This window comes from Tursiops truncatus, chromosome 6, assembly GCF_011762595.2.
Source record: "Tursiops truncatus isolate mTurTru1 chromosome 6, mTurTru1.mat.Y, whole genome shotgun sequence".
In the NCBI taxonomy this organism is placed as follows: domain Eukaryota; kingdom Metazoa; phylum Chordata; class Mammalia; order Artiodactyla; family Delphinidae; genus Tursiops; species Tursiops truncatus.
In genome coordinates this window covers 101,735,279-101,842,492 of record NC_047039.1, presented here as the reverse complement: position 1 = coordinate 101,842,492, position 107,214 = coordinate 101,735,279, and the positions used below count along the sequence as shown (strand labels likewise).

The following is a 107,214-nucleotide window of genomic DNA, read 5'->3' as shown; positions in this document are numbered from 1 at the left end:
ACACTGTGCATTAAAAAGAATGGGGGGATTCCCTGGTGGCGCAGTGGTTGAGAGTCCGCCTGCCGATGCAGGGGACACGGGTTCGTGCCCCGGTCCGGGAGGATCCCACATGCCGCGGAACGGCTGGGCCGGTGAGCCATGGCCGCTGAGCCTGCGCGTCCGGAGCCTGTGCTCCGCAACCGGAGAGGCCACAACAGTGAGAGGCCCGCGTACCGCAAAAAAAAAAAAAAAAAAAAAGAATGGGGATTAATAGCCCAAAAGTAAAAGCAATCCAAATGTCCATCAAATAATGAATAGATAAACAAAATGTGGTATAATACCCATACCGTGGGATCTCATTCAACCATAGAAAGGAACGAAGTTCTGATACATGCTACAACATGGATGAACCGTGAAAATATTATGCTAAGTGAAGGAAGTCAGACGCAGAAGGCCTCAGATGATTCCGTTTATATGAAATCTCCGAAACAGGCAAATCCATAGAGACAGAAAACAAGCTAAGTAGTCACCGGAGGTCGGTAGGAGGGAAGAATGGGGAATGATTGCTAATGGGTACGGGGTTTCTTTGGGGGATGATGAAATTGTTCTGGAATTATATAGTAGTAATGGTTCCATATCCTTGTGAATATACTAAAACCCCCTGAATTGTACACTTTAAACTAGTGAACTTGGGACTTCCCTGGTGGCGCAGTGGCCGATCCTCCTGCCGACGCAGGGGACACAGTTTCGATCCCTGGTCTGGGAAGATCCCACATGCCGCGGAGCAACTAAGCCCATGCGCCACAACTACTGAGCCCGCGTGCCACAACTACTGAAGCCCACATGCCTAGAACCCGTGCTCCGCAACAGGAGAAGCCACCACAATGAGAAGCCAGCACACCACAACAAAGAGTAGCCCCTGCTCGCTGCAACTAGAGAAAGCCCATGCGCAGCAACGGCAAGAAAGCCCAACACAGCCATAAATAAGTAAATAAATAAATAAAATAAAAAATAAGTGAGCTTTATGGGATGTGAATTCTATCTCAGCTAAAAAAAGAATGAGGAAGATGTCTATTGACATGATCTCTCATTCACTGAAAAACGCAAAGTTGCAGAGCAATATCTAAAGTATACCATTTTGGTGGAAGTCTTTTTTTCCATCTGTAGCGGTTGATACTGCAAGGCTTCCCCAGGACTATGTCGGTCCTGCCCCGATTCTGCGATAAGTTCAGCTGCCAGAGCAGCCCCTTGCTCTTGGAAGCAGGGTACCTGCTGTGTGCTGGGAGCTGAGATGGTGTGTAAGGACCTCTACGTACTGTGTCATTATTCCCATCCGGCTCCACCGGGAACGAAACCCAAGCCTGTATAACTCCGGGGAAGGTGAGCCGGAGGCTTGGATGCCTGGGGGAAGCTCTGAGCTTCATTTATTCTCTGTAGACCTGCCGGCCAGGGGCGTGGAGGCTGCTTCCCTCAAGGTAGCACAGATTGTAAGAATGCTGGTCTATGAATTTACACTAAGTCAATGAGGGCCCTTTATTTGAGAACAGTAGAAAGGGGATTTCAGAGATCATCTTGCCTGAGGCAAGGCCCTTATCTCTTGATGGGAATATTCCAGTAGTTCCTGACTGGTCCTCTTATGCTGCCTGAACATTCCATGCTCCTTCAGAAGCTGCTCTTGCTGTTGTTCTAACTAGAAAACTCTTCCTGCCCACCAGCCACTCAACAGACTCCTACTTACTTGTCAAAACCCAGCTTATAAGTCTCTTCTGTTGTTGTCTCCTTAAAAACACCATTTATAGTTACCCCTCCTAGAGCCTTTACATTAATGTTAGTAATATTTACTAGTAATTATCATTCAGTGAGACCCCACTATGTGCTAGGCAGTTGTAAGTATTGATGTACTTTGTCCTTTTCATTCTTATGGGAATTATGCAATAAAAATATAACTATTTACATTTCTTTCAGATGAAGAAACAACCTAAGTGAGGTTAGGAAATTTGCCTGAAGTCACACTACGAGGATGTGAGGAAACGGGTCTTTCTGACTCCAAAGTTCATACTTTTCCCCTTTCCCCACATCCCCTCTCCTGCAACAATCACCTTGAATTGCAAATGCTACTTGTCACTGTCTCCATCATTGCCTGTGAGCCCTAGAAGGCATTTGGTGGCTCTGATTTCAGGGCTGCAACCCCACTGCCCAGTACAGGGTCTGCTCCCAAGTGCCCAGTCCTAAAAGTGTAGTAGGAGTGAATTGTTCCATTTGCAGAAACCCGGCCTGGAAAGTAAAAGCAGTAAGTTTGTCCAATCTCTACAGATGGGACAGGCCCGCTATCTCCTCTGGAAAGGGGATAAAGGAGCAGGTCTTGCCTCCTTGAGGACTTGCAGATGTTTCCTGAGGCCATGAGAGCATTTCTGCTTCTTGCCAGTTCATGTGGCTGCTGGGAAAGCTGGTTCCATGGTTCTGCTGGTGGGAATGTCAACAGCCACCTCTAGCCAGCCCTCTGGAAATTGCCCTGAAGTATGAAGGCCAGGAGAGACCCCCAGAGGATGGAGGCCCCATCGCCACTTTGGTGGATTCTTGCTGAAGCCCAGAAGGAGCTTTGTTGTCGAGAGAGCAGGACCTGGCAATGCAGACCTCCAGCTCTGTAGTCTGTTCTAGCTTTGAAAACCATCTCCACCACTTACTAAATCTCTGGCCTTGGGGCAAGTTTCTCAACTTTTCCAAAGCTCAATTACTTCTTTTTTACCAGAGAGGAATTGCCTCCTTTTCAAAGTTGTAGATAAAAAGAAATAATGCACTGAAGACCCTTTTACCACCAGGCCTAGCAAACGCCCGCATATAACAGCCGTGACACTAATGATGAAAATAACAATAATAATAGTTGTTATTATTAAACTATCCAGGGTAGATTTTTGTTGCTTGCAGCTAAGAATCCTAACTGATACAGTTAAGGTTATTCCTTATGGGAGCAAGGCAGTTTTCTAGGAGGACAGGCCGCTTGGACCAGATGGGCAGTTTCCCCAGGTCCAGCACAAGTGTGACGGAGAAAGCGACCTCCCATCCTTTGGGTGTGAGCATGCGCTATTTCTTCTCTGTAACCCAACTCACAGAGTAACCTGGGAAGGGGAGGCCTGGTCAAGACTCCATCCCCACTCTTCTGAATCTTGGGTAGCAAACGATCATTTTTCTGTCCCAACCACCTAATGCAGAATTGAGCAATTAGCAGTTATTAAAGTGATGTTTTACTCTTTGAAGAAAGGGAATAATAATTTTATATTGAATAACATTTAAAAGGAAAGAATTGGGCTTCCCTGGTGGCGCAGTGGTTGAGAGTCCGCCTGCCCATGCAGGGGACACGGGTTCGTGCCGCGGTCCGGGAAGATCCCACGTGCCGCGGAGTGGCTGGGCCCGTGAGCCATGGCCGCTGAGCCTGTGCGTCCGGAGCCTGTGCTCTGCAACGGGAGAAGCCCGCGTACCGCAAAAAAAGTTAGAAAGCATTTTCACAGGGATTATTTTATTTACCTTATCTAAGCACAGAAATACCCATGAAAAAGAAGATGGGCTTTATTTCAGTTTTATTTAAATCTTTCTTGAGCTCTTCAGGTTTTCATCTATAGACCTCCAGTCAGCTCTCTGTATCCGAGGATGGGAAACTTGTAGATTCTGAGAGCTAACTTTATTAAAGGACAAGTCTTAGAGATGGTAAAAAGTAAATTGGAATTGGTACTGGCTGTTTTTCTTCATCCTTGAAGAAAACCCTAGTCGTGGGGCCCAGTTCACACTGGGCAATGTCCCCCTGAATTCAGCCATTAACAAGAGGAAACTAGAACAGTAGACAGGTAGCCTTTCAAGGGCCTTTCAAGGGCACAGTGAGGAGGTTTAAAAAAAAGAAACAAAAGGAAGATAGACTTGTACAGTTGGGGTTTCTAATATTTTCGTTGGACATTCCTTCACATATATTTTTCCACGTCTCGACTAGATTTATCTTTATCATTTTTAAGCTTCTCATAGTATTCCTTCAAGTGAATGGGCCAGAGTTTGTTCATCTGCCTGTCATTTGGTGCCTGGGTAGTTCTAACTTTCTGCTATTATATATATACTATCAACCTTTGTTAAAACAAGATTTTTAAATTTATTTATTTATTTATTTATTTTTGGCTGTGTTGGGTCTTTGCTGCATGCGGGCTTTCTCTAGTTGCGGCGAGCGGGGGCTACTCTTCGTTGCGGTGCGCAGGCTTCTCACTGTGGTGGCTTCTCTTGTTGTGGAGCACGGGCTCTAGGCACGCAGGATTCAGTAGCTGTGGCTCATGGGCTCTCTTAAAGCACAGGCTCAGTAGTTGTGGCGCACGGGCTTACTTGCTCCGCAGCATGTGGGATCTTCCCAGACCAGGGCTCGAACCCGTGTCCCCTGCATTGGCAGGCGGATTCTTAACCACTGTGCCACCAGGGAAGTCCAAAGCAAGATTTTAAATCAATCTTTGTAAGTACGCCCTTGGAATGAATTCCTGGAAGCAGATTAAGGAGGCAAAGGATAAGAATAGGGCTTTTTGGCCTTTCCTGAAGGTTAGGTCATCCTGAAGGAAGATAAAACCAATGCGTGGAGATTGCCCACATGTTCTTTCCAGTCTGAAATGGGAAAAAAATGCAGAAGCAGTGCCAATGAGGTGACAGGACAATTTGCTGAGCCAGGCAGAATTTTCTGGAAGGGGCTGGATTTTTCTTTTCTGTGAGACCATCCTCAACTGATATCCCGGTCCTTAGACTCTCAGTCTATCCAGGGCCACTCCACCTCCTCAACTACCTCTGCTGGAATTGTACCTTGGCAGTTAGCACAGAGCTGGGTGCTCTCTAGAATTTCCCGTGAATTCCCAAGAGAGAGTCAAATGCCTGTTTTGGGTGGGAATCAATGTTTTACCAGAACAAGGCAACATGGTGGAGGGAGCACAGGACCCACCCTGGAGTCAGGAACCCAAGCTCCAGGCAGGACCTTGCCATCAACCTGTTGACTCAGCAAGCGCTCCCTCCCACCCCAACCTTGGAGTGCTGATGACTGAAATTACACAATTTCAGATGCATTCCTCTGGATCAGGACTTTGACTCTTGATAAAACACAGGAGAGGGCACAGTGCCATTTATACCCCAGGGTGAACGAATGTATCAGCTCTGGCTCTGAGAATAGGCCTGATGGGGGAAGGAGGTGAAGAGTCCCAGTGAAGACCCTGAAAGCAGGAGAAAGGGCCCCAGGAAGCAGGTGAAGCTCAGAGTCCAGCCTTTCACAAAATCTCTTAAAACCTAGGCTTCCTTCTCTACTGCCTCTGACCTGTGGGACTCCCCCAGGAGTGCAGTGCCCCCAGGGGAGTTGCAGAAAAGGCCCCTCAGTGTTGTTGGGCTTCAACAGAACCCTGGGATGGATGTTTCCTGTTGGATTTTAGGCTAGAACCGTAGGTCCCAGTGGAGTTTTCCAGTGACCCCATCCCAGCCACATTGCGTGTGAGCACCTGGCCTTCACAGTTTTCCTCACAATGATGCTGTGATTCCTGCTCTGTGGAGGCTCTGCTACTCTGGCAGTAGACTTGGCACCATGATTTAATCTTTAGCCAAGCCCAGTGCAATACGCTGTGGCTCAGACCACGACCACCTCTCAGATTTTATCTCCTCCCCCGCTTCCTATCATTTATGATGTTCTATCCTGGCTTTTCTCTTCCTCGAATACACTAAGCTTGTTCCTGCCCCGGAGACTTTGCCTGCCGCGTTCCCTCTTCTTAGGTCATCCCATGCTCACCATCTTGTCCTCATTCAACCTTCAGTTCAGTGGGCACCTTTCCCAAGAGGTCATGCTGCCCCTTGGGTCCTTTTACTATCCCATTATCAGCCTATGTTTTCTTCTTAGCACTGTCATTTCCTCAAAGTATTTTATTCATTTATTTAGCCACATACTGTCTGACTCTATAACCAGAACATCAGCTCCACAAGGGCAGGGTCAAAGGCTATTCTGTTCTCCGCTGAGAGCTGGCAAGTACAGGGGAATCCGTCCAAAAATCCCAGGCAGAGCTGCCCCCGCCCTTCTTCATTCGGTTTTCTCATTCTTCTCCTGAGTGGGATAGACCACAGGAGAGAGCCCTGGCTGGACGGCATGCAGATCAGGGTTCCTGCCTAACTTGGTAGTTTCACTTACGGGGTGACTTGGGCCACCTCCTCTACCCAAGCCTGAAGAAGCAGCAGACTGGACCCACTGGGCAGAAGCTCATAGAGACAGACTTGAGGTGGATGTAAATTGTACTTTTGAACAGAGCTGCCAGAGGCCGAAAGAGCATGCTGCTGCTTCCCTCGGCTAGCTTTACCCCTGGTCCATCCCTCCACGGCCCATTCGTAACCCTCTGTGTCCATGGGGCCTGCCTGCCAACCTGCAAGCTCACTGAGCTCACAGGTACTTGGAACTGGCCTCAACACGGATGCTGGGGACTTAGCATTGCTGAGGGAACTAGATCGGATGATCTTTGTGAGCCATTTCATCTCCAATTTCAGGGCTTTGGCAGAGAGGAGTTTATTTCTAGTCCTCCGCCTGTGGACTGCTGGGCCTTCAGGGAGTGACAGACTGGATTAAGATGCTAATTTTGTGCCAGGGTTAAAGGTCGGTGACCCACAGTGCCAGTGCACTGGTGAGTAACCACATCTGTCCCACCTGCTCTTTGCTTTGCACTGAAAAGCTGATCAACTGAACCAGGAGTGCAGCACCTCGAAAAAATATGAGTTCCAGACCTGGTTCTGTTGCCAAGGTACTGTGTGAGTTTGACTAAGTTCTTTCCCTCTCTGAGCCTTGGTGTGTATTTCTGGAAAAACGAGAATATTTGTATTAGACCTAGATGCTTTCTAAGGGCCTCTCTTGGAATCCTAACATTCCAGGAGGCTACCCAGCGAACCTCAGACCTGTGGCCAGGGCTTGTGCCAGGCTCCAATTCTTCAGCAGGACATCTTTCTTAGTGGACAGCCTGGCAAGGAACCAAGACCCCCGACGTCCATCATCAGAAGCTCAAGTCTTCTCCGAGTGTCTGTGTTTAGTCACAGCGTTGGCTGGGCAGATGACATTGGCATGCAAGCTTCTCAGTGGGCAGAGCCCGGCATGTCTATCAGGAGAGAGATGGGCTGAATCTGGTCCAGAGTCACCCTGGAGGCTGTCCCACCAGTGCCCCTGACAGGGCTACTCATCCAAGGGGCAGGAGAGGGAATTAAAAAAAAAACTATTTTTAATTGATGTATAATTGATTTACAATGTTGTACTAATTTCTGCTATATAGCAAAGTGATTCAGTTATATATATATATATATATATATATATATATATATACACATTCTTTTTAATATTATTTTCTGTTATGGTTTATCCCAGGAGATTAGATATAGTTCCCTCGGCTATACAGTAGGACCTTGTTGTTTATCCATTCTAAATGTAATAGTTTGCATCTGCTAACCCCAAACTCCCAGTCCATCCCTCTCCTTCTCCCCCGCTACCCTTGGCAACCACAAGTCTGTTCTCTATGCCTGTGAGTTTGTTTCTGTTTTTTAGATAGGTTCCTTTATACCCTTTTTTTAGATTCCACTTATAAGTGATGTCATATGGCATTTGTCTTTCCCTTTCTGACTCACTTCACTTAGTATGATAATCTCTAGTTGCATCCATGTTGCTGCAAATGGCATTATTTCATTCTTTTTTATGGCTGAGTAGCATTCCATTGTATATATGCACCACATCTTCTTTATCCATTCATCTGTCCATGGACATTTAGGTCCATGTCTTGGCTATTGTGAATAGTGCTGCTATGGACATAGGGGTGCATGTATGTTTTTTTTTTTTTTTCATGTATGTTTTTGAATTATAGTTTTGTCCAGGTATATGCCCAGGAGTGGGATAGCTAGATCCTATGGTAGCTCTATTTTTAGTTTTCTGAGGAACCTCCATACTGTTTTCCATAGTGGCTGCACCAACTTACATTTCTACCAACAGTGTAGGAGGTTCCCTTTTCTCCACACCAGGAGAGGGACTTTGTGCCTCTGTCACTGACAGTGTAGGGACTCCTTGGGTGGCCTTTATCGCAAGATCTCCCTGGGTGTGGCAGCCTCCCTGTGTTCCTGCACCTGGAGTGGAAAGGGGATGTTGTGAAAAGGAGACTTTTCATCATGCCCTGTGTTGATTTCATGATGTTTTATAGTTTCATTCTGCTTTCCTGAAATTCATCTGAATTAATCTTAGGCACAACCACTTTGGAAGAACAGGAAAGCCTAGTACTGGGTTCCTGGGACCATTCTCTGTCCTGAGCCAACTCTTTCTTTCACCCTGTAGGGTTCTTACAGGGAGAGTGAGAGGCTCAGAAAACCCAGGCGTTGAGTAAACATTTCCCAAGTATCTTCTCTGAGCTAACTCCAGGCTGGGAATTGGGGATTAAAAATGAACCATTACCTTTTTAATGCTCTGTGTAATACAATACCTATGCAAACACAGGGGTTATATTCTCAGAGGAAAAGACTTTTTAAAAAATTATTTGTTTATTTTTGGCTGTGTGGGTCTTCGTTTCTGTACGAGGGCTTTCTCTAGTTGCGGCGAGCGGGTGCCACTCTTCATCTCGCTGCACCGGCCTCTCACTGTCGCAGCCTCTCTTGTTGCGGAGCACAGGCTCCAGATGCGCAGGCTCAGTAGTTGTGGCTCACGGGCCTAGTTGCTCCGCGGCATGTGGGATCTTCCCAGACCAGGGCTCGAACCCGTGTCCCCTGCATTGGCAGGCAGATTCTCAACCACTGCGCCACCAGGGAAGCCCAAAACTTTTCATGGTACGTAAATCTTTCAGATCACCACTAAAGGAACTGATACACTGGTTTTATGAGAATATAAAATAAATGAATACTACAAAATAAATGAATACTAAAATTTTACAAATGAATCAGACATAGTCCATGCTCTCAGAGAGTTTGGTTAAATACTTTCACCCCACTGAGCCCCAGTCCTGCAAAATGGGGTTAATGTTCCCTGTCCAGGGTTGTTAGACTTCGCAACAATTTGAATTTCAGATAAACAATGAATAATATTTTAGTGTAGGTATGTCCCGTACAATATTTGTGGTATGGTAAAAAAATTCTTCATGGTTTATCTGAAATTCAAATTTGACTGGCATCTTGTATTTTATCTTGCAACCCTACCCCTGTCCAAACTAGTTCAGGAATTTTATGAGGTGCAAAAGGAATAATATGTGAATTAATAATGTATGAATGTGCTTTACAGTTTACAAAATTCTACGCCAGCAAGACAGCATTGGATTGCATTGCTTTGATGGAAAAGGTTCTCTTGCAGGCCTGTGAATCTGTTCTCACTATGGAGATCCCAAGACATGAAGAGAAAGATCCCATGCTGCACCCGGATGAACACTTTTTACTCCAGGGCAGTGGACCCAAACCAATCACCCGGATGGAGCCTGGAGCAGCACAGGCAAAAAAGCCCCGAGGGTTTGGTTTGCAGAAGACTCCAAACAAGACCCCCTAGGATGTAAAAGCATCTTCTGGCTGCATTCTCAGAAATATACTGTCTGAAATGCTTCTCAGACCCACCCCTGGAAGATTAAAAAGGATAGGAATGGGCTGGATTTGGGCTGGGCGGGGTGTTGGAAACCAGCATCCTGGCAGGGACAGGAGGGATGAGAGGGGTTTAACTCAGAGATCTGTGGACTCAGGAAACATGTCATAGGCTTCTCATCTAGCATGGGTCCTGCTTTCTGGAAGGTGCCACTCCCATCTGAGCTGTCATTTTTGCTTTGGTAAAGGACTCCAAGCAGACATTCCTTTTTTGTCTAGTCAAGAAGCAGGGCACCAATTGCAACAGCAATCGTTCAAAATGTGAAGACTGGACAGGCCCTTGGAATCCCCACTCCTCCTTCCTTCTGTCTTCCAGATGGGGAAACTGAACACCAGGCTGAAAAGTGACTCACTTGAAACCATGTAATAAGTCAGGGGCAGAACTGGGGCTGGAACCCACACCTACTGCTTCCCAACTCAGGGTAGGATTCACTTCAGCCCATCCTCTCCTAAGATCCCCTCTCTTTGGGCAGCCCCCCAGGCAGCCACAGTCCCCCAAGGCCAATAATCCAGAGACACTGCTGAGAAATCTTTGTCTCTCACACTGTTTAATCACAGTGGTGATCATCCGCTGGGGGACAGTACTTACTAGTTTGCAAAATACTTACAGGTCATTTATCTCCCCTTCCATCCACTTCTACCTTCCTACGCCCTATACTTTCTGCACTTGTCAACCCCTTAACATGCAGTGCTCTCCCAGGGAGAGGCAGTTTTTGTGGTGGTGGAACCCTGACCTCTGGAGCCAAACTGCATGAGACTGAAGCCTGGTTTGAGATGGTGTGGCCTTGGGCAAGTGATAGAACAGGGGTTAAGTGTGCCTCAGTCTCCTCATTCATGATGTGGACATGATTATAATAGTATCTACCACACAGAGTTCTTATGTGACGATTAAATAAGTTAACTTACACCCATTTTTTTTAAGGGTTTTTTTTTTTTTTTTTTTTTTAGCTGTGTCACTTGGCTTGTGGGATCTTAGTTCCCTGACCAGGGATTGAACCCGGGCCCTCGGCTGTGAGAGTGCACAGTCCTAACAACTGGACCACCAGGGAATTCCCTTAACTGGCACTTACAACAGTTCCTAGCACATTGTTAGGGCTTTACAAATATCACCTACCATTACTATTGTTGTTGTTTTTGTTGTTGCTATTTCAGAGCTCTGTTGCATGACCCCAGAGCCCTTCTCCTCCTCATTTCTGTTCTTCCTTCAAGACTCATCTCAAATTCTTCTCCCCTAGGAAGACCTCTTTTTTTTTTTTTTTGCTGTACGCGGGTCTCTCACTGTTGTGGCCTCTCCCGTTGCGGAGCACAGGCTCCGGACACGCAGGCCCAGCGGCCATGGCTCACGGGCCCAGCCGCTCCGCGGCATGCGGGATCTTCCCGGACCGGGGCACGAACCCGTGTCCCCTGCATGGGCAGGCGGACTCTCAACCACTGCGCCACCAGGGAAGCCCAGAAGACCTCTTTGATCCTTTTCCCTTAGCAGAGTTAGATGTTCTCTAACATCTACTAAACTTATTTAAATGCATGCATTTGCCTATTTTCCGGTCTACCTCCGTCTCAGCTATGCTCTTCATCCCTGTCTTTGTCCACAACACCAAGCATAGGGTCATGAAGATCTACGTGCTTCATTGATGATTGTGCAATGAGTGATCCTATTGATTTCCCCATCTAGGAATCATTCTTGTTTTCTTTCTTTCCCCCACCCCACACCCAACCCAATAGCAAGTCTTGACACCCCACATCTAAAATTGATCCTGAAACTCCTCTAGGCCCATGCAGGCCACCACCTTCTCACACCTGGACCACTCAGCCTTCTCACCGTGCTCCCGCCCTTGCCGTCCTCTGATCCACCTCCATCTCCTCCTGAAAATTCTCCCTGGACTTCAAACTGCTCTTAGAAGAAAATCCAACCTACTTACATGGCTACAGAGCTCTGCATTTCCAGCTCCCACCTTATTTCGTACCACTTAACACGCTCTCCCTCAATATGCTTTGTGTGTTCTGGCCTCTTTTCAGACCCTTTCCCACCTCATGGCCTTGCACTTGCTGTTCCTTGTGGTTTTTGCAGAACCAGCTTCTTTGATTTCGGATTGAATGCTACATCCTCAGAGATGCTTTCCTTGACCACCCTAAGGGAATGTTTCCCAGTTTCTCTGTGTCACAGCACCCTTTTATCTCCCTTGTAGTATTTATCATAAGCTGTAAATACCTTGCTTATTTACCTGTTTATATGTTAATTGGTTATCTCACTTGATATATTGTAAGCACCATGAATGCAAGGTCTCTCCCTTTTCTTGTGTTGTTCACTAGGGTATTTCTCGATCAGTGTTTAATACATTTCTGCTGAATGAATGAATGAATAAATGAATGAATGGATTGAATCCTCCTAGCAGCACAATGAATAGACCAGGCATTATATGCTCACTTTACAGATGTCAAAACTGAAGCTTAGAGAGATGGATTCTTGCCCTAGTCACATAGACTGGAAGTAGCATAGCCAGGCCCTAGATTATGAACTCTTCCCACTAGACTATTTCACCTTGAGGGGAGATAGACTCTGGGTTGGGAAGCCAGCTTGGCTGATTCATAGACTAATTCCACAACATGGGACCCGATGGCAGAGATTCCAAAGTTCCTATCTCTAAAGAGGTGCCTGTATGTGCCTAAGGATTACAATCAGTTCCAAATTCCAGGCTGCATTGAGGCATCACACACACCTAATAAATATCCAATGATCACAAGAAAAGTGCAGTGACTGCTTGAGGAAGAAAATCAAACCCACAGGCCTGAGAGCTGGCCCGATCTCCCAGGGTCCTCTTCAGAGCTGTTCTAATTTAGGCCTGATGGAATGGGAAAGATGTTGTTTCTAGTTCCTTTAGTTTCATGTGGCCTAATTTGGCAGATTTTTGCCGTTTTTGAGGTCTCAAATACTGCCTGAGATCGGACCTTGATTATTGTTATCATTTAAAATACTGCCTTGGCCATTGGTAAAGAGCTGACAGCAGGGTACCATTTCTTTGATTCCAGGAGGAAAGTTCCTGGTGAGGGAGCTTGGTGACATAAAAAGCCCTGGACCAGAAGCCAGAAGGGCAGTGATGTGGGTGGGAAGGGCCTGGATTTCCCAGCCAGCAGACACTCTGTCCCTCGCTGGCCCTCAGCTGCCACATTTGTGAGGAAAGATTTGGGTCTGTTGGTGGCCTGAGAGGCAGAGGGTTTGGATCTGACCCCGGCTCTGTCACTAATGTGCAGCATGGAATCTGGTCAAGGCCCTTTCCTTCTCTGGGTCTTGGTTTATCACTGGTCCAAGGACAGGTTCGGAGGGGCTAATTCTTGAGTCCTCTTCCAGCTCTGATATTTGCTCTTTCTGTGGCTTTTTTCAGGAAACATTTGCTCCCCACTAGGACTGGGTTTCCTTATCTTCCAGCCCTCAGAAGTCAGCATGAAATCAACATGGCTACCTTAAAATAATTCAACAAAGAGCATCTTAGTCCCAAAGGCCTGGGTTTCTCAGGGACAGCCGGGGAGCCAGGTGTGCACTCCTGCCACTCCCCTAGCCCTAGATACTAGGTACACATTCCAACGACAGGTACTCACTCCAGTGAAGGAGGCTCTTCAAGAGGGCCGAGGTCATGGGGAGTATGAATACTGGGCATTGACCCCCAAGTTCATTGTATTCTCCTGGCCTTGACCCACTATGTGAAAAGACAAGGTTTAGGAAAATCAGATATGTTCCAGTGTCTTCTGAGTGTTTACTCTGGGGCAGGCTTTAGCTCAACACTTTGTATACATTGCTTTGTTTGACCTCGACCCGTAAGACAGATATTATGATCCTCATTCTACAGAGGAGGACGTTGAAACACGGAGCTAAAGTGACTTGTCCAAAGTTATACAGCTAGAAAGACCAGGATTGAGCCGGGCACTCTTTTTTTTTTTTAGATTTTATTTATTTATTTATTTATGGCTGCATTGGGTCTTCCGTTGCTGTGCGTGGGCTTTCTCTAGTTGCAGCGAGTAGGGGCTCCTCTTTGTTGCGGTGCGAGGGCTTCTCATTGCGGTGGCTTCTCTTGTTGTGGAGCATAGGCCCTAGGCATGCAGGTTTCAGTAGTTGTGGCACGTGGGCTTCAGTAGTTGTGGCACGTGGGCTTCAGTAGTTGTGGCACGTGGGCTTCAGTAGTTGTGCCTCGTGGGCTCTAGAGCACAGCCTCAGTAGTTGTGGTGCACGGGCTTAGTTGCTTCTCGAGCCAGGCACTCTTTACTGCTGCACTAATGTCTCTCCTGATAACAATGGCAATAAAAATTAAAGTTGAGGAAGTTCAGTAAGCAGTTGTGGAAATCACTCTGGACCTGAGGACTAAAAAAATGGCTATGAATCCTAGTTCTTCCATTTATTAGTTTGGTGACCTTGGGCAAGTCATTTGAATTCTTTAAGCAATAGTTTACTGACCTATAAAGTGGAGATAATCACTCCTACCTCACAGTATAAGATTAAAAGGGATAATGTGCATGAAGTGTTTTGCATGGATGTCTGGCATATAATAAGTGCTCAGTAAATGTTAGTCACTATTATTATTATTACACTACTACTACTATTACTACTACTACTACTACTACTACTACTACTACTAATACCACCACCACCGTCTCTCCAGAGTGGTTGCAAAGCTCAAACAAGACAATGATTGGGAAAGCTTTGTGTGTTCTGCACCTGTCAGTAATCCCCTGTATTATAATTATAGCAACCTAAGGGAAAGAGTTATCTGTGAAGCTCTGACCCCATTCCTCCTCTAGATGGTTCAAATTCTTTGCTCTGCAGCCAGTGCTGATGACGAGTGAGGGTTTGATTTGGTGCCCACTGTGAATGACGTCCTTCAGTGGATCTCCAAGAACTGCAGCAAATGCTTTTCTGAGCTTATTTTAGCATCAGAAGGACTTTGAAGCAGGATTTCAACATTTAGCTTCCTTGGGGAAGGCACTTTGTAGTTAATGTGAGCTTACAACTTAAAACTTTCTCTTCCTCATCATCTTGAGAAGAGATACCATGGAGGCAGATCCAGAATGTGGTTGGCAGACATATCCCCAGATCCAAATGAGTTCTATTGTGGGTTATTTCTGATTATTTAAGTAATATGTGCTTACTGCAAAAAAAAAAAAAAAGAAAAATGTGAAAAAGTATGAAGGAGAAAAAAATGTAAATACCCATAATACAATCATTCAGAGACAGAGATTGTTAATGTTTTGGTATATTCCCTTTTAGTCTTTTATTTTATGTATATATAAAATGTTATATTCATATTAATACATAGTTAATACTATATATAATTAATAATATATTCATATTATATATAATTAATAATATATTCATGTATCATACTATGTAAAACAATATATGAATATAGTAACATATGAATATATATTTGCATATTATTTTACATAATTGAGATCATAGTACAAATAACCATGTAATCTATTTTTTAATAAAACTATTTTTTTATTGCAGTTTTTTTGGTTCACAGCAAAATTGAGAAGGTATAGAGATTTCCCATATATCCCCTGCCCCACACATGCATAACCTTCCTCACTATTAAGAGAGAGTGGTACACTTGTTAAACTTGATGAACCTACACTGACACATCATATTCACTCAGTCCATTATGGTTTACTCTTGGTGTTGTACATTCTATGGGTTTGGAGAAATATATAATGACATGTATACATCATTATAATATCATTCAGAGTAGTTTTGTTTGCCCTAAAAATCCTCTGTGCTCCACTTATTCATCCCTCCTCGCCCCACCGCACGCTGGCAACCACTGAACTTTTAACTGTCTCCATAGTTTTGCCTTTTCCAGGATGTCATGTAGCTGGAGTCATACAATATATGGACTTTTCTTTTCTTTTTTTTTTTTTTTGCGGTATGTAGGCCTCTCACTGTTGTGGCCTCTCCCGTTGCGGAGCACAGGCTCCGGATGCGCAGGCTCAGCAGCCATGGCTCACGGGACCAGCCGCTCCACGGCATGTGGGATCTTCCCGGACCGGGGCACGAACCCATGTCCCCTGCATCGGCAGGCGGACTCTCAACCACTGCGCCACCGGGGAAGCCCCTATATGGACTTTTCAAATCAGCTTCTTTCACTCTGTAATACTCATTTAAGTTTCCTCCACGTCCTTTCATGGCTTGATAGCTCATTTCTTTTTAGTGCCAAATAGTATTCCATTGTCTGGATGCACCACAGTTTATCCATTCACCTACTGAAGGGCATCTTGGCTGCTTCCAAGTTTGGGCAGTTATGAATAAAGCTGCTGTAGGCATCCTCGTACAGGTTTCGGTATGAACATAAGTGTTCAACTCCATTGGGTAAATACCAAAGAAAACAATTGCTGGATCATATGTTTAGAGTATGTTCAGTTTTGTAAGAAACCACCAAAGTGTCTTCCAAAGTGGCTGCACCATTTTGCATCCCACCAGCAGTGAGTGAGAGTACCTCCCGCTCCACATCCTCTCCTGTATTTAGTGTCGTCAGAGTTTTGGATTTTGGCTATTCTCAGAGGTGTATAACCTATTTTTTCCACAATTTTATATTGCAAGCATTTCCTTCATGAATATCAGGGGTTTTTTTGTTTTTGTTTTTTTTAAATAAATTTATTTATTTATTTTTGGCTGTGTTGGGTCTTCGTGTCTGTGCGAGGGCTTTCTCTAGTGGCGAGCGGGGGCCACTCTTCATCGCGGTGCGCGGGCCTCTCACTGTCGCGGCCTCTCTTGTTGCGGAGCACAGGCTCCAGACGCACAGGCTCAAGAGTTGTGGCTCACGGCCCCAGCCGCTCCGCGGCATGTGGGATCTTCCCAGACCAGTGCTCGAACCCGTGTCCCCTGCATTGGCAGGCAGAGTCTCAACCACTGCGCCACCAGGAAAGCCCCCATGAATATCAGTTTTTATGGATGTATAGTGTTCCAACATAGGGAGGGCATAACGGCACAAAGTATTTAACCTCTCCTTAACGTTATCTGTTTATTTTTTTATGTTTTGGCCGAGCCACTTGGCTTGTGGGATCTTAGTTCCCAGATCAGGAATTGAACCCGGGCCCTCGGCAGTGAGAGCATGGAGTCCTAATCACTGGACCGCCAGGGAATTCCCTGTTATCTGTTCAGATTTTTCTAATTTTCATTATTATCCATAACACTCTGATGAACATTTTCATACATAAAGCTTTATTTACATCTAATTGTTTATTTCTCTTGAATGAATTTTTAAAGTGGAAGTAACGAGTCAAAGGCCTAAGGCTTCCTGGAAAGGTTGTATCATTTTACATTTTACATATCATTTACATTTTACATTCTCATCAGTTATGTGAGGCATTCCCTTGCCAGCAACAAGTATTACCAGTTTTAAAAAATTCTTGCCAAATCAATAGGTTAAAAAAAATGGTAACTTATTGTCTCAGTTTGCAAATCTTTGATGACTTAAGTTGAATACACAGTGCTTTATGTGGTTTAGCCATTTGTATTTCTCTTTCTGTGACTCTGCTGAGCAGGCTTTGCAAATAGTGGCCCCAATAACTAAAGTTGTCTGCAGATGATGCCAAACCTTGCATCTGGCCACATCTTATAGGAGCCCAGGCTCTGGCAGGATTAGAAATAGTCCATGACACAGACGTAGAGAATGGACTTGAGGACATGGGGAGGGGGAAGGGTAAGCTGGGACGAAGTGAGAGAGTGGCATGGACATATATACACTACCAAATATAAAATAGATAGCTAGTGGGAAGCAGCTGCATAGCACAGGGAGATCAGCTCGGTGCTTTGTGACCACCTAGAGGGGTGGGATAGGGAGGGTGGGAGGAAGATGCAAGAGGGGATACAGGGATATATGTATACATATAGCTGATTCACTTTGTTATACAGCAGAAACTAACACAACATTGTAAAGCAATTATACTCCAATAAAGATGTTAAAAAAAAAAAAAAGAAATAGTGCATGTCAGCACTGCTGTTTCAATGAAACCAGAAAGGGGAAAGTTTCTGTGTTTTATTGAAATCTGGAGATGAAGTTATTTTGCTGATTACATTATTATGCCTTCTTTCCTTACTCTCAAAGCTTCTCTTTTCTTAAATGCTGCTCTAGCAGGAGGGTTAAATTTGGTGTATACCTGTTCTTTCTTTGTGTTCACTGAGCTCCTACTATGTGCAAGGCATAGTAGCTACGTAAATGGCCTGTGGAGTCTGGAGAAGAGCCTGGATTTTGGAGCTGGGCAGATGTTGGGCAAATCCCTTAACCTCTCAGAGGCTCCTTTTCTCCTCCTTTCAAGTACAGATGATAGTCCTACCTTTGGGGAATAAATGGGTTATGAATGCAAAACTCCTGGAACGGTGTCTGCCACATCATAAGGCCTTGTTTAGCTCAACATACAATTCACTTCTCTGTATTTGCCACTGTGCTAGGTGCCGAAGATACAAAGAGGAATCAGCCCTCTCTGCCCCCTGTTGTTCTGTGCCTCCTCACCACCCCTCATTAAGTCCAGAGGCCCGGATGCCATGGATGGGTTGACAGCTCTCTTTAGAGCCCTGGGCCTTAGCTGCAATTCTGGAGCCACAGGAAAAGTACCAAATGACATTCTGTTACACAGAGAGTCATAGCTCTAATTTTTATTTTCTCTTTTCTTAAAATTATTTCATAAGCATTTTCCCTTTACAGCAGAGTTGTTAAGGGTGCCAGCTAGAGCCAGCCAGCCTCAGTTTGATTTCTGGCTCTATCATTTACTAAGTGACCTTGGGCAAGTTGCTTAACCTCCCTGTGGCCTAGTTTCCTTAGCTGTAAAATAGGGATAATAATAGTACCTACTTCCTGGGGTTGTTCTTAGGATTAAACAAAAGAATTAATGTGTAGCTCTTAGTATAATGTCTAGCATGTAGTAAGAGCTCAATGGTCGATTATTAATATTCACTATAATGTCTTCATAGCCACCCTTACAATGACTTTATATGATTAAATTGAAGAGATTTAATAACAACTTTCTCTGATTTGGATATTTGGAGCATTTCCAATTTTTAAACACAAAAATAAAATATTATTCCTAAGAAACAAACAAACAAAAACGTTATCTTGCACTTTAGAGATAAAGGCAGAACAGGAAATTTAAGGATTACATGTTGAGTGGATCAACGTTAATACACTTAAATCACCTTTCCAAAAAATTCAACATTTTCTATACTTATTACAGGGTGATTAACTCGTTTTAGAACCCATGGTGGGGGTGATCCCTGTCTGAGGCAGGGAGCTGGCCTGGATTACTTTGGCAAGGCCTTCTAGTCTTTTCTCTGTGATTCTTCAGGCAAAGAAGCTGCATCAGCTTTTCTCTCCTAGTGCCATTGAATCTCTGATATAGCACAGCTTAGGGCCAACCCAGCATTTTTCAGCTATCACTTGGGATATCTGGTAGGGTGACTGTCAGGCCATGTCCCCTGATGGGGAAGTTGTTTCTGGTTGTGGTCCTTAGGCCAACAAGACTCAAAGTTAGCACTGGTATAAATGAAATGAGCCTCCACAGATCGGACAACTTCTGTGTGCCAGGCTCTGTAAAAACATTCTCTTCAGGCCTCAGCTCAACTAAGTGAGACAGAATTCATTGGTCCCATTTTATAGATGAGGAAACTGAGGCTCAGAGCGGTGAAAGGTTTCTTTCAAGGTCGCACAGCTGGCAGAATCATGACCCAGATCTGTCTGATGCTAAAGATACAAGCTCTTCCCAGGGCACCACAGGATCTCTTTTCAATTTAATTCAATTTAACCAGCATGGGTCAATGCTCACACATATTACCCCTTGCTAAGCACTGAGAACAGAGAGAACAGCCTAATGGGAGAGACAGACACAGAAATCACAAGTTCTAGTGTTCCCGCTGATGCAAGCCTGTGAGAAGTAATAAAATCACGTGGGCAGTTCTATTTATCCTGTTGTATGTATTTCTGAATGCCATCCTTAATCCTTTTAGGAAGAGGCAGGGGAGAGATAGATTGATAGATCAGGGCTATAATCAATGAACAAACAAACGGCAGTGGGAAAATGGGGAGGGGGAGATTAATTCCCACTCAGAGATCCAGAAGAGTCTCTTAGAGGATATGGTATTTGGGTTGGGGTTTGAAGGGCTAGAAAGATTCAGCAAAAGAATATGGGTAAGAGGCATGACCTGTGCCCTCCCTTACCCAAGAAGTAAAAACAGAATCTTGATTTGTGCTTCCTAAATATTGGTCTGAAACCAGAATTCTGAATGGTTCTGAAACCAGAACCCATACACAGCCCTCCCAGTTTGCCCCCTCCCCTTACATATATACATGGACCTACCAAGACACGCTCATAGGTACTCACAAATGCAAAGACACACAGAAAATACACATAAAACACACATCAGTACACATGCAGATACTTAAAACATACAATACGCAAAAAAGATACTAGCTCCCATACTCATAAGCTCATACAAATACACATAATACTCATACACACAGACTCACAAACATATTTATGTTTTCATTACACAAGCACAAAACTATCCTCTCCCCACCGACTCCTCATGCAGGTAAAGAAGTGCATTTTTAATTCACATATACACGGGTTCGCATGCAAATCTCATCGCCCCGTTCTTGTTGGAGACCAGTGACTAATGGGAAGCCATACACAAAGCGAGCATCACGCAGGGGAGGCCAGGAATGGGTTGGCGGTGGGGCTGGGATTAAGCCCTGTCAGATGACAAACGCGCCCTGCCCGGCTGCCACTAGAAGCTGCTGAGCCGAGGCTGCAGCGCCTGAGCGAGCTCTGAATCCTGGGCGATGGTGCGAGGCTGCGCACCGGAATTCCAGCTTTACACAGGGTTGAGTGTCACCCAGGGTCAAGCTCTGCTATCAGACCCACCCCAAGAGGCAGGCGGCTTTGGGTACAAGCAGGGCTGCGGCATGGGTCTTGTCTTAACAGTACACTGAGAGTAGTAAGCGTAAATGAGGATTTCTGTGGGCCCAGGCACTGCGTTAAGCCCTTTTCAATTCATTACTTAATTCTCACATCAGCTCTGTAAGAGGGGGATGGGGGCGTTGGGGATGTTAGCTCTCTATCCACCCCTTTTTAGAGGTGAGAACACTGCGCTCAGGCCGCAAAACCACTCAGCAGGAAACTTGGAGCTGAGGTTCAACCCCATCCGATCCCACTCTCCCCGGCGTTTTAGGGTAAAGTGTGCATGTGAGCCTGTCTCCCCCACGCAGGAAGCTTGCACCTCCAGCTCCTGACGGGTCTCTTAGAACCTCCGTCCTGCCAGGCACAGCGCCTGGCCCACTGCAGGTGTCTGATGAGGGCGTGGGTCTTGGTTCGGTGAGGTCCTCAACAAGGACCTCAGTTTCCCCATCTCTGAAATGGGAATGCAGCGCAGACCTCGCAGGGCCGAGGCCAGGTGCTCTCGAGCAGCAGAGGGAATGCTGGGCTCCACATCCTCGCTGCAGCCGCCCTCACCCATCACTGGGGTTCCAGCTCCGTCTCCACCCGAGCCCGGGAGCGCCGCCGGCGCCCCATTGTTCAAGAAGGCGGGGAAGCTCTCGATCCCCGCTCCGGGTCGCGCTCGCCGCCCAGTGGAGCAGGCGACTTGGCCCGGCTTCTGCCGCGCGGGGCGCGTCCTTTGTCTGCTCCGTGGCGCCCGGTGCCCGAGGCCCGCGCCCCACTCCTTGGGCAGACAAAGCCGTGGCTGCCGCTAGCCGGACCGGCTGGTGCTGTGCTCGCACCACCCTCTTCCCGCCTTAGCACCGCCCCCTCTCCTTGACGTCCTCTGATTGGCCCGCGGGGCCACAAAGAGGCCGGGAAGCGGGTGGGTCACGTGAGTTAGCGTGGCCTCCCATTGGTCGGGTCAGGCTGCCAATCGGGGAGGGCGGGCTGTCCTCGCACGGCCCGGTCTCTCCCTCCGCGCTGGGGCCCGCCCGCGGGGCCGGCCGCCTGTCAGAGGGAGGTGGCGATGGTGCGCCCGGTGGTGGTGGCGGCTGCGGCGGCTTCCCTGGTCCGAGTGCAGGGAGGAGAAGATGACTGACCGACCGACTGACTGAATGAATGAATGGCGAAGCCGAGCGCGCCATGAGGAGCCTGCCGAGCCTGGGCGGCCTCGCCCTGTTGTGCGCCGCCGCCGCCGCCGCCGCCGCCTCAGCAACCTCAGCGGGGAATGTCACCGGTGGCGGCGGGGCCACGGGGCAGGTGGACGCGTCGCCGGGCCCGGGGCTGGGGGGCGAGCCCAGTCACCCTTTCTCTAAGGCCATGGCTCCCACGGCCCAGGCCCCGAGGACCGGACCCCCGAACGCTACCGTCCACCGACCCCTGGCTGCGTCCTCTTCAGCCCAGCCCCTGGCTACCACCCCTTCTCGGGCCAGGGCCGAACCCACTCCGACCACCTTTCGGGCGCCGCTCGGCCCCTCGCCGATCACACCTCTTGCGGTGGAACGTACTGGGACCACCGCTCGGGCGACGACCAGACCCGCTCCGACCACCCTCTCGACGACCACTGGCCCAGCGCCGACCACCCCAGTAGCGACCACGGTGCCGGCGCCCACCACTCCCCCGATCCCGACTTCCATTCTCCCCGGCGGCGGCAGCAGCGTCCCGCCCACCCCACCTGCCACCGAGGCCCCCTCGCCGCCTCCCCCAGGTGAGTCTCAGCGCTTCCTCGCCCGCCGGACCCTCCCAGCGGCTGTCAGTGCCTTTCCCCAGCCCTGGCCTCTAGCGTTGGGTTCTTGGCTGGAATGGCTCATTTCTTGCCCCAAAGGTTCCCCAGATTTCGACTCTCAAGGGGAGGTCCAAGCTCCAGCTAGCCTGCCCCCCAGCCCCCAATCTGGAAAGTCTTTTGTCCCCCCCTTGGGCTGTGCGTCCTCGGGAGGGGGGCGGCTGCTGCGTGGAAAGGCATCGCACCTCCTTCCAAACAGGGCTCTCTGGCCTTTGTCAGACAGGCTGAATGGGCGCAAACTTTTGCGTTCGGTTCGCTCACCTTGCCTCTCCGCCTGGGTGATTTGGGGAAGTTTGAAAGCCAGCCCAGTACCTCCTGAAACCAACTGGTCAAAACCTGAGTCTAAGGGATTCCTCCTACAGCTCCACTTTCCTTGTTCATTTCTCCTTGTTTATATAAATATCAGATGTGCATGTGACAGGTGGAAAAGATATTGAGAGGATTTTGTTTACAAACAGTAGTACAGACCACTTGAGGCCAAAAAAAAGACATTGTAATCCATGTTTTCCCTGCAAATAAATAGATTCAGTAGGTCATTTGGGGCAGGTGTGTATCTAGGTTGAGCACATTTATAAATTAGGTTAAATCCCTTCCTTGCACCATTTTTTTTTCCCTTCCTCAATTACAAGGTCAATATGTTTGGACAAATAACACATTTTAAGCAGGAATGCCGGGTTTTTTCCCCCTTAAGGGGAATGTTCAGTTTTGCTGATGCTAATAAAAGCCAATTTCTGTCTGAGTCCCTGTAGAAAATAAAGCTCTTCTTCCTGCTGATTGAAGTCTTCAAGCAAAGTTAGAGACAACTTCTGTTCTTTCCCCCTTGAGATCTAAAGTGGGCCTGGAACTAAACAAATAAAACCTACCTTGTCAAGATGTTAGTCAAGAGTTTCTGAATTCCTTTGCTTTGAGTTGGGGTTTGATTTGTCCAAACCATTTTGTCTAGCTGTATTTATATTAATGGATCTCTGACCTAATTCTTAGGCTCAGTGATTTACTGTGGAGTCAGGTATGGACTTTGGACTATAATTGAATTTGTAGAGAGTTTTCCCACATGATTATGAGCCTTAATACAGTCACATCTTGGATTGGAGCTTGGCATTGACATAAGAAGGAATGCAGATTATTCACCCATAAAAAGCCAAGTCTGTATTTCTTCCAGCTTCAAGGGCTGTACTAACTAGCTGGATTTTGACTGTAACCTTTTTTGGCCTTCCTATAGAGAGATGGATATATTACTGAGAGACAGGAAGCATAGAGGTTGAGAGTATGGACTCTGGAGTCCATTCTTAGGTTTGAATCGTAGTTCTGCCCTTTATTAACTGTGTAAACTTGGGCAGGTCGCATAACCTCTCTTCATCTGAGAAATGAAGATAATAATAGTACCTAGCTCATAGGATTGTTGTGAAAATTAAATAATTTAGTACATTTATAAAGCTTAGAACAACCGTTCCCCATGCAGAGTAACACACTGTGGGTGTGTGTGTTAGCTATCCTTATGACTAGGTCGTCTTCTTTTTTTTTTTTTTGTGGGATAGAAAGCATTTGAGAAACCTAGTAGAGACTTGTGGTGATTTTTATTTGTTTTAGTAAAATATAGTAGAAAAGGATGAATTAGATTTTCCGAAGTTTGAAACACACCGTAGTGTTTATGTAGGAAGATTGCTTATTTTGAATGGTTAGTATATAATGTCTGTGTAATTGATGTTATTTTACCTTAATAATTTTTGTATTGTTATTTTTAAATCACAAAGGTAACTTTTTCCTTAAGTTACTTTTTCATTGTGATAAAATATACATAACATAAAATTTACCATTTTAACCATTTTTAAGTGTACAGTTTAGTGGTGTTAAGTACATTCAAGTTGTACAGCCATCACTACCTTCCATCTTCAGGACTTTTTTATCTTCCCCAACTTAAACTCTGTATTCATTAAACAATAACTTCCCACCCCCAGCGCCCTAATTCCTGGCAACAACCATTCTACTTCCTGTCTCAGTGAATTTGCCTACTCCAGGTTCCTCATACAGGGGGACTCATACAGCATTTGTTGGCAAACGTAACCTTTACTTGCGAAAAACAAAGAACCAGAAGTCTACAAAGGAAAGAGTGAAAGTCACTCCTTTACTGCCTCCCAGTTCCAGTCAGTTCCTAAAGGTCACTACTGTTAGCAGTTTGATCTTTTCTCAGACATTTTTCTAGGCATATATGAACATAAACACAGGGTTTTTAAAAATAGGTTTTAAAAACTCAAAATGAAATAATTATATATGTTACATATATTAATTATATATGGTTATAGCAAGTCGTAGAGTTTTGCGACTTGCTGTATCCAGTTAACTATGTATCATGGACTGTTTTTTTCATGTTAGTACCTAAGGTCTACCTTATTCTTTTCAGCAGTTGCATTTTTCGTTGTAAGTATATACCATAACTTATTTAACCAATCCCTTGTTTATGGACACTTAGATTGCTTCTGGGCTTCACTTTAAAAAGCACAGGGAAGAATGTGTTCTTGTTCAGTCCATCACGTATATATTATATTCTCTAATACTTTGGCTGGAGTTTTGTAGACTCCAAATCAATTTCAGGAGAAGTAAAGCTGGATTGAGTAATATTTGCCATCTGAGCTGTTCAAGGCTTTTAGTAACTTCCATAGACTACCATATATCTATGTCTATGATGGTCTTTGAGCAACAGAAGTTTTAGAAGGATGTCCAATTTTTGTAGCTCTCCTGCGTTTTAAATTTTTCATAGCTTGTAGTTTTCTGTGAATTCACTGTGGATTGCCCGTGTCTAGTTCTCAGAAGCTGAACTGCCTCTGTGGGCCTACTGATGGGCAATTTTAGCTTTACAGTAATGTAATCGAGTATGGCCTTTCTATCTGAGCATGGGTTTTAGTCTACTTCAAACAGTAAACGCATCTCTTTGACAGAAGGAAAACTTCTAACTGAATTTGAGAGACCTAGTTAGGTTGGTAAAGTTGGATTCTCTGGCATTTGGGAAGACGGGTACAGGGTGTTTTATTTTAATGTTCCTGTAAGGACTGAACACCATAGATAATATATTACGGTGTTTGGATGGGTCTTCTAGCTGCTATTTGAATTAATAAGAATTTCTTTCAAGGAGGTCTAGCTCAGAGCTCTTGCCTGCCCCTCAATTAGGGCTGTCTTTTGTTTGTAGAGACACTGATCTGCAAACTGAAACTAATTGCCCAGCAAGCAAGCATTTTCCTCCCACAGACCTGGCAAAACATTTGACTGATTGGTTGGCTGGGTAGGACATTTTAAGAAGGGTGAAGGCAGAAGCTGTGATACTAGAGAATAATAGTTATCAACAGTAAGAGACCGAAGAGATGACAAATGTTTGATTTTTAAAATTATGGACCTTCAGGGCTAGATAAGACTTTAGAAGCCACTGCGTCCTAACGCGGCTCTACATTGCAAGAAACACTTCTGTGGACTTAGCTGAAATATTTCTCACTGTGGTTAACACCAGCTGATTCTGGCTCTGCCCTTTGGGGCCATACAGAGCAAGTCAGCTCTCTCTGGGCCATGACAGTTCTTCAGGGATCTGCAGACAGTGATCATGTTCCCTCTGAGTCTGGACTAAATAACTTCAGCTCCCTCAACTGTTATGTGAAATGGTTTCACATTCCCTTACTATCCTGGTTACCCCTCTTCTGGACTTTATCAGTTTTTCTGTGTCTCTCCTGGAGTGTTGAACACAGAGCTGAACGTATTGCTCCAGATGTGCTCTAACCAGCTCATAGCAGAGAGGGCGGTTACCTTGTTCTTTCTGGATGCTGTACCACTGTTGATGTAGTTAGTTCCTAATCACAGTAGCTTTTTTAGCAGCCACATTATGTAGTTGACTCATTGAGTCCATTAAGATAGGTAAGTCTTCTTTTTTTAAAAAAAAAAAAAACATGGAGTAGATGAGTCTTTCTTCATTCTGCACTTGGAAACTCTTGTTATTTTCTTAAGTATAAACTGAGACATTTGCCAAGCATGTAAGATTTATTGTGTTAGATTCAACCCATCATTTTGGATCCCGAGTCTGTCAATGTACCCCACCCAGTTTATTCACATTCACCTACAGGGTGTTCCTATAGACAGAGTCTAAGGACAAGTTAGGGCAGGTTGTTCTTACCTCATAGGGGAGAGTACATTTATGGATGATAAAACAGTTTGGAAGGGAAGGAATAATGATTTAGATTAGTTCTCAAGGGTCTCTTCCAGCTGTAAAGTTCTGTGATGGTTTGGTACACATGATTCAGGGCACATAAATGCCCCCGAAATGAGCCTTAATCATTTATTTGTGATCTAAGTTAAGAGAATAGGCTTTTTTTCAAGCAAGTCCTAGAATTTAGAGTTTGAAAGCTCTGAACTACTATGGCATGTAAATAAAATATTGTGAATGGATTTTATTTGAAAGGAGCATTCTGGGAATTCAGGGCCCTCTTACCTGTACTGGGAAACGTTTTCTTCATCCTAAAATTCTGTACAGCTAGGTTCAGGGTGTCATTTGCTTATGGTTATTTAAGAAGATACCATTCATTTGAAGGAAATAGAAATTGTTGAGGCTTCAAAGATAAGGTATGTTCATAATCTTTTATCAAAAACCTGTGGGGCTGGGTGTATTTCAGAATTTAGAATTTTTCAGATTTTAGGAAGTTAATAAATACACCCCAGTGAAGTCTAGGGCAGCATCCTGTAATGAAACACATGAAGATACTTGCAGCAAAATGCATGTATATTCACACCGAGTGGATTTTTAAAAAAGCTATAAACAGCCTTGCATTTGTTCAGGTCAGGTTTTGCTGCCAAATGAATAACAGAAAAATTTTTGGTTTTTTGGATCTTCTGGTATTTACATCAGGTCTGAGGGACTGTGCACCACTGTAATAGTAATTGCAAACACATTTAGTACTTACTATGCTACAGGTACTGTTCTAAGTGCCTTACATATGTTACCTTACTTAATCCTCACAACAGTTAGGTATAATTGAGTTAGGTACTATTACTATCTTCATTTTATAGATAAGGAAACTGAGACTCAGAGAAGCCCAGCTATGGTGGAGCCTAGATTCAAGCCCAGGCTTTGTGGTTCCAGAATCCATATTATTGGCATTTAAAGAAATAGTTACATAGAGGATAAGAGAAGGAAACCATTTTGCTAAAAATACTTGCCCTTGGATACTAGTCTGAAAATTTTTCACCTGTTCTTTGGCATTTACTCTCTTCATTCTCTTGTGTGCTATTTAGTCACCTCCTCAAAATTTCTGTTTTACAATGTTGTACAATTATAGCTCTAACTCTTCCTTTGATTAGGTTCTAATATGGTCTGTGATAGGGAGGACTGTCTGTAGTCTTTTTAGGGCTAGGCCCAGGGACTACTCAAATTCACTCTATCTTATTCCTGGCCTGAGTGCCTAGCTTTCTGCAGAAATTCCTTAGTCTGATTAGTTTCTGGAACAGCACAGTTAAACTCTAAAGCATTAGTTTCAAATCTACTGAATTATGTCCCCAGGAAGCCTTCTGGCTAGTTGAAAATTTACACATTGAAATAATCTAACTAGGTCTTTTTATCTTGATTTTTTATAAAGATCCATAAAATTAAAGTGAGCATTACTTTTCATCTCAGCATTGCTAAGCATGTATATATTAACTTCCAGACATCTTGGCACCCTTATAAAAAGAATAGAAGAAAAGTATCATGGTACTGTTTTTACTGATGGGTAGATTATGGGTAGAGAGATTACTGCTCTAGGGCACTTAATAGATCAGAAGAGAATAGAAATATAAGATCTGTTTGGCTGAAAGACAGTGTTAGATGATATTTTTAGTTAAAAATAGCTTTAATTCATGCTTTTTGCCTTGATCTTTATTTTTGTTTGTTTTCTTTACATATAATATAAACATCTTTAACACTAATGTTGAGATTATGTTATAGGTATCTCTTCTTGGTCACTTAGTCTTTTTTTCAAGTATGCATTTTGGTTTATCTGTTTTTCACTAGAAACAACTACCCTAACTGCACTGGTAACTTTGAAGGGAGATATTTTAAAAATTGTCATGAAAAAGATAAAGATTATGTCTGGATACATGTGTGTTTGAATCACAGTAAAGGTTTACTCAGCTCTTTTTAACTGTATCTATTTAAGTACATGTGATAAATGTGTGTCAGAATAATCCCTCTAGTAATGCCACTGTTCCACAGATAAGTATTACTGTCTGAAAAATCTTTCCCTATTACTTTTTCTTCATTAAAATAAAATCTTCTGTTCTCCTTGCTCATTTTTTTTCACTTTAAGCTCCTCTGTATGTTCTTCTTACTCCTGTCTCTTATTCTTGGACCCATCCATTCTTTCATGTTCTTTAAGGAACCAAATTATCCTCTCTACTTAACAATTTCCCATTTGTCCTCCTTCAATGCCTCCTCAAAGCCTAATTCTTCCAAGAAGTCTTTCCAGGGGAACAAAAGGTCCTTGAAGACGTTCTGGTAACAGGGTGCACAGGGTTGAACACTTTGCACTCAGAACAAAACCTGTCTTTCTTTGTGACTTTGACTTTTTCCCTATGAATTTGTTTTTAAAGTCTGTTTAATTTAGATTATTAAGCCCACTTGATAAGAAAATGTCATAGTTTATACAATATTCAGGATATGGTATTAATTCTTTCTTTTAGAAAAAAATGAAAGAAAAGATTTTCTTTTTGTTCTGGCTCTTCTTTATTGACCAGCTTTTGTTTTTGTTTTTTTTCCTTCTCCTGAGGAACAATACAGAAAAAAAAAACCTGCCATAACAGAAGTTATCTGCCTCCAAAAAAAAAAAAAAAAAAATCCAGTACTTTGAATAAGTAGCAAATTTCTTTTTCTATTTATGAATAATATGAGCTGTTTTTGTTGGGTAGGTGTATTTGGGCTAAATAGCAATATAAAAGGTTTAATTTGGTTGAGAAGCAAATATTAGATCTTTTGAATGACAGAATTTCCCCTGTAGAAATCTAATTAAAGTCAATAGTGAACAGAGAGCTTCTAATAATTAACAAGTGTGCAGTGCTTTACGGTTTACAAGGTGTTCTTAGAATCTCCGAGACTTTGGCATCTATATTTTGTAGATTTCTGGGTATTATATGAGTCAGTAAAACCTCAGGTTCTGACCTCTGTTGGTACTTATGTTGGTGAATATAGACGAAAACTTTATAGGTTTTTGGTGGGTTTCACATTTGGTATTTTGTATTTCAAACTGTTGTCTTGGGGAACTAAGATCCCACAAGCCGCATGGTGTGGCCAAAAAAAAAAAAAAAAGAAATCAAACTGTTGTCTTTTCTTTTCCTTTTTATTTTATTTATTTATTTTTTTGTCTGCATTGGGTCTTCGTTGCTGTGCGTGGGCTTTCTCTAGTTGCCGCCAGCGGGGGCTACTCTTTGCTGTGCGCAGACTTCTCATTGCGGTGGCTTCTCTTGTTGTGGAGCATGGGCTCTAGGCCCATGGGCTTCTGTAGTTGTGGCACATGGGCTCAGTAGTTGTGGCTCACGGGTTCTAGAGGTCAGGCTTAGTAGTTGTGGCGCATGGGCTTAGTTGCTCCGTGGCATGTGGGATCTTCCCCAGCCAGGGATCGAATCTGTGTCCCCCGCATTGGCAGGCGGATACTTAACCACTGTGCCACCAGGGAAGTCCCAAACTGTTGTCCTTTAAGTTTATTTTGTTGAATGTAAATCTTTGACTGGTTTAGCTGCCCATATTTACGGGATGGAAAAATAGCATTTTGGGAAGAGGATTGCTTACTTTATATTTTATTTCCTAAGTACTATATGGGGCTGAATGTTATGGAAAGAGCCCAGTAATAATTGAAAGTAAATGGTGATGGAGGTAGCAACGCAAACTACAGAACTTGATTGGGAGAACTCATGTAAATTTCATTTCTTCAGATGGAAATATTATTTACTTCTTTCCTAGTGTAGGAATCTGTTTGGAATTATTTTAACATACTTGTTCTGTTGCCTCAAATCAGTGTGAGTATCAAAGGAACTTGGTACTTTCTCACCTCTCATTACCAATCTAATATTTAACGCTCTGGGAGGAAAGGTAATTAATGTTAACTGAGCACCTATTATATGCCTAATTACCTACCAGGATTTTTTTTTTTTTACTTACATCATGTTATTTAATTCTTAGACAAAGCAGTAGTTAAATATTATTATCCTTACTTTATGGGTGGCAAATACTGAGGTTCAGAAAGAGAAAGCAACTTGCTCAAGCTGTCAGGCTTACGAAGTCCATGAGGGCAGGGACTTCTGTTTGTTCTGTTCACAATTGTATCCCCAGCATCCAGCCCAAAATAGATTCTGAATAAAAATTTAATGATTGAATGAGTGAAGAAGAAGGAGTGGTTTGTAGCTACACTAGATGTGTAGTGTATTCTTGAGGAAAATAATGTAATCTCATGGCCTTTTCCTTAGTTTAGAAATGAACTTTTCTCCTTTTCTCCATTACTCATAGGAATAGTATGAGAACCTACTTAGGCATGTGGAGTTCTTTGAGATCTAGCAAATTACATTAATTATTCATTTTTTTGTTACATAACTTTGTCCCTTCTATTTTTCTTAAAGGAAGAACAGCAATATACAGATGTACATCTGATGCCTTTTGTAGAAAAAGTAGCTAAAGTTGGAAAAGCAGAGCCCTTGTATGTAAGACTTGGGACCCTAAGGTCTTTCACAGTTCTCTTACTGGTTCTGTAATCTTGGGCAAGTAATTTCATCTGTAAAATGAGAGAGGCTAGATTTGTTGTTTCTAAACTGTATTATTTGGGAAGCCAGGGTTCCTTAGATGTGTTTGGGAGCCAGTATAGGGACTCAGGAGGCCAAGTGGGTCTACTTCTGGGCCCTCCACCCCCACCCTCACCTCACACCCCCGCATCACTGCCCACACTTTAATCAGCTCCACTCTCATCTGGTTTATATATTGGGTTTGTTTTTTTCAGTAGAGATATTTGAAATAGGAATTTTTCTACTCTAAAATTCTATGATAAAGAAATTATGGTAATCTCTGAACTATTATGCATCTATTAAAATGCTTACATTATGTTAAGTAGCAGTATACATAGAAGGAGAGAAATACACCAAAATATTAAGTGGCTAAAGCTAAGTGATGGGATTACGGGTCTTTTTAATTTCCTTCTCTGTGTTTCTTTGGATTTTCCAAGTTTTTTTTTCAATGAATGTATCCAGTTTTAATTTTACAGTCATAAATATAAATGAATAACATAAAAAATGAATAAAAAGTTATGATAAGCTTGATAAGCCTCCACTTATATGAGATCAACTCAGGTGATATTACCCCAGGCCACTTTCTAACTTCTGTGATTGACTCACCAGTTTTGATCTGCATCAGAGATATTTGCTTAGTCTCAGTGAGTTGTGGTTCTGAAGAAAGGAGATTGCTGAAGACAATACCCAAGAAAGGAAACTGTTCCTGACACCTGACAAATCAGGGTAGTGAAGACACATCTAAGATTTGGTACTTTTAGGGAAGGTTTAACTAAGATCTTAGCAGAGGCTGAAAACAGAGCTGATTCTTCATCCATTTCATTCTGTCTAGTGAATTTAAAGCATGAACTTAAAAGTTAATTAAAGTAGGTTTTTGAAATAGATCTTGTTTAAATTGTGCAGAATTTGAATTCATGACATTGTTCACAGGCTTTACCAATAGATGGTCTTTGGTTATCTCTTCCTTTAAAGATACAGAGCTCCCAAAAGTTTGGTTTCAGTCTATCCATATGTTTTTCAATTAAATCAGATGGGATTGCTTTTATACTGGTAATACAACAGCTGTTCTATATGATATCCTTGCCAGGGAGACAGCTAAGCTCTTAGGGAAGGGGAAATATATTCAGTTGGAAAAAGGAATGTATTCTGCCTAGTCACGGGGAAAATGATAAGGGGTAGGAATGTTTTCAACCTGGCTGGAGAACGTTAAATAACCTTTATTTAGTATATTTATTTAGTATATTTATAAATAAATAACCTTTATTTAGATTTTACACTCTTTAAATAACTGATTTTGGAAACTTGGTTCAGTCTTGCATGCTTCCTAGAAACTGGCATATTACCAGGGATCTTATTAGATTTTTATTGTTTATTTTTTAAAATCTATAGTTTTTAAAAATATTTATTTTATTTATTATTATTATTTTTGGCTGCATTGGGTCTTCATTGCTGCACATGGGCCCCCTCTAGTTGCAGTGAGCAGGGGCTACTCTTCGTTGTGCTGAGCAGGCTTCTCATTGCAGTGGCTTCTCTTGTTGCAGAGCACGGGCTCTAGGCACGCGGGCTTCAGTAGTTGTGGCACGAGGGCTCAGTAGTTGTGGCTCGGGGCTCTAGAGAGCAGGCTCAGTAGTTGTGACGCACAGGGCCAGTTGCTCCATGGAATGTGGGATCTTCCCGGACCAGGGCTCGAACCCGTGTCCCCTGCATTGGCAGACGGGTTCCCAACCACTGTGCCACCAGGGAAGCCCAAAAATCTATAGTTTTTATTCGATGTATGTGAGCAAAAAGAAGAGGTTATGAGTAACACTGTTAATTGTAAGGAGAACATCATGTTCTCTAGTTCCTTTTAATTTTTTATTTATTTTTTTTGCGGTACGCGGGCCTCTCACTGTTCTGGCCTCTCCCGTTGCGGAGCACAGGCTCCGGACGCGCAGGCTCAGCGGCCATGGCTCACGGGCCCAGCCACTCCGCGGAATCTGGGATCTTCCCGGACCGGGGCACGAACCCGTGTCCCCTGCATCGTTAGGCGGACTCTCAAACATTGTGCCACCAGGGAAGCCCTAGTTCCTTTTAATTTTAGAAATGGTCTTTAAAAATGAAATTCTTTTAAACATATTCTAGGGAAAGTTGTCTCCTCTGAAGGAAATTGCATGAACCGAGTAGCTTTTTTAGGTTCTCTTCAGCCCTGTCTGCTGTTTATAGGGATGAAATGGCAGTTTGGGAAGGGTTAACGGTAATAATGAGGGAAAAGATGGAATGCTTCGTATTCCAGCGTGTTTATCCTGTTTTATATCTGTATTGAGGCTTGATTAGAGGAAGGCATTGGGCTTTTTTTGCTGTAGATTTCTCATTTGACTTTATATTCCTTATAACTCTACAGCGTGTTTTGATTACCTGTTCTATATGAACTGCTTTAACAAGGTAGCCCCACCATCCCTTGATGTTGTGTGGGTGAATGAATGGTTATAAAGTGTACCAAAACCACAAAGCAAGCTAGCTGTTGGGTATTTATTATTATACTGAATTGTTGGTGTATTGCCTACAAACCTATCCTGTTCAACTGGTTTTAGTTTTTAAGTTAGTTTGTTGCTTCAACTTGTCCACAAAGGCAGGGCTGAATGGTCCAGCTAATCAGTGGAATAGCAGTCAGAAGAAATAAATTCGTCTTTCTTTTCATTCACTTTGTAAGTTCCGGAGCACATTTTTTTTTAATGACTCTGTGACTTAGTTTCTCTAACTATAAAATGAGACCTGTTACATGCACAGACACAGGGCAAGTCACATAATCTGCCTGGGCTACTATACTGTTGTCAGTAACATGAGTATAATAGTACCAACCTAATAGGGTTCTTGAGTGTTGACCTAGAATTCAAACCCAGCTCTGGCTGACTTAAAAGTCTGTGTTTTGCTTTTTTTTTTTCTTTTGACTAAACTGTGCTGCGTTGCCAAAGCAGATGGGAGTAGCAGAAAATGAAATGAAGCATTCAGTGGTTACAGAGCACATTTTGGGTTCCATTTTTGTTGCCTTCCCTAGCCTCCCAGAGCCTCCACCAGCAAGCCCATACATTGTCCTTCTCAGCGCTTGTTCTGAATTACACAGTTTTGACTCAGGTTTGATTTCAGTAGCTGCTGTGAAAATCAAAATTAAATCAAAGAGTGTTTCTCAGAGGTAGATATGGGTGTGGAGTGGAGGTAGGGAGAGGAGATAATGGTAGAAATTAGCTGAGGGTAAGCAGGTAGACTACATGTAAATGTAAAGCAGAACCGAACAGTAAGTATGAGATTGTCTACTCAGCGCCAGAAGGATCGGGGCTAACAGAGACAATGTGATGCTTATTAGCATTTGGCAAGAAATACCACACACTGCAAAATGATAGTATTGATTGTTCTTGACTTGACAATAAAACCTTTCATCTTTAACTTAATATGGACTCTAGATGAAGATGCTGGTGCACAACAACATGTTGTAAAAAGTGGCAGGTGATATTTGATTATACAAGTCATAGAAGAATCTCAGACTTGCAAATGTGATTCATACTTCTGCCAGTCACCCGAGGATGCATTCCCCCTCCCCATTTTATAAACTTCCCTTCTCACTGAAGGGCTAGTTGTCTCTCAGATCAGACAAGGAGAAGCTATTATTTCAAGTATAGAACCAACCTCTTCTGATCCAGTTGCAAACATATTGACAGATGATATACACAATGTTGGAGGATTTGATTTAGAATCAAATACCTTCAGTTTGTATGGCATCAGGACTCAACAGTAACAATGTATAATATATTATTACATCCTGCAAGTGCACAAGTACTGTGGTCAAGTGGAACTATATAACTATAGCTGTGGAGAATACACATATAGTGCAAAACCTGGTCACATCAGTCTCCTAGTTAATAATTTAATACAATATTTATACTTTAAGATAATTCTCCTATGTGTTCACCATGAGTGACCCCAGTGCGTAATGCTCAAGTTTCCCAATGTGATTTAAAACTTCTCTGTAATCTGCCTCTGTCCTCATTTCCTACCACCCCTCTCCTTGTGCTTTAAACTCCAACAGAATCAGATTGCTTGTATTTACCCCAAAATATCATGGTTATTACATCATCAATATTACTAATAAAACAATTATCTGTGGAGGTTTTACTCTGTGTGAGGTACTAAGAGCTTTAAATGAATTATCATCACCTTGTTTAATTCTCAAAAGAACCTGGAATAAATATGTATTATTATCTCCATTTTACTAAGCAGGAGTTGAGGTTTGAGAGTTTAAATACATTGAATTAGGTCTCACAGCTAGTAAAATGTAGAAGCTTGATTCAAATTTAGATCTCTCTAGCCTGAGAGGCTCCTCTCTTAATCACTAAGCTAACTGGCCTCTCGTTTACTTTGCTTCTGCTCCTCCCTCAGCCTGGAATGCCCTTCTCTTCAGTTTTAATACAGGCCTTAAAGCAGAAATGAATGCTTGTTGATTTAATCAGAAATGGACTTTACTAAAAGATTGTTAAAGAGTTCACAGAATCTCCAGGGGAACCAAGTTCAGGACATGGAGCTAGAGATAAGGCCCAGTCATACACAGAGAGGTGCACTGAATATGCCACTGCCATCACCATTGAGCATTAGATGCTCTACTGCCACTTGTCATACTGCAGCCATCACCCCCTCTGCCACCAGAGAAGGGCCTCATGCTCATTCCTTAGGATCATTAGTTTCTAATTACAAGCCAGGTGAGGGTGCTTGTGCTTACTGGGGCCTCAGTCACTTGCTCATGCCCTGGATGTAGGGGAGGCAGGGAAAACAATAATCTGGCATTGTGAACCTTTGTGGTGGGATAACAAGCCTTAAAAGATGGAGAATTTCCCAGAATACGAAGGAATTAGCAGAATGCAAAAAAGAATGACAGATGTCTAGTCTACCATATCCCTTTCTTTTACCTGAGAAACTTATTTGTCCTTGAGAAACATCATCCATGCAGCCTCCATACTGTTTTACCTTATACATTCTAATATTACTGTACATATTTTTTGATTACTTGCTTTTTAAGGATTCTTGTTTTAAGTATTACTTGTTAATGTAACTGACTCCTCTATAACCTATTCTCAAGTAGCTCATAGGCTATGTCTTATTGATGTTTGTACTGTCTAACATCTACCTACCTAGGATAGTGTTCAGCATTCAGCACATAGTAAGTACTCAATAAAAAGCTGAACTGAATTGAGGCATAAATCCTCCCTGCCCACCACCACTAGAATGTAAGTTCCACAAGGGCAGGGATGTTTGTATTTGTCTCTCTTTCTGTTTTCTTTTTTTTAAACCACTGTCTCCCCAGCACCTAGATTAATTACTAACATGTACTGGGACCTCAGGAAGTGTTTATAGAATAAATGAATACTCCTAAATAGTACATTCTTTATTTCTGGGAATGATGCTGTCAGAAAAGCCTTTGAATGTGAATGGCAGATTCAAAGCACTGTATCATAATTTACAACTAGACCACATACAGTATGAAGCCAGAAACTGCCTTGTTCATCTCTAGTTACCTCTTCCTCCTATCCAGAAGCATAACCAGAAAAGGGCAGTTAGGAATTCTTTCCCAGACCTACCACCATAGTCAGTAGCCACAAAAATGGCCTAAAGTACAATACCTGCTTGACATGAAATCTTTTTTGTCTCCTTTTGTATAACCAACTATGTCTTGATAGATGCAGTCTATACTGGGAAGAAAAGGCTTTTAGGCAAACTGTCTTGTATGCTGTTTTAAAAAGTTTAATAACCCAGGGTGGTAGCATTTCATTTTGAGGAAATGAAGACCCATAATTGTGGAATGATTTACACATGGGTAGTGGAGTGGCAGAAATGTACTATATGTAGACCAGAGTTCTGTAGCTTTTAGAGGTTAGCTTTTTGGAGGGACACAAGCATAATTATGTCAAGCTGAAAGAGAACTTTTGTTCAAGCGAACTGAAGAATTATTGTTATGTGGAAACTATCAGCTCTGGAGCCAGGTTTGAATAATTTTTCTACAACTTACTTATTGTGTGACCTTGGGATGTGTCTCAATTTCCTCATCTGTGAAATGGGCATAATAATAGCATCTACCTCACAGGGTTATTACAAGGATTAAATGATAACATATGTGAAGTACTTAGAATGCCTGGCATAAGTAGGCCTTCTAAATATTAGCTGTTCTTTTCATTTTTATATTTTGAATACCCATTTACTTATTGTAATGCTACTGACAATCTTTTTAATTCTTCACTACCGCTAATCCTTTCCATTCTGAATTAGTAGTATCACCCCATTTTACAAAGAACCTGAGTTTGAGATGAGGTTAAGTTGTTTGCTCAATAGTCACAGAGCTTGGAAATACTAGTTAGCTGGAATTCAAACCAAGATCTCTCCTTTTTGGAAGTGCTTTCTATCATGGCAAAATAGTATGCTAAAAGTAGATTGTGCCCTATTATATCCTTCTAACCCCTGTTAGTTTTTTTTTGTTTGTTTGTTTGTTTGATTGTTTTTTTGGCCGCACTGCCTGGCATGCGGGATCTTAGTTCCCCAACCAGGGGTTAAACCTGTGCCCCCTGCAGTGGAAGCATGGAGTCCTAACCACTGGACCACCAGGGAAGTCCCCATAACTCCTGTTAGTTTTAATGCCTCTTTTTTCCCCTGCCACCTTCACTCTCTTTCCTGACTTGTAGTCATTGTTTTTCTGTCCATACGGTAGGTCTGTGTACTGCCCTCCTTGGTGTTCTTCTTGACTCTTTTTGTAATAGAAAGTATGTATTTTATTTGAAAGACCAAAGCATATCCTCACATACTACTATGACTGTTCATTTTAATTTCACTTTCATTTTTTTGTTAGCTTAATTGATCTGTACAGTGGATTGTTGCCAGGAAAGAAAACGTAGTGTTATGAGTCAGATGAGTAATTTTATACATTAGCCAGGGTGGCGTTTAAGGACAAATAGAATACGCCCAACTGAGGGCCATTTCAGCTGGTGCAACAGGTGAAACACAAGATTGTCAGAAATAGAGACAGTAACAAATAATGATATTGAGTTGCTACAAAAGCTTTGCAGCCTAGTAAAATACTTTTCTGTGCATTAATCATTGTTTAACTTGTGCATTAATTAATTAATTTTTTTAAAAAAGCATACCCTTTTCCCTATTACTTAAATAAAAGTGAATGCAAAGTCTTAAGCTGAACCATCTAGTGAAACACAGGTGAAGGCCAGTTTTAGCATGGTGAGACCCGCCCACCCCCCAAAAAAAAAACAAGTGAAAAAGGATCTGAAATCTTGTCTGATTAACAGTGAAAGGAAAGAAGGAAGGAAGGGAGGGAGGGGAAAGGAGGAAGAAAAGAGAGAGAGAAATTAGAAACGGACTCCAGACATTTGTTGCAAAAAAAAAGTTTACTTAAACTTAGTTTGAGAGAATTCTTTTTCTTACATATGATCTTTCTTGTTAACAGTCGTTTTAACAATTTATCAGAAAGTAAGCATTTCTCTTTGCTATATTTCTTTTGGTTGATAATCTCATATAATAGATCACTCGTTTAGAAAATCAGTGATTAAGTAGTCTTCAGGGAATAAAGCCACAAGTGTCACAAGCTGTTACTTTGTACTTCCTTATTGCTTAACCAATCTGCAATGGTATCTTCCTCTTTCTTTTCTTTGCTTCCTTTCTTCCCTCCCTCCCTCCCTCTCTCTCTCTCCCCCTTTCTTTTTTTCCTCCCTCCCTCCCTCCCTTTCTCTCTCTCTCTCTCTTTCTCTTTCTCTCTCTCTCTCTCTCTCTTCTTCCTCCTTTCCCCTCCCTTCCTTCCTTCCTTCCTTCTTTCCTTTCACTGTTAATCAGACAAGATTTCAGATCCTTTTTCACTTGTTTTTTTTTGGGGGGTGGGTGGGTCTCACCATGCTAAAACTGGCCTTCACCTGTGTTTCACTAGATGGTTCAGCTTAAGACTTTGCATCCACTTTTATTTAAGTAATAGGGAAAAGGGTATGCTTTTTAAAAAAATTAATTAATTTTTGGCTGAGTTGGGTCTTTGTTGCTGGGCACGGGCTTTCTCTAGTTGCCGTGAGTGGGGGCTACTCCTCGTTGTGGTGGCTTCTCTTGTTGAGGAGCACGGGCTCGAGGCATGCGGGCTTCAGTAGTTGTGGCTCGCAGGCTCTAGAGCGCAGGCTCAGTAGTTGTGGCGCACGGGCTTAGTTGCTCTGCAGCATGTGGGATCTTCCCGGACCAGGGCTCGAACCAGTGTCCCCTGCATTGGCAGGCGGATTCTTAACCACTGCGCCACCAGGGAAACCCAAAGGGTATGCTTTTGTCAATAAGTTTACATTGGGCTTTCTATGTTAACAAAATAAGGTTCTTTTATTCATCTATCTGATCGTAGTTAATCACTTGCTATGCACCTACTGCTGGACTGGATAGATGCAAGAGAGACAAATGAGATGTGTTTTCTGTCCTTGAGAGCATAGTGGAGGATACAGAAAGTCAGACTACAGACGGATAAGTTCCACCATAGTGGTATGCATGTGCTACGGGAGCAAAGAGAGGACTCCTCACCCAGACTTTTGCCGGGGCGGGGGGTGAAAGATGATGTCCTTTCTGGAGGAAGTTTTCTCTGAGCTGAGTCTTAAGAAAAAATAGGAATTAGCCAAGCGGAGGAGGGGGAGGACACTCCAGGAAAAGGGACCTGCACATGAAAAGTATGGAGGTAAGAAAGCACATGCACGGCCTGTTCAGGGAACTGAAGTCCTGGGTGGCTCCAGTAGGAAAAGCGAGTATATGTGAGTGTGGAATGGGGAATGGTGAGAGTTGAGGCTGGAACAGCTGGCACTTGTCAAATCATGAAGTGCTTTATGTGTCATGCTCAGAAATTTATTCTAAAAGCAGCAAAGAGCTCTAAGCCCTGAAGTGATATGGTAAGTTTGAGTTTTAGATCAGTATGGGAACTGCAGGGCACTTTTAAAAGTGATCCCCAGCAAAGATGATTAGAGGCCCCGCTAAATCTTTCCCATCATTAATTTTGGATTAAAGGGTTTAAATGCTAAGATAATGTAATAATACGGGGGGACATGGACTGGTTTTCTGTTCTCTCTTATTAAGCAAACATTTGAAACCTATTTTGCTTGTTGGTATAACACACAGACCTAGAGGACTGAAATTAGAGACTTGACAAATAAAGTCAGCAATTGGTGCTGGACCTCTTAATGGATCTGGTGTTAGACGGAACAAACCCAAGTACTTCCTGTGTGACAGGCACTGTGGAGCTGAGGATAAAATGGTGAATGACTTAGGCGTTTACAATCTGTTGGAGGGATAGACTTGTATACAAATGCTTTAGGATACTTATGTATTAGATTCCTTTACTTACATTTTCACTTTCTATCCTTATCTCAAACCTTCAAAGTATGGATGTGGAAATCCAGGATAAGAGAGATATTTTTTTTCTAGCTTTATTAAGACATGATTAACGTATAACATTGTCTAAGTTTAAGGCCAGAATGTGATGATTCATTGCACATTTATATTGCAAAATGTTTACCAGGATAAGGTGAGTTAACATATCCTTCACCTCACATAATTACCTTTTTGTTGTTATTATGGTGAGAATTTTAAAGCTCTACTAAGAGAGGTATTTATGTAATAATGAATGGTAGATAGCTACAATTCAATATTCCATCTACCCAGCTCCAGAGTGTTTCTTCCCCCCCATCATATATTTAGCTTCCTCTAAAGACAAGATAATGCATATATATTATTTCCAAGCCCGAAGTAGTTTTCTTCCCATATTTTCTTAACTCTTTCAAACACTACCCAAACCAGTTGAGCCTCAAAAGATCCAGTCATTGGTGATTAAAAGTGCAGGCTTTAAAGTCATATTGTCTGGATTCAAATCCCAGTTCCATCATTTACCCTCTCTAAGTCTGTCAGCCAACTTCATAGAGTTGTGAGTACTGTTATGAGATAATGTTAAAACAGTGGAAGCATAAGGAAAGAATCACCTAAATGTTAGCTGTTAAAATTGTCTTTGGAATAGCAACTCATCTTTTTCCAAACATTCAGGAAATTTTGTTAAAATGCATTTAAATCAACCTACCTTATTCAAATTAATCGGTGAAGAGCTTTTGCCTAGCATGCATGTTTGAGATCTGACCTCTGGTTCAGGGGATCAGTGAATGACCTTGGTATCAAAAACACCTATGAAAATATGCCTGTGAAACTAGCATAAAGACACTCTAAGCTTTTCTTTATTATGGAAAATTTTGAAAATAAACAAAAGTTGAGAAAACAGTGTACTGACTTCTCTCATACCTATCACCCATCTGGACAACCATTCAGGCCAATCCTGCCTCATCCGTACCCCATCCATTTACCCCTCTCCTATTTTATTTTGAAATAAATCCTAGACATCATATCATTTTGTCTGTGAATATTTCAGAATGTGTTTCTAAAATATGTCTTCTCCTATTTTTCTTAAATAGCCAGAATACTGTTATCATATCTAAATGAAAAAATGAACAATTTCTTAATATCATCAAAATGCTTTCTTTATGATGAGGGGGGAAATCTTTCCTTTTTTTTGGCCATGCCACATGGCTTGTGGGATCTTAGTTCCCCAACCAGGGCTAGAACCAGTGTCCCCTGCAGTGGAAGCACCGAGTGCTAACCACTGGACCGTCAGGGAATTCCCTTTCTATTTTTTTTCTTTATTAACATTTAAAAATTAATTTTATTTATTTACTTTGGCTCCACTGGGTCTTAATTTCAGCACGCAGGATCTTCATTGCGGCATGCCGGACCTAGTTCCCTGACCAGGGATCGAACCCGGTGCCCCCTGCATTGGGAACACAGAGTCTTACCCACTGTGCCACCAGGGAAGTCCCTCCCTTTTCCATTTTTCAAAGCTAAATCTAGAGACTTGATCGATCAGTTTGGGGGAGTAGTAATGAAAATTAATAGTCTTTTTGTTATCATTTCTGACATTGCTAAATACCTCATATAACCCAACTAAGGATGAAAACTAGCAATATGAGGACTCTTTGAATTGTTTGGGTAGAACTGGGTGCAGATTATTATCTAGTTTTTACGTGTGAGTAAACTGACTCAAAGAAATGGTTTGTCAATGGTCATATAACCTGCAAACAACTTGTGCTGGAATTTGTCCTTTGAACCATGCTCATTCCATAAATATTTGAGTTCAAGAAACTTACTATTTATATTTCTTTTTAAATGTCTATGGCCCACATTATTTTTATAACAAGTACATTCTTCCCTTTGATCACCTAATTTCTTTTATCTTTTGTTGTCTTATAATTTTAAAGTACTTTCTCTCTCCTCTGTCCTATCCTAATTTTTAGCTGGTGGAGTGACTTTAGGGCTAATACAGGGGAAATTTTGGTCTCCAGCAGAGGATCAGTTGCAACTCTGAAAACAACTCAAGCAAATGGTCTATTGATAGTAGAACATTTCATTATAAAAAGTTCTTTTCAAATTCCAGGATATTGGTTGCTTGGTCACTGAAGAGTCTGTGCTACCATTCGCTAGCACCCTGGGTGTCTGAGCAGACCTGGTTAGGAATGTAATGCTCATTTTGAATGAGAAAAAAGGTTAGTGAAGCTGCCTCAAACATTGCAACACTCAAGTCAAATATTTTACATCTGCTGTATAGGTGATATAAAACATTAGTCTCTTAGAGTATACCCTAACATAAAAATAACGTCCATTTTGAGTGGTGCCAATTTTGATTACAAAATACCCCAGTATACCAACCTTTTTTATTTCTGTTCTTTAATTTTTAAGCCCTTGGACCTCTTAATTTCCCCAAAGTTTTATACACTGTCGAGTCAACAATTAACAGAAATGATAGTGCTGCTGAAATATGTCTTTGATATTGGTTCAGTTATATATCTGGAATGTTTATTCCCCTGGGCTTTCCAGCTGAGGGAGCCCAGCATGAACTCCTACTTTGGAAAATATCTGAGTGGGCAGATTTGTTTGCCACATTGCCCTCATTGTCTGTCTTTGTTTATTCAGCTGAAAAGCTGTGCTTGTCTCTTATACAGTCAGGCGTGAATCTCAAGGTCTCAGAAGCTGTTAAAATAGGTGGAAAAATTGTTTTGGGAAGGGAAAGGATGAAAATTGTTATCAGATATTGACATGATGTGCAATGAACGTGCTCTCTTAGGGAAAAGCATAATGACTTTAAGGTTATCAAGCACAACTCTGATAACATTTTCATAGCCCTGTTTTATTAGGGTCTTTGATTTAATGCAATTTTCCTGTCTTCTGGGTAAGAGGCATTGATAATTCATTGGCACATATGATTTGTTTTTGCAACAATAGAAAAGTAGGTTTTTAGGACGTGAGCATACCATCTGGCCCAGGTAACGATAAATTTTCTCTGATTATAATAGCGTGCATATGCTCTTGGCATTTACTTTTCTGGCTATCTTTGTCTCTCAACTGGATTATTTTATTTTAACAGGCTGCTGAAAGGTCTCTTTGCCTTCATTCTTTCCCAATCCATTCTTTACATGCAGTCAGTTATATTTCTAAAATGAAGGTATAATCATGTTATGCTCTTTTGTATAAATCTCTTCCATGGCTACCCAGTTGCCCTTAAGAAAGCCCTTAACCTGTCACTACTCCAGCCTCCTATTCTATGTCAGAGCTATAATGAACTTTTCTCAGTTCTCTGTGCCCTGTTTTGCTTCCAGGTCATTACACAAACGTTGGTGTTTGGGATATTCTTCCTCTCTACTCTTAGCATGGTTAACCCTCCTCATTCTTTATGTCCCAGTCTAGATTTCTTCCTCTGGAAAGTCTTAATTAGGTGTTTCTCCCTGTGCAAACACGTACCATGTTTTCCCATAACATTGTGGCATATTTCCATTTTAGTACTTATCACACTATATTGCTACTTTGTTTTCTCTTTATTAGACCTTAAGCTGTATAAGGGCAGGAACCTTTTCTTTTTTTCCACATTGTTATATCTTCAGCATCTAGAAATTATACTACTCACTTCTGGTACAAAACTAATATGTTGAATGATTGAATTAATAATAAAGTGCATTGCCAAGAATCTTTAACAACATCCGAGAAAAATTACGATTCTCTGTTTTCACATTCTTGATATTTTTCTTCTCATCTTCTAGTCATATTCATTCATTAACTTATTTATTCATTTAATTATTCAACAGAACATTGCTTTGAACCTCTTCAGCCTCCATACCTTGCCCAGAAGCATGTGGAAAGTACATGTGTGTGCTTCTGTTGTCCATCCTATTGAAACTTGGACTCTTTAATACACACACATATAGTCCTTCCTCTCCCCGCCACAACCGCCATGTTTTGCTTCCTTGTATTGCTTTCCCTCATTACTATTTAACTCTTCTGACGTACTAGATATTTAACCTGTTTAAGTTACTTATTGTATGTCTCCCCCTGCTTTGAGGTGAGGGCCATGAGGGCATGAATTTTGGTTTGTTTTATTTACTGCTGCATCCACAAGACCTAATACAATGTTTGGCACATGGTGAACCAATATATATATATTTGCTGAATGAATGAATACATTCATACCCTTAAATGTGCGTCTCTTTTTTCTTTACTCTTTTGGTGCCCCTGATTCAGTCCTGCTTCCAGTACTGTGCTGTTTATTTTTTCTGTCTTTCATTTTTTGGACTTTTACATTTAGTCCTATTTTGAGGCCATAATCTTGGCTACCCCAGGCAAATCCTGTTTATCCATTTTATAGCCTCAGGTGACTATTACTCAACTTAAATCTGACTTCTGCATCTCCTAACCTGGTATCTGAAGCCCAAAGAGCCATGTATGTGTGTATTGGGGAGGGGTGAGTATACATTCAGAGATAGATCAGATGTGAAACCTGTTCTTCTAGAACCTAAATATGACAAGTAGATAAATAACTATAGTACAAGATTGAGTAGGATAATATTAATAATGAGGAATATTAATCATTGGGGAGAAATGTATGTTTTATATATCATATTATATTCAATACAATATTTCATATTGTGTGAAATATATCAAGCTTCCAGAAAAGCATAGAAAGTAATGTGGTAAGCATCCCCTGTATACCTACCTCTCAGCTTTGTAATATCTGAATTGTCTCCCACATTTGCTTCGGGTTTTTTTGTTTTGTTTTGAATGAAAATACTAGATATGACTAAAGCCTCCAGTGTTCCTCTTTTATCCAATTTTCTTCTTTCCCTACTTAGATGTAACCGCTATTCTGAATTTGGTTCTGTGTGTGTTCGTGCGTGTGTGCACACATGCATACACACACACGCACAATATAGGGTTGTTTTAATGTTTTAGACTTTGCATAATGGCATCTTCCCGTGCTTTTTTTCACTCAACATTTTTTTTTTGAGATTTATCTTTGCTGGTTCATGTAACTCTAGATTGTCTAAGTTGCTGTGTAGTTTACCAGTATATGAATATACCACAGTGTATCCATTTTATTATTGATAGCTATTTCAAATAATGCTTTTCTTTACTATTTTAAATAAAGCTGCAATGAACTTGCCCATGTCTCTTTCTTCACAAATAGGAGGCTTTCTCTGGGGCAGTGCATCGCAATTAATGTGCATAGGAATCACCTGGGTATCTTGTTAAAATGTAGATTCTGTCTCAGTTGGTCTGAGGTGGACCTGAGAATCTGCATTTCTTACAAGTTCCCAGGTGATGCAGATCCATGGACCACACTTTGAATTGCAAGGCAGTAGTAGGTTGTGGCACATCATTATCTTTCTAGATACTGCCACGCTGTTCTTTGACGATGTCGTACAGGTTTATATTTCCAACAGGAGTGTATGAGGGATTTGGTTGTCCCAGGAGTAGCCTCTTCTAGATAACTATTTAAATGTAATCTGCAGCCATTCTCTTCTTAAAATTAGAAAGATTTTTGGGTGGGAAAGCATGAAATAATAAAATTATTTCAGAGGATAGTTAACTACAATATTTCTTAGGAATTGATCTAAATTATATAGATATATAGATTTTAATTAAATAATATTCTAAAACTTCACTTGTTTCTTTCCAAATACTCCATTTTCCATTGTCAACCCAGACAGGGCTCAGGCTATAAGATGAACTATCCCAGATGCTGAAAGGGAAGGAGAACTGTGCATCAGGCACTGTGCTACATTGTTACATTTAATCCCCACATTTGTACAAGCTCACAGCTAAGTAATACAGCCAGTGTTTGTAGTCTAACCTGTCTGGCTTCAAGGTTTACATGAGAAATTAGTTTACTGCTCTTAGTATCAGTTACCTGTAAAAAGGGAGTAGATCAGATAATTAGATCCTTAACTCCCAGCACTGAAGATTTCCTAGCTTCTTTGATAAATTAAGAAATGCATACACACATATTGTATGATGATAGCTTCTACCCACCTGTTTTTTCTGTTATAATTAAAAAGCACACATAAAATGTACCACTGTAACCATCTTTAAGTGTACAGTTTCAGGAGTGTTCACTGTTGTGAAACAGATCTTCAGAACTTTTTCATTTTGCAAATTTGAAACTCTATACTCATTAAACAGAACTCTCCCTTTTCTCCTCATCCCTGGTAACTGCCATTCTACTCTGTTTCTCTGAATTTGACTCCTTTAGTTACCTCTTATAAATGGAATCTTGTAGTATTTGTCTTTTTATGACTGATTTCATTTAACACAATGACTTTGTTTCATCCATGTTGTAGTAAGTGACACGATTTCCCTGCTTTTTAAGGCTGCATTTTATATATATATATATATATATATATATATATATATATATATATGTATATATTTTGTGGTACGCGGGCCTCTCACTGTTGTGGCCTCTCCCGTTGCGGAGCACAGGCTCCGGACGCACAGGCTCAGCAGCCATGGCTCACAGGGCCAGCCGTTCCGCGGCATGTGGGATCTTCCTGGACCGGGGCACGAACCCGTGTCCCCTGCATCGGCAGGCGGACTCTCAATCACTGCGCCACCAGGGAAGCCCCCTAGGCTGCATAATATTTTATGGTATATATATCCCACATTTTGTTTATTCGTTCACCTGTTGATGGACATTTGGGTTGCTTCCACATCTTGGCTGTTATGAATAATGCTGATATGAACAGGGGTGTGCAGATATCTCTTCAAGACCCTTCTTTCACTTCTTTTGGATATATACCCAGAAGTGGAATTGCTGGATCATATGGTAATTCTATTTTAAAATTTTGGGGGAGCCTCTATACTGTTTTCCATAGTGGTTACACCATTTTACAATTCTGCCAACAGTGTGGTGACATCTTTTAATGGCACAGAAAGTAGTGAAAGGGATATGTGAAATCAGAAGTGAAGTAGGAAGAATAGGTAAATTCTACTGGTGTGAAGGTAAATTTCACTTTGCCAGCATCTGTTTCCCTTAGATATTTTAGCTAACATTGCTTGCTTCTCCAAGACTATTATTAATACTTTAGGAGTGGAGGAGGAAGCCAAATTATTTCTTTTTTTTTTTTTTTTGGCTTTTTATTGACCACTGGTCACTGAAAATTTCTGAGATTGTTAACTTCCAGTAGTGCTTTAGCAATGATTAAGGAAAGTTTGAAAGTTGTGTTTTGTATTGTTTGCAAACTTGAACAAGATCTTTGACATCTTGGTGCTCCCAAATTCTTGTTAAAAAAAAAAAGAAGAAGAAGCCTTCCAATCCATGTTTTAGAACTGTGACGTCTGACCATTTCAGTTTTCTTTTGAGGATCCTGTGAGTGTATGCGTGTGTTTTCGGAAGGAGGGACAATGGGATTCCACTAATGGTATGTACAGGAAGAGCAGGAGTGAGCAGTGGAGTTGGAAGAGGAGTTTCTTCTCTCTTGTGCCCTTATTTTTGAATCTGAAGTGTTACCCAAATGCTTAGTCATGATGATAAGGCAAAGAACTTCACAGCTTGCGGTGTAGAACAATGCTGATACTGTATAAGTGTTTGATAATAGTGAAGTGTGGCAGGAGAGTGGGAAGAATTTGTCAACATGTTTTGAGGAGTAAGAGGATTAGATAGGGAACACAAAGTAAGATAGCCCACATCCAGTTCCAAAGGAAAAAAGTACTTCTTTCAAGGGTCCTTTGGAATAACTCAAGGCTCAGCTATTTCACTTGGCTCTTAACTTCAAATCTTTTAAACTTTTAGCACTGCAGACAGCTGCAGACAGGTATATTTTCCACCTTGCAGTATTTATTTATTCTGAAAGCAAGCAGACTTAATTTCACTTTATGACATACAGACAGGTATCTGTATGTTTGCAGAAGCAATTTTTACTAGTGAGACTGCCTCAATTCAGATTTTCATGTTAGGCTGCTACAATATTTATCAGTAAATCTATCACCTCCAGTCTCTCCTCTCTAATCCTTCCTTCACACTGCTGCTAAGGATAATCTAATTCCAGCTGGGCTCCTTATGGCCATCTGACCTTGAGGAAATTATTTTTCTGTGCCTTCATTTCCTTATCTTATCCCCTGTATCACCTTATACCTACCTACCTTATTGATTCCTTGAAAGTTTTAAATGTCAGTGTATGTAGAGTACATGAAACAGTGCCTGGTATGTAAAAAGTAAATAAGTAACAAATAATGAATAGTAGTAGAGAGTGTTACCATTGTCATTATTATTGTTGCTATTTTGTCTTTGTTGTTGTTTTTACTTCTGAAGCCCAACGCTGGCCACATCATTGCTCTGCTCAAGAATTTTTCATATTCCCTTTTGCTTATAGCAAACTTTTTGGGTACATCAGAACTACTTTGAAACTTGTAAAAAATGCATATTCCTGAGTCCCCTCTCCCCCAAATAGAAATAGAGGTTTCTATTCAGTAGGTCTAGGATGGGACCCAGGAGTCAGAATTTCAATGTGCTCCCCAGGGGATTTTGAAGCAGATGGTACTGTGACCTTATTTGGAGAATCAGTCCATGTAGGATGAAGTGCAAACTCCTTAGTCTGGAGTTCAGGGCCCCAGTAAACCCTTTAGATATGTATTTTCTCCTATGTTCCTTCCTATCAGTCTGTTGAAACCATAGTAAGATTTTCTCTCTACTCATGCTTCCCTGTATACACCAAGTATTTTCCCAGGATGGTATGGCGTAATTTTGTGATCAAATATATATTTCTAGTAATCCATAAACCATCTATTTAATAACATGTTTAAAGATTGGCTGGGGATGAATGTTAAACTATAATATGGGACCAACCTTCCCTTTTTTGAAAATTAGGAAACAGTTCCTAGGTTACATCACTGGGTGCCTTAAGATAGTATTTTTAAATTGACCTTTCCTCTTGCTCTGTTTGCACTCCTTTTCTCTGAACTCATTTTTCAGGTATTATCATGAGCAAATAGTTCTAGCCTTTAAGTTGCTCAGCTTTGCTCTGTAAATAGAGAGCAAATCTAAGTCCCAACCTCAGAAGCAATCAGCAGTACTTGAAGTTCTTTTATTTTTCTTACCTTTTCTGTTCTGTTGCTAAAAATTAAGGTATTAATGAAATTATTTAGGGTAATTTGAGTGCATTCTGAGATTGCTGATCCCTTTTAGTTCTCAATTCTTGCAATTTTTAGTAACATCTAAGAATGCTGCTTTGTTAAAAAGATTACTTATAATAAAATTGTAGGATGGGGAGGAGAAGGCCTTGTCATAGGTGTTTTCTTTGCCTTGTCTCTAATTTTTAAAACATTCTTATAAGTTAGGTATCATTATCCCAATTTTATGAAAAGAGGTCATGAAATTTAAGATCATAGAGCTTATAAACAGTGGTTTCTGTATTTGAACCCAGGTCCCTTCACCTCATAGACTGATCTTTTTCTACTATGGCCTGGAACCAGATTTCACATGTTAATTCACATTCTGTATTTGCTCCCCTCCCCGCTCCTTACCTCCCCTTAAACTCAAGGATACTGTAAAAATGCTGTAAATAAAAAAGCTCACAGAAATTCAAAGTTTGATAGAATAGTTATTCTTCCAAGCCATATGGGCAGTATTTGGTTAATTCTGTCAGTGCATTCTGAATTTGATGGTGGCCTGAAAGAATAAAATGCACTTTCAAAAAGTAAGCAATTGACTCTTATTAAATAGCAAAATTAGGTTTTTTTTTTTTTTTAAAGGCTTGAAAAATGCAAAGAAATGGGAAAATGTTGGCACATAAAGAAAAAATTTTTGTTTAGGTTCAGGTAGCAATTTGGCAGTTTAGCATAGTCCATATCCGTAACCCTTGACTCCTAAATCACTACACTTCTTTTAGAGAGATACTGGAAATATTAATTAGCAGTATTCTTTTAGCTATGAGAATGCATTTAAATAAACAGATCCCAAATACTAAATCATGAGCATGCATGTTTAACCTTGAGCAATATATTAAGACTCTCCAGCCCAAAGCATATACAAGGTGTTGTGAGTCGCCAGTTGAGAATTATTTTTGTAGCTGGAGCAACTGTTTCCCCCTACCATACTGTTTGGCAGTCATTTGACTTGATGTTACTTTCTCACAAGGAAAACAGATTGAAAAAAAAAAATTGCTTTTAACAATACTAGGTGGAATTTCTTTCTTCTACTACTACTACTACTACTATTATTACTGCTACTCCTTCTCCTTCCTCTTCTTTTTCTTCTTCTTTCTTTCTACCCTTCCTCCTTTTTTCCTTTCCCTCCTTCCCTTCTTTCTTCTTTCTTATTTCCCTTCTTTCTTATTTCCTTCCTTCCTTCCTCCCTCCTTCCCTCCCTCCTTCCTTTCTTCCTTCCTTCCTTCCTTCCTTCCTTCCTTCCTTCCTTCCTTCCTCCCTTCCCCCCTTCCTCCCTTCTCTTCTCCCCTTCTTTACCAAGGAAGAAAGTTCTGTGGTGAAGTGGAATGAGGAAGGGCATTGGAGTAAGATGAACCTGGGTTTCAATGCTGTCTCAACCACTTACTGTAACTCTGTGGCCTTGGGCAAGTACTTACCTTCTTTAAGTTCTAGTTTTCCTATTTATAAACAACCTCTGCAAGGTTGTTGTGAAGGTAAATGTTCATACAAGTAAAATGTGTGACAAAGGCTGAGACATTGTAGGTAATAGTAAGTGGTAACTACTTTTATTATAATTAATAATAAAGCTAACCTAGGGATTAAGATAAGAAGTTATATGAAATGGCCTGCTCTATTTTACCAACAAACTATTGTGGTTGAGGAAACTCAGAATTGTATCTGTTTTTAGCCAAGCAAAATATAACTTTCAATGGAAGACCTCATTACACGTAGCTTAAAAATAGAGGCCTTACTCAAAAGAATCAAGGGAAAAACCATTAGAAATAATAAGAGACTTCATCAAAATAACTATGTATTTTCCCCAAGAAATCCAAGTTAATAAGTTTTACTAACTAAAACTAATTAGAAGAGATAATGGAAAAAAAGATCACAGTTCTAACCACTACTGCTACCACTACCACTAATGATAAAAAGTTTAGGAATAATCTCACCAAGATATGTGTGAAACTCATATAAATATATTTTTAATTATGAAATTTCACTGAGAGATTTAAAAGAAGACTGAATAACTGGAGAGGCATGCCAGTGCTCATAGATGGGAAAACTGAATATCATAAAGCTATCAGTTCTTAACACATTAACTTTTAGAATAAGTAGAATTACTGGAAAAATTACAGTAAGATCTTTTTTGGAGGAACTGTGGCAAACAGAGTTCAGATGAAAACATAAGTACTATGAACCACTGAAAGAAAATGTAAAGAAGAATAGCAGTGAAACATATTATAAAGCTGTAGTTATTAAAACCTTTTTTTTTTTTTTTACTGTACTGGCACAAGAATAGATCAATTTCAAAATCAGAAACAGATTCTGATGTGAAAAATATATTAATATATGTTATAAAAAGGACCATAGTTTATTTAACAATTCACTGGTTGAAGGACATTTAGGTTGCTTCCAACTTTTAGTGATGATGAAGCAAACTGCCATAAACATTCACTTACACTGATGTGTGAACATAGGTTTCATTTCTCTTGGGTAGATCCCTATGAGTGGAATTGCTGGGTCATATGGGAGGTGTAAATTTAACCTTATAAGAAACTTGTTTTCCAAGTATTCCTCTCAGCAACGTATAAGAGTTCTAGTTACTCAGCATCTTTGTCAGCTCTTGGTATTGCCAGTTTTTTGAAATTTAGCCTATCTATTAGGTATTTAGTAGTATGTCATTATGGTTTTAATTTGCATTTTCTTAATGAAAGATGTTGAACATCTTTTCAAGTGCTTATTTGCCATACACACATCTTTGGTGAAGGGTCTATTCCGACCTTTTCCCCATTTTTAAATTACATTGTTTCCTTATTGAGTTTTGAGAGTTCTTTGTATATTCTTGATACAAGTCCTTTGACAGAAATGTGATTTGCAAATATTCTTCCAGTCAGTGGCTGTGTTTTCATTCTCTCAGTAGTATTCCAAAGAACAAAAGTTTTAAATTTATTTTAATAAAGTCCAATTTATAAATTTTTCTTTTTCGGGTTTTGCTTTTGGTGTGTATCTAAAAGTTCTTTGCCTGACCCAAGGTCAATCAGATTTTCTCTTATGTTTTCTTCTTGAGGTGTTATAGTTTTACATTTTACTTTTAGGGCTATGATCTATTTTGACTTAATTTTTTACAGGGTGTGAGGTTAACTCAAGGTTCAGTTTTCTGCATATGGATGTCCAGCTGTTCCAACCCCATTTATTGAAAAAAGCTATTTTTAAAAAAAAATTTATTTTATTTTTATTTTTGGGTGCGTTGGGTCTTTGTTGCTGTGTGTGGGCTTTCTCTGGTTGTGGTGAGTGGGGGCTACTCTTCGTTGTGGTGTGCGGGCTTCTCATTGCGGTGGCTTCTCTTGTTGTGGAGCACGGGCACTAGGTGCGTGGGCTTCAGTAGTTGTGACACGTGGGCTCAGTAGTTGTGGCTTGTGGGCTCTAGAGCACAGGCTCAGTAGTTGTGGCACACGGGCTTAGTTGCTCCACGGCATGTGGGATCTTCCCGGAACAGGTCTCGAACCCTTGTCCCCTGCATTGGCAGGCAGATTCTTAACCACTGCGCTACCAGGGGAGCCCGAAAAAAGCTATTTTTCTCCATTGAATTGCCTCTGTGCTTTGTCAAAAATTAGTTGATGATATTTGTGAAAGTCTATTCTTGGGCTCTCTATTCTATTCCGTTGATCTTTGTGTTTATTCTTTCACCGATAACACGTTGTCTTGATTACTGCAGCTTTAGATTGTCTTGAAATCAGTTATTGAGACTCCTTCAACTTTATTTCTCTTCGGCGATTCAAGTTTCAACCAAAAAATCCTGCTGATATTTTGATCAGGGTTCATCAGCTCTGTAGATCTAATTGTTATGGTATGTCTCTCCATTTATGTAGGTCTTTCTGGTTTCTTTCATCAGTGTTTTGCAGTTTTTAGCATAAAAACCATGCACATACTATTTTACTTTATATCTAAGTATTTCATATAGAGAGATGGCAAGAATTATCCATATTTTATAGACTGAGACACTGAAATGCAGAACAGTTAGACTTACTGAAGGTCACGGAGATAGTTAATTAGCAGCATATTTTGGTTTTCAGGTGTCCTGGGTCTCTCTAGTGTTTTGTTTTTTTAATTTTATTTTATTTACTTTTTTATACAGTAGGTTCTTATTAGTCATCCATTTTATACACATCATTGTATACATGTCAATCCCAATCGCCCAGTTCATAACCCCCCACCACCCCCGCCGCTTTCCCCCCTTGGTGTCCATACGCTTGTTCTCTACATCTGTGTCTCAATTTCTGCCCTGCAAACCGGTTCATCTGTACCATTTTTCTAGGTTCCACATATATGCGTTAATATACGATATTTGTTTTTCTCTTTCTGACTTACTTCACTCTGTATGACAGTCTCTAAATCCATCCACGTCTCTACAAATGACCCAATTTCGTTCCTTTTTATGGCTGAGTAATATTCCATTGTATATATGTACCACATCTTCTTTATCCATTCATCTGTCGTTGGGCATTTAGGTTGCTTCCATGACCTTGCTATTGTAAATAGTGCTGCAATGAACATTGGGGTGCATGTGTCTTTCTGAATTAAGGTTTTCTCTGGTTATATACCCAGTAGTGGGATTGCTGGGTCTGTCTAGTGTTTTTACTACTCGTTTTCATAGGCAGAAGCTTCTTCTTTTTTTTTTTTAAACATCTTTATTAGAGTATAATTGCTTTACAATGGTGTGTCAGTTTCTGCTTTATAACAAAGTGAAAGCAGAAGCTTCTTATAGTGAAAAACGTGTACTTTGGTGTTATTTAGTTTGAGTTCCAGTTTGTTCTCCTGTGCTGGTTAGTTGTATGATTTGTTTCATCTCTCTAAGACTCAATTTCCTCCTTCAAAGAACCTTCCTCACAGGATTGTGGTGAAGACTAAAGGAGGCCATATGTGTAAAGTTTCTAATGTGAAGTTTGATATACATACAGCACATGCTCAATAACTGGTAATATCATCTCTGTTACTATTTGTAGTAAAAGGTAGTTGTTACAGCCTTTCCCAGAACTTGCTGTCTTGTCTCATTAATTAGATGAATTGTTTTTGAATTGTGGAAAACTGGCAGTGAGCCAGGGACAAGCACTAACAACATGGTCCTTAAAGCATGAGACAGATTTTTCAACAAAACCTATGTCATGCTACACTTTTTTTTTTCATATGTCTACCGTAAAGTAGAAGAAATGTTTTGCAATAGTGAATTGTGATTGGGAATTTTAATGGATATATTTTTATTTTAAAAGGTAAAGCTTTCTTTAAAAGTGGTGGCTTTAAAACTTTCCATATTTCTACAAAGCCTGGTTTAACTCAAAAACTCATCAACTTTAGTATTGTTTCCCAGCTTTGCAAAGATTTGTGACCTTACACTGGCATAACATAAATGTGAAATATAATTTGAGTATCAGTGTTATGCTAGAGTAGGACCTTTTATAAAAATAAGAACTCTATGTTGATAATTCCTTTTCCCTAGAATGAGGCCTTTCTGAGACTCCCGTACTCTAAACCTACAAAGATGAAATATGGGCCTAATAAAAACTACGTTTTGAAATAAATACCCCATACACTTAGGAAATCAGATCTGTAGTCAAGACAGTATAATTTGTTGTTGTTGTAATTTTCTGTTCTTTTGATGTTCAGGCAGAGGTTTGAATTAAGTATTCCTATTTCCAACAATTATTTTTCCTTTTCTTTTCAACTTGAAAATCAGGAGAGATGTTATTTTTGTAGATGCTATCCTAGGTTTGTGAAAAAGGATGAAGTTTTATGTTGGATAGATTCAAAGTTGTTTTCCTGGTCTTTGTTTAAATAGAGTAGGATTTTTAATGATCAATCTCAAAGGGAAATAAGCAATTGTATATGAAAAGGGGTTGGAAATCCTATACATCTTTATCTTTCATTTTTTCCCTCTTCTCCCTCATTCTACATAGGAGCAATTACAATCCAAGACTTTAGTTGAAGCCAAAGGAAAAAGGAAAATTCTACTTCTTTTAGTTAAATAGCATTTTAAATCCTAAAATGTTCCACAGCTCCTTATGCAGTAATCAGCCGAAGCGTTAATCAGTTCTCGCTGTCTTAATTGTAACATTAGCTTTGAAAAAGACTGAGTTATTAGTTGGGTCCCATATTGACTTTAGTGCCACAGTCCAGCTAAAATCGTTGCTTGTGGTACACCATGGCTTCCCTCTAGCAAAATTTAAGAATCTAGTCTAGTAAAACCTCATTGCTTTTATTAAACTTTTTTTAATTTTAAAATTTATATCCAATAAAATTTACTCATTTGGTTCTCAGTTCTGACAAATGCACAATCAAGATACAAAACAATTTCATTACTCCCTCAAAATTCCCTTGAGCTTGTAGTTAGCCCTTCCCCCTACCCGCCCCCCCCACCCCAATTCCTGGAAAACCCTTGATCTTTTCTCTGCTCTTATAGTTTTGCCTTTTCCAGAATATCATGTAAATGGAATCATATAATATGTACCTTTTTGAGCCTGGCTTTCTTCATTTAGCATAACACATTTGAGGTCCATCACATCCTTGTCAAAGCATCCATGTCAATGCTTCCTTCCTTTTCATTGCTGAGTAGTATTCCATTGTAAGAAAGTACCACAGCCTATCCAGTTCACTAGTTGAAGGACATTTGGGTTGTTTCCAGATTTGGGTGATTATGAATATAGCTCTATAAACATTTTAATACAAGTTTTTGTGTGAACATAGATTTTCATTTTCCTTGATAAATACCTAGGAGTGGAATTGCTGAGTCATATGATGAAGGTATATTTAATTTATAAGAAACTATCAAACTATTTTCCGAAGTGTCTGTACTATTTTGCATTCACAGCAATAGTTTTTGAAAGTTTCAATTCCTCTGCATCCTTCCCAGCAATCGATATCGTCATTTTTTTGTTTTGTTTATTTAACTTGAGCCATTCTAATAGGTGGGTATTCATTGCCTCTTACTGTGCAATTTGCTCTTTGACTTCCATTCAGTAGATGCTGTTATAATGGTTGCATTGTGTGTGTAGAGAATACTTTTAAACATTAGAATACAGTTAATAGAGAGAGAGAAAAGAAGGAAAAGGAGAAAGTAGAGGAATAAGAGGTTATTCCTTGGGAAGTTGGGAAGATGTGTTTTTTTCTTTGGCTTTAGGGTACAAAGCAGGAAGTGGTGACAATTGTACCAGTATGATGAGTGCCGCCATAACTCTTGTCATATGACCTCTGTTCATAAAGCTCCCCAAATATTTTATATCCTGGAATCAGCTTATTCCCATCTAATGATAAGCCTGAGAAACTCAATTTCTCCATAATTATAAATGACCTCTAGATAGTGCCTTACAAAATAATTATGTTTTCCTGAAGGAGATACTAAAGTGTATTTATTTTTTACTTAAGTGTGTATTTTCAGATAATTTTAAACTTACTAAACTTGAATTTTTAATGTTTTAAATTTTCATTATAAGATTAAATACTGAGTCTTAATATATTTTAAATACTTCTAGTTTTTGCTGCTTTGAGATTGAACAGAAGTTGCCATATTATAGTACATTTACTATGTCTTCTGAATATGGGGAAAAATGAAAAGTTTTAGAATAGCCAAAAGCAGTTTTTCTTTCCTTTTTTTTTTGGTATTCTTAATAGATATATTTTTTGTATTGTTTCAATATCTGAAGATATTGAAAAGCAAGAGTGAAATGATTGTTGAAGGAATGGAGTCAGAGATTGAGTTTTGCAAAGGTATTTCCACAATTTTGCAAGAGGCTATAGATAGAATTTCAGGCTATATTCCTGAATCAGATTCCTGTGAGTGCTCTGTGTTAGTTGTATTTACAAGTATTTTTTTCAGTATCTATGCTTAAGTGCAATACTTGTTTCATAATCATTTTAGTTCAGCAACAGTGCTGATATCAATGAACATTTCTTTATGAGATTTGCATCATGAATTGACTGAGGACACAATTTTTTTCACTTTCTTATTCAGTCTTTTTCAAATCTTTCACTTCTTTTATAGTTCTTTTTTATCTGCAAAAGGCTAACACACTATTGTATCAAACTGCCTTAGTCTTCAGACATCATAGTTAATTACAGCACTCAGAAAGGACTTCAGAAACAGGCACAGAGAAACAAAGGACACATTAATTAGGCCATATTACTACAATTAATATTTTTCTAAAAACTCCCATCGAAGTAGCTGCAGTTACCAAAACATAATTAAAATTCTGTAGATGATATAATGGACTTTTTACTGAGCTAAGGACACGAGTTGGTTAAAAGTTGAATGCAGGGAGAAGCCTACCAGGTGTATGAAAAGCCCGGAAAAGATCTTTAATATGTTCAAGGAGATAATCTCTTACCAGGACAGGTGTTTTTGCATAAAGAGGGGACTTACGGGACTTCTTAACAAAATTACTTTTTTTTTTCTTTAGGGCTAAAATTTTCATCTTTTGGCTTTGGTAAGGGATGTTTGAAAAGTGCAGTGTTTAATTAATTAATTAATTTTTAATAAATTTATTTATTTATTTTTGGCGGCGTTGGGTCTTTGTTGCTGCGTGCGGGCTTTCTCTAGTTGCAGCGAGCAAGGGCTACTCTGTTGCATTGCGTGGGCTTCTCACTGCGGTGGCTTCTCTTACTGCGGAGCACAGGCTCTAGGCGCACAGGCTCCAGTAGTTGTGGCTCACAGGCTCTAGAGCATGGGCTCCGTAGTTGTGGTGCACGGTCTTAGTTGCTCCATGGCATGTGGGATCTTCCCAGACCAGGGCTCGAACCCATGTCCCCTGCATTGAGGTGGATTCTTAACCACTGCACCACCAGGGAAGCCCTATATTTCTGTGTTTTTGTTTTTTTGTTTTTTGCGGTACGCAGGCCTCTCACTGCTGTGCCCTCTCTCATCGCAGAGCACAGGCTCTGGACGCGCAGGCTCAGCGGCCATGGCTCATGGGCCCAGCCGCTCCACGGCATGTGGGATCTTCCCGGACCGGGGCACGAACCCGTGTCCCCTGCGTCGGCAGGTGGACTCTCAACCACTGCGCCACCATGGAAGCCCCCTATATTTCTATTTTTAAACAGTTTGGCTCCAGATTTTAGTTTCTTATTCTTCTTCGGGGTTCAAGTCACTGTATTTCATTGTTCTTCAGAAGCCAAACAAAAAGAAATGTCTCCCTGCTAATATATATGTTACTCTTCTCTATTTTTCTGTAGAGTTTTCCTAAGAATTATAGGGCACTGAAAGGAAACACTCTACTCAAATGATGGCGAGTTTATTCCATATTTACTCATAGGCAACCAAATGAGCCTTTTGGCATTTCATTCAGACTTGTCTGTGATTAGCGTTTTGTGTCCTCTTCATCTTGTTTCACTCCCATTAACATACACACTAGTGCCTTACCATCAGTCATGTCACAGACTCCTTTGTGCCGCTCTGGTGTCTAAGATTCTACCTCATTAAAAAGTCAGCACTTCATCTCTTGTCTTTGGCTATAGGTCCTTCCCACTGCTTTTATCGATTGACATGTCTTTTCTTCTTTTTTCATATTGCCAGTCTCCTAGAAAATTGCATTGTTTCTGCATTAACTCCTATCTGGTTCCGTATGAATGTCAAGAACTGTGAAGGCTCTGAGAGTTTACTTACAAGCTAATGAGTTATCCTGACACAATTTAATGCATGTTCATAGTCCTTTATATTTATTACTGTTACTCATACTATTCATTTAATTTGGATCATTTCATTTGAGGTTAAACACTGGGATAGGGCCTCAGATTCTGAGCTCCAAACTGAAAAGATGCATATGTTCCCTGGCACTTGACTTGGTATGCTTTATTTCAGCTTCCTTCCCTTTGGTTAATCTGGAGAGGAATGTTAATGTGATAGTGTATTTTTGTCTTGCTATATCAGGTGATAGCACTTCATCCTGGCCCTAGGGTGATCGTCTCTTCTCTTGCTGAAATATTTGCAATTCACCCCACTACCGTTAGGATGATTAGTACCAAGGGCATATAATCAATAAATGCTCTTTTTTTTCTCTCTAAAACCATGTCCTACACCCTTTTGTTTTCATCGTTGTATTTGTAGGCACCCATGTTGGTAATGTATGGAGCCCAGCATATGAAGGATACGCTGTTCTTCTCTACCTGACCCACAGCTTAAATTCCTGAATGTCAGGACGCTAGTTCTATTTCACAGACATTGTCCAAAACTGACATGGTAATAAACCTAATCCCAGGCTTTCAGATCTCATCACAAAGCTGTGGCCTGTGAATCTGGCCATCTAAATTGTGTTTCTATTATTTTATTTGGAATCCCTTTCTTCCAGCTATTGTAGTAATTATTTCGGCACTCCAAACGGCTTCCAGTTTGTGTTGGGCCTGAGTGTTATAGGTACTGTATTATGCCTGTTTACAGATGAGAGAAGGAAGGGACAAGGAGGTTAACTAACTTGCCTAAGGTCATAAAGTTAGTAAGTGATGGAGCTGAATTTAAACCTGTAGCTGTCTGCTTCTATAGTCTGTACTCATATCTGCTTCACTTTACTGCCTTAATCTTTAAATTACTGTTGTATGAGGGTCATGGGTGGTAGTTGTTGTTATGGGTTCAAACAAGGGGCAATAGAATTAGAGTTTATGGAGGAGTAAATTTCAGCTGATTCTTGAAATAAGGGACAGATTTAAATATGTGGAGAGGAGAGAACATTACAAGGAGCACAGAATGGGACTGAAAAGAGTATGTTCAGGGGATAATGAAAAGGCTGAATCAGTTCTATAGAAATAATAAATAACCAACAAACTTGGTTACTACTGAAGTTTTATCCATAAGACTTGATTGAAAAAAATACTTAGTTTTTTGGGCTTCCCTGGTGGTGCAGTGGTTGAGAGTCCACCTGCTGATGCAGGGGACAGGGGTTCATGCCCTGGTCCGGGAAGATCCCACATGCCGCGGAGCGGCTGGGCCCGTGAGCCATGGCCGCTGAGCCTGCGCGTCCGGAGCCTGTGCTCCGCAACGGGAGAGGCCACAACAGTGGGAGGCCCGCGTACTGCAAAAAAAAAAAAAAAAAAAACAAAAAAACCTTAGTTTTTATCTCAAAGTTCTTAACAGTTTTACTAAAAATGTTATTCATTGGGAACACTGATTCACATTTTAGATGGAAGCACATTAGTAAAGAAATAATAGAATAAAATTCTCAGTCTTTATTATAGAGTTTTTTAGTCCATTCATTTTTCTTGAGCTAATTCTGCCCACACCGGCACAATTTGCTTGGTTTAACTTGTGATGAAATTGGTCCAGCAGGAGGAATTGAATGTATGTTGGAATTCTGCCAGATTTTGGAAGAAAATGTTATTTTTAGCATTCTGGTCATTTTTGGTAGAGTGAAGGCCTTGCCATGAAGTTGTTATTGGCAGGTTTACAGACCACTAAACACGGCTTCCTTATTTACAAAAACCACACACACACACACACACACACACACACACACAAACCAAGAAACTAGAAATAATGTAAAAACATGTAACTCTGTCACAGAAATGTCATGCTTATGTAGCTTAGTAAAACTAAGAATCCTGATTGAGACGGGAAGCTTATTCCTTTTCTAAGTTTGGGGCTGAAGAAATCTGAACTGTCCTCTGGGTTTTGTAACTAATTCACCACTCAAGCTTAAAATATACATAAAATAAACAAATTACTTACATATTCATTCATTTGGTATATTTACAAATTAGAAGAGGTGTGAAGAGCAGAGAGATAAGCTGACACCAAAGGTTAGGAACTGAAGAAGTGTGGGCCAAGAGTTGGTCAAGTGAGAATATCTTTGTGGAATCCTTTGTTTGGACTTGTGTGCATAAGCTATTTGTGATGACATAAAGAATTTTGAAGGTTAATTTCGTTGTCTAGAATAGAGAAGCAAACTTCTTTATAGCTTTCTTTTTAAGACTCTGGATTTGCAGTTTATCCAGTATCTTTTTAAAAATCATCAAAAGTTATGTTAAAGATTTTTTTCAAGCTAAACTTTTATCTATATGTATAATGTCATTTTATATATTGATAGTTCCTTACTTATTCAGAAGTATAATTTGTCATAGATTTCTCTGAGCTTTTTTTTTTTTTTTTTTGTGGTACGCGGGCCTCTCACTGTTGTGGCCTCTCGCGTTGCAGAGCACAGGCTCCGGACGCGCAGGCTCAGCGGCCATGGCTCACGGGCCCAGCCGCTCCGCGGCATGTGGGATCTTCCCGGACCAGGGCACGAACCCGTGTCCCCTGCATCGGCAGGCGGACTCTCAACCACTGCGCCACCAGGGAAGCCCTCTCTGAGCTTTTTAAACCGAGGTCCATAGCTACTTTGGAATGGGGGCTATTCCTAAAATATGTACAAGGTTTTATCTGCAATTGACTTTAACTACATGTTTCTGTATATGGTTAGAAAGCCCTATGTTGATACTTTGTCAAACTATGTGGAAAATACTTTCTTCTTAATAGAATGAGTATAAATAATAGCAAAAAACAAATCCTAACTGACCTTTAAATGTATCTGCATTAAAAAGCTAAAGCCGCTAACACATATATACGGAATCTAAATTTAAAAAAAAATGGTTCTGATGAACCTAGGGGCAGGACAGGAATAAAGACGCAGATGTAGAGAATGGCCTTGAGGACACGGGGGTGGGGGGGGCGGGAAGCTGGGACGAAGTGAGAGAGTGGCGTGGACGTATATACACTACGAAGTGTAAGATAGCTAGTGGGAAGCAGCTGCATAGCACAGGGAGATCAGCTCGGTGCTTTGTGACCACCTAGAGGGGTGGGATAGGGAGGGTGGGAGGAAGATGCAAGAGGGAGGGGATACAGGGATATATGTATACATATAGCTGATTCACTTTGTCATACGGCAGCAACTAACACAACACTGTAAAGCAATTATACTCCAATAAAGATGTAAAAAACAAAAAAAATCTAAAGCTGGGACTCCCCTGGTGGTCCAGTGGTAAAGAATCCACCTTACAATGCAGGAGACACGGGTTCGAGCCCTGGTCTAGGGAGATCCCACATGCCGTGGAGTAACAGCCCACATGCCACAACTACTGAGCTCGCATGCCACAATGAGAGAGCCCGCGTGCCACAAACTACAGAGCCCACGCGCTCTGGAGCCCACGAGCCACAACTAGAGAAGAGAAAAACCCACAGGCCACAACTAGAGAGAAGCCCGGGTGCTGACATGAGGAGCCCGGGCGCTGCAACGGAAGATCCCGCATGCCGCAACTAAGGCCTGATGCAGCCAAAAATAAATAAATAATAAAATAAGTCTTAAAAAAAACCCACGGAAATGATTTTTTTTTTTTTTTCTGTACGCGGGCCTCTCACTGTTGCGGCCTCTCTTGTTGCGGAGCACAGGCTCCGGATGCGCAGGCCCAGTGACCATGGCTCACGCGCCCAGCCGCTCCGTGGCATGTGGGATCTTCCCAGACTGGGGCATGAACCCGTGTCCCCTGCATCGGCAGGTGGACTCTCAACCACTGCGCCACCAGGGAAGCCCCTTGGAAATGATTTTTTTTTTTTAAAAAAAGCTAAAGCCAACTACTTCTAAATATTTTCATTCAAAAAACTGTTTGAAATAGCTAAAGAAAATGTTTATTTTCTAAATCTTTTAATTTGGGAAAGAGATTCAAATTGTGATTGGTTTTAACCCACTGATCAGGATGCCCCTGTAAACGTTCTCACCTGGGATTTATTGTTTGTCATTTCCTCACCTTAAAGTTGCAATTCTCCGTTAATTTCTTCCTGGGAAGAACATACTAGTTCATGATTCCAGCTGTAGCACAATCTTGTCTGACCTGTATAAGTTACCACAGTCAACCGTCTGCGCTTCTGCTGCTATATAGCGGGATTATTTATTATTTAACGTGTAGTCATTTCCAGCATGTGCTCTCAGTGCCATGTAGATAAGCATAGGCCCTGCCTTTGGAGATTTCTAATCCAGAAAAACTAGTAATATACAGACCCACCCATACATTGGAATATAGGGTAAGAGGGCTAGAAGATAAAGAGTGCTGAAAAAGAAATTGAGAATGTTAGTTTTATAATTAGTTTATATACTTTACTGTATATAATTCCCAATTTAAATAAACTAAATAGGATAGAAAGTGAATTTGAACTAGACTTAATTTTATCCATCCTTACAAAGTTGTCATGAATATTTATTAAGAAAAATAAAATAGAGCTCATTTTATTAGGAAAGCATTAAACCTTAATTGATATCTCTTTCCCTCTTTTCTTTGCAGGATATGTATGTAACTGCTCTGTGGTCGGAAGCCTGGATGTGAATCGCTGCAACCAGACCACAGGGCAGTGCGAGTGTCAGCCAGGCTATCAGGGTCTTCGCTGTGAAACCTGCAAGGAGGGTTTGTACCTGAATCGTACTTCCAGGCTCTGTCTGCCATGTGACTGTAGTCCACGTGGAGCCCTCAGCATACTCTGCAACAGGTAAGCAGCAGAAGTTGAAGGTAAAATTAATTTTATTTTATCACACACACAAAAAGGCCTCTGCTCTCAAGGACCAGACTGGTTTAAATAAAGGGGCCATAGATTTACAAAATATTTCACATATTTTTATCATTTTGTGAATTATATTTGATGTCAAGATTTAAAAGCTTCTAATTTACTGATTTAGTTCTTCAAAAGCACCTCGGTAACCAATTTTGCCTTGTAATAGTTTCTCTAAATTTCATGGGAAAAAAGTATTGAGAAAGCAGTCTGCTTCCTGGAAGCAATAACTTCCAGGCATTTCCAGTGAAAATGTCCTTGTTATGTTTATTAACATACTATTAGAGTTTCAGGAAACTTATTCTTTGGTTTATTTTTTCTCTTTTCAAAATTCTAAAGCTGTTTCTTTGCACATGTAAGGCTTAAACTTGGTAATATCCTAATGTCTTTAATTAGTGTGAAAAAGACTGGTTTCACTCTATGTACCAGTATATACATTTTGGGGGACCAAAACTAGATTAAGCAGAAATTGTCTGGAAATTACCTTTAAAATAGTAAATTATTTGTAGGTGACTTAATCTAGTAGAACAGTGCCCTGTAATCTAAGGATCTGCCTTCTACTCCACTGAAAGTAATTATCATTTGACCTTGTGTGAGGTACTTAGCTTTCTGTGGACCTCAAGTGAAAAAGCTGAAGAGGCAGTGTTATGTGATGAAAAGAACAGAGCTTTGGGATCAATCTAACCTGGGTGTGGATCCCAGATCGGCTGCCACTTAGGAGCTTTGTGATTTCAGCAACTTATTTCACTTCTCTGCGCCTCAGTTTCTTCTCAAGGTTGTTGTGAAGGTTAAATGAGTAGAATCTATGTAAAATACCCAGCACACCTCACTCAATTAATTCTGGTTTCTTTCAATTTCAGAGGAATATTGTTGGCTTGATGAGGGAGTATTTTTAAATAATCTTTAGCTCCTTGGCAGAAAAGTTTCTTTATACTTAGCAGTAGATACTTTGGATGCTTTATAAATCATATAGTACAGGGACTTCCCTGATGGTCCAGTGGTGAAGTCTCCTTGCTTCCACTGCAGGGGGCCTGGGTTTGATCCCTGGTTGGGGAACTAGGATCCCACATGCAGCGTGGCGCAGCCCCCCCAAAAAATTGTATTGTACAATACTGTATCATATTGTACTTCTATTAAAAATATAGATGTGAACTTAAGAAGTTTATAATTTCAAATACGACAATAATCGATGTTTATGATGCTTGGTATTTTTAAATAGTTAACTGTCTAAATCCTCATAACAACTCCTTTTATGTAGGTTATTAAATCACAAAGATAGTAAGTGGCAGAAAAGGAATTCCAAATTTGGTCTTCCAGTACTAAGTCCAGTATTCTTATCATCATGCCGTATAGCTTCTATAATGAGAAAACTGATAATCACTTTGTTACTTGAGTTTGAGAATATAACGGTTGCTTACCATTGCTCCCTTTACTCCCCTAAAACATGCTGACACAAGTTATATTCAGAAGGCCCACATTTCTTACCATTTTAAAAGATGAGATTTGTATAAGTTTGTTCATTCTGGTACCTAAAGGCATGTCCACTACTTTTTTTTTAATAATATTTATTTATTTGGCTGTGCTGAGTCTTAGTTGCGGCACTCAGGATATTTGTTGTGGCATGCGGGCTCTTTGTTGTGGTGTGTGGGCTCCTCCCTAGTTGCAGCGTGTGGGCTCCAGAGCACATGAGCTCTGTAGTTGCGGCATGCAGGCTCTCTAGTTGTGGCACGTGGGCTCAGTAGTTGCTCCATGGCATGTGGGATCTTAGTTCCCTGACCAGGGATCGAACCCGCGTCCCCTTCATTTGAAGGCGGATTCTTAACCACTGGACCATCAGGGAAGTCCCCTGTCCACTACTTCTTTTAAAATAAGATTCTGCAAACACGTTTGCTTTGAGTACTTTTGGAAAGAGAAAAAAGTGTTTACTTCTAGGCCAAACTACCTTATTAGAGGAGAAAGAAATGAGAAGGAGTGAGAGAGAGTTTGAAAAGCTGGAGAAGAGGGAAAAAAGTAATACTAATGTTTATGTAGTATACTGCTGTTTTCATAGGTCTTTTACAAATTACTTTTTATTTATCTTTTCCCTGACAGTGAATGTCGTCAAGTGACATAGGCTAAAACACCATTCTGAAAATAGGTAGTAACTATAAAGTAGTGGAAAAGTGCACTGGACCTTCGAAAGTCTAGGGCAGGGGTCTGTAAACCAAATCCATGAACCAAATCCAGTCCACTGCCTGTTTTTGTAAATAGTTTCATTGGAGCACAGAAGCCTCATTTCTTGATTGTTTTGGCCCCAAGGATAGGCATATTAAAATTTTGAGATAAATCCATAATTCTTTTCTATGAGTTACTACAGAGTAATATTTAATTAAATTTTTAAAATAATATTATTTCAAAATGTCAGGCAATTTGTCAGAGCAAGCAATGCATCACAAAAGTCATTTAAAAACTTGTACTTAAAGAAAGTCATTAGAAGGAAGGCATGGGAGCTCAGAATCCAGCTCTAAGCACTGCATTTCTTTTTCTTTTCGACTTTTAATTTTATTTTATTAAAAATGTTTTCAACATCTTTATTGGAGTATAATTGCTTTACAATGGTGTGTTAGTTTCTGCTTTATAACAAAGTGAATCAGCTATACATATACATATATCCCCATATCTCCTCCCTCTTGTGTCTCCCTCCCACCCGTCCTATCCCGTCCCTCTAGGTGGTCACAAAGCACCGAGCTGATCTCCCTGTGCTATGTGGCTGCTTCCCACTAGCTATCTATTTTACATTTGGTAGTGTATATATGACCATGCCACTCTCTCACTTCATCCCAGCTTACCCTTCTGCTTCCCTGCGTCCTCAAGTCCATTCTCTACATCAGCGTTATTCCTGTCCCGCCCCTAGGTTCTTCAGAACCTTTTTTTTTTTTTTTAGATTCCATATATATGTGTTAGCATACAGTATTTGTTTTTCTCTTTCTGACTTACTGTCACTCTGTATGATAGACTCTAGGTCCATCCATCTCACTACAAATAGCTCAATTTTGTTTCTTTTTATGACTAATATTCCATTGTCTATACGTGCCACATCTTTTTTATCCATTCATCTGTCGATGGACACTTAGGTTGCTTCCATGTCCTGGCTATTGTAAATAGAGCTGCAGTGAACACTGTGATACATGACTCGTTTTGAATTACGGTTTTCTCAGGGTATATGCCCAGTAATGCGATTGCTGGGTCGTATGCTAGTTCTATTTCTAGTTTTTTAGGAACCTCCACACTGTTCTCCACAGTGGCTGTATCAATTTACATTCCTACCAACAGTGCAAGAGGGTTCCCTTTTCTCCACACCCTCTCCAGCATTTATTGTTTGTAGATTTTTTGATGATGGCCATTCTGACTGGTGTAAGGTGATACCTCATTGTACCTTTGATTTGCATTTCTCTAATGATTAGTGATGTTGAGCATTCTTTCATGTGTTTGTTGGCAATCTGTATATCTTCTTTGGAGAAATGTCTCTTTAGGTCTTCTGCCTGTTTTTGGATTGGGTTGTTTGTTTTTTTGATATTGAGCTGCATGAGTTGCTTGTAAATTTTGGAGGTTAATCCTTTATCAGTTACTTCATTTGCAAATATTTTCTCCCATTCTGAGGGTTGTCTTTTTGTCTTGTTTATGTTTTCCTTTGCTGTGCAAAAGCTTTTAAGTTTCATTAGGTCCCATTTGTTTATTTTTATTTCCATTTCTCTAGGAGGTGGGTCAAAAAGGATCTTGCTGTGATTTATGTCATAGAGTGTTCTGCCTATGTTTTCCTCTAAGAGTTTTATAGTGTCTGACCTTATATTTAGGTCTTTAATCCATTTTGAGTTTATTTTTGTGTATGGTGTTAGGGAGTGTTCTAATTTCATTCTTTTACATGTAGCTGTCCAGTTTTCCCAGCACCACTTACTGAAGAGGCTGTCTTTTCTCCACTGTGTATTCTTGCCTCCTTTATCAAAAATAAGGTGACCATATGTGCATGGATTTATCTCTGGGCTTTCTATCCTGTTCCACTGATATATGTTTCTGTGTTTGTGCCAGTTCCATACTGTCTTGATTACTGTAGCTTTGTAGTATAGTCTGAGGTCTGGGAACCTGATTCCTCCAGCTCCGTTTTTCATTCTCAAGATTGCTTTGTCTATTCGGGGTCTTTTGTGTTTCCATACAAATTGTAAGCACTGCATTTCTTACTACAAGAAAGGAAGTTAAATTGACATGAGACTTGAGGAACAGAAATGGGAAGTTGCAGGGCTATGTACTTTGGCAAGAACATATGGGTGAACTCTGAGGAAACACCTCTATGTTCTGCTCTGCTATAAATTATATGTGGGTAGGTTAAGGGAAAAAGGAAATTGTAGGCAAGTAGTGTGATATGTAGCAGAAAGGAGGTGGAATCTGAAATTAGTACTTTGATTCCATTCTTGATTTAGCCACTTACTAACTGTACAATCTTGATCCTCAGTGTTTTCTACTGTGAAATAGGATTCATAAATGTAGCATGAAGAATTTTTGTGAGAATTAAATTGTGTGTGTGTATACCCACTTACATTGTAACTGGCACTTAGATTCGGCTCAGTAATGCCCCAGTAGTTGAGTCTGTTTTTATTTTATTTTATTTTATTTATTTATTATAAATTTATTTATTTATTTTTATTTTTGGCTGCATTGGGTTTTTGTTGCTGCACATGGGCTTTCTCTCTAGTTGCAGCAAGCGGGGCTACTCTTCGTTGCAGTGCAAGGGCTTCTCATTGCGGTGGCTTCTCTTTGTTGTGGAGCACAGGCTCTAGGTGCATGGGCTTCGGTAGTTGTGGCATGCGGGCGCACTAGTTGTGCCTCGCGGTCTCTAGAGCTCAGGCTCAGTAGTTGTGGCACATAGGCTTAGTTACTCCGTGGCATGTGGGATCTTCCTAGACCAGAGCTTGAACCCGTGTCCCCTGCATTGGCAGGTGGATTCTTAACCACTGCACCAACAGGGAAGTCCCCTGTTTTTTTTTTTAAAATGAGGAATAGAATTGGTGACTCACAAAAGAGAAGAATTAAGTCACCCAGTCTTGGGTGTGAGTAGGGGTTGGGATATCTGTTTCTGTTGGTAGGCTTTTCTTTTCACTGTAGAAGAAAAGAAAGTTTAGCTTATTTTCTTCCATTTTAAAGAAACCCATATATGCTTTTTAAAATTGGACATTTCATACTTTAGAATAATAACAGCTAAAATGAATTGAATGCATGCTAGGCACTATCCTAAGGCCTTTGCAGGTAGTGATTAATTTAATCCTCACAGCAACCATATCAGGAAGGCACTATTATTATTATTCTCATTTGTACAGGAAAAGAGTTGCAAGTTAGGTAATTTGCCTAACTTATGATATAGTAGCCAGTAAATAAGAGTTGGAATTGAAACATATACAGTCTGGATCTATAGTATATATTCCTATCCATTATGTTGGTATAGCCCCTCTCGAAATCTCAGATATTGAGCAAAGTGAGTGAGTATCATAAGAAACTTTGATGCTGTGGTGCCAACTACTTGATATTTTATAGGAATTTCTTCTGATTATATAGTTGGTGCTATATAAATAACTCTTCTTGGGAAAGAGTAATCCCAGTTTTAGCTTAGTAGACATTGAGAACATTAGAGGAAGTTTATAAATATATGCTAAATTTCTAAGTAGAGTAGTTTAGAGTAGGAAAAAAGCAGGAATAATTAGGAAAGGATTCCCAGAGGAGGTAGGAACTGAGTTGTGCCTTACAGGTTATGATTTGGGAAGAGAGATGAGAAGAGAAAAAACATGAGAATCCAAGAGAATTTCCTAAGTTTATGCCATGAGATGAGAAATATGATCTCCTAACACATATGCAAATTCTCTCTGTCATGACCTTCTTGTTCTTTTTTTTTTTTTTTTAAATGAAAGTAGAATTGTGAACTCAATTCTGTCCAGATTCTCTGATACATCTACTGTCATACATCTACTATGAATGAATAGCTGGCTTTTTAAAAATTTATTTGCCTGTTCTTTTTGTTTTGCCTGTTCTTTATGCCCATATATTTCAGTGGGAGTTTGCCCCAGTGAGGGTAGAATTTGGCTGCAGGAGCCAGATGTGGGTTGAGCAATGTCTTTGTGTGCAAACACAAGTTCCTTTATGTACTGACAGATGGCCACCCCTCACATCAACAGTGGTGTTCAAACCTGTTTAATTGGGAAGGATTTGGTCTACAATATCTGTCTTTTCACTTTTGCTTTTGGAATGCATTTCTAATATTTTCCTGGTTCACATTTGGACATATGTTGAATAAATGAATGGAGAAATCAGATAGCATTTTATCTCAATAAAGCAGTATGCCTAGTGAGAGCCTGACTCTCTTAATATAGCCTTAGAATGTCATCAGGGTTGACTTATATGTAGGCAGTAATATACTGATTTGAGATTTTTTAATGTATCCATAGTAGGTTAGTATACAAGGTGCATCATTTAAAACTGTCTCTGTGAGATAACGAAGTTCTGTCGTTGCGTAATATCCTTTCCCATAAAACCTGTGGTTGCTGCTGTATAGTGTATGTTGAAATATTTACTACTTTGCATTTTTAATTATGGGAATATGCCCCAGGGCAGAGTGTAAAATTTTACTCATGAAATAAACTTAGGCTGAAATAAATGTCAAATAGAAAGATGACAAAATTGCCAAGACTTACATTCATATGGGGCTCTGAAAATCATCTGTTTTGTAATAATAAGGAGTAACAGTTGCTTGTGTAAACTCTTACTTATTACTTTGCCTGTAATTCTGGGACATCAAGAAAAAGTTATTTGATCACTAGAAACAATTAAAACTTGAGGAAACCTTTGTCATTTTATTCACTTATTTCATTTAACAGACATTGCATTTGCCAACTATATGTCAAAAGATATTATTTCTGTGCTCAAGGAACTTGAAATGGAAAGATAGAAACACAAACATAATATGAGTATTTATAAAGTACACAGGAGATTCAGGAGGTCTTGAGAGAGGAAGTTGCATTTAAGTTGAAATCTGAAGGATGAGTAGAAGTTTGCATGAAAGAACAAGCCATGTTTTAGTAGACTGCAAGTGGCTCACTATTTCTTGAAGGCAGGGAACACTTGACAGTGGTAGAGAGGGAAGGTTGAAAAGATGAGATTTTTGTCTATTTGCTTACTGTTGTATCTCTAATACCTAGAATAGTGCCTGGTACAAAGTAGACTCAGTAAATACTTGATGAATGAACAGAATGAGTGAATGGTTAAGAGTAAACAGGGCCAGACCACGAAGGGCCTGATATGCCATGTAAATTAGTTTGTCCATTGAAGAATACTGAGTAAGGAGTAACATCGGATTTGCTCGTTAGAACAATTACTCCATCAGAAGTCTGGTGGATAGAGAGAGTGAGCTCAGGCAGAGAGACCATGGAGAAGGCTATCGTGTAACTCTCCAAGCAAGAGAAATTAAAGGGCTGATCTAAGGCATTGACACTGGCATTGGCAATGGTGCTGGAGAGGAGGGAACCAGCGTAAGAGAGAAAATCTACAGAACTATTAGATGGTTGATTGTATTTATAGAGTAAGAGAGAGATAGATATGACTCCCATGTTTTTTGCTCTGGCTCTGGCACAGGCACATGAGTGAAGAGATATTCTATTAACTAGATAAAGAATACAGGTGGATAAGCAAGTTGGAAGGAGATGATTATGATCTTAGGCTTCAACATGTTCATTTTCTATGGGACATTCAGATAGTGGTGTCTGGTAGACAGTTGCACATGCATTGTGTGCCAAACTCAAGAAATCTTATAAACTAGCTAGCATATTCTTAGGAAAGGAAACTAGCATATTCTAAGGAAAACAAAGCAAAGCCTCATAGCTTTAATTTTACTTAAAAATAACTTTATTCTATACCCCCGTTACTATTCTTGCAATTCTACCAATCTCTAGTTTAAATTACCTTTTTTTTTGTACACTTCAGTATTTTTTTCCTTGAAGGTAGAATTTTAAAAGGTAGCTGTCTTGGTCAGAAGCAGGTAACTGATCTCAGCCCTTATCCTATCGTGGTTCATTTGTTTCAGTAAATGTTTCTACAGTTCCAAATGGTTTATATATTAGAAAATAAATCATGTAAAGTTCATGGTAAAACAGATTAGAATAAAATTTGAATGTTAATAAATAGCCAGACAGGGGCTTATTTAGAAAAGGCACTGAGTGCATTGAGGTTTAAGTGTAAATAATGCATGTCTATTACAGTTTGGAAAGCTCTGTATGTTTTTCCGTGCACTCTGTGTTAAATCCTCCTTTCAATACAGAACATGATCTGCCCTCCTGGTCTTCTAATTATTAACTAGATATCATCTGTAGTTGAATGAAAAAAACAAACAAAACACTTTTTCCTCCCAGCTATTGGTGACCTTTGTGAACATTAACGTAACATGTCACAGTGAATTGATGTAGTTGCTGTTGATCAAATGCGTAATTTTTCCTAAACCATATTGCAGAATCCTCTGCTTCTTTCATTTTATTAAGCCAGTTTTAGGTCAGTTTGGAATTTTTTAAAGAAATCTTTTAAAGTTAAAGTTTTATTATTGATAATATTAAAAGATTATTTATTTTGCTTCTTCTGAGAAGCTCCCCCAAATCTGTAGTTATATATATGCTAATACTACAGATAATCAAGTTCATATAAATGTAGTATTTGGTACCAAGGTATTTATTTGTTTAACAAATTATGTGCAGGATACTTTAACAGACCTTGTGGGAAATAAATAAGACAATGTGAAGACCAAAGGAGCTTCTTGTCTAGTAAGGTCATTAAGAAATACATACATACATACATACATATACATATATATATATATACATATATATATATATGTGTATATATATATATATATATATATATTACAAGGCAAAAACTGAGCCACATCATAAAATAGAAAGATAAAATGTTAAGGGGATTAAGAAACTGGGAGATATCACTTATAGCTGGAAAAATCAGAGATGATTTCATTGAGGAGATAGCTTTTGACCTCAGTTTGAAGGAAGGAAAGGATTTAGACATACAGAAGTGCAAAAGGTGGAAAAGAACATTACAGAATAGAAACAGCAAGATTAACATCTCAGAGATGTGCTTACACAGGATGTAAGGTGGAAGAGCAGTGGGGCAGAGGAGATAAATCTGGCAAGTCCTGCTGGGGTCAGGCCCCAGAGGGCCTTAAGGGCCAGACACATGACTTGGATTTTATTCACAGAGTAATTTTAAGCAGGTAAAAGATCAGCACTGTGTTCTAGCAGTAGTAGATTGGGTGGATATAAGTAGGGGGAGATCAGAGGCGGAATGAAACCTGTGAGATTGGAGAGACTGCGGAGAGAAAGGAGAATGGTGATCTGTCCCATGATAGTGTTTCTGTGCATAATTCTCTAGAAAGTTTATGATTTTTGCATTAATACATGCACACAAATCTAAAGGTAGTTTGAGTTTCTAAGTGGAATTTAGGGAAGTGCTCAGTCCCAGGATTCCTTCTTAGGCCCATACCCTCACTGTATGCTTACCGTTCTTCCTTTGTTGCAGGCTGCAGGAATTGAATCTGCTTTCCTATGCTTCAGTAGTTGCTACCACCCACTGTATCCCATGGGATTTTTATTCCCTCATAAGCCTTGCTGCTAAGTGTCAAGCCATGTCCCCATACTCATGTTCTTTCTGTGTTGCTAAAAGTAAATCCAGGGGCCCTTTACCTTTTAGGCATTTTAAAAACTATTTATCTTTATAGAGAGGCCTGTGGGGGTAGCAAACAATAGATATGGGGAAGTTGAAAGCTTATACAACTGGTAAACTTTCTGTGAACGGGCTTCAAGTATAGTCATACCTCTTTTATTTTACAATTAATTACTCTGACACTTATATGCCTCAGTAGCATAAATCCAGTGCCCTCTTTTTGCATCAATCCATTCCCCAACAATTAATTACTAATTTTCCAGTAGCTCTAGGAGTCAATCCCTCTCTAATGCTGAGTATCAGGGGAACATGATTCTGATCAGTTCACTGATCTTGTTGTTTCTTACCCTTATATTGAATTTTGGGGTTGAGGCCTGACCCTGAACAACCTGACAGATGATGCTTGCTCACTACTGAGATGATGCTTTTACTGGTCCAGAATCGTTGGCAGCAACGCTTCTTTGAGGTAGGATGAACCCACTCCCTTGGTTTCAAGTTCCTTCAGTTATACTCTAAATTGGGACTCGGAAGTTATAGAGATTGTAACAACTGGCTCCTTTAGTTTATACGTGCAGCTACATCCCAGTGTATAAGCCAGTTCCAAGAGTACTGGTTGAGGACATTTTGTAGAATCTTTTACCTGACAAACTATAAGTCTCCCTTCTTCCCCAATACAAAAGGTCTTGTTAAACCCTTCTCTCAGGACAGTGGGGCCTCTTCACTCTAAACTTACTAAGGGAACCCTAACCTGAATGATTCTTTTTTTATTTTATTTTAATTTTTAACATCTTTATTGGAGTATAATTGCTTTACAATGGTGTGTTAGTTTCTGCTTTGTAACAAAGTGAATCAGCTATACATATATCCCCATGTCTCCTCCCTCTTGCATCTCCCTCCCACCCTCCCTATCCCACCCTTCTAGGTGGTCACAAAGCACCAAGCTGATCTCCCTGTGCTATGCGGCTGCTTCCCACTAGCTACCTACTTTACATTTGGTAGTATATGTAAGTCCATGCCACTCTCTCACTTTGTCCCAGCTTACCCTTCCCCCTCCCCATGTCCTCAAGTCCATTCTCTACATCTGTGTCTTTATTCCTGTCTTGCCCCTAGGTTCTTCAGAACCTTTTTTTTTTTAAATTTAGATTCCATATATATGTGTTAGCGTTTGGTATTTGTTTTTCTCTTTCTGACTTACTTCACTCTGTATGACAGACTCTAGGTCCATCCACCTCACTACAAATAATTCAATTTTGTTTCTTTTTATGGCTGAGTAATATCCCATTGTATATATGTGCCACATCTTCTTTATCCATTCGTCTGTCAGTGGACACTCAGGTTGCTTCCATGTCCTGACTATTGTAAATAGAGCTGCAGCGAACATTGTGGTACATGACTCTTTTTGAATTACAGTTTTCTCAGGGTATATGCCCAGTAGTGGGATTGCTGGGTCGTATGGTAGTTCTAGTTTTAGTGTTTTAAGGAACCTCCATACTGTTCTCCATAGTGGCTGTATCAATTTACATTCCCACCAACAGTGCAAGAGAGTTCCCTTTTCTCCACACCCTCTCCAGCATTTATTGTTTGTAGATTTTTTGATGATGGCCATTCTGACTGGTGTGAGGTGATACTTCATTGTAGTTTTGATTTGCATTTCTCTGATGATTTAGTGATGTTGAGCATTCTTTCATGTGTTTGTTGGCAATCTATATATCTTCTTTGGAGAAATGTCTATCTAGGTCTTCTGCCTGTTTTTGGATTGGGTTGTTTGTTTTGTTGATTTTGAGTTGCATGAGCTGCTTGTAAATTTGGGGGGTTAATCCTTTGTCAGTTGCTTCATTTGCAAATATTTTCTCCCATTCTGAGGGTTGTCTTTTTGTCTTGTTTATGTTTTCCTTTGCTGTGCAAAAGCTTTTAAGTTTCATTAGGTCCCATTTGTTTATTTTTGTTTTTATTTCCATTTCTCTAGGAGGTGGGTCAAAAAGGATCTTGCTGTGATTTATGTCATAGAGTGTTCTGCCTATGTTTTCCTCTAAGAGTTTTATAGTGTCTGGCCTTAAATTTAGGTCTTTAATCCATTTTGAGTTTATTTTTGTGTATGGTGTTAGGGAGTATTCTAATTTCATTCTTAAATGATTCTTTACCCAGTCAGTAGGATCTGCTTGAAGGTTATTTTCTACCTCTGCCCAAATGGCAAAGCAATTGCAAACTTCTCTTGCTAAAGAAGAAAAAACCCACATATTTAATCTCTAGTTAAACATCTCTCTGATAGGACATTTTACTACACTTAAAAAGTTTAAAAATCTTATAAACACATAGTATTTTTCTGGGCTGTAGTTTGACTTCCTTCTGAGATGAAAATAGCACACAACACAACTTGGCAAATACTACTAACATTATTACTACCACCATCAACCCCAGAATGAACAGCATTAACATTTATTGATTATTTACTATGTGCCAAACTAAGTGCTTTATATATACTGTCTTGTGAGGATAAAATAACAACTGGTTGAAGTGATATTATTCTCATTTTACAGATGAGGAAACTGAGACTTGAGTAATTTGCCCCCCAGCAGACAACTAGTAAGTGGCAGAAACAGACTCAAACCAACACCTGTCTGACTATACTGCCTTCAGTAGTTCCCAGAGTTTCTTAGTTGAGCAGCTGAACCTCTGCTTATTTTCCAAATAAGCGTGGTAACCATCCTAGGTTTAGCTACCATATAGACAGACTCCTAGCATGAAAAATTATCCTTTGAGTGGTAAAGATAACATCATCAGTAATAAGTCATGTGAGTATCCTGTACTCTCTGATATGATGAAATGAGAAGGGCATGTTACCTCTGTGATATCCTTACCCCAAATTCATAACTCCAGTCTAATCATGACAAAACATCAGACAAACTCAAATTGAGGAACATTTTACAAAATACCTGACCAGTACTTTTCAAAAGCTTCAAGGTAATAAAAGACAAAGAAAGACCAAGAAACTGTCAGATTGGAAGAGGCTAAGGAGATGAGTAAATGTAAGGTAATATCCTGGATTGGATCCTGGAACAGAAAAAGAACCTTAGTGTAAAAATTAGGAAAATCTGACAAAGTCTATAGTTTAGTTAGCAGCATTGTAGTGATGTTAATTTTCAGTTCTGATGAATATGCCATGGTTACATGAGAAGTTAACATTAGGGGAAGTTGCGTGAATGGTATACAAGAACCCTCTGTACTATCTTTACAACTTTTCTTTAAATCTAATATTATTTCAAAATAAAAAGTTAATAGAATTGTTATTTGGAACAGTCAGTCAAGGGAATATGGATAGCATTACTGTCTTATTATGAGGGCAAAATTGGTCCTGGTGACATTTTTAGCCTTAGATCCATAAGAGGAATCAGGATAAGGAAATAAACTTACGTTGTTGTCATGGAGATCTGCCATTTTAGATGTATGACGTTGTGGTTAGAATATATGATCAAATTCGTAGCCTACTTTAATATTTTAAATATCTTCCTTATCTAAAGTTTTAAAAGAAGAGCTTCTAAAATGTTAGTAGACTTAGGCTAAAATAGAAGGACGCTTGTTCCCACAGAGAAGGCTTTGTCTTCCCCGGTGTCCCTTGAAAGAAAATTAAATCAGCATGACTTTCTCCGTCTCAGATGGTTTTTTCATAGCAAGAAATATGTTTCCTGTAGGGTAGAGAGAAATATGGGACTATTCATCTTTTTTCTCCTTGGATTTGATTTCCACTTACAATATCTAAATTTCTCAATCCCAGTTAGAGATTTGGGCTTGAAATTTCTCAAGATTTCCTTTAAAAAGGAGCATAAGTGCTTCAGCCATGATAATTTTGACATTCAACATATATAGGACTAGTTTAAAATTATTAATTTCATTATTATTAAAAATCATTGTTATGCTTTTTTATTTATTAAGATAATTCTCTGGTATGATATATTCCATTAGTTTCAATAATTTGGGATTTTCAAGCTTGCCCCTGTGTTTATAAATTCAGTAGGTTTCCAGAGAATGTTAATAACTAATATCTGTAAAGTCATTTACAAGTAATAGTGTTCTTTTCTCCTGTACATTTTCTCATTTGATTCTAACAACAACCCTGAGAGGTAGGTAAAAATTGTTATCCACCAAATTACAGATGAGAAGTAATATTTGAAAGGTTACATGATAAGCCCAAAGTTGGATATCCATTACATTCCAGAGTGAGAAGAGTCATCTCAAGGTCTTCTGACACCATATCCCATGTTCTTTCTGTTGCATTAAACTCCCATGTCTTGTACTTCTGGGTAAGTATACCCCCCTGTGCTCGAGGTCAGGAGTTCTTAACCTAAGAGGGGAAGCACATGAAGTGTAATGGTGAATCTGTGCATTTTTCTGTGGAGGAGGTCTGCAACATTCAGTCGATTCTCAAAGAGATCCGAGATACCATCAAGTGTAAGAAGTTTTCTGAATACTATACAGGAAGGGCAAAGATGTTCTTCTCACATTGCCAAAAGCAGTAATGAAAATATGGCTTATATTATCAGTACCAGAATCCCTTCGTCTCTTCTGCCAATTCCCAACACATACACTACAACCATCTCTTTAATTTTTATTTTTCCTGGTCTTGAGTTGATTTTTTTATAAGTTCTACAGTTAAATAGAATGTCCAGTAAAACAGATACTATAGGTATTTGAAAGAAAGGTTTTTGCAGGGAAATAGTTTTAGCTTTCTTGACTAAACTGTTTACCTAAGGAAGCTGCATAATTTAGCAGGAGGATCAGAAGGAAACTAACATCTAATGAACACTGTTGAACCTCTGTGCTTGATGCTTTACACATATAACCTCTCTGACTTCTCAGAACAACTTAGCTATCTTGCTCTTAGAGGCTAAGTTACTTAGCAATATGGCATAACTAATAAGTGGCAGAGCTTAGATTTGAGACTAGGTCTGTCTGACTCCAAAGTTCTCCCCACTGTACCCTAAAATAGAATGGGCAAGATTAGATATGGCAGCGGCTCAGTGTAAGTGAAGTTCTGGGTGTGGTTAGCATGATTCATCCACCTGGGAACTGGCTCATGGAGACATAAATCTAGAAGTCAGATCTGGGCACAATGAAAATAAATATTGCATAGAAGACAATTTGAAATAATGAGAGTATGTGTAGAGAATCATTTGAAAGGTAGGATTTAGCACATTAATGAATATCAAAGCTGAGTCCACCTGACTTGCTGGAGCCTAAATGGCAGGCATTTGACATGCAGGAGATCTGAAAACAAGTGTCATGGACCTAGCCATTGAGGTGGGAAGTGGGGAGTCAGGGCAACTGGGACCAGGAGCCAGGCATTGAGAAGCTAGGGACAATAGTTGTAATTCAATCATTGAGAATATAGGGGACTGAGGTCAAAGGAACCAGTAAGCAAATGGAACTTGATGACAGATATCACTGAGGCTGATTGCTGTAAGTACCCTCTCCTTAGGTCAGAACTGATACCAAATAAAGGGTTCAGCACTAAGCCTAGAGGTGGAAATTAAGTCAGGGCTAAGAGTATTAAAAGTAGGGAGTGAAATGAGAACAATGACATTTTTCCAGTTAATCTAGTGCAGTGGTTCTCCGAGTATGGTCTTCAGACCATTATCAGCATAACCTAGGAATTAATTAGAAATGAAAATTCTTGGGGCCAGCCCTAGACCTATCTGAATCACAAATTCTGGGATAGGGCCGGGTAGTCAGTGTTATAACAAGCTTTCCAGATGCATGCCTAAGTTTGAGCACCACTGATCTAGTGGACAATGTTGCCCCCTAAAACCTAATGTCAACTTATATGCAGGAGAAAACCAGAAGGCATTCTAGCCTCTGTTCTTTGTTTATATAAGGATTATAAACATTAAAGAGGCCCTTTTAGCAGGGTCATCATAGGATATTGAAGTTAAGTAAAATAGCATTTTCTTTGAGGGCTAGTAATTTTATTTTTATCTGCTCTTCTTTGTCCTGCTTTAAAGAACAAATCCAAGGGATCACTGTCTTCCAAGGTTGATTGACCCATCATGGACCAGTCATTAAATGTCTTATTTTGCTCACCTAGAGTAAATATCCTATTTCTAAGATTCTAAGAGGTTTATTTAAATGTGATATAAAGCATCAGGATTAGGTGCTTGGAAAATATTAAATGGACTAAATTGAAGACAGTGAATAGTGCACTGAATAGTGCACTCAGAAGGCATCAGAGTTAATGAAGAAAGGTACATAGATTTTGGAGCCAGATTACATAATCATTAAACAAAAAAGTTTGAGTGTCTACCATGTGCCAGGCACTGTGCTAGGCCGTGGGAATACAGCAGTGGAGAAAAACAGATAAAACACCCTGATTTCATAGAGCTGACGTTCTTTTGTTTTTTAAGAGCTGACATTCTTAATGGGGAGAGAGAGAATAAACAAGGAAATAAAATATATATTATGTTAAATAGTAAGAGATATTATAATTTTAGATAGTGTAGCTAGCCAAGGCCTTTTTGAGAATATGACATTTGAATAAATAACAAAAAGAAGTTAGGGAGCATGCCATGTGGATCCCCTAGGGAAAGGGTATTGCTAATAGAGGGAACAGCAAGTACAGGTTCCTGATGCAGGAATATGCCTAGCATATTTGAGCAAAAGCAGGGTGATTGTGGCTGAAGTGATGTGAGTTGGAAGAAGGGGTTAGGGGAGTACTAGGTAAAGCAAAATATATACACAGATACTCAAAATACTGTTCTTTCAATATATCTATATTTTCAAAAAATTTTATGTGAAAAATGGGGGGGGAGGGAAATAAAGCTATAGTAATTAAGACAGTGTGGTATTGGTTCAGGAATAGACAAACAGATATATAGAACAAAAAAGAAAGCTCAGAAACAATCCATGATTGTGAAGACATTTGACATATGGCATAGGAAGTATTAAAGTATAAAAGTATGGACTTTTCTATGAATTGTACTAGAGCTTTGATTATCTGTAAGGAAGAAAATGAGATTGGACCTCTAACTTTCTTCATATGCAGAAATAAAGATCAGGTGGATTAAAGACCTACATGTGAAAGGCAAAACATAAAGTGTCTTAATGACCTTGAGGTGGGGAAGGATTTCCTAAGCAATAATGTTAATGTTATGACAGTACTTACATAGTCTTTACTATGTGTCAGGCACTGCACTATATGCTTGACACATTAACTAAGTTAATCGTCACAGCAAACCTATAAGAGAGGTACTATTATTTTCTCCATTTTATAAGTGAGGAGACTGAGGCACAAAGAGTTTAAATGATTTACTTAAGGTCATATGGCTAGTAGGTGATAAAACCAGGATTTGAATCCAGGTGGTTAAGCTCCACAGTTCATATCTTAACACTTCATTAAACTACGAAACTTATGAAAAGAGTGGAAAGACAAGGCACAAACTGAGAGAAGATAATTGTAGCACATTATACTGATAAAGGTTTGCTTTTCCAGGAATACATAAAGAATGTGTACAAATTAATGTCAGAAATACTTGGGCAGACTCTTCATAGAAGAGGAAGCTTAAATGGCTAATAAACATGAAAACATGTTCCAGAAAACATGTTCCATCTCATTAATAATCAGGAGAATGCAATTTAAAACCAGAACGTGATACCACTTCAAGCTGCCAAATTGCCCCAAATTTAAAAAGTTGATGACATCAAGCATTGGTGAGGATACAGAGCAACGAGACCACTATTCCACTAGTAATGGGAGTGTAAATTGTTGCTACCACTTTGGAAAACAGTTAGGCATAGCCTAGTAAAGTTGATCATGCACAAACTATTACCTTGCTTTTCCATTCCTTGGTAAATACCCTAGAGAAAAGCATGCTCATGTGTACCAGAAGGGACATACAAGAAGGTTCACAGAAGCCTTTGGCATCCATAATAACAAATGAAAACAGCCCAAATGTCTAGAAGAATGAATAAATACATAGGGTTATATTCATATGATGAAATATACAGCAGAGAAAAATGAATGACTACAGCTATACAAATTTACAGTGATGAATTTCAAAAACGTAGTATTCTACTGAGCAAGAAAATAGTGAATCAAACTATACATAATTATTTTTATTAATGAAGTTTAAGAGCAGGCAAAACTATATATTATTTAGTAATACATAGTAAGTGGCCCTCTTAAAAAGCTAAAGAATGATTAAAACTTAGTTGCTTCTGGGGCAAGAGAAAGGGTGCAGTTGAGGAGGGCCACTTAAGGGGCTTCAAATGTCTCACTAGTGGGTATCAAAGTTTTGAGTTTATTGTTCTTTAAATAACTCAAAGATGATTGTATTGTCTTTAAATTTGTCTACTTCTGTTTTTTTTTAAATAAATTTATTTATTTATTTTCAGCTGCTTTGGGTCTTTGTTGCTGTGCGTGGGCTTTCTCTAGTTGCAACGAGCGGGGGCTACTCTTCATTGCGGTGCGCGGGCTTCTCACTGCGGTGGCTTCTCTTGTTGAGGAGCACAGGCTCTAGGCATGTGGGCTTCAGTAGTTGTGGCTCGCGGGCTGTAGAGTGCAGGCTCAGTACTTGTGGCGCACGGGCTTAGTTGCTTTGCAGCATGTAGGGTCTTCCTGGACCGGGGCTTGAACCCGTGTCCCCTGCATTGGCAGGCAGATTCTTAACCACTGCACCACCAGGGAAGCCCTAAATTTGTCTACCTTTGAAAGAATATTTCATAATTTAAAAATGAAGACTGAAAAACTTTCGCAAAATTATATCAATAAAGTTGGTAGGGGGAAATGAAAGCTTTGCAAGGAAACTGGCTGTTATGGGGCATTTGCAAATAGTGCTAGATACAGGTAGGAAACGAGCTCCTAAGTCTTGTCATTGTATTGAGACAGATCGGAAGCAATGTCTTATTTCTTTGGCAATTGTTTTAAAGTCTCATTCAACTGAGGAGATATTTAAATGACTGACGACTGAGCCAGGAGAAGATCAACATAAAAGCTTCTTCTAGGAGTATTGCAAGTCTATAGAGATGAGCACATTAAATCCTTCTGAATTGCTTTCATTATGTACATAGAGGTAATCTGTAATATACAAGAGAGAGAAAAAAACATCGTATTAGCAGGCAGAAGACCTAGGCTCTGATTCTGATTATTCTCTGGCTCTGTGACCTCGAAAATTGAGTCGTTCACATTGCTGATTTTCTAACAATTGGGGATGTTGACAATATTCGTATTTTACCATATATGGAGCTACTAATATTCGGAAGACACTTAAATTTAGCCAACGATTACAATCTTTTGAAACAGGGCTTATTATTCTTATTTTTCAGATGTGGAAACTTAACTTGCCCAACAATCAAACAGCAAGAAAGTGACAAAACTGAAACTAATGAATGTCATATTGTAAGGACAAAATTAAGTAATGCATAGATAAATATTGCTCTATGCACTTTATTTATAACCCCATAGTAGGAATTCAATAAATGTTAATATTGCCCCCTGACCACTCCACCCCGTACAGGGTTCAGAACACAAAGGCTTAGTTAGGACTTACTTGGTCCTCAGTACTGTTGATATCAACATTTTGAGTTAAATAGGTTTTTGTTCGCTCATCTGGAAACTAAGCCACCACTTATGCTATCATTTCTGTGAGAAAATGAGTTCTAAATTCTAAGCGCTACAAGTTAATTTTTAGAACTCAGCGTGAAAACAAATTAAGTATTAATAATTGTTTTACTAAGCAAACCTTTTACAGTGGTTACAAAAGAATACAAATGTTAACATGTGAGAAGCATCATCTTTTCAAGAAGATGATACTGGGACTTCATGCTTTTTCTGTTTTTAAAATGACTTCTGAAATGCAGAAATCACTATCAAATAATGGAGTAATTGTGTGGGTTTGCGAATTCTTATGGCCATATTTCTTCCATTAAAAAAAAGTGAAGGAAATAAAAAATAACTTTCCTAGTTTAAGTTTGCCCTCCCAAGTTGTGGCTCTGGAAATATGACACTTTTATTTTTTTTACCATTAAGTTTTACTTCTGGCTTTTCAAATAAAATTTTAAATTTGATTTTGGTAAGACCAGCTATCAGAAAATATTTTTACACTTAGGCAGTGCCCTTTTTGAGTATTAAGAATTTCTGTTCAAATATGAATTTCCTCTAAACATATTTTAGACTTGAAAAAACAAGGAATGTTTAGCATAATAGCCCAATGTTTTCAACAATAAAGCTATCTTCTTTTTTCCTCCAGAAAAGGAGCTTTGCTCATTGCATAATGGTCTTTTCCATGATGGTAGAAAGACAGAGGAACACTAAATGCAAATAGTCTTTTGCCAAAATGTCTGATTATTGAGTTTCTTTCACAAAAAGGAGAAACTATTTTTTTCATTACCTTTACAAACCATGAGCCAAACATGATATTAAGGATTGTTAATAACTTTTCATGTTGTTTATTTTCCCATGTAAAAGCTTTTTCTGGTTAGAAAAAGCTAGCTGCCTTTTTATATTATTTTTAATATATTGGGAGAGCTTGCAATCAGCAATTTTCTAATTTCAGACTCTGTTTTAACTAGTAGTTTAAGTCTCTTCCTAAACTAAATTGCTTTTAGTTATTAAAAGAGGCAGAAGAAGAAAATTGATACATTTAATTATCTCTCTTTTTCTGCTTCTTGTTCTTTCCATGTCAGAGTGACAACATGTAAGCTGTCTCAGGAAGAAGGAAGGAGGAAAAGCAAGGCTTCTGAATAAATTAATTTCCCCTAATTAGAACTATACCTTTGTAGTTACTCTGTGACTGTTTGAATTAAAATTGATAACATTATATATAAAGGTATGCCATGCACATAATTTATACCTTGTAAATCTTAGGAAGAAAATAGACAATGTTTTTGATAATGTAAAACATGTCAAGACATTTGGCAATTTAGAAAAAAGTTAAATCAATTAGCTAGTTGGTACAAAAGCATATCAGTTCTTGCTGGCTTTGGTCCCACCTAATGCAGGATTTTGCTGATTCTTTCCCTTCTCAATTTTTAAATTTTCTTTCCAAAAACTGTTTCTACCATGTGTTCATAATGTGCTCTCTTTTCCTAGCCACATTTTTGCTCCAAACTAGTAATTACCCCATAAATTCTTGCCATTTTTCTAGGTTTGTTAACAGAATTTTAAAAGTAAATAATCTTGTCTGTTTTCGCCTAGTAGAGATTCTAACTCATTCTCTTTACAATTCACAGAAAAAATTAAAGATCTAGGACCGTTGTCATCATCTTCATAGTTCTTTCATTTTTGAGTACTGATTATGTGCCAGACACTGTGCTAAGTACCCTGCATATGTGATCTTTAATCCTCACAAGAACTTCACAAAGTTTGGTATAATTATCTTCATTTTACAAATGAGAATACTGAGTCCAAGATAGAATAAGAACTTAGTCCCAGCTAGTTACTAGCAGAGCTGGAATTTGAACCAAGCTCTCTCTGTCTCCTCAGGCTATGAATTTTCCATAGACCCTGATACCTCCCTTCCTGTGTTCCACCCTTCCTACCCTAGTAAAATAATGGAAATTCTGAAGATTCTCCACCCACTCATCTTAAAACAGAACCTTTAAAATGATATTTTGGTTAGTACTTGTATGACATAAATATGTACAATATCTTGAGATGACACACCATTGAATTTCCTTTTGAAAAACTAATAACTTCATGTCAGAAAATACATTCTTTGTTTACATTTTAAGAGAGAATTTTTCAAGTGTTTAAACCTTGTAATAGTTGTTCACACCTGTGAGTGTGATAAATTCTATAACTAAGCACTGACACCATAAGAAAATCTGATAATTCTGTCTGGGGTAATTTAAGAATGTATAATACATGTTTAGTATACTTAGTGTAGCTTAGTTCCACAATGTTTGTGCTTCCTTTATAAATAATTCCATATTCTTCCTTCTGATATAATTATCCATATTTCATTAGTTCTTTACTAGCAACTAACTCATGTCTATAAAAAGTGATGCCATGGGCTTCCCTGGTGGCGCAATGGTTGAGAGTCCGCCTGCCGATGCAGGAGACACGGGTTCGTGCCCCGGTCCGGGAAGATCCCACATACCGCGGAGCGGCTGGGCCCGTGAGCCATGGCTGCTGAGCCCGCGCGTCCGGAGCCTGTGCTCCGCAACGGGAGAGGCCACAACAGTGAGAGGCCCGCGTACCACAAAAAAAAAAAAAAAAAAAAAAAAAAAAAAAGTGATGCCAGATGAGGAAATTCCATCTTAAATTCTTTGTTAGTTGATCTCAGTAGTATCGATTTCTGACTTTTCAAAATCCAGCTCTGTGCCCTTATTCTCCAGATATGAAGATGTGAGTCTTTGGTTCTTTCATTTTAAACCTATGGATAAGCATAAGTGGTCTGTTAACAGGCCTTTTTTTTCTTTTCTTTTTTTAAAAAATTTCATTGCATTTATATCATTGACCTTTGCTTCAAAAAGCATTCAGCGGTCTTTAACAGAAGGAGACCATGAAAAGCGGTGTTGTAAAGGCTTTATTCTATAAAAGAAGTCACACAGGGAAAGCTTTATATTTGCTGAGTGATTTAATTCTTATACATGCAGAAATTGGCCATGGGCCATGAGTAACATGATGGAAAAGCACTACTAGTTGCAGGCTCACAACCAAACTTCCCCACTCCATTCTATATATATTTTTTAAATAGAGAAAAAACACCTCCTTCCTTGTTGTTTTAAAATCTACCCAGGAAAAGTGATGCATGGTATCTAGACTAGTCAACCACCTCATCAAGATTCATAAAGCCACTTTTTTTTTTAAATGAAGAACTAAGGAGCATATTTTCCAGGGAGAAAGACGCCTGCTTATATCAGTCTTCTGAGTGTCTAGAGCAGAACTATGAAGAGAAAGGTCACTTACAGGAATAGCAACTACTTTGGGAACACTGGCTATATTATGGTTATGAGATATTATTAGGTGATTAGGTATTCCAAGGTAATACCTTTTTCTTACAGATGGTGGATTGGGCAGACACTGCCATTAAAAGTAACTGTTTAGGGCTTCCCTGGTGGCGCAGTGGTTGAGAGTCCACCTGCCGATGCAGGGGACACGGGTTCGTGCCCTGGTCCAGGAAGATCCCACATGCCGCAGAGCGGCTAGGCCCATAAGCCATGGCCGCTGAGCCAGCATGTCCGGAGCCTGTGCTCCGCAACGAGAGAGGCCACGACAGTGAGAGGCCCACATAACGCAAAAAAAAAAAAAAAAAAAAAAAAAAAAAAAAAAGGAACTGTTTATTCTTTTGTATACCAAATAACCTAATGTCTATAGAGAAATGGGGAGTAAGCATATTTTGATTAACATTTTTAAAGCCTTGGAAATTGGCTAAGGCCAGTCTCCAAAAGGTACATTATATCCTTTATAATTTTCTGACAGTATAGTGAGACTTAAGTTGACTGATTCCTTCTTGTTGAGTCATAAGATAATCCTGAACTTCATATTTGACGAATACAGATTTACTTTGCTAGATCTTTAAATACCTTGGGGTATTCTGGTGTAAGACTGCGTATATGTATGCAGGTGGGCTTTTTGGGTTTTTTTTTTCAGTTGTTTTCTTTTTTGCAAAGTTACTTGAGAGACTTGGAAATGTACATTTCTGTTGGATTTTTAAAGAGAATAATCATCTTCTATAGTATGATCGATACAAGCTTTAATTAAGTTTTAACTAAACATCAAAATATCTGGGCTTGTGTCTCTGAGAACCTTGGGCTTTGTTAGGCTGCAGTCTCTTCAAGCAGAAAGAACTCTCAGCTTTTGTTAAGGAAGACCTGAAATTTACTGGCAGTGAGAAAAGAGAGTGGGATTTATTCTGGGCAAGGCAGAAACAGCTCACTGGGGTCAGAACCTAAATAAATGGTGAATTTTGGTGCTTGGAATCTACAGAATGAAGCTTGATACGTAAGTGGGTATCAGATTATTTGGCAGTCAGATTTTCTGTACAAGTATAGAGTTAAACTGAGGAAAGGGTTGGTAGCAGAGTGGGGAAAGTCTGGCTTTGTATAAATAAACCTGCCTTTACTAGGTGTGGACAGTAACTTTAACCCTCTGAATTCCCTCAGTAGTAAAATGAGGGTTATGACCGCCACCTTGTAGAGTTATTTTGAGGATTAGAGAGAATATATATTTATTGACATAGACTCTCAATAAATGATGACATTGTTCCATTTTACACTTTCTGTAAAATTATTTGTAAGTCAAGAAATTATGTAACCAAGTATATTAGGCAGCTTTAAGATAGAAATACAGAGTTTGATAGGTGACTTCTTAGGATATAAGGCTTTAAGATATGTTAAGTATTTATTATTTACAAAAGCCTGGCTTTCTTTCCTTTCTGGAATGGTTTTGAGTTATGCCTTAAAAATATACCAGGTACAACTGTTTTTCTACTCCTTTTTGGCATACCCTGGGATATTGCAAAGAACCATAGTAAGTGGGAGAGAGAAGTAAACTTCAACTCTAGCTGCTCAAAATAGTTTTTTAGGATAGAAGGCAAAAGCCTTCATTATTTAGCCCAGGGAATGCTGATAAACAGAGGCACATCTCAAATTAAAAAAATAATTCTTAGGTTTGTATGCTACAAATAGAATACACACAGCTGAAAATTGCTTTACTTCCATTCTGCAAAGTTCAACCCAAAGTTCCAATAACTCAAATTTAGAACTTCTATTTTTATTACAGAAATAGGAATATGGGAAGCAGTAGGGGATTACTTTAACTGACATGTGTAAGAGCTGTGTAAGTATTAATAATTTTAGCTTAGTCTTCTGAACTAAAATGAACAACCCCATAGGGGCTCATAATTAGGAGCTCAGTCTCTAAAATAATTATATTGAAATGCAGTTCTACCTTATATTGTCTCCCATCCAATATGACTGGTGCCAAAATTTTACTGAGATGAAGTCTAAAAACCTGATGTCCAGAATGAGCATATAAAGAAAGGTTGAAAAAGGGAAAGTACTTTAGCTGTTTTGAGAACTCTAGTAATTAGTATAGTCTTTCATCTTTCTTTTTCCCTTCCAGTGCTTAACTCTAAAACTCAGTTTGTGTATTGAGCATTTATTTATCAAGCATATATTAAGTGCCTGCAGCAAACCAGGAACTATACTAGAATCTGAGCATACCAAGATGGCTAAGATATGGTCCCTGAACTCAGCAAACTTACCGAGTAAGATGTATGACATGAAAATAGTTAGAGTACACTATTCCTAGGCTCATGCTAAGTCTTGAAGATAACCTTTTAAAAAACTGCATGATATGGCCTTTGCCTCAGGTCTTTACCAATCTAACTAGAGAAACAAGAGTACATATATGAAAGAATATAGAAAAGTCCATAATTAGGAATAAAATGTATGGTATAGAGTATGTGATGTCAGGAGGCCAAAAGATCTCTGTCGACCAGTCAGGGAAGAGTTTCATGGGAAAAGATGAGCATGAAAGCAGGAAAAAGTTTGAGAGGTGAAGAAGAGGAAAGATATTCTAAGAGGGGTGACTATAGAGTAAATAACAAGAGAAAATTTGAAAGAAAATTTGACCGAAATTGGTGATATATTGGATTTGAGGGAGTGATTGGAAGAGCATGGGGTAGAGAGAGGAGAGGTGAAAATTACAACAAAGATGTAAGTTTCACTGATTAGAGAGAGATGATGTCACTGATGTAATTGACATCTAAGAAAACAGGTTAATAGGAAGAGATGGGATACTAAATAAAATATTTTTCTTACTTTAGATTTTTAGTCTTCTTTTTGGGTTGACAATCTAGAATTTTTATATGGTTTTAACTCAGAAACCAATAGAGGTCCCCATTATAGTCATATTTACTTAGTTGTGAATTCCAGTTAATTATCAGAAATATTTTAATACAGCATTGACCTAAAGTAGAAAATCATGTCGAGTTTCCAGCACATTCATTAAGGTCCTGGCCTTCATATTCTTCAGCCAAAAGCTAGATTGCATGAGCGCTTGGTGGTATTTCTTCTCCAGATCGGGCAGTGTGGATTCTGAGGGAACTGTGGAATGATTCAGGAATGAGATGTAGCAGTAGTGCCAGTTCTGTGCCCCAGTGCTTTTAGTAAATAAAGATTTTGAAGGGCCAGGGACTTGTACTCTCCATGGTTCCTTTATCATCTATTTTAAACTACCCAAGTGCAGAGGATTAAATTGTCAAAAATGATTAGTGTTAGTACTATGTTAATTGAATTAATATAGTCATGAAGCTGCTCAACTTCCAATTCAAAATAAAAATCACTCAGTACATCTAGTGACTAGAATCTAGTTGAAACTGTTTCTACATCAAGATCATCTATGATGGGATGTTAGGCAACAAAACTTTCAAACTTATTTACTTTTGTTCATTGTCTTTGCTTTTATTTGCAGTTCTGGGAAATGTCAGTGCAAAGTGGGTGTCACCGGCTCTTCATGTGATAGATGCCAAGATGGATATTATGACTTTAATAAGAATGGCTGCTTGCCCTGCCAATGCAATAATCGGTCTGCCAGTTGTGATGCCCTCACAGGTACACACTTTCCTTACCTTTTTATATAATTAGTCCACTGTACTTTTCACTTTGAAGTCCTTCATCTATGAGTTGATTCTCCCAAATAGTTTGTAAGGGTCTTTCTCTTCTAAGTAGGATGTAATAGGTCATAGCAAGCCAAACTCCTGCTACAACAACTTTAAAAAGATATATAAATTTCAAAAATCATATTGGTTGGAGATCCATGGAAGAAAGGAAAACTATATGAACTAAAATTCCAGACAGGGTATTTCTAAGTAAGCTGATGATCACCCAGCCTTTTTCCTTTCAAGGGACATTGCTGATTCTGGGCACAGACTAAGGAGCAGGCTTGGTCCAAGTAAAAGAATTCTTCTTGAGGAAAGAGATACAAGAAGAGCTTCTGGCAGTCATTTGGGGCTCGCGTGATGAATTGGAAACTAGAGGAGCCCTAAACACAAGGCCAATTTTCCCACAGGACATAAGCTGACTGTGCAGGAGATGGAAGGCTGTCCCAAAAGGTAGAAAGAAATTTCTCAGTCTTGTGGTGCTTAGGAGACAAAATCTCTTTAGAAAGAGAGGACCTGCTACAACATACAACCATCTCTCTCTCTCAAGACATTGCCAGATTCAGAGGTGTGTGGAGTGGGACTTAGGCTCACATTACTTAAGGGAAGTACTAATCTGTTGCAGTCTTTCAGAGCTGAGGAGACACATGCCTGCTAGGTTTTCAGTCAAAAGCCTTAGAGGGTCATGACCAAGAAGTAGTGATGAACCGTAGGTGAACTGATTCATATTAATATTGCAGTCCATCCTCCACCTATCTCAATTTCTGATTGAATTGAGGTGATCCTCTCATTATATCTGTCTAACAGAGGATAGGGGAATCATCTGTGGTTCTTTGTACATTGTGTCTGGCAATCAAAACACTAGACAATGCTCAGGTAGGAAAATGTGACCAATAATAAAGAGAAAAACAATGGAAGCAGACCCACAGATGACCCAAGTGTTAGAGGTAGCATAAAATGACTTTAAAATAACTAAAATTAATATTTTAAGAAAATAGAGGAAAAAAACAGACAAAATAGATGAAAAGAGGCAAAATTTCAAGAGATTTGGAATCTATAAAAAATAATCAAAAGAATAATCTAGAACTGAAAAGTATGTCTGAAATTAATACCTCATTGCATGGACTTAACAGAAGTATACAGTATATACTGTGAAGACAAGGTTATATACCATTGTATACAGTGAAGACAAGGTTAGTAGATTTAAATACAGCTCAATTTGAAATATCCAAACTGCAGCATGGAGAAAAAAAATGCAGTGGAAAGAACAGAGCAGGAAAGACATGTGGGAAATAGCCAAAAGGTCTCACATAAATGTACTTGAAGGCTCAGAATGAAAGGGGAGAGATATTGGGACAGAAGCAAATATCTAAAGAGATAATGTCCAAGAGTTTTCCAAATTAATGAAAGACATCAACCCACAGATTCAAACAGCTCAGCAAACCGTAGGCAGTATAAAAACAAAGAAAACCACATCTAGGCTTACTTAGTTAAACTATTTAAAACTAAAGACAATTAGCTTTTCTGCTCTTCAGTTTTCCTAAATGTAAGGATTAGAGATACTTCCTTGGAAATCTTTTTTTCCCCAACAAAAAAAATCAGAACATACTAGTCTGACAAGTACAAGTGTTTTTATGAGACCAAGGTAGCAGAATATTTGAAAAGAAAGTACCCTGGAAAAATGTGTTGAAATCGTATTCTTCATTCTAATCCTGTAGTCTGTGGTGAAACAAATTAATTTAGAAGAAATTGTGTTGTTTTTTTTTTTCAATTATGTGATCTGGTCCCTGCCTACTTGCCAGTTCTATTTTGTGCTATTCTTTTTCTTTACTGTTGGTGATCCAGTCATACTGGCTTCTACTCCTAAAACGTGTTATGTTCCCCTGTCCCAAGATTCTCATACATGATCTTTCCTCTGCCTAGAATGGTCTTTCTAATATACCTGTACCCCCACCCCTGGCCCCTTTGCCTTATTAAACCATATCCTTCCTTCAGGCCTTCAGTTAAAAGTGACTTCATTAGAAAGCAGTTCATGCTCCAGGCTAAATGATAATTCCCAATTATACAGTCTCATATACACTTGTATTTTTTTTATAGCGCATATCACAGTTTGTAATTATATATTTATGTGTGATTATGAGTCATATATGGTTTATTCACTACATTGTAAGTTTCATACCAGCTTTATTCACCATTTTATACGATATTTAGTAAAGATATTTGCACATAGTAAGTATTTGCTAAATTTTTGTTGAATAAATGAACAAATGAACGGAGAAACTTACAGAGCAAAGATGAGTTTCAATCCTGGATAACAACAGAAATGCTTCATCATGCTGAGTTGATTTAAATTGCTCCCTAGGTCATTTATGGTACCAGGAAGCAGTCTACATTGCTGGTTCTCATTTCTAATTTTCCTTGCAGCAGCAAGGTAGCTTTCTTTAGTGTCACATAAATCCCAACCTGTTTTTGCTCAGGAGATAATTTAAGGCAAAAGAAATCCTTTTCATGGTTATGATTTCTAAAGCAGCTAGTAATAAGAAATAAATGGTTTCTCTGGAAATATAATAAAAGTGGAATCTAATGTGAAAGAGTGCAAATAATATAAAACTGCCAGCTTAATATAAAATCAGTCTTTCCTTTTGTCTCAAACTTTGAAAAGATTTTTTTCAACAGTGTTGTGATACGGTTGCCCTCTGGTGGCCACTTACTGTGTTTTTGCAGTTCTTATTTCCCCCACCCGCCTAGTCTTTATCTATACCTTGTGTTTTAGATTGAAGTAGATTTTTAAAGTAACCTTTTCATGATACAGTATATTGAGAAAAATATTTTGGAAAGAAATATGTCTTAAAAATATTTCCCTGATCCAGTAATTCTGTTTCCAGGAATCAATTCTTAGGAAATAATTTGAAATTCATAAAAAGCTTTATGTTCAAAGATGCTCACCACAGTGGCAATTATAATTCTAAAAAATAAGACAACTCTATTTCTAACAGCAGGGAATGAAGCAAATTATGTTATCTAGGCAATACATGATAAGAGCACAGAAAGTGAAATCTTGACTTACATTGTACAAATTACTTAGCCTTGTTTTTTCACTTAGAAATTTGGGATTATAACAGTAACTGCCTAATGGGATGTTGTGAAGATTCAGTGCTATATGTTTATACAGTGCCTGGCTAATTACAAGCAGTCAGTAAATGGCAACTATTGTTATGTTGCCATGAAAATGTTTTAAAGAATGAAATATAACGACATGAGAGAGTGAAAGAAGCAGGTTATACAATGACATGTGCCATATGTTTAGACTATTTAAAAAGCAAAACCCAAACTTCTCTATATAAGGAGAGATGCAAGGAAAAGTATTCAAAATCTTAATAACAGATTTCTTTGGGTGATTTTTATCTTGTTTCTATTCTCCTGTATTTTTCTAGATTTTCTTTATTGAACACATACTTCCCTTAAAATGGAGGTGGGAGGGACTGTCATTTTTAAGCTAAAACTTTATGTTCACATAGTGTACTTCTTTTTAAAAATTTAAGGCGACTTCGTGTATTCATAGTGTCTCATGGTGAGTACCTTGAATTGTCAGTAGCTTGACTGAGTTGACCACTCCTTCATCCTTCATTCCTCAGTGACTTTCTTCACTTTAAGATATCACACACGGGACTTCCCTGATGGCGCAGTGGTTGAGAGTCTGCCTGCCGATGCAGGGGACACGGGTTCATGCCCCGGTCCGAGAAGATCCCACATGCTGCGGAGCGGCTGGGCCCGTGAGCCATGGCTGCTGAGCCTGCGTGTCCGGAGCCTGTGCTCCGCAACGGGAGAGGCCACAACAGTGAGAGGCCCGCGTACTGCATTAAAAAAAAAAAAAAAAAAAAAAAAAAAAGAATTAGTTTTAAGATATCACACTTCCCTGTTTTTTTTTTTTTTCCCTCCTCAGTCAGCTCTGCTAGATCTTCTTCTTTTCACCTATAAGCACTGGAGTGCCTCAGAGGTTTGTTTGTCTTGACACATTTGTCTTCTGCATTTATACTCTCCCTAAATGATCTCATTCAGTCCCTTGGATTTAATTTAAATGCCATCTCCAAATGAGCTAATTACCAGATTTACAGTTCTCCCTTGATCTCTACACTCAAAGATCTAACAGTGCACTTGACGTCTTCATTTGAATGCTCTAAGTCAGGGATCCCCAACCCTCGGGCAGTGGACCGGTACCAGTCCGCCACCTGTTAGGAACCAGGCCTCACAGCAGGAGGTGAGTGGCGGAGGAGCAAGTGAAGCTTCCTCTGCCGCTCCCCATCGCTCCCCATCGCTCACATTACCGCCTGAACCATCCCCCCACCCCCCACCCCTGTCCATGGCAAATTGTCTTCCATGAAACCAGTCCCTGGTGCCAAAAGGTTGGGGACCGCTGCTCTAAGTGGCAAGGTAGCCTTAACACATCCAAAACAACTCTTTATTTTACTATATAAGCTAAGCCTGCTTTACTCCTAGTGTTCTTCATTTTGGTGACTGGCACCATAGGAGTCACATTTGCTGCTTTTCCTTACTGCAGATGCAGTCCGTCAGCAAGTTCTGTCAGCCTGACATTCAACATGACCTTCATTGCTATCATCCTTGTCTAAGCAACTGTCATCTCTCTGAATTACTTTGACACGCTCTCATCTGACCATTCTGCCTTCTCTCTTGTCCTCTCATCCTCTGACCCCCACCCCACCACAGTCCAGTCTCACATAACAACCAGCGTGATCTTTTAAAAATGTAAAACCAGATCATGTCGTTCGCATGCTCAGACCCTCCAAAGTCTTCCTATCCCTCTTGGAATAAAATTCAAACTTCCTTCCATGACTACATTTTTTGGGCCTCTGCCTTTCTCTCTGACCTTATCTTCTGTTACCCTCTCCCTTGTTTGCTTAGGCTGGCCTTTCTGTTTAACAGGTTGAAGTTTGTCTTCTGTTGCATAGAGAAGATTAGGCATTTCTTTTTATAACAAAGTACCTTGCTGCATTTCTGACAGGTTTATATGTGAACTAGAGGTAACGAAATAAATAAGGAAAAGGCTTTTTACAGGTGGCGATTTATGGTTTCAAAGCTTTGTCACTGAATTTGGTTGGAAAAGAACCCTACATTCTTTTCTTTGACCAGTTATTTTCTTGGTTACCCCCACCAGATTTTTTTGATGCTTAGCCAAGCAGCATGAGATCATCTTCAGGAAACACTTATTCTTTTTTTTGGATTAGCTCCTTTGGCCATCTTTCAGCAAAGAAAATGTGAATTTTAAGGCAGTATTGTTATATTTGGGAGGTTCCAGGCAGAGCATAATGAACAAATTTACACTTCAGCTAATTTTTATATGTCATTTATCATAAAAGAAAGATTCTCAAATTTCAGATTTTAAAGGGAATTTAGATCTCATCTAGTTAAGCTTTCCTAGTTTGTAGAGGAGGAATTTGAAGCATTATATCCTATGGAATATCTACATATACCCTCTGAAATGTTTACATTACATTAAATCCTTGGGCAAGGAATTATTATCCCATTTTACATATTAAAAAAGTGAAACTCAGAGAAGCTATTTGCTGAAGGTCACATAGCTGTAAGAGGTTCAGCTGAGAATGGAACTCATATCTGACATGAAATACATACCATTTTTCTTATGTTATGTTGCCTCCCAAGGAGGAGTTGTAAGCTGTTAGAAAAGCAAATTCATATTATTCGTTCCTGCTCTATATGGACTTTAAAAGTTATGATCTTTATTTTTATTGTAAAAATCAGTCTTCAGTTTTGTACATGAAATGTTTTAAAATTGCTTGAGCTTTTGAAATATTTTACAATATGCATTTGATACATTTTACAATGTATTAATTTTGTAATCAGAAAAAAATTAAGATAGTAAAAATAAAAGTGATAAGTGCATATTAGAGACAATTTAAAAATTAGAGGGGAAAAAAACACTTAAAGGACTGTTGCCCCTCACAACTATTGTTAGCATTCTGGTGTATTTATGTCTTATCTGTCTTTAATTTATTAATTTTCTTTTTCTATAGCTGTGTTCCATGTGCATGCTATTTTTAAAGCAATGTAGAGTGATAAGTTTTTAAAAACTGATGAGTTTTATTGTTATACTTGTTTCCTCCTTTACTTTTCAGATAACATATTTACCATGTAGGCTTATTTTTTCTTACTGATTTCTCATTGCGGCTTGTGACCTAAAACAAATTGAAATAAGAAATTCTTCTGGAAAAAATATTAAATATTCTAATATAAATGGTTTAGGAGAGTGAAGCTGTATTGTGATAAGCACAACGACAAACATTTGAAGGTCTTATCTAGAATAGTAGAAAGCCCCAAAGTAATAAGCATGTAGGTCCAGTAACATTGGAGCAAAGTATTAACAGTAGGAGCAAAGTATTAAAAGCATATATATATACTGTTTTTTAATAAGACCTTTTCTTGACACATTGCAAATGGCATGTTATTGGAATGCATCCTTATTCTGTTTCAGAACTATTAATTTTTGAGATTTTTTGTATTAAAGTTTAGGACGTTATCAGAAATTTTTCTTGAAAATTATTTCCGTTGGACATTTTTAATAGGGGGAGAGCAGGTAGACAGATTTTATACATAAAGCAGGTTTTGACTTTTCCAACCTGCAGAACACTTTGACATTTATTTTATTTTTAGAGCCAAAATCTACAGTTTCCTAGTATGTATTTTTCAGCTATTTTTATTGTCACAATGATACACAGCTAAAGAGGGATCAGGATATAAGAAGATCTGCGAAGAAACCAGTACCTTAAGTGTTTATCAACGTATGAGGATATACTACTTTGTTACATATATGAAATACATCATTAACACTATCAGGCCTTAACAAATTATATGATTAAAAGTGATATTTACATGCAAATTTGATTTAATTCAGAGTTAAGTGTTCATATAATAAACTTAAAAAAATGTCTTTCTGAATAAGTTCATGAAGTTTCAAGGAACTTTGCTGTAATCACATAAGAATTGAGATTTGAGATGTATGTTAATAATTTTCATTCTTTTGGTTTTTCAAATCTTGTTCCAGTTGTCAGACCATTTTATTCCACAGCCTCATTCTTGCTCCCCTTTTTTGTAAATATTTCACTAGTAAGGAAAAGAAATCAAATAAAATTACTTATGATACTTTTGCACTGAACTATATTTAGCTTATCATGTAAAAATTTCATTGTCTTCCTAGATCTCTTTGTAGAGTGTACTCATTCATTTCTGTAATAGGAGTTCTGAGTGTCCCTTTGAATCTTTGTAGAATGTAAATTACTCTACACATTTTTGTTTCCTGTTTGCAGATGTTATGCTGCTTCAGTACCTGTAGAATGTCCTTACTAGTAGGGAACCAAAGGAGTATTATTAAGAAACACATAACTTTGCTTGCCTCCTTCCTTTTCATTTTCTTTATTAATTGTTTTCATTTTTATTTTGAATTTTTAAATATAAAACCATATGGAGAGGGACTTCCCTGGTGGTCCAGTGGTTAAGACTTTGCCTTCCAATGCAGGGGGTGGTGTGTTGTTTTGATCCCTGGTTGGGGAGCTAAGATCTCATATGGCTTAGGGCCAAAAAACCAAAAACATAAAAAACAGAAGCAATATTTTAACAAATTCAACAAAGACTTTAAAAATGGCCCACATCAAAAAAAAAATCTTAAAAAAATATGGAGAATAATATAACAGAATTAATAAAAATTAACACTTTGGTATTTTGCTTAATATTTATACATATTTGTAGTTATATATTTGAAATAGAAAATTTGAAATAGAGCTGGAATTCTTCCTCTTTGTTTTCTTCCGTGCTCTCGTTTTTCTCCCTCCCTCTACAAACAGCATATAACTTGCCTATACCCTCTTAGTCTGGATTTAATTTTTACTGCATATGTATGTATCCATCTGCCTAGAGTATTATGTATCCATTTGCTTAGTATTGTTTAGTGTGGTTTTAAAAATTTTTATTTCAGTCAATCAATTTTTACAAAATAAGTAAGCACTCTCCTTCTTTATGTATCATTCTACAATTTGCTTTTTTCAACCAACGTTGTTTTTAGGATTTATGTGTGTTCATACATATGGTGTAGTTCACTGATTTAACTACAGTATCCCAACTATTAAAATAATACAATTTAGCTATTCTTCTTTTAATAGGTCTTTAGGTTGTTTTTATTTTTTCTTTGCAAATTGTTGGCCTGCTTTTGGTATGTAGTCAGTTAATCAACAAGGGTTTATTGCGACTCTAGTCATGTACCTAGACTTTCCCTACAGAGTTTACAATCTAGTAGGGGACACAGAACTGACATGCCTGTTTAGTATAGAAATAAGATGGGGTAGAAACTGAACTCTGTGCAATCTCTGTTGGATAACTTTTTCTGGTTAACTCCTAGGGTTTTTTGGTTGCAGGTATGATTTATTTAAAGTTACTGTGCTTTCAGAGTAAATCTTTAACTTCTTGAAATGATTTGCTTCTTTTAGGTGCTTGTTTAAATTGCCAGGATAATAGCAGAGGGGATCACTGTGAAGAATGCAAAGAAGGATTTTATCAGAGTCCTGATGCCACTAAAGAATGTCTTCGCTGCCCTTGTTCAGCAGTGACATCTACAGGCAGTTGTATCATAAGTAAGGCCTTAACCTAAATCTTCATTTTTAGAGGAAAAATCAGTGAATCAATTATCAATAGGTAGAAAGTGTGTTGATAAAGTTCTAGATGCTGTAGGTGAAAGGGAGTTATAAAAACAGTATAGGTTTTCCTTTCTAGGAATTTGCATCAAATCCAAATACATATGTGAAATGAGACATGAGGGAGGGATGAGGAAGTTTTTGTTAAAACTGTATTTTGTTCCATCTGACATGACTAAAGAGGAAGGAATAAAAAAATTTTGAGTGCCTATCCGTCTCAATTACTCAGATTCTTTATGTAAGCACACTTCTTTCCTTCTCTACCTAAATAGATTTTCTGGGTGGCCCTATCATTCTCACAACAAACTGGACAATTAATAAATAAGGTGTAAATTATTAGTTTGAATTCCATGTGTTTCTTAAGTTTGGGAGGAGATAGTAGGCAGGGTGTGTAAACTGTTTTGGTGGGGGGACTAGTAGTAGTTTTGCATTTTCAATTGTAGCTTGAAATTTTACTAAATTATTTTGATGTTCTCTGTCAGAACTCGGTGAATTGGAACCTGAATGTGTCCGGTGTAAAGATGGTTACATGGGCCAGAACTGCAATGAATGTGACAATGGCTATTACAATTCTGACAGCATCTGTATGGAGTGCCAGTGTCATGGCCACGTGGACCCAGTTAAAACTCCAAAGATTTGTAAGCCTGAGAGTGGTGAGTGCATTGACTGCCTCCATAACACCACTGGGTTTTGGTGTGAGAACTGCCTAGAAGGTTATGTTCAAGACCTCGAGGGAAATTGCATCAAGAAAGGTAAAACTTCACCTAAGGTTGTAAATTTAATATTTAAACCTAGCAGTGAAAATTTCAGGACAGCTACTTTTAGCTTTGTAAAAGCTTCCAATCCTACCAGAGAAGTTTTCTGGAAATAGATTTTGATAGATATTTGCCTAAAGAGATTTTCTTCTATTCCTGTTGCTCTCCTGAGACTCCAGAGTCAACTCTAGAAATCTGAGGACCAAGACAAAGTCATTGCAGTGTTCTCACATTTTCTCTTCATCTGTTTTTTAAAAAATATTTTAAAAGTCCTGTCATTTCTTTTATCCTTTGCTTCCTGTATTCTCATCACTTCCAGTGATCATCAAAGGTCTTTTTAAGTAGAAACCTATATCTGGTTAGAAGTTCCAGCTGAGAAACAAGGGTTTATTCTAACTTCTGTCCTAACTTTGGGCTTAAGTTTTCCCAGGTGTGATGGAGGAAACAGTAAAAATATTCCTCAATTTTTAAAAGAGAAAGTTATTTATATGGCAAAATGTTTCTTTCAGGGAAGTTCAGTAAGGGTTTAGATGAAAATTAATGATTAGAAATTTAGGATGAATTAGGGATATTCAGGCTTTATTAGGTCATAGAGATTAGGCCATGCTCTTCTATAAACCATTCTTTGATATTCTGACAGATGCTGAATACTGGGTTGATAGGCAGTTGGTCTGTGGCAAGGGTTATCCTTCTGCCATTTTCTTGATATCCTTATTCTGCTGTTATCAAGGCTAAAAAGCTCAGATTGAACCCTATCATTAGCCTGGAGGTCCTGTCACTCAATTCTCTTTCCCACTAGAGGCATACCTTGTCCATACTTAGCTGACAGGACTGGGATGATTTTTCTTATTAGTTATTAGGAAATGTAAAACATGCCTCTTTTTAGGATAGATTGATGTGTCTGACTTTAGTGAATTGTAATGTTAATAGTAATCATTTTGTTGAGTGCCTACTATGTGCCAAGCACTGTAAACATTAAATGTGATAATGTCATATAGTACATTATCTAATTTAATCCTTCCCAAGAACTCTGCAAAGTACATATCATTATTCCCATTTTATTGATGAGGAACCTCAGTTTTAAAAAGATTAACTGACTTATTTATTGCCACATGGTTCTACTTGATTCCAAAGCTTTTGGTATTTCTACTGAGCTATGCTGCATTAAAAGTACAAAGTATAGTACCTTAGTTATAAAATAGCTATAACATACATAAAGGAAGAATCACTATGCTTGCAATGGCTGTTTTCTGTCTTGGCTGATATCAACTTTGGATATTTAAAATGTGTTTTTCAGAAGTAACTAGAAATACAATTTTTCCTATTTTGTTTTTGCCTCCATTGAAGAGAATTTTACCTTATGAAATGCCATCAGACATGTTGAACTTAGTTCAAATGATTATTATCTAAATCACTTTTAACCAAGTGATTTAGAAGTCTCTAGTGACATATTTACTACCTTTTTAGGAATTTGTATGAATCTATTCAAGAGTACAGAAGGTTGGAAAACTCCAACATTAGAATTTTCCCAAAGATTTTAGCATAGATATTATACACTTTGGATAACAGCCATGGATGTAATAATCTAGCTTTCTAGACCCTGATTCTTTTCATGATATTTCTTAAAAAGTTATTTTTAACTTGCATTACCGTAAAGCAGTGTATCATGTCAGCATCCCATATCAACTTCCACTCCCATGTGTATTTCTTTTATGGTTTCTTAAAACAAGATATTTTGTCTTTTACATTTCGTTCTCTGTTTTTATTTTCAGAAGTTATTGTTCCAACACCTGAAGATTCTACCATTTTGGTTTCCAATGCCTCTTTGACCACATCAGTGCCCACCCCTGTTATAAATAGTACATTTACCCCTACAGCCCTGCAGACTATCTTTTCAGTAAGCTCTGCTGAAAATAGCACATCAGCTTTAGCTGATGTATCATGGACCCAGTTTAACATCATCATTTTGACAGTCATCATCATCGTGGTGGTGCTGCTGATGGGTTTTGTGGGGGCCGTATATATGTACCGGGAGTACCAAAACCGGAAACTCAACGCCCCCTTTTGGACCATTGAGCTGAAAGAAGACAATATCAGTTTCAGCAGCTACCATGACAGCATTCCCAATGCAGATGTGTCAGGATTGTTGGAAGATGATGGCAATGAAGTGGCTCCCAATGGGCAACTGACCCTGACGACACCAATACATAACTATAAAGCCTAAGGAGCTAGAGCTGTTCTCCTGGATTGTGAGACCGCAGTGCTTACTAAAACAGCATCAGCGCCTGGGCCGAACAAAGCCTGGGTAGAGTCACTGAGATGAGAAAGCAAAGGCATATAGTGCATCTGAAATTTTCAGGTACAAATTTATAATGTACTTAGCCTATTACCCTTAGATTTCCCATGAAGATCTGAAGCAGTCACTGACAATAAGGACTTGAAGTAAAGTCTATTTTTGTACCAAACCACATGGGAGTATAGAAAGGCGGAACCGCAGAGTGCAGCCCAAATCCACTTTGACCTCCAAACAGACTTCTGGGGAAGTGTTTATCAGACCAGCGGAAACAGGATGATGGATGTGGAGGGGGAAAGGGCTGCCAGAAGACTTCATCTCCATTCCTGAAACACATTTTTTTAAAGGAGGGGTCAGGGGTGATATTCATTGAGGAAAAGCTGATGTTTGGGCTGTATCACAATAAACAACCTTGATTATTTCCAGAATAGGGGCAGAAAAGTCCCAAGAAGATCTTTAGAAGGGTTTGATTTTTCCTTCCAGAATTCTTGCTCAATGATAAGATTAAAGCACAGGATAAGCTTCTAATGGTAGAGAGAGGGAGGCAACATCTGGGAGCAGGAAGCTGATGGTCCCTCCTTGGGGTCTCAGTATAAATGATAAGTTGTCTAAAATTAAGGAATATTCCTGCCTCTAGAGAAATAAGGTGTATATAGTTAATATAGAATATCTGGGCAGCATTGTATTTGTATCTATTTGTAAAAAAAATCATGTCATATTTTATCATCTGGAATTTATTTGTACAGCAGTTAATGGAGTTGTAAAAAGAAAATATGGGGTTAAAATACTGTAAAATAGATGGCAATATTGCTAGAGCTGGGACTCTGGTGAGCACCAGTCATTTTTAGTCCCTCTTTGGACACTGTTGAAATTCATGAGGTTGGATGTTTCTAATTTTTCTTTCCCTTTTCAATCTAAAAGTAGAGTTCTATGGTCTTGGCTTCCTATAGATTCAAGCAATAGATTTTGCAGACAGTGTTTGTTAAGCTGGGACACAGGCTGCACTCTCCAAACTACTCACCTGATTAGACATTAGCCTCTATATATTTTACATAGATTAATGTAGAATATATTCTCATTAAAGAATTTTTTAAAATGTAAAACATAGTCTTCCAAAGGAATTAGAAATATTTTAGTTCCAAAAGAAAAGCCATCATTATTACTTGGGATCCCCTGTGAAATATCATGCCTGTGAAATATTTATATTCTCCCCCCACCCCAAAATACTTCCTACATTTGAACGTAGCCTGTCACTCACATGCCATGAGGTGTGTACCATCTCTCTGCAGTGCTACAGTTCTTGTATCTTCTTGTCTGGTTAGAGGGTAGCTCTGTAATTGAGTGGCTATAGTTGGTCCTTGCTTTTAGATGCAGTTTTTTCTTAGAGGCTATCTCTACCTTTGCTCTCATCTAATTATGATATTGACAGATTGTAGATTAAGCAAGCCAGAAAAGCAGCCAGAAGTCAAATATAGATATTTATTAGGAAGGAGAGCAAACTGTCAAGTGGTTAGAAAAAAAACACAAAGATTAGACCTCGGAAATCCAAGTTGGTAACTCTGCCTAACTTCCCCCGAGAAGAACCTGGAATGTGGTCACATCCCTCTGTAGTTGTTCTCAGGGTTTGGAGATGATGCTCTGGAGGATGCACAGGCAGGTAATCTACTTCTATTAACCTTAGGTGCTCCGAATACTTGGCCATGGTTCGTGAAAGTAGAGATTATATTACATTAAAATTAGTTACTATTTCTATAGCCCTTTGCAGTTTGCAAAGCATCTTTCTATATATGTGTCCTTTGTTCCTCACCATAGGCCCCTGAGGAATAATTGTTGTTCCCATTTTATAGGTGAGGTTAAATGTCTTGTTCAAAGCTATATAATATGTCATTATTAGGCTTGGAATCAGGACTCCTAACTCTGAAGCACATGTTCTTTCAACCATATGCTTGTGCAGAAATTGCCCAGCCATGAACACAAGAAGGCTGGGAGGAAGAGCCCATCTGTGAACGTTTCTAATTTTTCTAAGTACGAGGTACAATCCAGGGCCATACAGCCATGAAGGACTTTGTGGAAAGAACACAGGAGGATTACTCTCTGAAGCCAGTATTGGTGATAAGAAAATTAAAATACCAGTTTGTGCTTCATTAAAGTGAACTAATCCTTCCAAGCAGGGAAAGGAAACCTGATTCCCCAGCAGCTGGCACATACGCGTGTATAGACTGTGCAGTGCATAGTTCCAAGGAATTGTGTAAAGTGACATACCTGCCTTTCCCCTAGGTTACTACCTCCTCAAGCCAGGGATTGAGGATGGTGAGAAATAAGCGTTTGTTAAACAGAAGTTAACCGAATAGAGAAAGAAAGAGTTTGTTGGGATCTAAGAGCCAAAGCCAAATAGTCTGGATTCTGGCCATGTAGAGATTCCATGAAACACACTTTAAAAGATATTGCAAAAACTGAACCACAAAGAACGTTTACCTTTGAATATTTATGAACAGTTCCTAGGTCATGTTCTCAATTTGTCCTGATGGAAAAAATTAAGGTCTTAAAATCTGTTTTAAATAATATTCTTTAGTGTCCCATGCTTCTGCTGGTGGAAATAATTTTGCTCTAAAATGAAATCAATCATGAAGTGATCTACCACCAAAATCAGACTAGGAAACCAGTATGGAATGCATTGTACAATAGTCATTTCTCTAAAGGCATGATCCCCATGAACTACGGCATTTACCACCAGGATCCCATACGTCCTTTAGAAAGACTAATATTGGAAGAATTTTTGTCTAAGGATTAGGAATGCGTTTATTTTCAAATGAGATAAGACTAGTATGAATCTTATTGATGAATGACAGATATTGCTATTAAGTGATACTTTTATCTTCATTAATTCATTTTAGTAAGCCCTTCCGCATTTCTGACAGATGCCCTCGGTAGTGTTGCTAAGTATGTATGTCCTCCCTTACTTTCCCCTCCCTCCCTCCCTCCCTCCATCCTCTACCTCCCAGAGGTCTCTTCTAATGGAATTTCTCCAGTTACAGAGAAAAATGATAATAAAAACTAAACCTCATTTATACTAAGGTCCTATGGATCTAGTGTGTTACTCTTAGGGATACCTGGATTTTAAGAGAGGAGAACAGAGCGGACGTGGAATGGGAGGAGAGAGATGTGGGGGCAGAGGATTTGTGGAAGCATCAAATTATACGTCTACTCTCTAGCCCCAATATTCCCAGAAAATTGACCATTAAAGCAATACTCACTGACCCACTAGTTCATTTTGGTCAGCTGAGTGCCTTGAGGACACTTCGTCCTTCTTGTGCTATTCTGGAGCCAGAGAGCTGAAGCAACAGTACTGCTTCCCGACAGTCTCAGTTTGGACTGGGTCATTAAATCATTCACCTTGGACCTGTATTTTCTGTAGCGCATATGGTGAACATAGCACCACTTATCATGAACATTCCCAGGTTCTTATATTTTGAGGTATGTGGGAAGGAGTTGAATTTATATATCTCACGGAAAGCTCTCTGACAGAAATGTCAGAGAAGTAAAAAGCAACCCAATGTAATCTGTTAGAGCAAAGAAAGCATTTCTGGCCTCATCCACGAAGAACCTTTGGTCTATTATGATCATCTTGATAGGAATTTGGAAGCTAAAATGAGTTTGGTGTGTGCAGGGGAGTAACGGAAGGTTAATGCAAGCTTTCCCTTCAGCCCCGAGCCAGTGATTATGCCAAGGGGAGAAGCAGGAAGAACACACTGATTCATCGGAAGAAGTCAAATGACATCACATGGACTAGAACAGTTCTGGATCATCACAGTGTCAGTGGTTGAATGATGCTTTTTCAAAGGCCATTGGGAACCTTTCTTACTTATCATGCATACGCAGTAACTGAACCAGCAGCCCTAGAACGTGAGCCCAGGCTTTAGGTCTGCACTAGTCCAAGAGCTAACTGATTTACAGTGACGTTTTCATGCTAGGCACAAGCACTCTGTACTACGTTAAATTTCAGCCCAAGCAATTGGGGAGTGTTTCTGAAACATTAAACTTGTATTTATGTTGCTAAAATTCTAACACAAATTTTAAAAACATGTCTCATGCATATGCTGTACTAGGCTTCATGATGCATTTCTAAATTTGTGTATGATTTGAATATATGAAAATTTATACAAGAGTATTATTTAAAATTATTAAAAAATAAATGTATATAATTTGTACCTATTGTAGATTTGTTGTTTTACTTTTTTATGTGGTCAGAGTTTTTGGAAGTCTTTTAATATATGTCACAGATCACTTATTTTCAAACCACTTCATGAAAGTCTTTGAACCCTTCATTTACTGACCATGCTTTCTGTTTTAGGAAGTTCCTTTAAAGAATGTCTTCCACTTAGGAAAAGAAATGCCACACGAAGATTTCCCCCTCTCAGAAAAAAACAAAACACCCTGAGAAAAAAGCATATATTAACATATATTCTTGTTTGTGCTTTTACTTGTCTCCAATGAGATCCATTGGGTTTTCCATGAAAATATTACAGAAAAAACTTGCTCCTTTTGGATTTCTTTTTCATGCATGTAAAAAATGTCCTTTCTTTAGAATATGAAGGGAACCATGTTCTATGTGTTTGTTAGATAACCTGTAATGAGAGTGCTTTTTTTTACTCTTTTGAGGTACCCTTGGAGATCCTCTATTTTGACAAAGCTCAAAGGATGCCATCTAGAGATCCAAGGGGTACCCTGAAAAAGAAGAAAAAATAAGTCAGGCCTTTGTTTGTCCTGAAACTTTATAAACTTCAGTTGGTTTATTCAGCTTCAGCTGGTTGATATTTGAACTTTAAAATCCTGTTTTTGGGGCTTCCTTGGTGGCGCAGTGGTTGAGAGTCCGCCTGCCGATGCAGGGGACACGGGTTCAAACCCTGGCCCGGGAGGATCCAGCAT

At 39.3% G+C, this 107,214-nt stretch overlaps 1 protein-coding gene across 1 annotated transcript; it reads left to right on the top strand.

Moving 5' to 3' along the window:
- The first annotated feature begins 21,517 nt into the window (after positions 1 to 21,517).
- MEGF9 (multiple EGF like domains 9) lies at positions 21,518 to 106,501 on the top strand. Its single transcript, XM_019946481.3, has 6 exons — positions 21,518 to 22,261; positions 63,929 to 64,130; positions 90,337 to 90,476; positions 99,037 to 99,180; positions 99,723 to 99,992; positions 101,768 to 106,501. The coding sequence occupies exons 1-6, from the start codon at positions 21,673 to 21,675 to the stop codon at positions 102,217 to 102,219; spliced, it is 1,797 nt and encodes a 598-aa protein (XP_019802040.1). The 5' UTR covers positions 21,518 to 21,672; the 3' UTR covers positions 102,220 to 106,501.
- The last annotated feature ends 713 nt before the right edge of the window (positions 106,502 to 107,214 follow it).

Coding starts and splice junctions, on each gene's coding strand:
- MEGF9 (XM_019946481.3), top strand. CDS start 21,673: ATGAATGGCGAAGCCGAGCGCGCCATGAGGAGCCTGCCGAGCCTGGGC. Junction 64,131..90,336: donor CTCAGCATACTCTGCAACAG/GTAAGCAGCAGA, acceptor TTTTATTTGCAG/TTCTGGGAAATGTCAGTGCA. Junction 99,181..99,722: donor TACAGGCAGTTGTATCATAA/GTAAGGCCTTAA, acceptor GTTCTCTGTCAG/AACTCGGTGAATTGGAACCT.